Source organism: Thunnus albacares, chromosome 10 (genome assembly GCF_914725855.1).
Source record: "Thunnus albacares chromosome 10, fThuAlb1.1, whole genome shotgun sequence".
Classification (NCBI taxonomy): domain Eukaryota; kingdom Metazoa; phylum Chordata; class Actinopteri; order Scombriformes; family Scombridae; genus Thunnus; species Thunnus albacares.
Genome location: NC_058115.1, coordinates 31641008 through 31785186, shown reverse-complemented (window position 1 = coordinate 31785186; position 144179 = coordinate 31641008). Strand labels below are relative to the sequence as shown.

At 39.4% G+C, this 144179-nt stretch overlaps 4 protein-coding genes and 2 long non-coding RNA genes across 11 annotated transcripts; all 6 read right to left on the bottom strand.

Moving 5' to 3' along the window:
• Window positions 1–59903: 59903 nt before the first annotated feature.
• LOC122989867 lies at window positions 59904–67644 on the bottom strand. The gene is made up of 3 exons (XR_006405190.1): window positions 67571–67644; window positions 61225–61228; window positions 59904–59914 (listed from the first exon to the last, which is right to left on the bottom strand). It is a non-coding gene; the product is annotated as an uncharacterized LOC122989867 (long non-coding RNA).
• Window positions 67645–77606: 9962 nt separating this feature from the next.
• On the bottom strand, window positions 77607–98409 carry pcdh12 (protocadherin 12). 2 transcript variants are annotated; one of them, XM_044362884.1, is made up of 5 exons: window positions 94721–98409; window positions 90658–90746; window positions 87166–87317; window positions 78856–79020; window positions 77607–78046 (listed from the first exon to the last, which is right to left on the bottom strand). In XM_044362884.1, the coding sequence occupies exons 1-5, from the start codon at window positions 97586–97588 to the stop codon at window positions 77790–77792; spliced, it is 3531 nt and encodes a 1176-aa protein (XP_044218819.1). In that variant the 5' UTR covers window positions 97589–98409; the 3' UTR covers window positions 77607–77789. The 2 variants fall into 2 exon arrangements, with proteins under 2 accessions (XP_044218819.1, XP_044218818.1); XM_044362883.1 differs by having other exon boundaries at window positions 90658–90749; window positions 94721–98407.
• A 3152-nt stretch (window positions 98410–101561) lies between these two features.
• Window positions 101562–105138, bottom strand: LOC122990527. Its single transcript, XR_006405397.1, has 2 exons — window positions 104923–105138; window positions 101562–101653 (listed from the first exon to the last, which is right to left on the bottom strand). It is a non-coding gene; the product is annotated as an uncharacterized LOC122990527 (long non-coding RNA).
• An 8096-nt stretch (window positions 105139–113234) lies between these two features.
• On the bottom strand, window positions 113235–121280 carry gm2a (GM2 ganglioside activator). Of its 2 annotated transcripts, XM_044363564.1 has the most exons (5): window positions 121046–121280; window positions 120154–120306; window positions 117362–117544; window positions 115833–116024; window positions 113235–115056 (listed from the first exon to the last, which is right to left on the bottom strand). In XM_044363564.1, exons 1-4 carry the CDS (start codon window positions 121130–121132, stop codon window positions 115869–115871), a joined length of 579 nt encoding a protein of 192 aa, XP_044219499.1. In that variant the 5' UTR covers window positions 121133–121280; the 3' UTR covers window positions 113235–115056; window positions 115833–115868. The 2 variants fall into 2 exon arrangements, with proteins under 2 accessions (XP_044219499.1, XP_044219497.1); XM_044363562.1 differs by having other exon boundaries at window positions 113235–116024; window positions 121046–121279.
• Window positions 121281–123882: 2602 nt separating this feature from the next.
• Window positions 123883–128617, bottom strand: LOC122990286 (phospholipase A and acyltransferase 4-like). Of its 4 annotated transcripts, XM_044363566.1 has the most exons (6): window positions 128485–128617; window positions 128210–128289; window positions 127770–127825; window positions 126206–126323; window positions 124517–124746; window positions 123883–124084 (listed from the first exon to the last, which is right to left on the bottom strand). In XM_044363566.1, exons 3-6 carry the CDS (start codon window positions 127770–127772, stop codon window positions 123956–123958), a joined length of 480 nt encoding a protein of 159 aa, XP_044219501.1. In that variant the 5' UTR covers window positions 127773–127825; window positions 128210–128289; window positions 128485–128617; the 3' UTR covers window positions 123883–123955. The 4 variants fall into 4 exon arrangements, with proteins under 4 accessions (XP_044219501.1, XP_044219500.1, XP_044219502.1 ...); XM_044363565.1 differs by lacking the exon at window positions 128210–128289 and having other exon boundaries at window positions 128485–128616; XM_044363567.1 differs by lacking the exons at window positions 128210–128289; window positions 128485–128617 and adding an exon at window positions 128341–128470.
• An 8936-nt stretch (window positions 128618–137553) lies between these two features.
• On the bottom strand, window positions 137554–139841 carry LOC122990605 (phospholipase A and acyltransferase 4-like). The gene is made up of 4 exons (XM_044363995.1): window positions 139797–139841; window positions 138972–139092; window positions 138423–138694; window positions 137554–137964 (listed from the first exon to the last, which is right to left on the bottom strand). Exons 1-4 carry the CDS (start codon window positions 139815–139817, stop codon window positions 137857–137859), a joined length of 522 nt encoding a protein of 173 aa, XP_044219930.1. The 5' UTR covers window positions 139818–139841; the 3' UTR covers window positions 137554–137856.
• Window positions 139842–144179: the final 4338 nt, after the last annotated feature.

Below are 144179 nucleotides of genomic sequence, written 5' to 3'. Positions count from 1 at the left end.
AAACACTGTCCGAGGAAACACAAAGAGGGAATTTGATGCTAAAAAGACTGTAAATGTGTCAGATATCCACTTGATATGACTAACTCAGACTGCTGAAGCTGAATATAAGCTTCACATCAACTTTTAAATGACTGTGTGGACACACTGTGGATTTTGGCCTCCATCACTTCCATTGAAAGCACATTTGAAGGATCTTTTAATATTCAGTATGAACAGGAGGAATGATTACAGCGAGGAAAACCTCTTTCACTGCTCATTGTTTTAAGACAACAATTTGAAAAACTGTGAAGCTATCCTTTAATGATGGCTGCATTGCATTAGATGAGGCTCTGGTGTTTATTCTAAGAAATAAATGTGAATAAAGCCGGACTTTAAGATGCCACTTTAGCATGAAAACGCTGCAAGAAACTGCTGCAGCTGAAATGTTGATCCAGTTTTAGTATCATGGAAATAACAGTAATGAAACACAGACAAACAAACTCACTGCATGTAATGGAAGCGATGTGAGCGAGATATTCTTAGGAAATACTAAGATCTAAATCTCAACATTGTGCACATCAACCCAAACTACATTTATCTGTATGAATTTCACATTTAAGGCATCTGCACTAGATGTTTAAAAAGAAATCTTTATTGCAAATGAGCTGCATAAGAATAAATAAATAAAAGAGATGTTGCTTGTTAAAACAGAGTTAAACACTTTTTGCCATTTGTCCCATTTACTGGCTGGCTCTACTAAGAGTTTCATTCATTATTTGGTGATTTTCTTGTTGCTCATACAGGCGACTCATCTCGGTTCAGCTTCACAGCTTCGGTTTTTAACTGCCAGTTTGCTCTCTGGCTGCAGATGAAGTGAAGAGCGTCGGGGCTGAATGTTTGTTTACATCGTTAAAGACACATGAAAAAAAGATAAAACGAGGATAAACGGAAGAGAGGCCGAGAGATTGCTCACATCACTCTACTATCAAAAAACATCTTGTCTTCAACATCGCATCTTATCTCTCCTCTTTACCCTCTGCTCAATCCAAATGTCGACACAATGCAAGTCGTCCGAATGTAAGAAAACCCTTTCACGAAGAAAAGATGTTCAATGATGCTCGGCTTTGGCTTTAGCTGAACACTGGAGGCTTTTATTAACACAAGGATAAAAAATGTATCAACCCTGAAATTTTCCTCGGCATCTTAAGATGCTCTATAGCGTAGCACGATGGGAATGTAGGCATGTAGGAATTTTCATCCACAGAAATGTTCAAATCCTGAATCGTTCTCTGTGTCTCCCGGAGGAAATTCAACAGACGTGTAGAAGCCTGAAACCTGTAATTCTTTAATTAGTGGGATGACTGAGAAAAAATCAATCAAGTGAGGAATCTGGCAGCTGTTTAGGAAACGTTATTAAATAAAAAAATAACACATTACTCCTTTTTCAGCGTGGCAGAATGCTTCAGGTGTAGGCATGTCTGAAACTATTCTAAAGGAGACTTAAAACTTGGGGAAAAAATATTAATAGAAGAAGAAATAACTTTTGTTTTTGTGCTTTTGTGACACCTTTTTTTTTTTTTTAAATGGATACATTCAGGATGCTGCTGTTTCTACTTTGAACAAAGAGGTTTGAGACCATTTTATCTCTTCACACACACACAGTTGTGTTTCCTCCACCACGGACCCAAAAACCGCTTTTTAACTTTTCAAGAGTGAGTCGCAACAAAGGACAGCTGCTTTAAAATGCAAAAAAAAAAAAAAAAAAAAAAAAATAGCAGCATGGTGATAAGCGATAGAGCAGCTAATTGTGTCCTGGGAGATAAAGACGCCTGCAAAAGAGAAAAGAAGAAACTCCCTCTTGGTTATCAGCCTACTTCTGAGACTGCGGCTGGCTTGGAGTTTCTTCTCTAAAAAAAAAAAAAAAGCTTGTTAAAAGGAAATAAAAAAGGTGTGAAGAGGCACAAAGGGCGCTTATCCACCTTTCAGTGAGCCGACAAAAGGGAAAAAAAATCTCAGCTCCAGCTAATTACAACCGAGGTGATGAAAGAGACGGAGGGAGACAGAAAAGAAAGAAAATCCCTCCTTTTTCTCACCTGAGAGAAGGTGGAGAGGTCAACAGCCCCCCTCCCACCCCCCCCCCCCCCTCCACCGAAACTCAATTCTGAGTAGGGACAAGTGGGGAGGGGAGGGAGGGGGGTGATTTGATGGACGTGGAGGAGATTAGTGGACGCTCGTCTTCGTCGTCTTGCCACCTAAGAACGAAAAAACTAAAACTGTCTCCAAGTGAAATGAAAGCAAAGTGCCCTCGGAGCCTTTTCCGTCTCTCTTTTCCCTCTTAAAAATCGGACTGTCTGCTCGTTTATTCGAGCTGTTTGAGAGTGATTTAACCTTGTGAAGAGTTTGAGATGTTTGAGACAAATAAAGGCTGGGGGGAGGGGGAGGAGGGGGGGGGGGGGGGGGAGGACACGGGGAGCAGGTTCAGGCAGGTTTTTCCTCTCTGAGTCGTAGCAACTGGGATTGTTTCCAAGGATCTGATGTCTTTATGTCTTGGCATGATGCAGCGTTTTGTGATTAATATTTTTTTTTTTTTTTTTTTTTTTTAAGGATTTATGTGTGTGTTCCTCCAGCCTTTTATGTTCCGCTCAGACGCGTCTGAAAACCCCCCGAATCACAATTCACATTGATTTTTTTAAAAATGGACTCTGAGCAGCAGCCAAAAAAAAAAAAAAAAAAAAAAAAAGGGAAACTAAAAGGCATTTTTATCAAGCGACAGAAGAGAAACCCGCTGTGTCGTAATGAATCAATCAGACTTTAGTTACTGTATGATAGCAAAGGTTTTACCCCGCTGTAATCATTAGGGGAGAAGATCCCCCCCCCCCCCTCCTCCTAATGTGCTTATAATAATGTAAGTGATGGGGGACAAAATCCACTGTCCTCATCTCCAGCAAAAGTTTATTTAAAAATTCATCTGAAGATAATATGAGGCTTCAGCAGTCTGAGTTAATCAAATAAAGTGGATATCTCGGACAGTTATAGTCTTTTTATTATAAAATTCCCTTTTTTGTGTCTCGACAGTGTTTCTCTATTAAGCTGCGGTGGGAGGACTGTAACACAAAGAGGGACTTTGGCACTAAAATGACTTTACATTCTCTTGATGCTGGTTACTTCAATGATTCTCAATTTAACAAACAAACTTTTAGCCGTGAAGCCAAACGAGCTCCCTTACTTTGGGATAAACTACCAATGCACATACAGGAAGTAAACTCCATTAAGACTTTCAAATCCAGGCTGAAAACATCTTTTCTCTGTTTCAGTCAACTGTTTTCCTCTTCAACAAGTTGTTACCCAACCTGGTTTTTGCACTTCTCAGTGCACAGATGTAACGGGGTCAACTGTGCAGCATATGTATTAGAATTACACAAAATTTGTAAATCCTGACGTGCTACTCCTGCAGGGTCAACATATGGAACATTTCAGACTCAGTTCATTGTACACCTACGCCCCCCTCCCCCTTTAAATGATGTCTCCCACCTTTACCTCTCCCCTCTTGTTGTTGTACTTCATGGGAGAGGTAGGTGACGTTGTGCACTTCCTTTGAATTACAGGTGTAAGTTTGTTTATTAGACTTCTTGTGCAGTATGCTAACACCTTTCTGTGTTATTTCATTTGTGAAGGAGCCTGAGTTCGCATCACAACTGACGTGAAGGATTTCTATTGTTTACTTCTGTCGTCAGTTGTCGTTAGAATAAATGGTCGCCTCCAAAGACACCCTGGTCTGAGCCTCTTCCTTATAACACAATGCTAGAAACCACCCGGTTACACAGACACTCTTTGAGTCATGTGCACTTTAAATAAACTGAAGTTGAAGTTATCTTTGAAAGATGTTGGGTCCTTGGTATTTTACTGACCTTGAAATCGTCCCCGCCCGTCTGTGTGGTATTTTCTTCCTGTTTATGTGGGAGACGTCGAGTTAGCAGCTCATCATAGACTCTTTTACAACTTTCATCTTAGCAAAAGTAGCGTTTCATGTCTTTTTTCCTCTGTTGCAGTGTAACATTAATTACTAAACTTATGTGACCATTTACAAGGTCAGATAATTAGAAATTTGGCAAATATATATATATTTTTATTTCTAACATTATTATAGTAACAAACTGAAGAAAACATCTACTCCATCTGTCTCTGGCTGCAGATTTGTGGTGTCATGTTTGCAGATCTGAACGATCCAGAGAAAGAGAAATGAAATTAAGAGCTAAATTTGCAATAAACTGGAATAATCTTTTAACCATATCAGACTGACAGCAGCAGCAGGCTTGTGAACATTAACACCTCTGAATCAGAGCGAGCGGTTGAAAAACAGAAAGCAGCGGGGACAGCAGCAGCAGCAGAATCCATTTCCCAGCCCACACTCAAACATACATAACAAGCCTGAGTCTACCTGTTGTAGTAGGCGGAGACAGCAGCGGCGGTGGCGGCAGGTGCTCATCGCTGACAGCACGGCGAGTGGGAGCAAGAAGAGGCCTCCCGGGTCGCAGCTCAGCCGCTTTGTCATCGCCGACGCCGCGGAGGAGAGACTCTCCACGCTGTGAGCTGTTATGACTAAAAGACCGTCATGAGGGGAATTTTGGGGGAGTTGGAGAACATTTGGAGAGGCTCGGCCCTCGCCGGTCTTCCTCTTCAGCCGGTAGACAAACAGCGGTGACTGCGGGTCCGTCTGAATGACTGTAAATAAACAGGAACATTCAGCCTCTCCACGCTCCACTTCTTCTTCTCTTTTTCCAAGAGTCAGCGCCCCCGATGTCACCGTTAAATTATCTGTGACTGCGGTGACTTTTCTTATATTTAAAAAAAATGTTTACGTCCTCTGTGTGAGAGTCGTATGACATCTGCTGCCAGCTTGTCAGAATCATACAGCGCTATATAGTATATAATATTACCTCCCTGCTCTTCACCCACACGCCTGCAGCCACACATTCAAAAGGTCAGACTCAACAACGTGCACTTTAATGCTCTCAAAAACACATAGAGGCCACTTTCTTCTCTTTCTATTATTCCGTTAAAGGAGGCTGCTGCTGGTTATGTCACATGACTTGGCAACAACAGCAGCATTCAACACTCCCAATTACTGATATCACACACACACACACACACACATAATCTTATTGAAGTTCCATTTTGTCAAGTTCATTGATGTGCCAGATTAAGTGTGACGTCCGCTGAGAGTTAAATCCTGGGACAACCAATCAGCACATCAGGCCCCTAATTTAATTAATAACTCCTCAGTCTAATTAGCAGACGACGGGCTGGGAGGAAAAAACAGCTGCAGTCACCTGGGTTTCTCCACTCCTTCACTATCCCCCGAAAAGATGAAAACGACAAGATGAGTCTCCGGGGTGACGGTGAGGGATGTGTGTGTGTGTGTGTGTTTGCGGAGGTGCTGATCAACTGTAAATCCTCAGGGTGTAATGTGCGTTCGCTAGCAGCAGGAAAGCTGCGGCGGTGTTATCTGTTTGGCGGCGACAACATTCTCGGGTGAGGGGAAAAAAAAAAAAAGCCGTTAGGTTTACCGCCGGGATTTGATTGACAAGTTGTGGAGCAGCAGCAGCAGCAGCAGCAGCAGCGGAAGCGGCAGTGGGTGGCGGCGGCAGGGCCTGTCGACGCGCGCCGTCTGGTTGTGTGAGTAATTAAAAGTGATTGAGTTGGCCCTCTCACATCCAGAGGCGATAATATCATCGGGGTGCGGAGGAGAAAAACATCAGGGCAGGAGGAAACATTTCCACACCTGCGCCCAGTGTCAAGTTTTATACTCGACGGGGTTTTCTGTCGTTACGTGACAGAAGCATCTCACACTCGCTTCTCAAAAGAACATCTGCGACATCGACACATGTTAATGAACTAAACTCCACGTCTATGTCTCTAATAATTCTAAACTTACAACTTCAAAGTAAATGCAAAAGACTGATAAGAGACAAAAAAATGACAAAAAAGTGTTGCAGTGCTGCTCTCCTTTTACAACAGCCTACAGTGCAAGCATGTCACTCATATATGTAAGTAAAACTTAGAATGTGTGAAAACTTATTTGTGCACATTAGGGGAGTGATTGATTCTTGACATCTTAGACTCAGACTTTTCTTTCTCATCGGCAAACAGTATCAGTGTAAAAAAAACCCCAAAACATTCAGTTCGCAGCTCCGTTGCAACGTTGACGGTTGCAAATCATATCAGATGTCACTAATTAAAGCTAATTCTTTGGATGACTTGATGACAGACTAACTCGTCAACGTGTTAATCTTGTCTGTCGTCGGGGTTGTGAGGGATGAAGCTCCGCTCTGTAACACCGCCGAACACTCAGAGATGTTTCTGTTGTTCCAACAACTCCGACGGAGTGAGACGTCTTCCCTCTCCGGAGGATCTGGTGTCACGTCGATTTCAGGAGTCACATTCTCCACTTCAGACTTTCTCATTCATATCACATCAATCATTTAAGCTGATCAATTTAATGGTTTTGAACCAGGACATTGGGTATTTGGATTTAGTAGCTCGTGAAAAATGTGAGCCAAAGTCGGATGGCTACACCTGTTAGCTCAATGTGCCACATATCAAATAAACATGGCATATCTCCTGCTGCGGTGTAAATGTGCTTATTGGATTTGACTCAGCATATACCTGTTCATAAAAGATTTGGATCAGAAAAAACACTTGATTGTTACCTCCCTGTTTCAATAATATTCCTGTGACTATATTTTGACGTTTTTTTAGATTTTGTACATCTACAAATTGCATCTCACTTTGCTGATTTGAATCATTTTGTTGTATCCAGGTCATAGATTTGACTACATGTGCACATTAGTATGTATGTCGTATGTGCACAAATGCAGTCCAGGTAGAGCTGATAACCTTAACAATGTTTCATTTACATTTAAGTCTCCAAGGAAGCCACACATCTGAACCATCATGCACTTAACTTGAATTTGGTAAAAACTAAATGGGATTGTGAACCATTAGTAACGTAATTAATTGCAGCTGTGTTTTTCCTGCTTTGACACGTCAAATTGTCTGCTGTGAAAAAGGTCGACTGCAGGTTTTCAGTTCAGTAAAAACAAGGCCTACAAAAGGATTGTTTATGAGGTAAAAGCTAAGCAGCCACCTCTCTGTCAAGGAGTGATCACAGTATTTTAATAAGCTCTTAACCAGTGAAACACATGTCCTCAGACTTGCAAATTAGCGCTAAGTGAGAGCTGCTGACAGGACAGCAGGATAGACAGAAGTCAAAATATCTGTATCTGTATCTGTGAAGAACTTGAAACTAGGTTACATGAGAATTTTATTCTTTATCTCTACCCCTCTGAAGCTTACACTGAAATTGGGGCTTTTGAACCATTGTTGTAGATATAGTTCAAGTTAACAATGCGTAGAAAATAGAACATTTGTGAAAAAACCCCCCAGAAAATCACATGTCCCTTAGTCACTGTGGATGGGCACACTTCTGTCTCTATAAATATATCTGTACAGAGAGACAGCTAACTAGATACTAGAGGTGTGCCTGAATACAAACACATTATTCAGCAAAGCACAAATAGTGAGTTTTTTTTTGTTTTTTTTTTTTTTTTTTACAAATATTTGTTTCATACAAATATTTTAAAAATGATTTGTTTTCGGGAAGAAAAAAAAAACATGTTAAATACCAGCGTGCAGTGTCTCTCCTCTGCTCCGCTGTTACGTCTATCAGCAGGTCTCAACGAGTTGAGTCACATCCACCTGCTACATGACGCACATTTCCTAATTCGGACATCACTCCTGCAGTTGGGGGCGTTCGGCAGAGATAAAGCTGAACTAAAGACACAAATGAAGTGCTCCCAAGGGAACACTTATTGTAACACTTAAATTTTCTAAAATTAAAAGCGTAATAAAAACAAAAACAGGATTTTTAAACCTTTGTCCACTTTTATTCGAATACAAATACAAATAATTTTGCTGCCTCAACAAATACAGATACAAATACGAATACTGGGCCCTCTGTATATCCCTACTAGATACCCTTCAAATAATGTTGTTTTTGATTGGCTACAAAGGTCTACATCCTTGCTTATTAAATGGTTATGGAGCAAAACCCAAATTGTCTAAAACAGGAACTCTTTTGCTACTCTCAAGGGTCATGGTAATAATAGATAATAGATATTCATGATCAACAGTCTTTTATACATCAAGTGTTAAACAAACAGAAACGCTACTCTCAGATCAAGCTAGCAAAGCAAAAAAAATAAGACCAACTTATTATATATAAATATATCAAATTTAAATTCTCATCCCAAAACAAACCTACTTTGAATGTCATCTGTATCTTAACAGACAGAACATCTCATAAACTGAGGTTGGTGCTAAAAAAAACAAGTGTCTAAAATGGTAAAACTTCATCCTCTGGTGACCATGAATACCTCCAGCAGGTTTCATTGAATTCTGCTTGTTAAAGCTGCGGACAAACCTGAAGACGAGTTGAAACATACAAAGACTGGATTTGTTCCACCAACTGGCACCATTTTTTCTCGTCTTTGACAGTCAGGAAGGAACACAAACCTTACGACTGAGTAATCACACAGATAACACACTGAAACACTGCTCAGTAACCACTGGAGTTCTGGAGGAAGACGACCCTGCAAATCCCGCAAGAATGCCAATTATCGCATGTTCTTGTACCAAAACAAACATGGAAGCAACCAGCCGCTTGGACCGTTTATATGCAGTGCAGTTTGAGCTGAAAAGGCAAGACGGCAAAAGAATACAAAAAAAAAGCTCAGAGTTTATGTGAGATCTTGGATGAAGAGGCATGAGTAATGTGACTGTAATTGGAGGTGAGTGAAGTTTGTAAAACTTCAGGTTCTGGTCGGCTGTGCGGCTCTTTGATTTGATGTTGTAGAGATTTTTATTCGCCTTTACAGCTCAGTCAGCTTTTCCCTCCATTTCGGTTGTCTGGTGCTCTCTCACACCACAAACCTTTCTTCTTCTTTTGTTTATTTACGGGTACGAGGAAATCAGTCGCTGATGTCAAATGTCAAACATGTTTAAAAAACTCTTTACGAGAGCGACTGGATCTGAAGACCAGATTAAATCTTTACATAATTACACACTATATGATTTTATTAACACCAACTGACCCAGACTGATTCCCATTAAATCATATTTATAATTGGCTCAACACTTGTCATGTGTGTCCCCGCTTTCAGCAGATATTCTGCAGTCGAACGGGTTAAAAGACGTCCCTGTGCTCAGGTTCTGCCACCAGTCAGGCAAAAAAAAAGAGCACAGTACACTGAGTCTGACCTGGCAGGGTGCATAATTTGCTCATATTTCTCCCAGGAAGGTATCAGCAGATAGAGAATAAAATCCTCCATAACAATAAGAGAGAGAGAGAGAAAAAAAAAGGATTCACTTGTTAAAACCGCTGAGCTTCCACCGAGCCCTCGGACTGACTGTGCTGTGATGAAAACCCTCTGATGGGCGAGAGGCCTCCACCTGCTTTCCTGCTGAACAAACAGTTAAATCAGAGCGAGCGGGAGACGGCGAAGTGCCCACCGCTCGCCTCCTCCGTAAAGTTGCTTGATGTCGCCTGAAGTGTAAAACAGACCCCGGTGACTCGCTGTTATGGAGACAGCAATGAAACTAGCGATGGCTCTCCTGACAAGCTCCTGCTTCAAAAGAAAATCCCTCTCTCTCTCCCTCTCTCCTTGCTCTCTCAGTCTCCCTCTGTTTCTCCAGATGCATGTGAGCTAAGTGTACAGGTGAAGTGGGAATCGCTTGAAAGGAAATTGAAATATAACAAAGTTGGCGACTGTGGAGTGGTGAAGACAAATGTGCAGAGTGAAGTGGCTCCTGGACTGGAGGATTATTATTATTATTACTATTGTTGTTATTATGGCTCTTCTGAAGGCTGATGGATTCTGTTTGCTCTCGTTTGCAGACCTGCAGCTAGCAGGCAGGATGCTAACAAGATCAGGAAGCAAAAAAAGGATGCTCAATTCACCAGAGTAACCAGAAAGCACTGGAATCCAACCACAACAGCAACAACAGAGGTGTTGTTAGGATCTTGAAACACCGTCTGGCCCAGAAATCTTTAGATTTTCACCTGATAATTGCCCCATTTTCTGAGTAAAATGAATATAAGATGTGAGACACTGTGCTATACCGAAAGGTTCCAGTCAGGCGCGTAGACCGGCTCTCACAACATGAAATCAAAATAAACAAAATGAGTGCAATCTGAATTCTCATTCAACTTCATTATCATTTTTATTTTCAGCAACAGGAGTAAAACCCTGAGAGTTGATGAAGCAGTGATATGCTAGATTGAAGCCTATGATGCCGACGCTTTGTTCAATTTTGGAAATTGACCAGGCTGCTCTCAAAGCTTCTGCTTCTATTGTGTGACAAGAGCTCCTTCTGAACTGTGACAAACTGTGTTAACTCTGTGTCTTATCTGTCTATCTTATGCTCTCCTCTTCTTCACTCCTCCAGCAGCTCTTTTGGTGTCTCATCTGTCTGTCGCACTCCTCATCTCCTCTCCTCTCTCCTCCTGTTCTCTTCAACTCTTCCTGTCCTGCTCATAAAAAGGATACAATCAGCAAATGCCGACCAAATATCTAATTTTTAGATTAGATTATAAACACATAGACACACATAGACTTAACCAATTATTTGAACACACCAACCAATACAAAGGTGAAGTAATGTCATCACACTTTCTTTCTATGCTTAGTTCATGTTCCACATTAATGTCACAGTGAGTGCAGGTTAGCGAGACCAGTGGTTCTCAAACTGGTGTGCCTTGGAATTAGTCTTATTTATGATGATTTACATATTTATAATCATATGTAACAGGGTGCCTTGGAATACTAGTTTTCATAAATGGTGTGCCTTGTGACAAAGCATTTGAGAACGACTAAGCTAGACTAGCTAGCTAGCTAAAGAGCCGTCTTCTTTATAAGCCTGAGCTTGTAGCTGAGGCAACATCCTGCAACTCGTCTCCACTTCCTCTAGCCTCGCCTTGTCGCCTTCATCCTTTTTCTTTTTTGAAAAAGCTTCCTATAGCCTACAAGTCTCACCTTAGTGAATTAGCTAACTAGCTAGCACCAGATGACAACAATAACAAGCCCTGTAAAGTAGTGTGAAGTAGATCTGCTGTTGAACTGATAAATGAGTATCTACCACACCATTTGTTATTTTAAAATGGAAATAACATACTTTTTGTGATTTTGTCATTTATATACCATCCATGTAAAACATGACCGAAGTTCCAAAACATATGTACAACATATGTAAAAATGCCACCTTCTTGTCAAAAACCAGGGCTTCAGGCAGTCAGACTGTTCGCTCAAGCCCTCAAATAGCCATCTGGTCTGTAGTCTTTGTTGCTATGGTTGTTCCACAGGCTGTTTGCGTTGTCAACTCACATATTTTGGATGGAATTTGGGCTGGAACATGTATGGATGTTTATATTTTGATTAAAGAATGGGAGAAGCAAAGAAGCAAAATCTGACTACTGTTGTTTGTTGCTGACAGAACAGAACAGACTGTCTTTGGGTTCCTTTCAGATCGGGTCTCTTTTTTATTCATTTATGCATACAGTATCAGTTTCAGGTAGGGTTTCCAATGGTTTGATTGTGGGCCAAAATTCTGGTCTTACCTTTCTTGGCCTAATGGAAAGAACACCAAACTGTTTATCATACAGTAGCATCATGCAAAGGTCACCTTTTAGGTTGTAGCATGTGGTCTTGTTGTATTGGGTTGCATTAGTCTGTCACATTTGTTGTCCTACAGATGTAAATGTTCATACAGGTACACAGTGGGTCAAACTGTAAGATACGAAGATACAGAGGAGTGCCTTGACTTTATTGAAAGATGTAAAAAATATGGTGTACAGTGTTTCTGTGAGACTAAAACAGATGATATCGATACACTGGAGATGCTGGAAGAATGTAAAGGAATGTTTGTTAGTAACTGACATAAGTTACTAACTAAGCAACCACAGTTGACAATAGTGTAATTGATTACATGAAAGGGTCACCATTGGCTTAAGAAAGGTAAGAAGTTGTACTGTAAGTGATATACAGTTTGATTCTTTGTTCTCTAATAAGCACTGTGTTGTTGAAGAGCTTTTTGATGTAAATCCTGGAGGGATTATTATCGTGCAGATAGTCCAGTAATAGACCAGCTAAACCTCACAGCCACAAACTCTGCAAAACAGGTACAAATTGGTAAATGATTTTTTTTTTAAAAAATAGATGAGTTTATAGGAAACATACAGCTTGACAAGGTGGATAAATTGTGTGATAAAGCAGAGAAAAATCCTGACATACTGTAAAAAAAAACTGTGGTTTAATAAGAAATGCAGAAAAAAAAGACAAGAATACCTACACTTAAAGAAAATACACAGAAGCTGAATGTGTAATGACAAAAAGCAAAGAGTATAATAAAGAGTTATATAAATCATGGAGAGCATATAGGAAGAAATTTAGTGGAGAGTTGATGAGTATGAAGTCTATAATCCCAAAGCTCTACTGAAAGATGCTGCAGTAAAAGTAATAAACATTCTCCAATTTCACCTAAAGACTTTCACAAGCATTTTAAAAGATTGTCTAACTGTCTTAAATACTAGCTTCATTGAACAAGAAATTAAGGATTTTATTCTAAAACTAAAACCCTGAAAACCAGCAGAAATAGACCGAGTCTTGAACGAGTATATTAAAAGTACTGCATGCATTTTTATGCCCCTATATGTCTCTTTGTTTAACAAGAGTCTGGGCTCTGGCGTTATCCCTGAAGACTGGGTGCCTGGTTTAATTGTGCCAATTTATAAGAGGAAAAGGTGACATCGGGGTTTATAACAATTACAGAAGCATCACACTTGTCTGGGTAAACTGTTCACAAATGTATTAAATGCAAGGTTATGTAAGTTCTGTGAGGATAATTCTGTCCAGAGGGAAACTCAGGCATCATTTAGAAGGAGTTACTCCACCATTGATCTTGAACACATGCTTGATTTGTCTGTTTTATTCTTTCACTGATTACAGTAAAGGTGTTTTATACAGTTTGGAAGGATGCACTCTGGTACAAACTGTAAAAATGTAAAAGCAGGTGTTAATAGTAAATTCCTGGATATGTATGTACAAAAGCATCAAATCGTGTATTTGTTAACAGTATCATTAGTTTATCATATGGTTTTTTGTGAGCCCAGCAGGAGTGAGACAGGGGTGAAAATTTATCACCACTGTTGTTTGCATTATTTATCAGCGACGTAGAGGACTATCTACTACAGAACTGCTGTCAGCCTATTCATTTCAATGACAGCGTGATAGATGGTTATATCCAGCATATGGTGCTGATGTATGCAGATGATACAATTATCACGTCTATTATAAAAGACGGGTTACACAAAGCGAGGGACCATATGTGTGATTTCTGTGAGAGATTAAAATTAAAGGTTAATAGTGACAGTTTTTGGTAAAGTTTGTATGCAATAGAGAAAATGTAGAGATTGTTCACTGCTTTAAATATCTCAGAGTCATTATGAATTATAATGGTTCATTTAAGAGCCATTATATCATTGAGGAGCCTCCCTGCAATGTTTGTGCCATTTTCTGTAAATGTAGTTATTTACCCCAGTTGTATACATGTGAACTGTGGAGGTTTGAATAATAGATATATTAGAAAAACTACATCTCAGATTTCTTAAGTAAACCCTTAAAGTTAAAATGACAACCTGCAATAATATAATGTAATGGAGTGGACAAAATATTAGGAACGCTTTTCAATGTAATGCACTCCAGTACACCACCACCACCACCCGCCACCACTTCAATAATAGACATAAAGAAGAATTATCCCATTTCTGACAATGTCATCAAAAACTAAAAATGTATAAGCTTCGTAAAAGTCGAATTTATGGCAGAGCTGCGGTGATGTACTGATGGTAAAGTTTGTCTGAAGTTTGCCTCATCAGCTAAATGTTCAGGCAAAACAAAAACTTTGGACACTTTCCCGCAGAGAGGAAGATTTTTCATCAGTAATATGAAATGAACCACGTTATGTTCATTCTGTGTGTGTGTGTGTGTGTGTGTGTGTGTGTGTGCGTGCGCTCCTCTTCTGTAACTGCTGCTGTCAATAATCCTCCAGCATGACAAACAAATCGCCTCCTGGGGAGAAACGGCGATGGATGTTTCTGGCCCGGCCGCAGTCATCAGTTCTGCTCTGCCACCTGACACAGCGACTCTGGAACAAATGGCGAACCTCCAACCAACAAGATGAAGAAAAAAAGAGGGAAAAACACTCTGTGGTCCGCTGCGTCTGACATGTCAGCGCTTTTCCCGGCAACGGTGCCTGTCAGTCACATGCACAGGAAGTGGAAAATGAGAGAGAAAAAAAAAAAGCGCCTTCATGAGCTTCGTAGAGAGATGTTTCGGCGAGCGGTGAGGGCGCTGTGGTCCGCGGGCAGCCGGCAGACTGCTGAGACGGCAGGAAAAAAAAGGAGGCCAGCTGAGGAGGAAGGTTGGGAGGAACACGACTCTGCCGCCACCGCCACCGCCGCCTGAATCCGCTGACCGAGCAAGGCTTTGAAATTAACGTTGATAAAGTAGGCCCCCCTCCCCTGCTTGTACAAAGCCCCGTGTGCTAAATCACAGCAGGGCAGGCTCGCTCGTCATCAGACTGAATGGGTGCAGCGGCCTACATGTTAAAAATATAGAGAGAGCTCCGGCGGGGCCATGGCCCCCCCCAACACACCTGCAGACTGAGGGAGCAGAGAGACGAGGCCTCTGAAAACCAACAAAACCTCAGAGAAGTGCAGGAACAGAAAGAAAAGCAGGTACTTCCAAATTAGCTACAAAAACATCCTAAACTCTCATACCGGCTTTAACATCTTGAAGCCATATTTTCCTTTTAAATTCAATCAAAAATCAATGTTGTGTGAAGTGCCACGGAGCAGACATGAAGGTTGGCCTTTTAATTAGCTTTTAGGAGAAACAGCCTGTGTACAAAAGGCTTTCACAGAGATCATCATGACTCACGAGTGTTGGATTGTCTGCTCTCCAGCAGCTTTTCAGCCTTATGTGCTGGCTGCAGGCGCACAAACAGTCGAACCCACACACTGACAACAAGGAAGGGAATGTCCACGACGAGGTTAGCTGTGCCAAAAAAGCAGAGAAAACTTTTAATTAAACATTTTACTGTACAAAAAGTGTCTCAGCTAAGTAGCTGTAATAAAAAAAACAAACAAAAAAACAGATAATTTCTTGTCAAATCTTCAAACACATACGTGACAATACTCTGTAGTTTTGCTGAGCAGATATTGAGTCTCAACTCCGACTGGTGGTCCAGCAACTGGGAAAATCTTTGGAATAAAGTTTACTGAACACAAAGTTTGTCCAGAAGAAACTAAACCGAAGAGAGAGAGAGAGAAAGAAAGTGAGGTTTAAAATAGAGGAAGTGGCAGCAAATATGTATTTAATTTACATACAGAAATCATGTCGTTGTCTCTGTCCTCAGCCTGGAGCATTTTCAGGTTTTCTCTGCTGTCGTGGAGGTCAAAGGTCAGATCAGGCTGGACCAGGAGCCGGTGACATCAGGACACTGGGTTCACCTGCTTCCCATAGATACATACGTCATGACATGATCTCAGTTATTCATCATGTAAATGTGCTTTGTGGACTTTCTGCTGAGCAGGCAGAGCATGATGTAAGAGCACAGAAACAGCTAACGGGTATTAATGATGTCAAGTACGGCAGGATATATCACCGCAGAGGCAAAGTCATAATCTTTCACTTCCACGAGGGACGGATTCAAACTCAGAAGGAGAAACAAGCAGAATGAAACCAACAGATGGTGAAATAGGTCAACGGTTCTTCACCGGTGTCAGAGCTGTTTAAATGTTGCTTTTTACCTAAACAGCGCGGCCTCATCAGCAATCAAGCCTCCGAACGAGGATATTAAACGAGCACCGCGTGTTTACATGGTTTGCAGCCCCCGCAGCAGCAGCAGCAGCAGCAGCAGCTTCTCTCCCATGGGGGCTAATAAAAGAAGAGGTGGGGGCTGAAGGAGAGGTGGGGAGGGGGCACCCAGTGGGGATAAACACGCCTTCGGGTGTGGGTGCACGTCGAGAGACACGGCGTGACCTTTACAGCGCTCGTTGATGAACGTCACCAGCTGAGAGTTTGCCCTTTTCCCACCTGTATCTGAAACCCCGTTGAAAATAATAATTCCCTTCTTCCCCCCCCCCCCCCCCCCCCCCCTCGCTCTCTCTCTCAGCGCATCGACTCGGCCGCGTTCTGCTGAGCCATTAGTGTAATGAAAGAAAGAATAATTCAAACCAAGTTATGCTGACTATACATTAGGAGACATTTACACACACACACACACTCACATTTATCAACAATCTGTTATAAGTCGTGTGTTTTTCTGTGTGAGAGTTGAGCAGTGCGCATCTTGCTGAATTGCATTCTCGCAGAGGTTTTTTTTTTTTATCACAGACCTCTGCATCCTGTTCGAAACTCTCAAAATAATGATCCGCAGCACTTTTTTTTGTCACTAGTGGCAGGTTTCACAAACATCTGTTAGGTTGCTTTCACACTCGACCGAAGACAAATCATGACGCGCCGTCGCTTTTTAGTCTGTTTTGTGTTCACACCTTCTTAAAACAAATTAACTAAAAGCTGTAAATCATTTGACTCACAAATGAATCTCACAAAGAAGAAGGTGGTTATGAGCGTTATTAGTCAAAACTGCAGCGTTAATGTTTTTAGTAACACCTGTTCCTTTCTTTCAAAATGTCTTCAAAAAGCCTTTTAGCATCTTTGGAGCCACACCTCCATACTAGACTAAGCTAACACGTACATGTTAAAGACAAACTACCTGGATGATCTGTCATTTTGACCAAATTAAGTGCTCTGACTCAACTTCCTGTCTACAATAGAAGTGGGGTTTGTTGACAGCTGCTGTTTGTGATCACCTCCCACCTGCATCTGCACATTTTCAAGTCTGTATTTATATTCTGGGGCTCTACTGGATTATCTTTGCACGATTTATAGTTTTAAAAAACTCCTTATTTATCTTATACTGGCCCTTCATGCAGCTCCTCGGTTCAGCCTCTGTCTGAAACAGGAAGTTTTAGCTCCTGTCTCTTTAAGGCCCTGCCTCCCGATGAGCCCACTCTGCTCTGATTGGTCATTTCCAGAAGATGGCCGACTTCCTCCAGCTAAGGAGGCTAAATAAACAAACGATAGTAGTCTGATTTCACTTCTTTTACATTCTTTCTTGTTCTTTACTCAAAAGTGATTGGACAACATGAACAATCAATGAAACAACTTCAGCAACAAAGACTATGGAACAGATGGCCATTTGTGGGCATGTGCAAACAATGTGACATCATCGCAAGGAGGAAGTAGAGGCAGCTTTGCAAATGGAGCGTTCAGAACAGGTTGAATCTCTGACTTTTGAGTTTCAGGGAGCAAACATTCATCTCAGATTTGGAACTTTAACCATGTTTAACATCTGACATTATATAAAATAACATAAAATTACAAATAGCATTATATATCACGTTTAAGAGACAAAATCATACATGGGACAAGTGCAAAAAGGGGACCATCTTCTGAAAACTAAGGAACAGATTGATCCACTTTTAGCTCGGCTGCATCAGAGGAAGAACAGAGAACTACCACTTACAGTATTTCTTCCTCTGACTCGGAGCCTTTTTTTTCTGCAAGCAGGTTTATTACATAAAAAGATACAGCTATACTGTATCATCTGAGATAACTCTGCAGCTCCTCAAGGCTTTACTCCACATCGAAGACTCACACTGAAGACGCCTTTACATTTACTTCAAGTGTCTTTTTATTGGCTTTAGTGTCCTGCATCATCACCTCCTGCAGCTCTTTTTGTCAAACACACCACGATCTCCTTCAAGCTGCTCGGTAACAAAAATCCCCGCTGGCATCCTCCACATCTCAGCATCCAAAGGTTCAATCTGCTCAAACACACACACACACACACACACACAAACACACATAAACACCTCCTCCCAATTGAAACCCAGCTGCCACGCATCAGTGATGGGCAGGTCAGCCGCGGCAACCGCAATGAAGGACAACATCATTAAGCTCGATATCAGTGGCGGCAAAGCAAACAGCCTGTCCACTGTCATCAGGGTGATGCATTGGCACTCGCCGCCAAGAGGACGTTTTAATTGTGTCCAAACAGGCACACACATGCTGACATGCAAACACACACACACACACACACCCTCCCAGGACCCCTGTGTGTGTGTGTGTGTGTGTGATGCTGCTGTTGGGTGTTTTGCAGAATAAACCTTTGTTTTGTGTGAGGCTGATGTTTTCATGCTATTGAACGCTCAGTCACACACACAATACATGTTGTCTGAGATCAATTCTGTGGTAACCTTGTACCGATGAACTTTCCCATGATGCATTTGGTGGCCTTTGCTGAATGGAGCCAAGAGATTGTATACATAATGACAGATGAGAGTATATCAAAAATGTTCTGACTATCAAATTAAGGCTGCAGTGAATGGCTGTTTTTACTATCAATCAATGTTATTTTTTTAGTTCAGGGATACTCAAGTACAGGTCTTAAAGGTCCACTTCACTAACAAAGACCACACCATTTGAACGGTATAAAAAGTAATTTTATTTGGATTGTCGAGGGGGTTCAGGATTGGATGATAGTGTAGTGTATGGTGGGCTAATTGGGGGTCGAGGAGAGGGATGAAGGGGGGGGGTGGATTGCCGGGGGGATAATTGGGAGCCAAAGGTTGGTCCGGGTCGCGTACGGTGGGATGATGAGGTCGAGGAGAGGGATGAAGGGGTGATGACCAGGAACCAAATGGGATCACAATGAAGCTGGAGCGTCTAGGAACCCGGTGGGCGGGCATGTCTCATGATCTCTCAGCTTCGTCATCCCCCCTGTGGTTCCTAGAATAGAACAAGAAGATTTATTTATGGAGCACCTGGTGGAAACCCAAGCGAACACGGAGAGAACATGCAAACTCCACACAGAAAGGACCTGGGACGGCCAGTATTCGAACCCAGGACCTTCTTGCTGTGAGGCATAAGTGCTAAACCACTGTGAGCCACCATGACGCCCATCTAGAGGGGAGAGAGGACAAAAATGAGGTTTGGGAGGGAGGAATGGGAGAGAAAGGGGTTAGACACACCTATATAGGTGTGCACAGGTGATTGAATTTAGTGAGAGAGAGGAGCGTGGTTTTGTTCCTGAACCTTAGTTTCCACCGCATCAAAGGTCCAGTAAGGGTGCATCACATGATGATATTTCAGTGCAAAAAGTCCAGGACTCTGTACATGAACAGCATTTCTGTATTAATGGGAGACGTGACACCTTTTTTCTGTAACAAAGACCTTAAACATGAGCATAAAAAGGTGTGATGGTCAGGTAGAGTGTTCATTAGTGAGGTCTTCACTGTGTTTATTGTTGAAAATGTTTGATTTTACAATTATTCTGCTGGAGTCTGGATATCAGGACTTCAACTGGTTCAGTTTTGTGGTTCTTACCTTTGTGTTATTTGGGATAGTTTGGTCAGAACAGGCATGTTTAGTGTCATAGTGGTGTTTTGTGTTCATACTCTTCATTATTCATTGCAAATCAAGCACAATGATCTCATACTTCCCTCCACATATTTTTCAGTCCAGTCATCATTAAATGCATGTTTTTTACTGTCTTTTTCTTTTATTTTGTATCTGAATGAAATGTTTGACATCAGACAACAACCTAACTACCTGCAGGCGGCTGAAGATGACAGGTGAGGTGATGTGATGGTAATGTGTTACTCTAAAACCGTCTGGGCCACAATGTGGTTAAATGTTGTTATTCAGTCCGGCTACAGACTGAAGTCTGCCTATTGAGTAGGTATACGTTAGTCTGTGACGTGTCAAAAATAATAACAAATGCTCTTTAAAGGATCAGAAAATCCAAAACAACTTAATCATTCTGTCCAACAGTCCAGAAACCCAAAGAGATTCAGTTTACAGTGATAAGAAATGGAAAAAAACTGCAAAACATGATCATGTTGGTATTTTTTTACTGGATATATTGTGTTATTAAATGTACACATGTAACCATCCAGAAATATGTCACCATTAAATATTAACTGAAATTTAAAAAAAACTACTTACTTTTTCTGTAAAGAAATAAAAAATAAAAACATTTTGGATGTATCTGTGAAAACAGCGTCTAAACGTCGAGCCTCTGAAAAAGAAAAGTCATTTCCTGTCAACCAACCAGTGTTTTGCTCAATTGATTGTTTCACCATTAACACAAATTACAATTATTTGCATATGTAATGCATCAGAGTAGCAATGAATGTATGTAAATAAAATAAATGTTTTTAGTAACATAATATGCATGTCATTAATTATTTTAAATTGTCTCCTAGAAATTACATTTATATTCTACTAATTTGCAACAGCAATGACATTTTGTAAGCAACATAATGCCACCCGGATTTGTCAAAAATAATGCAGAAATATTGTTAATTAACGTATCTGGCAGGTTGCAAGATATTGATACTGAACATATCTGCACAATCTTTCCTCAAAGACCAAATGTATTAAGACATATATAAATACTCTGCTTGGAACAATGTGTGTCTAATATGGTTTTTTCCACAAAAAAAGTACAATATTCCTGTTAAATCCTTTAAATGGCATCTACTCCTTCACCCTCATTGACGAATGTAAAAACAGCTTTCTGTGAGCAGCTAAGTGAAGCTTAAACATCTGTCTGTAGGAACAAGAAGAAGAAGAACACATGTTGGAGTGGAATCTTTAAATAAAGTGATGGTGTTGCCTAAAACCACAAACAGGTCTGAGGATGAAAACCTCAGTCCCTGGTGTCAAAACCTGCACTATTTTATGTCTACCATCCACCCCGACCCCTATATGAGAACGACCTTTTCCTCAAGACATAACTGGCAAAGTTGCAGTATAGGGGGGTTGTTAGTTTTCCAAATAGATGTTGGACATGTGTAAATTTTGGCTCGATGGAGGAGGAGGTCAGAAAAATCAGTAAGGGTCATCCTCATAGCATCAACATAAAGTATAAAGCTGTCGAGATGTATGAACACACTCTTGAAGCTGCAGAGTTCATCTCAGTCATGTCAAAGTGTCTTTAAATAACTGCCAATTTGTAAACCCAGAAGAAAAAAACCACCTTTCTATCAAATGATCAAGTTCATTGGTAAATTGGACGGGTCAAGAATCCAAATTAGATCAAAGCCATGAGCTTTTCAGACTATCTAAAGCACTTTATTTGGAGACCAAGGTGAAAGTGAGCACATCTGAACTGTTGTTAATAATCCCACATGGCTTTGATTTAATAAGACTGACTAACCTGGAGGTTTGTTTCCAGCCTTTCTGATAGTCTGACTGCTTCTGTTTCTTGACCCGTCAGACTTTTTTTTAGTGATGTCACCGTGTTTCCAGATCTCAGTGACCAACTTTATGAATAGGATGTTATTACTGATAGAAATGATGGACAAAATATGAAAATGGGGACGCAAGTTGTGACAAATAGAATCATTCTTTTGAAAAACACAATATCAGCTGATATATCAGTATCAGTGTATACTGTCAACGAATGAAAAGATATGTTTTGAGACAGAGTAGTGAAGGGAATATATTTAAACTGTAAGACGTCCAAATTAAATGACCAAATATGCGGTTCGACCATGTGACTCCAGGACGACACATAGGAGCGTTTTCTGATGTGGCGCCCCCTGTCGGCAGTAATCGGCAGGTCAACGTCATTTGTCACACGTCACTGTTAAAAGATAATGTCTGTAATGATGTTTTATGATGCGACAACACAGTGGTTAAGGTCTGGTTTCCAAATAGATGTTGGACATGTGTAAATTTTGGCTCGATGGAGAAGGAGGTCAGAAAAATCAGTAAGGGTCATCCTCATAGCATCAACATAAAGTATAAAGCTGTCGAGATGTATGAACACACTCTTGAAGCTGCAGAGTTCATCTCAGTCATGTCAAAGTGTCTTTAAATAACTGCCAATTTGTAAACCCAGAAGAAAAAAACCACCTTTCTATCAAATGATCAAGTTCATTGGTAAATTGGACGGGTCAAGAATCCAAATTAGATCAAAGCCATGAGCTTTTCAGACTATCTAAAGCACTTTATTTGGAGACCAAGGTGAAAGTGAGCACATCTGAACTGTTGTTAATAATCCCACATGGCTTTGATTTAATAAGACTGACTAACCTGGAGGTTTGTTTCCAGCCTTTCTGATAGTCTGACTGCTTCTGTTTCTTGACCCGTCAGACTTTTTTTTAGTGATGTCACCGTGTTTCCAGATCTCAGTAACCAACTAGATGAACAGGATGTTATTACTGATAGAAATGATGGACAAAATATGAAAATGGGGACGCAAGTTGTGACAAATAGAATTATTCTTTTGAAAAACACAATATCAGCTGATATATCAGTATCAGTGTATACTGTCAACGAATGAAAAGATATGTTTTGAGACAGAGTAGTGAAGGGAATATATTTAAACTGTAAGACGTCCAAATTAAATGACCAAATATGCGGTTCGACCATGTGACTCCAGGACGACACATAGGAGCGTTTTCTGATGTGGCGCCCCCTGTCGGCAGTAATCGGCAGGTCAACGTCATTTGTCACACGTCACTGTTAAAAGATAATGTCTGTAATGATGTTTTATGATGCGACAACACAGTGGTTAAGGTCTGGTTTCCAAATAGATGTTGGACATGTGTAAATTTTGGCTCGATGGAGAAGGAGGTCAGAAAAATCAGTAAGGGTCATCCTCATAGCATCAACATAAAGTATAAAGCTGTCGAGATGTATGAACACACTCTTGAAGCTGCAGAGTTCATCTCAGTCATGTCAAAGTGTCTTTAAATAACTGCCAATTTGTAAACCCAGAGGAAAAAAGCCAACTCTCTACAAAATGATCAAGTTCATTGGTAAATTGGACAGGTCAAGAATCCAAATTAGATCAGTTGGGTCATTTGTCTGGGCTTTTCAAAACCGTTACACGTCATTGTTAAAAGATAATGATGTTTTATGATGCGACAGCGCTGTGGTAAAGGTCTGGTTAGGTTTAAGCACAAAAACCACTTGGTTAGGTTTAAGGAAAGATCACGGTGACCACTTGCTACTAGATGGCATCTGTCACTTTAAACTTATAGCTTGAGCCACTGGCAATTGTGTTTTTCTCCTCTTGGTTGCATTTATTTATTTTATGATTTGTTTCAAAGAACTATTTTCTAAACTCTCAAATATCATGGTTGGGCTCTAAATACAATAAAACATGGTGTCTCTACTGCTTTATGAAATGATTTTAGTGCAAAAATATATATATTTTCTGTTTTTTCTCATAGTATCTAAGACCGAGACAGAAATTTTAAGTATGTGGACACAGATGACTTCTGGCCAAAATACTAATCAGAATATACAAGAAATAAAAAAAAAAATACGTTAATGCAAATGCATTAGATTCGCTGCAGGCCAGTGAGTAAAAATATTCCAGCAGTTTGTTTGTTTTAACATATAATTCCTGTTATTTTCCCAGACATTGTTCTCATTTGCATATCAGACTGAAACAACATGAGACCTCCGTCCCTACAACAGACGCTGACAATGATCCATTATTATACAGAATAAAACAAAGGCAAGGTCGTAAAAATAAGCATAATATCTGCAGTGTTTGTGAAGATTGCATGGCTTTATGTAAAAATTGTACCATTATTTCCCCAGCCTTCTTCAAAAACAAAAGGATAAATATGTCCATTTTCCCAACTTTAGTCCCATTTCATGCTGTTCCCTTGCTTTTCATTTCACGCTCTGCTTCAGCCTATTTATAGATGAGACGGAGAAGGGAGGCCATTACTGACAGGAACTCTGTGTGTGTGTGTGTGTGTGTGTGTGCATCCATGTCATACATCCTAAAGCAGACTCACAGTCTGCATTGTGCATTTTTGTCGGCAGTTTCCCCTAAAAATCTTAATTCCAATGTGATTTTAGTGAAATGCGACTGAGATTTGAATGTTCCTTCTTTGCTATGAGCAGATATCAGTTTCATTTAGTTCTGGATCAGGTATTAAACCTCAATACTTTTGGTAACTGAAATATGTTTATACCACGAATATCAAAAACTGTCTAGTACTAAACTTTGGCTTTGAATATCTGGCCTTTCCAAATAAAACTCAAACTGTTTCTTATTTAATCACAATCATTTACTTTCACAGGTGATGAGGAGTCACTAAAGTAGGGAATAAACTGTATTTCTCTGAAGATAAATGCAGATTGGAGCTCTCTCGGGCTGATTGGATGATTGGCAGACTTGTTACTGTTCAAACAAGTATGAAATAAAACACAAAAAACAACTCAGAATAACACCCACATGCAGGTGCAGGCACCTTTTCCAGCCTTTTAATTGGCAACACAGTGTGCTAGTGACCCCCCCCCCCCCCCCACCACCCCACCCCCCCCAAACTACAGACTACAGACCCCTCCCGTTGCTACTCACTCACAGGCTGACTCTGCAGCTCCGGAGCCCCCGAGGCCAGTCCCAGCTCCACCCCTCCTCCAGATCTCCCACTGTCAGATACCATCCAAAAACCTGACTGGGGCATCAAAATCTGTGGTGTAAACGTAACCGTGGAGACAGCTGCAGCATCATTTTCTTGTATATTTACTCTGATATCTGCTGTCGACTTTGACTCGGGGAGTTTTTTTTTTTTTTTTTTTCCACTTAAATTAAATGTGGCTAATAGCGGTGGGTGGGGGGATTTTCTTCCTGGCGGTTTTTAAAAACCACCACACTTACTTCCTATTACACTTACAAATATTGAGCTCATGCATAATTTAACCTCCCGCTCACATCCAAAATGCTGCAATCGACTTCATTATTTATTTTAACGGCACTTCAATAATTTATGCCTGTGTGTATGAGAGCCATCAGAACAGACTGCTGCTCACTTAATTACCAAGGCTGCCAGCTCGCTGAAGTTCTATTAGCCAGGATTAGACCTCACACACACACACACACACACACACGCACACACACGCACACACACATTATTTATTGCTTTCTAATGAGGAAAGAGTTAGCCGAGCTAGCACGCAGACTCTCCTCTGTGATTATTTAAAGTGAGAGCAGATGCGAGGCTCGTCACGCAGCATCTAAGATATCAGGGCAGGATTGGATGGGATGACCAACGCACACGCTCAGATCGATATAGGATTAAGCTGTTATGTCCACTTAGAGCTGATATAATAGGAATAATGGATTCCAGTGGGAGAGCACTCTGATTTGCTCCGATTCAGGGGTGATTTATGGCCGCTGCTACTTTAAACGGGCCGCTTAAAAAATGAGACTTTTCATAATAAATACTTTCCAGAGTGCCGCAGATCAATTGTGCCCAGAGAATGATGAAGACAGATGGTTTTTCTGTATATGGCTGACTTGTTGCAGTAGACTTATGTACTTTACCATCTATGCTGCCTGGAAAAGAGACCCTATGCAGGGGGAAGATGGATTAAGTGGCTTTTCATTTTGAGTGTTACTTAGAGACAAAAAAAAAAAAAAAAAGCAAAGAGAGAAAAAGAAAAAGGCTCTTGCACTGGTTTGACTTTGGATGTCTGAGAGGTCTGACACAGCACAGTTAGTGCAGATGAGATGACTGTAGTATCAGATTTATAAAAGCTCAGGAGGAAAAAAAAAGAAGTGAAGAAAGGAAATTAAAAAATATCTACAGTGTATGTGTCTACCCAGTGCTTGAATTTGAATGAAAGACATTTCTTTAAACCTAAAGAACATGCACATGCAGCATCTGAGACCAAGAATCATGCATAAAGAATGATTAAAATACTAATATTAGTTAATCTGCCTGTACAGCCTGCACATTTATAGAAGTGATGTCATGCTTTAACCAGAAGCTCAGAGGTCTGTTGAGTGCTGTGCAGCTGAGTTTTTTTTTTTTTTGTTGCTTGCAATGTCACTTAACATTATCACTCAAATATAAAGTCATGTGTTATTTACCTTTATGCAACATTTTCGAAATGCTGTAAGTGGCAGCAGCAGCAAACAAATCCCAGTAATATTAACTATGATTCATGCCTCTGCTGCTGCATGTCAGGAGTCATTTGTGATATTTTATGATTTGGCTTCTTTAAATTACTTTTACCTGTATGTGTCACTATAAATAATGACAAATCTATTGGTGATACTGCTAAATATGGCTAATAGTTAATGGTTAGAAAGTCTCTGTGCTTCAGAAATCACTATTTTATAGACATTTTTAGAAACATGAGAAAAAAAGACATTTATGCTTCATGCATCTGAGTTGGATCAGATAATTATTGAAAAAAAAGTCAATTGTGAATGCAAGCAAGAGACATTTGACACAGATTTAAACCTGATTTCAATTTTTATTCTAGCTACACTTTGAAAAAGTATAAATCTGTCCGTTCAAAATACGTTGTCTTTATTCTCAGGACCCTATTTTACACCCAGCGCAAAGCGGCACAAAGCGCAACGCAAGTGTCTTTGCTAGTTTAAGGCCAATGCAGGTGTCATTTTCCTGTCCAGCAGCCACATTGTTTGAATAGCAAATGCACTTGCACCCATCAGAGCGACCACGGGCCTGTTGGTCTTAAAGTGAGGTGTGGTCAGGCACATTGTTGGCGCATTGTTATCTTGAGGCAGTGGAAAACGATTGACCAACAAAAACCTGGTCTGAAGTCAATGGCAATGGTGTTTCACTGTTATTTTAAGGGAACATTATAAGACAGTAATATGCGGCTACATAGGCGGGTGCACAACATGCTTACACTCTCCTTGTTACACACAATGAGGTGAAAACAATGATTAAACTACAGAAGGAAAGAACTCTGGACATCTTCTAGCTGCAGCCAGCAGCAGGATCAGCACCTTGGAGAGCTCATCAAGTCCTGACAGCTGTGTACGATGATTCTTTACATGACTAAAATTAATGATTTAATTTGTGAACAATATTTAACAAATATTCTCTAACAATTTTGAGATTACAGTGATCAGGTTTACATACTTTCAGCAATTAAAACCCTGTTACTTGAGGGAGAGAGGGTCCAGGAGCAGCAGGGGGCCAGTGTGCTCATAATGGATCGTGCGCTTTCAGATCCGTTTCCTCTGCAGACAAGCGTTCCTTCTTACTACTTGGCAAATACACTGTTATAATAGCAATCCGCCAAGGTTTTAAAGGGAATGGGAGATGACACTCTGATTGGTTTATTGCATGTTACGCCCAAAACACACTCATGATTAAATAAGAGACTAAGATCAACCCTTTTGAACCATGGGCCTGGCGCTGCGACCATTTTTTTCTACCATTAAACCAGCAGAAGTGGATTTGAACACACCCTAAATGCACTTAGATCATTAAAACGGGGCCCTCAGTGTAATGACTTCAGTATGTAATCTATGGAAACCACTCACAGCCTCTACAAATCTGTCTGACACTGAAATTAGCTGTTATTATTTCCAACACATATAAAGAGAATATATTTCAACACATATGGCCATATAGAAGAGATAACGAGCAGTGACCCCTGATCAGTTCAACTGATTGATCTGTACGGGTCAGAGAGTATCATGAATGAAGCAAAACCTTTGTCTCACTCGTAGCGTATCCATGCAAATCTTTCATGTGTTTATCTTAGCTTAAATAGCTGTTAGCTACATGTATATAACTCAACAGTTATTGTGGTAATAACTAAGCTGCTAAGTGCGCTACTGTTTTAGAGTTTTTAAGCCATTACCAAAGAGCTTCAGCTGCATCATCATCACTCTCTGGACTGGAGTGGTGCTTGATCTGATTTGCATGTAGCCTGGGATGCTAATAACAGATGCTATCAGTTTTGTGATGAAGATATTGAAGATGCATGTGTGTAACTTAAGTGTAAACAGAAAGTGGGTTAAATCTGATCTGCATCAAATCTGGATGAGAGACATTTGAAATGAATGTTCTTTTCCGGCCACTTTTCAACTGAACTGCAGCTGCACATGTTTCCCTCCTTTCTCACTATAGCACGAGCACTATTATTTAGAAAATAGCAGTACTGACTATAGTACTCAGCTGGACAGAAATGTAATGTGCTGGCAGTCTGTAGAGGTGAGTACTGGCCTGATGTAAGCAGTGTGTATATTTATGTTAAATACACATCTTACATTTGAAGGAAATGCATCACTTTAAAGAAGCCAGATGCTCTTAAACTGTGTTTTCACAGAGCATTTCAAAGCACATACTTCATGAAAATGAATGTACAAACAACATGATCCATGGAAATGTTAAATTGTACCACAATTCCTCACTTCTGTTTTTATTTGTGCAGCAGCAGCCAGTCTCTCTCCAGTATGAAGACCTGTACCCCCCCGCCCCCCACCCACCCCTCCTCACGCTGTCATCAGCGTCTCATGAATAATCCTATTAAATGAATAAATGAAAAAGCAAAAAAGAAAAAAAAAAATTACTACAGGCTGGTTATAATGGTTTGCCAAAATCTCGTTTTGAGACATTGAACCTCATTTATCTGAGCGGACGCCGCCGTGAGCGCACTGATGCGGTAGATTTAATTTATGGCGCGTTATTAGACATTATCAGGCCGGGGATCCTGCTGCTGAATAGGAAATAACAGCTGTCCCTTTTCTCTGTGCAGAGCCAAACTGGACTGTATCGTCTTCACAGATAAGATGGCTCTGACTTTTTCTTCTTTTTTTTTTTTCTTCTTTTCCCTCCCAACACACCATTGTCATTTAAGGACATTGTATTTTCCTAATTTATTTCCTTTGTCACTGCAGGCGCAGATGACATGTTCAGGTCTGAAGGATTTGGATGTTACAGCACGGTGGGGCTTTTCAAATTGAGAGAGGCATCGCTCTCCCGGAGCGGCATTTATCTCTGAATGTTGAATGAACCTTCACAAGTGCCATATATTTTTTTTTTTTTTTTTTTTTTTGTGCAACAGAAAATTCATGGCAACAAAAGATTCCTGACGCAAAAATGAGACGAGGCGAGCCACAGAGACAGAATTATATTGATAACTCGGAGAATAAAGCAATTTCTTTTTTATCATAGTTTCATATTGCACCCAGTGCAATGGCCCGTGAGGTAAATTTACTCTTGGAGCACTTCTCTGCAATATTAGTCCTCCTCTCTCACTCTCTGGCTGCCATATTTGCTCTCTAAAACCAGTCCTAATGTATCAATTGTTCTGATCTGGCTCTGCTGGAGTGTGAACAAACAAATTGGATTGTGCCCCCGTCCCTCAAATAGCTTTCCCCTTATCCACCCCCGCCTGGCCTACAGAGGCTGTTCACTACATATTTTCATGGAACATCTCAATCCAGGCAATTTCTCTAACACACACACACACATACACACACACACACACATACACACACACACACACACACACATGCACGCGTGCAGTGAGACCTTTAAAACCATTTCCCAAGGTCAGAACAAATGGCCAGACTGTAGTGGCGTATAATGATAAAAGCAATCAGAGCGGCTGCAGCTAAAGTGCCTTTCCAAAAAGACAAAATGGCCTCTCCATCCCCGCTGTGTGTCACTCCTTCAGTCTGCAGGGGAGGCGGTGTGGCAGGAGCATCGCCACGGACCGAGCCGAGCTATTTCATAACGCGCTCCGTCTTTTATCCGGACACAATAAACTACCGTCTTAGAGGATAAAAAGCAGGCAGACGGCAGACTAGTCTGAAACCAGAAGTGTATTTATTCTCTGCTCTCAGACAGAAACCGCAGTACATGAGCTGTTCAGGTTCATGTATGGTTTGATTCATTGTCATATGCACACACACAATGAGTGGAGGATCCTCCCCTTGAGCTAAAAAAGAAGCTTTATTTAACGATTTTCCTCCTCAACTGAAGCTGACGGACGAACACAGCGGCTCTGTAAGGAATGATTCATGTTTGACCTGCATCTGCACCGCTGCTGCTTTCTCTGCATCTCATTTCTAGTTTTCTAACCTTTCTGAGTGGGCAGAAATGGTTTTGTGTACCAGTTGTAGATTGGATTTTTCTTTTTTCTTTTGGTCAAATCCATGTCCTGCCCCGGTGTGTGCGGCTAGTACCGAGGTGTCACAACCCTTTTCAACCTGTATTTTTTTCTTGGTTTTCACCTCTTTTATACAGGCTTTGTCACTACATGTCAGTTTTTAGTTTCAGGATGTGCTAGGTCACTTAGAAATGTCATCATTTGGCATGTCAGCGCTACTACACAGTCCATGTTTGAGGACCATTTTTATGAGAAAAAAGATGCAATTTGAAAATGTGTTTTTGCCTGTATGTGCTCAGGTTTGATATATCTTTATATGAATGGATAGAGGAGAGCGTCGTTGTTCCAGAGAGCAAAGAACCGTGTTGATGAGCCTCATTCTGAGCCTCCACAAATTAGAAAAGCAATAACAGTAACAAAACAGTATAATCATGCACTAACCTGAACTACACTGAGTGAAGTGATGGTGTACTGGAATTACTAACATACCTGCAGTAAGAAAGAACAAGTGTTTCGATTTTCTATATTTTCTTTATTCTCAACAAATATCATGTGCAGAGCCAAACCAACAGTAAACTGATTCTACTTGTGCATTGTGTGTGTATCCAGAGTCTGATATATCTTATTCCTCTGTGCCGTGGACCTCCGTTGTTGTTCAAAAACTATGTTTTCAGTGTCCGGAGAGTAGTTCTGTGTAAGGCAGACACCACTGAGCATGTGCGGGAATGTGGCTCCATTAATAGTGCTTTGGTAGCTTGTTGTGCTACATATCGCAACCTTTTGACTTTATACTAAAGTTCTTTACGATGTACAATGATGTCCGCCTTACACAGAGCTAGGGATGCACGATATGATTGGCACGTCATCAGTACTGCCGATAAAAGCTCTAAAATTAAATATTGGTATCAGTGAATTCTGACGATTATGAGAGGTCGATATGTCTCCTTCCCCTCCGCCGCCTGACTGTTTCTCACTGACGGTCCCGGTGTTTCCTCCGCAGGCTCCACTACACTCAGCTGCCCGTCAGGCCCGCTGCTTCTTCCCACTTTAACCTGAATAACAAACCGGGGCTCGGTGCTCCGGTCGGATCCACGTGGAGAGCCGGGGCTAACGTTAGATGTGAGGCTAGTGGAGCCAGCTAGCCTCCCAGCTAACATCCAGCTAACAACCGGCGGTTGGCAGCCAGCGTATTAGGTGCATTACCGCCACCCTCTGCTCCGGAGTGTGGACCAGAGATTAAATCCTCCACATTAATCCTGTCTGTCTAATAAACTCAAAGAAAACTCTACTGCTCCTCCCACCTGGCAGGTTCATTAAAATTTTAATGCTGAGATCCTGAACTCCAGTCTTCCTAAGTTCTTCTGCATATCGGATATCGGCAAAAAAATCCAATATCGTGCATCCCTACGCAGAACTACTCTCTGGAGACTGAAAACATGATCGCTGTTATTTTTTAAACACAGTCGTTTCTAAACAAACTAACATGACCAAACTCTTCGTTTAACAGAGACATCAAGGTTCATCCTCTGGGGATGCTAATGTTGCATAAAATGTAAAGTTTGTCCTGCGGGTGGTGCTTTAGGGTCATGGGGTCATTAAAATTTCAAGGTCCCAAAAGCAAGGCTACCAGAAACACACAGAATATCTGTAGCAGATTTAAGTGTTTCAAATTTCATCTCAAACTTGTGAGTGACCCCAAAAGCACGGAGCCGTTTTGGTTACAGTCGTGTGCGTTCTCCACATGAGGCGGCCTTCAGGCTCCACTGGCGGCCACTGAACCAGATGAAGTCGGGACAAGTTGTTGACAAGTGAACACATCTGAGTTCATCATCTCCGTTTGCTCAGGCGGAGGCTGCACAGGACCATTACCTGCCACAACCCATCCATCACACCGTGACCTGGCCAAACGGTAAGCACCATATAATGACTTCCATTGATCCGTGCACTGATTCCTGCCCCCCCCCCCCCCTCCCCTGCACACTCACACACCTCTCCTCCATTTTGCTCTCCACTGCCTCTATCCATCGCTCTGAAGAAGAAGAAGAAGAAGAAGAAAAAGAAGAAGAAGAAGAAGCCATCAGAGAGTCTCGCCCGCTGCCAGCCGGGCAGCCGCCCTGTCACAGCCTTAATCTAATTGTGGACACGTAAAGATTCACATTAAGACGCTCAATGAGGCTTGGCGTAACAATTCTCTTCACAAGCTTCCTGTATCATAAGTTACAGGAAAAGCCCGCTCCTCTGATTAAAGCAATTTATCATCTGGCCCATTATTAAAAGGCATCCTGTGACACGGAGAGTTATCTCGCATCGCTGCGTCGCGGCCGACACACAAAGCTCAGAGGCTGCTGGGAGCTTGGAGGAGCAGAGGGAGTACTTTTACTGCAGTTTTACTGCAGTTCTGTGCTTCAGTCCAGTTAAAGGTTCTTATACTTTACTCGAGTATTTCCATTTGTGGGGATTTTGCACATTTTCTGCACTACAGAGGGACATTTTAACATTTAAATTCATACCGGAAGACTCATATTTTACATGTAATGTAATAGATATGAGTGTTGTTGGGTAAAAATTTCCATTGAAAAACTTAAGGAAGTTTCATTGGAGGAGGTGAAGGTAACATTTGCATAAACAGCCACTGAAAGTGGCTATAATCGATATTTCTTCATATTGACCATGTATAAAATGTCAGTGTGTAATGTGTTGGTCGTGGCTCGTAGTGATGAACCTACAGAGAATTATCAGCGACTCTGCAGCTCCTCTCGGCTTTACGGAGCTTTATAGTGAGTTTCAGCTCATTGTTTATCTGTGCGGCTGCAACTTTAGTGCTCTGGTTCACTCTCAGCACTCTCATAGCATCATTTTGGACCACAGCAGGCAGCTGTTTTCAGAGAAAAATCTCTAAAAAGCCACTGTACACTACCTGCTCAGCACCAAACAGGAAAACAGACACAGTTAGCTGCAGACTAGCTGGTGAACATAATGGAGCATTTAGCAGCTAAAGAGCCAGATATTTCCCTCAGGAGTCGATAGAGAGCAAAAACAGAGATAAAAGAGAGAGAATATTGGACTTACATTCACAGAAACACGACTCCACATGAATGATAATGTTGCTCCTTAACTGCAGGATGTGGAAATAAGCAACTGTTTGCTAACAAGTTCAACGGTGATGATATGTCAGTGTTGTGTTCACTGTTTCTGCTAAAAAACAAGTGGTCAAAAAAACTGTTACTTGTAGGTTTGAGGAAAAGATAAAAGAAAACATTTTCAGACAGCAAACCAATGACATCGTCCTGCTGTCAGATCAGAAAACCCTTCTATGTGTTGTTCCAGACATCGTATTTAGTATCTGGAGGACTTGTTGCAGTGTCTGACAGCACCTTTAGTTCATCCTGATAAAGAGAAGCACGGTAGATAAGAGACTACAGATCATCATGCTCTACATGGCCAAAAGTATGAGGACAGTGAGTCTGCAATAAGGAGACCACTGCCTTCAATTCATGAGTTGTGGCTGTTGTGAAAGAATTCATCATGTTTGTCAGATTAGAAGGAAGCAAAATGCATCAAACTAGTTGCTTGTTTAAGAAGCCATCATTCAAAATATTTTTATATAAACTGATGCACTAATGTTCTGAAAACAACTCGACTGTAGCAGGAAAAATCCCGACCTCACTGTTGAACCTCGGTTGAAATCGACACTCCTATCTTACATCAGTGTTTCTCCAAAGTGAAACGCCTTTATTCCACCTCGTGTCATCTTTTGCTGTGTGTCTCAGCAAATAAGAGCAATTGCTGTAAACTAAAGCATGCTGAGACACGGAGAGCAGCACGAGCGGCCGTCGCCAGCCGCTCACTTTCTTGGCAGATCGAAGCTCGCCATGCGGACGGCCCGCTCTCCAAGTTAGAACCGGAGATTGGACGAGAAATGAGAAGCGATTTGCCAGCCGACAGACAGACAGACGGACACAGTCAGGATCTGGACGAGCTGTCAAGTAGTTGGTGCTTCTTCATACGAAGAGATAGTTAATTTGACCCAGCAGAGAAATTGATTTTAACTCTGTTAAATTAAGTCTTCTGAGGGACTCGGGGGCAGCAGTCTCATGGGTTCATTTTATCCCGATGTGGAGATGATGAGGAGCTGCGCTGCCAACGGCAACTTTGTCAAGAGTCTACTGACATGCTGTACTCGCTCACTTTCTCACTCTCTAATTGCACACACACACACACACAAGTTATACATACACACAGTAAACCCGTGTGTGAAAGGCAGAAACTGTCCACCTTTTGAAAAATCATTGCAGAGCCCCGACCGGCGAGACATCAGTCAGCTGAGAGCAGATACGGAGGAAGTGAAATTATCATTATAACACTACAGTGGAAAAATACTCTTTTACTTTCACAAGTCCTGCAGACACTGTTCAACTTCAGGTAAAGTAAACAATTAGTATCAGTAAAATGTAAAAATACTCATTATTGTGTAGAAGATTAGTTCAGTCTTGGTGAAAACCATTTATCTCAGATGTTTATGGTTTCAGATCAGTTAAAGCCAAAAGGAAAGAAGGAATGAAGAAGGGAGCAATGTGAGGAAGAAATGGAAGTAAACAAGAAAATAAGCAAAGAAGATAGAATGAGATCAGTTGAAAAAGAAAAGTAACAAGGAGACAAAACAAAGGGGAAGAAGAAATGGGAAGTACAGATAAGTAAGAAGAGAAAGGAGGATACTAGAAAGAAAGAGAGTCATGGTTTCAGATCAGCTTAGGAAGGAAAGGAAGGAAGGAAGGAAGGAAGGAAATAAAGGAAGAAGAAATGAGGAAGGAAATGATGGAAAAAAGAAAAAAAGGGGAGTAAAAGGAAAGAATGAAGGAATATAAAATCAAGAACAAGGGAAGAATGGAAAGAAAGGAAAATGGGGAATGAATGGAGGGAACGAAGGAAGAAAACCAGAAAGGAAGACAGTCGTGGTTTCAGATCAGTTGAAGGAACGAAACAAGGAAAAGTAAAAAGTGAACGAAGAAGGGAACGACACTTCATATGTACAAACAAGAGACAAAGATTTGTCTTTTATCCACAGAAAAAAATGTTGCGACGATGGTGACAGTTGCTAATTGCTACCCTGGTGTTGTTACTGTGTGGCATCGGAGTCTTTATAGAAAAAAAAAAGAGGGGAGAAATTAGGAAGGAAAAAGACGAATTAATTGATATTTATATGCAAGAAGAAGAAAGAATGAAAGGACGAGAAAAAATAAAAACCAGGAGGGTTAATATTGGACAGAAGAAGGAAAAGAAAAGAAGATTGTACAGTTATATCAGTGATATTTAATACTTTTACATGATGTTGAAGGTGAAGCTACAAAGTAAACAATAACTCCAGACGTCAGATAAACGTAGCAGAATTTAAAAACTCTTTTTGGGTGGAGGTGGCGGTGGAGGCGGAGGTGGCGGCGGCGTTCCCTGCAGAGAAGAGGCCCCTGCTCCAAATCAGCTGATCAGGATCGACAGCACAATCCACACATATGCTGGACTAATGGGGCAAATCAGCGTCGAACGAGGAGGCGGCGAAAACAACCACATGTGACGCAACCGATGTGAAGATCATGAGGTCGGGACGTGGAAAGAAATTGGTTTAACGCTGCGCTAAATTGTGTTTTTTTTAAGCCGGAAAGGAGAAAGTGTTTTTATTTTGAATCTGTGAAACTGTCTGTGTTTTGACCTCCAGCATCCGCAGACAGAGACAGCCGGGTCGAGTCACGTCCACTTTGTCTCAACAGAGAGACGTGAACATACACGAGGCTGCTCAAATTAGTATTTTCACATGTTACACGTGGGGCGGATGCAACAATAGCAACACCTGTCCACTGTCGTTTATCTTATGTTTTATTTGACCTTTTGCTTTTAGCCGGATGGTCTCTTGGGATCAGAATCTTTTTTTTTAAGGAGAGTCCTGAACAAAATGGCAGCACAATTATGTTCTCCAGAAACAAAACACACACAAGAAGAAAGAGAGAGAGGAGGGGATAGACGGAAATAAAATATCAGGATTAATTTAACTAATATTTGTAATTTTAAAGTTGTTTTTTTAATAATAATGAAGTCTGACTGACACTAATCCTTGGTCAGGTTCTGGTGAGACTTATAGACCTGTTCACGCCTCGTATCTGTATGTAAAACGCACGCTGATGCAGGTGTAAATGGACTTCAAGGTGAGTGAGTGGCTTTTAGTCGCTGAGAGTGAAGGGAGCAGATGGTAATACCAGAGGTCTATTTGTACCCTTTTACCGGAAAAAAAAGGAATTCTGCAGTCGCTGTCGGTGAGAAAGATGGATATGAAATATTATGTTGGTTTGCCGGCTGATGTTATTTTCTCGCTTATAGAAAATCCACATTTCTAGTAACTGTAACTGTAGGTTTTAAAACCGCTGATGCAGATTGAAATAAATCACTTTTATCACGCTTCAGAGGGAATAGTCTCAAAGTACAGAGGAGTTTGACAGGAATTCAATTGTTATTTTTAAAGACATTTTTGTTTTTTTCAGAGTTTTTTGGAGTAAACTTGATCTTATATGAATGTTTTGTAAAGTAGCTGATTATATAATGTAAGGACGAAAGGTCAAAAGTTCAATATAATAAGGAGAAGGCGTCTGTAGTTGGTCAGCAGTGCGTAGTCTTAGAAAATAAAAAGAAACACAAGTTTATATCGTGGTGAGATTGTCTACCTGATGATTCTTAACTGTAAGGATTAAAAACAAACTGAGGATATACACATGCAGAGACGACAGAACATATAATAACCTGCTGGTAGTTTACATATTAGATCCTTTTCTCTGCTGCTTGTGCAGTGTGGTTTTAGACGTGGGTCTGTCTGTCACAGTTAGTTGTAGGTTTTTTGTTTTCATTTTTCTTGTGTGTGCTCCATAGACTGTATGTAAAGATGGACATAGCGTTGGTTTGCACTGAACCCAGTTTGAAGCCCAGAATTGCAGCTTATAGTCGGCGCCATGTTTTCCATTTGGAGCCGGGACCTTCCAAATAAGAAGTGCGATGTGTTGCCTTTCATGGTCTGGAAACACCACGCCATCTTGGACTGAAGCTAATGCTAGCTTACTGGGAACACCAAGCAGTGCACACTTGGGCTAACGTTAGCTACTTTAGCTAAAATGTGCTAACCAATGACTATATATAAATATGGAAGATGCCGTTATGCAAAAGTGAAGCCAAAATATCTCCTCTCCAGGAGCGGCCATCTTGCTTGTGTGTCGTTTGGAGCCAGAGTCCGCGCAGTAGAGTCGGGCGGCGGGATGACAGCCCGTGGGACACGCCCCCTCAGCCGTCTCGCTGCCTGAAGGGAGTTTGAGAGTGGTTATCAAAGCTGTCAATCATGATGTCACACCCCCTTTTTATATTGTCTAAATAACTACTTAAAAATAAACTTATCAGAAAAATGAGCACTTGAACATACATCAGCGTGATAAGAACAACCTAAAATAACAGACACCATATATGGGAATAATGTATTTGATGTGTACTTTGATTTTTTAGTTTGGCTCATGTCCCATCCACTAACATAGAAGGGGCGAGACTTATGACCTATACTGCAGCCAGCCACCAGGAGGCGATCCAGATGTTTTGGCCTCACTTTTGGGGACCTGCCATGACGTCCATATTAATAAACAGTCAATGGTGCTAACAGAGCAATATTACTGAAATATTGCAACATAGTCCGACTCTGAGTCTCAGAGCCGAGGAGAGCAGCAGGGGAACCAACTGCCAATCACAGCTGTCAATCAATGCCCACATGGCAGATATCAAAGCTGCTTCAGATCTTATTAACAGATTTCCAAAATGACACTCATGAGAGGGCTTAAATGTAGTGACTGAGACCATAATGACTCGTTGAAAAAAAATATTTCTAGAGAGAAGAACATTGCACTTAAAGGTACTGAAACCTCAGAATGTGGTATTTGCTGCTTGGTGTAAATAATACTTTCAAAGGAATGGCCTGCATGCTGTGTGTAACCGGGTTGCCACGTGCACCACGAGTGCACTTGGAGACAGTCGGAGCCCACGGAGTCATGATAATTCATCCACGGAGGTATCCTATCATGAGCTGAAGGGTTGGACAAGAGACAGTTTTGCCCCGAAGGTGGCGCTAGATCAAAAATCAAGAGATAATCAAGATCAATACTGAATGCATTCCCATGTTCCCATTCTTTAAAAGAAACACATTTTCTTATGGAAACACATCCTGTGTGTCCTTAAATAACATATCTAGAAACCTATTATGTGTGCATCAGTTAGTAGTCTTCCTTTTCTTACCTTTGTTGGTGCCATTAACTGTTAATCTGTTGAATAGCATGAAACTGTGAGCAAGAATATGTATCGCATGGCTTGCATTCTTGCACGACATACAAACAAAACAAGAACCTGCTCATAAAAACATTGTTTAGATTATTTTTTTTACGAAGACTTAAAGATTTTTGCTTTGTGAAGAAGTCAAAGTCCATTTTAAGAATAAAACTTAGCCGGTGAAACCCTTGCTGGTGGCAGCAGGAAGACATTGGCCTCTTCTGCTGCAGCTTCCTGCGGTTTGCCTGGTGTGTCGTCTTTTTCAGAGAAGAAGAAGGCGTAGACGGCGGCGTTAATATTTACCCCGCTGAGGAAAGGGCACAACACTCTGCAGAAGCTACAGATGACTTTAAAATGTCATTTTCTAGTTCACTGCCCTGTAACTCTGCTGCTGCTTTAAAGAAAAACAAATACCAGCATTTAAATCGCAGCCGCCTCAAACACTCAGGAACACTCACAACTGCAAAATGTCACAGAAACACAGAGGACGCTTCTGATGTTTACAGGGTAATCCAGTCACAGTTTATGAAGAATGATTTTATGAAAAATCCAGCTGTACTCGTCGTTGATTTCCTCCTAGTTTGATGATTATTTAATGAAAAACACATTTTCAACCTTTTATTAATCAAATAAAAATACAGCTGTGTATTTAGGCTTAAAGGGTCTAAACTGAGTCACAAATAGCAACTATTTATGTTACCAGTTTCACATCTGGTTCCACACAATCAGACCACAAACTGCAGCATCCAAAATGAACAAAAATGGTTCCCTTCGTTTTAGTATTAGTAATTTATTTCACTTCAGTCAGATAACACATAGCAACCCCAGTTTTTATGATAAAACTGTTGATTTTAGTTTTATACCATCATCTGTGCACAAAATAAACATGCCGACTTCTAACAATACCTGGACAAATAAAAAAAAAAAGGCCAGACTGAACCTGTTCTTCCTTCCCAAATGAAAACGCTCTGACATCTCAATAAGCAAAACTAGCTTCAAATATTTGCAGGCTTTCACCAGGAAGTTGTGTCTTGTCCTCAAACAAGACATTTCAATATATTCAAGTGATTAATGTGGATTTTGGAGGACTGATCCTTCATTCTCTGAGCATGTCAAAGAATATAATGTTAAAATAACACTGAGTGCAAAGGAATACACAAGTTTAGTGTTGCAGGTGCAAAAACTCATCAAATGGCTACATGTGTTCTCCCAGACTAGAAAAAAGAAGATGCAGAAGTCATTTTTTGTAGAGAATGTCATAAATAAACTCTTGTTTTACTTCAGAACACAAATTAATTTGAACAACGTACACTTAATTGTGTCCACCTAAAGCTAAAACTAATGTAATTTATCACAACAGTCACAATAATAAATCATCCCTTCATGAGGTTAATTATGTTTTAGTTCTGAGAGATGTTGATTCAACTTTTATTGCCCTTTTGATGCTGTATGGTTTGTGCTCGCATTATACTGAAGTGCTTCTAATGTTAAGTCCAGCCAGTTTATATCAGTGAGGATAGACAACACAGTTCAACATCACAAACTACAGCCTCACAAAATGACCATTAAACTGGATCAACACCTCTCTAAAACAGTGTAAACAAACACTGAACATCAAGAGGCTCATACAGGCAGGATTTATTAAGGCACTGTTGCATTAGATTGCATTAGCTTTAACGAGGTGGAGCTAATTAACTGACAGCTGAGAGTATTTGTTGTGTTGTGTTGATGCTGCTTTAATTTGACTGTTTACTACAACTGTAAATAGTTAAAACGGTGAATCTGTGGAGCAGTGAGTGAGACCAGGAGCACAGTTTCACAATGCACATGTTAATGCTCACATCAAACTAGGGTGACCAGATGAGAATGAGCGCGGGAGTTGGGGGGTGGGTGTGGTCACGTGGCAACAGTGGGCGTGGCCTCCAGTATATTACCTTCAGTGTCAACGAACAGTAAAATACATGAAAGTCAAAATTCAACGCTAAAATGTATTACTTTTGTTCATGAAGTCAACTGTCTGTCATAACGAAAAAGAAACACAATGACTGTGGTGTATGTTACAGTGTGGAAATCATTACACGTTATGTAAAATTAATTTTATTATTCATTTCATCAGGATGGTTTAACTTCCCTCAGTAGATGTTTTAGCACTACTGTACACAGCTAAAAAAATACTGCAACAGCCATAGTTCATGAAGGCTACAGACATAACAGTGTCCTATTGTTTCACAATGATCAGTATTAATGTTTTATTAGGCTATAATTAATCAAAACTCAGGTTTCGTCTAATTTTCAGGACAAACGACAGCTTTTTACTACAATTTGGGACTGTCCTGAATTTTTTGGGATGTCTGGTCATCCTACACCTAACCAAGTTGTTGATAATCAAACCATCTTCCTATCAGTAACTGAACTATAATTAAAAGACACTTACCTACACTATATTGCATTGAATAGCAATATTGAACAAGAAAATGTTTGTAAAAACACAGGAGTAACGTTAGCTGGTTAGCTAGCAGCACTGTTGATTACTAAACATAAATTAAAGAAAGCTCACAAACATGTAGCTGCTGTTTTTACTGACACTATTTAGCTCTTTGTAAAGAATCTTCTTCTGTCCATCCTGTTTTGTAAGATGTATTTCAGTGCTGCCACTTTGATTTGACAAAAACAATAATTAAGCTGCTGATAATAGCAAAGGAAGCTATTGCTAATGCTAATGTTCATGACTTGTGGTTTATAGTTAAAACTGATGCTAAAGTCACTTTAAAGGGAAATTCTGAAACTCTAACTAATTTACACAATCATTCAAGTCGTGTTGTTTAATGGCGTGAGCTGAGATTGGTTATTGATACCTCACACTGCAGTTAATACAACACGTGCCCCCTCAAGTTTAATAGGTGACACCTCTGAGTAAGACAACCTCATAATGGAAGTCAAAAGATCAGAGACAGGAAAGGAAAAGTTAAAAAGTCCAAAAAGGCCAAAAACATTAAACAGAGACTGACTTCAGAGTGTTTACTTACCTCTTTCCCTTCTTGCAGCAGCACAGTCACACCACCAGCACTACTAATTGTGCTCACAGTCTCCATGGTGAGAGCTCCAGTCACACACGGTGGCGGCAGCAAGAGTTTGTCGCTGTCTCACGTACAAAACAACACCTATTATATCCTCAATGCACACGTGCAGTCTGTCTGGTGTGTCTTTGGGAGGTCCAGGACTCCCAGGCTGGTCGAGCCGTGACTGAGGCTCTGCCTGGCATCCATGACGACCGAGTCCGACCTGTCACTCACCTCTTCATGCCAGCATCTCTGAGGCTGAAAACCTCATCCTGCTGTGACTGATGGGAAGTTCAGAGGGTGTGTAATATCTCTGAGCAAACATTTCCCTGGTCAAGCAGAACGTGTCGCACTGATCCGAAGAAAAGGGATTTCTGTTTGGTTGGAAATCCTTCATCTTATTTTCCAGTAAATCGATGACAACCTGCAGCGTGTGACGGACTGAATCCAACCAGAGACATCTGGAAGAAACACACACCGACAGTCATTACACTCAGAAATTAATGTCATTTTCTAGTCAGTTTCCTTCAGGGGGAAGATATGTTGTGTTTGATTGCAGCCACACACACAAAGTTTCACCTTTCACAAGATTTTAACCCTTCTCATACTACTTTGCAATGCTGGTTGTTGCATAAAGGAGATGTACAGTTTTTTTTTACTTTACACTGACATAAGAAACCCTTCATTTTAGAGTATAGAAGGATATCAGGAAATAGCTGTGAGTCCGTTTACCTCACTCTCTTCTCATTCTTTCAGACGTCCACCTGCTAGTTTAAGTATAATCGATAGTTTTTGTAATGACAATATATGAAATATCAGTGTGTAATGTGTTAGTCATTGGTTGTAGTGATGAACCTAAACAGAATTATCAGCGACTCTGCATCTCCTCTCGGCTTTACAGAGCTTTATAGCAACTTTCACACATTGTTTATCTGTCCAGCTACAACTTTACTGTTCTGGTTCACTCTCAGCGCTCTCATAGCATCGTTTTCGGCTGCAGCAGGCAGCTGTTTTCAGAGAGAAGGCTCTAAAAATCCAACTGTACACTGTCTGCTCAGCACCAAATGGCAAACACAGACACAGTTAGCTGTAGACTAGCTGGTGAACATAGTGGAGCATTTAGCACCTAAAGAGCCAGATATTTCCCTCAGGAGTCGGTAGAGATTTAAAAACAAGCGCTAAAAGAGAGTGAATATTGGACTTACATTCACCAGGTGGACAGAAACATGACTCCAAATGAATGATAATGTTGCTCCGTAACTGCTGGATGTGGAAATAAGCAACTGTTTGCTGACAAGTTTAAAATATCAACTTAAAAGCTGATGTTACTGTTGTGGTCACAGCTTGTTTCTGCTAAGAACAACTGGACAAAAAATCAGTTTAATGCAGGTTTAAAATGTTGGTTTTCAGGTGTCCTTGATGCTGTTTATTGAGTAAATTCTGCTACATCTAAATTTTTACTGACACATATAAACTCCTCAAAAAATCAGTTAATGCAGGTTCAAGATTTTGTGTTTTGCTACACTCATCTGCACACTGCACTCATGAATGATGTTCCTGATTGTATTTTAGCTAAAAATAGTTAATAATAACAATAAAAGTAATTTCTAAACTTTACTCATGTATGACTCCTTTTTTAGTCACTCAAGTTGTAACAAATTGGGGTAAATTTGGAGTCATTAGGGACGTGTCTGTTTGGTTTCGAGGAAATTTAACGTTTATCTCAGCTATTATCATTAAGAAAGAAGCACTTACATTAATTTTGTCTCCTCCATCAGCATTTTGATATATGTTTGGGGTCAGGTGTGTCTCATTTCTACAGTCCCTCCAAAACTCAGAGCAGCATTTAATTAAACTACTTTTACAACCCCACCATGTAGACATGGAACAAATAGCCCATTAATCTTTTCATATTAAGATGAAGGGACTCATTTAAGGGATACAATGGCTTAATGTGATCTTTAGTCGCCCAACACTGAGGTTTTCCGTGTTGCATATCATCCTCAGACTTTTTTATGTTAATGATAAAGCATTTTAACAACTTAATTTAAAGGCTAATTGAAGCAGCATTTCTCTTAATCTGGCAATTTAAAGACAATTTGAAGCATTAATGGAGCCTGAGGTTTTATTAAAGGGTTTGTGGATTATGGAAAGATCAACGCATTTTGAAGCATTTCCAGGTCTATATTTATATTCTGGGGCTCTACTGGAATATCTTTGCATGCTTAATAGCTCAAAAAACTACTTATTATCTTATACTGGCCCTTTATGCAGCCCCTCAGTTCAGCCTCTGTCTGAAACAGGCCGTTTTAGCTCCTGTCTCCCTAAGGTTTCTGTCCCGATAAGCTCACTCTGTTCTGATTGGCCAGTCAACACCCGGTGGCCTTAGCAACCAAAGCTATGGAACGGATGGTCGTTTATGTATATGTCAAGCAGCAGTTCCTTGAATGGCCGCTTGAGGCTCCAAAAGCGAGTCATTCCCCATAGACCCCCATGTTAAAATGCCCAACTTTACAGCAGAAATAAACATGTTTACAGCCTGGTACATAAAACGGTTTTGGTCTCTATAACTAACTTCCTCTTTCATGACAACTGTACGGGGGGTGAATTTTTGTATAACTCACCTGTTTAAATTTTATTAAGCCTTAAAGTTATGCATAACGAAGGACATGGCTGCTTTGAATGACAGGTCCGCCAGCCGCTAGGTGGCTTGTTTCAGCAATTCGGCCCTGCCTCTTTGCCCATTTTTGATTGGCTGGGAGTTAGGCAGAGTCACGCACTGCCAAGATGGCGATGGCCAGAGCAGCTCACTTTGAGCTTCAAAACCGCTCTTCAGAAACCAATGAGTGACATCACGGTAATTACGTCCATATTTTTATACAGTCTATGGTATATGTATATGTCAGCTTGCAGCAAGGTAGAAAAAGACAAAGTGTTTAGAGCAGGTTGAAGCCCTGACTTTTGACTTGCAGGGAGCATTTCTATATACGTTCACCTCAAGTTTTGGAACTTTGACCATGTTTAGGATAGATATCCACATCATAACAGTATAATGTAAATAACAGAAAATCACAAAAAGCATAATATGTCTCTTTTAATGATAGGACTAGCATTATACTATCCATCCTTTATCAACAAGAAATCTCATAAAAAGACAAAGACTTTACTACCCTGTCTGTAGCAGCTCCAAGCCCACAGGCTCCTAATTAAGACATAAATCTTGCGCAATCTCACAACTGCATAGTTTCATTTTTAAAAACAGCTCAGTAATTTCCTTAAACAGCTGGGAACTGTAGTTTTTAGCAAATGTTACTCAAACAGGATGTACTAGTGCATTCGTTGGGGACTATTTTCAGCGGCGGATTAATCCACATTTGGTGCTTTAGTGAATATTTCTGGCAGCACGATGTGAGTGTGTGTGTGTGTGGGACTGAGGTAAAATAAACTACAGCAGGTATGTTCATGGTAATAAAGGAATATTTCACCAGCGGTGTGGCTCATTGATGGGTTTTTAATAGTTTTTGAAGCACAGTGGAGGTGGCACAGAGGGATAAGATATATCAGGCTTTGGATACACACACAATACTTGCTAGTTTTGGACTTTTCATTTGATTTGTTGATAATGTGGAAAACGTAGACTATCACCATAGTTTCACCCATTCTCTACTTTAAAAAGGTGTCAGGACTCTTTATACAAACCATTTCAGCTAACGAATAAAGACCAGAAGAGCACTTATGTTGACAGTGTATATATTTCTATTGATTCTGGTGCCTCCGTAATGTATTTCTTTATACCTAGCCATGAATAGTTTGTGTATTTTGTGCCTGTAAACGTGCGGATACGAGAATCCATTTCCTCTGTGGTATTTAATCATTTTCCCTCCTCTCCAAAGGCCAACATAGAGTATGTACACCTGAATCACTTCTCTGCCTTTGACTTTTGAATGTTTTCCTTGATTCTCGTCATTTCAGAGTTGAAGAGGACCAGAACAAAAATACAGAAATCTAATGAAAAGACTCCTGTGAATACAGATAACGTTTCTTAAAGCTCAGAGAGGGAGCAGATGTTTCTGTGTATTAGTGTGACTCAGTGGAGATGCGGTGTGTGTTTGGCGTCTAAAGGTCTGAATCAGGGACGTTCTTAGTTCTCCTTCCTACTCGATTTGAAAGAATCTGTTGTGTTGATGGCAGGCCTCCTGGTTTTTCTAAAGAGAATAAGGAGAGGTGGAAGTGATGGTGGGATGGTCTGAGGTTGGTGAACTCCTGACCTTTATCTGGCTGAAACTGATCAATGGAATGCGAGTGAGAAAGTCAAATGGTCACAAGATATAGATCAAAGCTTATCAGCTAGCAGAGTCATCTGATGGAAAATTATATCTTCATACACAGGTGTGTTATCATTTTATGAGCCATTAGTTGGCATCAATGTCTGGCAGAAACGAGACTCAACTTTTGCCACAACACAACCTGACGTCATCCAGCAAGGTGTTGGGTTGGCCAATCACATAAATACAAGCGCACATTTTGGTTGGATTACTTTGTAACGAGAACGCTGTATTTGACTGTTTACCTTGAGATCATTATAACAAAAGATAAAACAGTTGCCGTCATGATAACTTTCCAGAATCCTGTCTGCTAGTATTATAAACTTCTCTGTAGTGTTATGGCGTCTGATAAGCCTTTTTAACGTATTATCTGTAGCTCCAACTGGACTTCCTGGATCATATTTCATTGTCTCATACCACCACCACAGCCTCTGCACTGTTTTAACACAGAGCTGTTTTCAGTCTGAATGCTGATCACAAAATAATTGTTGAACCTGCAGTAACAGTTTTTTATCCACCAGGGGGCAGCAGAAACAAACTGTGAACATCTTTTAATTGATATGTTGAACTTGTTAGGAAACAGCTGCATAATTACAAATCCAGCAGTTATGGAGCAACAGTTGGTGACAGTGATGTTATACTGTACAGACAGATCTAAATAAATCCAAAGTACTACATCGTCTAGAGTGAAAAGTCTACAAGCAGACTGGCTATTTAAAAAATGGCAATATGCATTATACACATTATATATAAAACATGATCCTAATCTTCAGTTTATGAGATGTTTAATCTAAACAGCCTTTAAAACAGAGGCTTAACAATAAGTTATTATTATTAAGATGCATTATAGATTGAGTTAAGTACTGGTCTGTGTGTAGAGTTTTAAATGTATCTGTTGTAAATGAGTAACAGTGAGAAATAGAGAAAGATATGTTGACACCATTTGTATACTCTATGTCATTAAGCGAGCGTTCAAATTGGTCTATTGCTTGGATGTAAACATTGCCCTACTTTGAAAAACAAAAAAACAATTACAGTTAGTCACTGTGGTCATGTTATTTTACCGAATGGGGTTGGAACCTCCATCTTTATGTTGGTCCATCAGCACTTGACTCTTCAACTCCTCCAGTCTACCTGCTCACACTCATTTTGAAAAGCTGACCCAACTTGTCATGTCATTTCCCGCAGATATGCAGCATATTAATATCCTTTGCCTGAGGATGACTACAAAGCTTACCTCTCAATCACGGGGGGCGCTAATGACGATGACCAGGTGTGATCAGGTGATTGATAGGTGGCATTTAACTGTGATGGAGCCCAATATACTCTGTCCTCACACCAAAGGCCCGCAGGGAGGAGAGCGAGCCACAACCTTTCAATAATCGAAAGCCTCTCGCCCGGTGAAAGGCTGATCCTTTTGTTCTAATTAACCTGTGAAATGAGTTCAGCAGCTCCCTCTATACCCGTGGCGTAAATGCTCTAATAGTCTGTGAATGGTCGAGTGAGGGAAAGAATGCCAAGAGGTTGAAGGTCCACCAAGCGATTTTCAACAGATGCTCTCTGTCTCTGATACCATTAGCATCAGAAGAGAGGGAGATCAGCCGAAGTTTCATTCAAGGAGTATAAACTCCGAAATGAGACTTCTTAAATAACAAAATGACTGACGGCACAAAAGCAAGTCGCTGTTGGATATTACAGACTCTGTAAAGACTCCATCATTTAGAAACAACCTGTGATTGAACGAGTGCTCTTATCGCTTTCATTATGTTGCTTTTCCATGAACTTCACTTTTTTAAGGAAATTATGAAAACAGTGTTTCTGCTTCTGCTAAGTTGATATTTAAGTGTTTCAGCCACTTCTGTAATTAACATGATGCAGTGAAAATTATTGTGGAGGAAAGAAGCAGCAGGTGGGTTTAGATTATACTTAAATGTGACGGGCACTGTCTGTAAATGGGTACTTAGCAGCCTCCTAAAATGTAGGTTAAAGGCACTCTAGACATACAGTTGGGGAGTTATTGGTATTAATTTACATTTTATGGCCAAAATTATCTGGAGACCCTTGTCTGCATATGTTTGTATAGCCACTAAGTATCTTCCAACACATTTAAATTAGCTTGTAAAACCCAAAGACAACAACAACTCTTAAAGAGGGCTCTGTTGCGTTTTGTTTTGAACAAACAACAATAATGCCCACATTAAACCTGCATTAACTGATTTTTTGGCCACCTGGGGTAGTGAACAAAACACTGACATATCATCACCTTTTACATTGATATGTTGAACTTATTAGCAAACAGCTGCTTATTTCCACATCCAGCAATTACAGAGCAACATTATCATTCATTTAGAGTCGTGTTTCTGTCCACCTGGTGAATGTAAATCCAATATTCACTCTCTCTTATCTCTGTTTTTACTCTCTACCAAATATCTGGCTCTTTAGCTGCTAAATGCTCCACTATGTTCACCAGCTAGTCTACAGCTAACTGTTTCTGTTTGATGTTTGGTGCTGAGCAGGTAGTGTACAGTGGCTTTTTACAGCCCTTTCTCTGAAAACAGCTGCCTGCTGCAGCCGAAAACGACACTATGAGACGCTGAGAGTGAACCAGAACAGTAAAGTTGCAGCCGGACAGATAAACAATGAGCTGAAACTCACTATGAAGCTCTGTAAAGCCGAGAGGAGCTGCAGAGTCTCTGATAATTCTCTGTAGGTTCATCACTACGAGCCACAACCAACACATTACACACCGACAGCTCATACAGTGTTATTATAAAAACTATTGATTATAGCCACTTTAAGTGTTACTCACCATAATGAATTGTGTGTATCCTTGAAGTCTAACAAAAGTGTATTTGCATTTCCTTCCTCACACAACATTTACAAAGCCATTTCTTTTTAGTATTTTAAATCCTGCGTTATTTACATCCATATTTACTTGCTTGCAGTCTTCTTCTTTCCTGCTTTTGCTGGTGCATTGATGCATGTCTTGGCACATTACAACCCCCTCTAGATCACTGGAATAGTGTGAAACTGTTGGCATGTCTGTCATGTACATGCATTAGACAAACAAAATGCTACTAGAGGTCAGGCACTCCACAGAGTACCTTTAACTACTATGGAAAAGAGGCACTCCACTTCTGAAACATTTCCAGTGGACACTGAAGCCGCCAGAAAGCAGACAAATGCAGCCAGAACACCACACAGCTATGGTCAGTGGAGTTTCAATTAACGAAAATGTAAATGCTACAGCATGCAATATGTGCTTACAACTTTGTAACAACAGTTAAAGGAATGCTCATGTGCACAAAACCAGCTCCATAAACAAATGCTCTTTCCAGTCTGGTGTGGAAGAACTTATACAACTTTATATGTCAGGTGTTTTCTGTTTTTTTGTGTCCATAAATGATAAATGCAGCTTTAATGGGATAATAAAACTGTCACAAGTGAAAATAGTCCGATTTTAACTGTGTGTTGTTAACTACTGTTAGCATGTTGCAGAGTCTTAAAGTTGTGTCAGTTAAGATTTTTTCATTAATTTCTGTGAAGGGGTGAGATGAGTTCATCAACACTTCATGCAGATAACTGGAGTCCATCTGCTTCCACCTTTTATTGTACAAGAAAACACACACATGCACACAGACAGAAGCAGCAGAACAGCAGCTCACTAAACCATGAAACCTCACTCATCCTTGATAGTTTTGATATTCTGGAGTTTTTCTGCACCATCAAACCCCAGTGAGCTTGTATCTATTTCTGCAGACGGGAAGCAGTGAAAGACTCGCAGAAAAAGAGAGGAGACAAGGAGCGAGGTGGAAAAACAAAACAAATTCTCCAACATGATGCCTGAGGCGGAGAGGCTCTGCAGGCAGACCGGCTCTCCTTCATCTTCCTGCCGAACTGAGGAGAGGATTTTCAAACGCCGTCAGAAGCAGAGGGCAACCCTGCTAACAGGGAAGAGGGCCGGTGGCGACGCTGTTAGTCAAGGTGCAATCCGTACAGCAGCTCATCTCTCCGCGTTTACAGCTTTATATTTATACCCTGTTACTGCAGGAAGGCCTATGGGCCACCTGACAACACCACAATAGGTGTGTGTGTATGTGTGTGTGGGAAAGGAGACAATTGGCTGTAGGTGTTAAAAACAGCATCCAACCAACCTGCCTAACTGAGTAGTTATTTTAACCCCAACAATGACCAAGTTGTTTTTCTGCCCAACTAAACCTCAACCATTGTTATGTCAGATCAGGAAAGGAGTTAATTGTGTTGTTCTGCCAATCAGAAAACACTTACATTTAGTTCTGAACAGCAATTATATTACATTTGTAATTAACATGAAGTTAACACCTAATGAAACAAAACAAAGAAACATGCTCATTAACACACACACAACGTGAGATTGCATATTAAACAATGCGACACTAGAATGTACGCAAAGATCCTAGAAAATGAAAATGATCTTGTTAACATGACAGCAGTTTGTTAACATTACAACAATGTGGGATGGTAGGAAGCTGATTTTAGACTTCCAGATGGATCTTTTGATCTGTTTCTTCTCTGGTAGATGCTGCAAACACACACACACACACACACACACACACACACACACACACACAAACAAACACATGCAGATATAATCGGTAGCTTTCCAATCACTAATACCCAGGGCCGTCTCGTTAACATGCAGCTCTGTTGAAGGTTTGTTTTGAATCCAGATACAGCCGACAATCCAACATTTACTGGCATAAATCTGCTGCTGTTGGCGCCTCAACCAGCCAAACAGAAATATAGATCCCCCCCCCCCCCCCACACACACACACACACACATACACTCACTCACTCTCTAACATTTACACTTGCATGCACATTACCTTTGGCTGTTATTATCACATCGTACCCACTCAGTGATTCGGTGTTTTGGTTGAGTGGCCAGGGGCTTGAAGTATTGAGTCCTATTACAGCAGTCCGAGCAGAGCGGGACAGCATCAATGTAAACTCGGTAAACACCGGGGGGCCTCTGGTTGTTTCTGCTGCTCTCAGGCAGCAAAATGAGCACAGACTTCCAAATGTCATTTGGGGTTGCTGGGCAGATTAAATAGATTTGTATACGTTTGGGGGGAAAAAAAGAACAAATCTGATAGAAGAGCAGCTCCTGGCTGTTTGGCTTCAGCTAATAAAATTGGTTGTATCTCTGTCTGGATTGTTGAATGGATAAAAATAAACAAGCAGCAACACGTTTCTAAACCCTCACCTGCACATAAACTTTCATCTAAATCGTCCTCCAAACCCTAACTTTTGAAGAATAATTCAAAGCTTCATCTCAAACCATCTTCCAAACCTTCCTCTATATCCAAACTTCCTTCCAGAACTTCACTCCTTTCAAACATTAACCTTTATCCAAACCTCCTGCTCCTCACCTGGAGGAAGAAGACCACCAGTTTAAGATCTTGTTCATTAATTCATTGCAATTTCTTTTTGTTTGTTTTTTTTTTAACAGGTTTATTTTTTAAATCACAGCTTTGCTTTTCTTTAAAATCATTTTGTTATGGAGTAAAAGGTAAAATCAGCAGTAAATGCTGAAAGTATGGAAACCTGATCACTGTAATCTCAAAAATGTTTAAGAATATTTATTGAATATTGTTCAAAAACTCAATCATTAATTTTAATCATGTAAAAAATCATCATACACAGTTGTCAGGACTTGATGAGCTCTCCAAGGTGCTGAACCTGCGGCTGGCTGCAGCTAGGAGCTGTCCAGAGCTCATTGTTTTCACTTCATTTATTTCCCCATGTGTTCCTCATGTGCTCATGTATCTGTGTCTGGTCCATTGTTGAAATTCGTTTTCTGGGTCTTGACAGACACCTTCAACCTGACAGGTCTGTTTAAATACATATGTGTTTGCCATGATTTGGTCAAATAATTAGAGAATTTCATCCATCATTACTGCGATGAGCTAATTCTGATAAATATTAGGACCACTATGACATGTATTTTTTAAAATATGTTGATGGACACTCATATTATAATCCTTTTATTTGTAATCTTTTACATGTTTGTGCGCTGCTGCGTGTCTGTGTGTGTGTGACAAGCAGAGTGTATGTTGTGCACCCGCCTATGTAGGTGCATATTACTGTCTTGATAATGTGCTCTTAAAATAACAGTGAAACATTGCACCGTTGACTTCAGACTAGGTGTTTGTTGGTCAATAGCACAATCGCTTTCCACTGCCTCAAGATAACAATGTGCCTGACCACACCTCATTTTAAGACCAACAGGTCCATGGGCGCTCTGATGTTGCTATTTAAACAACATGTGCACTGGATGGGAAACTGACAACTGTGTCGGTCTTAAACTAGCAAAGACACTTGGGTTGTGCTTTGCGCCGGGTGTAAGATAGGGCCGTTAATATTTATCCAATCTTCTTCCGAACCTCAACCTTTTAAATTGTATCCAATGCTTCACCTTAATCCAAATTGTCTTAAAAAACTTTAAATCTTTGTCAAAAGCTTTGATCTAAACCAGAATTCAGGTTTTATTCCTTTTCCTCCAGACCTTCACCTTCATCTCGACCTTCAACTTCATCCAAATATCTTCTTTCAAACGTTACCCTTTGTTGAAATCTTCACCTTAATTCAATCACCCATCCAAATATTTTCGCAGACAAACATATTTCAACACAATTTCATCCAAATGTTCAGCTTCTTCCAGGCTTTCACTTGTAAATCTTCATAACATTCATATTCTTCCAAATCAATCTTGAAACTTTCACCTTCATATATCAGTTCATCAAAATGTAATTGCGTCCCTTTTTGTTTCCAAACCTTCAACTTCATCCCGACCTTTTTATTTCTTCAAACATTCACTTTCAACCAAACCTTCTTGTTGATCCAAGGTTTCTTCCAAATCTTCAAGCTTTCTCTATGTTTTATTATCTTGTGAACCCCTTGAAACTGTGTTGAATAAACTTAAATTGACTTCAGTTTTGTTCTTTGTTTTTTTTTTTTTGTCATTTAAACCTTCACCTTGAACTGTTTATACTAATTAAATGTTCTCATTGTCTCTGAGCTGTATATACACCTTTGCTTCCCTCTAAGTTTAAATCATGTTTTGTCAAATCTTTCAAGCCTCCACTTCCTTCCAAACTTTCAAACTCATCCAAATTTCAGTTTCCACCGCTGAACTGTGCAGCCAGTCTCTAGCTGCGACTGTCATTTATCACAGTGTGAAAGACAGCAGTAATAGACCTACAGCTGTAGGCTACATCACACCGCACCTCATCTATTCCTGCTCAGTTTACACCCTCTCCCAAAGGTTTAACACATTGACAAATGTTCAAAATGTCCTCCGCTGATTGACAATAGCTCCGGCGTCGACCGAAAGTCTCAGGAGATCAGCCTAGTTTGAATGTGGACTTTTTAGCAACATGAAGCAAACTTTGTAAATGGAGTCCTGGAGAAGAAAAAAACAACAAAACACTTAATTTTACGAGGGAAGAGACGAGCTGAGGGAAAGAGGATAGAGAATATAAGATAGACAGATGGAGAAAAATAATTTAAATGAACAAGTAAGAAAAAGTGCAGCAGAGGAAAATAATGAGAGGAGGATAATCCCAGGTATAGTCAGCGAGGAAGGTGAAATAGGGAAGAAAATAAAGAAAGGTAGAGTGAAGGAGGAAGGTAAAGCGAGCCAGTTAAGTACTTGCTGTTTGCATCAGGGAGCTGCAAGCCTGAATGACAAAGTCCCCATTAAACCAAGATGGAGTCTCCTGCCTGCAGCAAAGCGCAGCCAGCGCTGAACTCGCTCAGGTGGATCCATTACAGAGGCGTAATTAGAGAGTGAACACATTGATTTCCACAGCCGGGTCACTGCTGCAGTTTACAGGAGAGATGCTGAAAATCTCTACGGGAAGCTAACTGATTTCTGATGGGCTCTAACACACAGGATGAATTATTACAAATGGATTTCTGCTCATGTGTTTCTCCATATTCTGCGTTAGCTTTGTTTTCTGTTTACAGGTTGTCATAATACTGATATTTGAGATGTTTACTGTCACAAGACAAACAGCAAACGAGCACCGTCAGTGTAAAGGCTCGATCACATCAGGAAGTTGCGCCAAAATCTGTTCATTTCAATCAAATCGTGTCAATCAGCGGATTTGCTCACACACTTGCAAATCTTTTGCGCCGAGTTCAACTTCGGTGAGATTTGATGCTCAAATTTTGGACAGAAGCGCTATGATAAAGGCTGCCATTTACAAATTTGCACCACTGACCGACTGTGCTGACCTTTGAGGGAGCCAAAGCTACAGAAGCTACAGACTTTATTAGCTGTTACACCATCCACATTTATTTAACCGTGTTCTGCTAATATAAACTGCTCAATTAAGGTACTATGAGAGAAAAAAATGCTCATTTGTGAAGGAGAGATGTTCAATGTTCAATTTATGGAAATGTTCATCTTATGAGCTATATGTCTTTTCATAATAATGTGCTAATCAGAGCCTTGATGTGATGATTTAATCTACAGGGTCTCACTCAGGCCTCCAAGGTCTCATACAAGAGATGTTTTATGTTCACGACGCCAGGCTCGGAGATAAGGTGGTAACCTTGGATGGGTAACAACCCGCTGCCTGCATTATTTTCCAATTAGTTCATTCTGACACCAAGTGTCCTTGTTTCTCTCCTCCTTGGTGGCGTGACCTTAGCAACTCTATAAGAAGTGATTGTTTTCCTGTTTGTGCTAAGGTTTTGGTGCGACTGTATCCATGTGTACACTGTGCCAAAGGCCTCTCTGATATCATATATTTGTTTTCAATAAACTTCATATATTCAAGTAAGCATCAGCTGTGTTAGTTCTTGTAACTAACACGAGCATCTTTCCAGCTAGCTTGAGTAGTCGCTATGTCACCAAGTAGCACCACCTATAAAAATCAATGCTTAAAGCACAAAAACTAAAGCTAAAGCTAAGCTAGAAAGCCAGATTTAAAAGATAAGTCTTTAAATTCCCTTTGAAAAGAGAGAGCTGTCATTCTAATATCCAGAGGCAGTTCCTCAGTTTAGGGGCACAGAAACAGAAGTTAGCCTCACCGGTACTTTAATGGGACACATAAGGAACATTTAAAAGAGAAGCAGTGGAGGACCTTCATGATCTGGCTGGAATATAAAATGAAAATCTCTGATGTAAGGAGGAGCGAGGTTATTTAAAGCTTTATAATCAAGTAAAATAAGTTCAAAACTGAAAGATACAGGTAGCCAGCAGTGGGGTGATGGGATCTATTTTCTTTGTTTTAGTCCAGACTCTGGTCGCAGCGTTCTGAACTAGCTGTAGTTTTCTGATAGACTTTTTAGGTAATCCAGTAAAACAGGAGTTAGAATAATCTAAATAGTAATAAAAGTGTAAATGAGCATTTCAGCATCTCTCTGAGTTAAAAAAGTTCTGACTTTGGCAATGTTTCTGAGATGAAAAAAGTATGTTTTAATGACTTTGTTAAAATGAGAATTAAAATTTAAATCAGAGTCTAAAATCCTAAGTTTGTGCTGTGTGTTTTAATCTGTTTGCTAAGAACACCAGGCATTGATTGCAGTTTTTCTCTTGCTGCTTTGGGTCTTATTAAAATAATTTTCTTTCACACATCCATATGTTAATGTCAGTGAGGCAGGAAGCAGAGAAAGAAATATTTCCCCAAAAACAAGCTATAACTGGACTTAAATGTATTATGTGAAAACATCTAATCACACACCAAATAAAACTAGATGGATAAGCGGAGTAAACAAGACATTAAATAAAAAACAACTGACAATTAACAACTAAAATCAGTGTAAACATATGTTTGGCAAAAGTGACAAACTATCATAAGAGTTCCAGCACAAATAACAAGAGTTCATGATAACAGAGAGAGATTAAATGAAACATTAGATGTTTTTTTTGCGGATGGAAAGTATGAAAACAGCCAGAATACAAACAGAAAAACATGTTGAGACAAAGAAATATATGAAAAATATAAACAATAATCTCATCCTCCCTTTTCGAGTTTCCTTTCCTGGTGTTTTTTATCTTCTGTTTGTCTCATATATGTGAGAATCTCTCCATCTATCTGTCTCTGTCAGCCACTTTCATTTTCCTGCATCTTCTCTCACCATCTCTCATTATTTCTCTCTCTCTCTCTCTCTCTCTCTCTCTCAGCCTCTCAGCCTTAATTGAAGCAGTAGCAGCGGGGCGAGTGAGGCGATACCTGATTAGGAGGTTAAACCAATGGTGCGGCCCGATGGCAAATCCATCTGCTAATAAAAACAGGGAGGCCGATTACAGCCGCACGATGTGCTGCGCTTCACTCTCACTCTTATTTGATTTTCAATTCAAATGTGTTTTATTGGCATAAAAATCTAAAGCCTCTTATCAAAGCACAAAACATCTGATGCATCTTTCAGTCAGTTTCCATTTCACTGATCCTGTTGCCCATTTTACAGTGCATTTTTATGAACAGGATTTTATAGTATTAAGACTGATTCACATTATACTGAATGCATATTAGAAGCCCCCCCGGACCCCACTCCTAATTTTACAGTTAATAGAGATTTTGCAGGTTTATTGATTCCTTTGTGCCAGCGACAGCAGCGGAGACTCCTCAGTGCATCTGTGCTTGTATAAAAAAGGTCAGCAGAGGTCATCCTGAGCTTAGCAATGTCAAGAGCGGTGATAACAGAACAGTGCTGCTGACTATTGTTATGTTTGTCACAGGTAAAGCTTACTGTATTTTGAGACTGGTAAGGCGACAAAATGCAGTTTAAACTTTATATAACTGAACATTTGTTTGGTTTGCAGATACTGTTATGAATCTGAGTTTGCCCATATGCAATAATAATGTTCCTTCGCTCTTAGTCCACTCTTCTTCAGCTAGAGGACTGTACAGAATATCACAAGAGTTGAAGATAAGCTTTTATTAAACTTTACATAGCATTTTTGCACATGTCAGGTTAGCATATGAGTGTATTAAGAGAGCTGATACAGTGTTGACACTCGCAGTACTGGAACAACTGTTACTATTTTATCTTGAGTACATCCTAGAAGTATTTTATCAATTGTTTGGTCTTAGGATTCAGTTGTCTATATTGTTGTATTTCTTCATATCTGACAACGATCTCCTGTCCCCATCTTCTTTAATGGTTGATGGACTGTGAAAACCAGGATCGATGATGGAAATAGATCTGGGATTTTATCGTTTTATCCCTGACAAATATCTGATTTGTTATATTTTAACATATATTAAAGTGTTGGCAATAAATCTAAACCTAAAACAGAAAATCCCCTGCGGCCCAGACAGCATTTTCCCCATAGATCACCATTATAAAAGAGACATCTGTAAAACTGTTGACAGGACACTTCGAACTGCAAACAAGGTCAATTATTACTCTTTGAATTATGAGTTTTTAATCCATGAAGGTTTTATATTTGTAAAACTTACCCTGTTCACATACATTTGCACAGTTACCATCTTTTTTAGACAATAGCATTTTTAGCATTTTGTAACAGCAGTTTCTGTTTGTCTCTCTCCTTTTTTAACATAACATTACCCCGTGGCACAAACCAGCTCTATAAAGTTTCCCAGTTTGGTGTAGGAGAACTTGACTGGCCTGCACAGAGCCCCAACCATCCAACTTCAGCCAGACCTTATTACCCAACATCATTGTTGGACCTCAGTGATGCCGATCCCTGTAGCCATCTCTGCATCTGGTGGAAAGCCTGAAACCAGTAAAAGTAAATATAGCAGCAATATAGCGAGTTATAGCAGCAGAGTGATGTGTGGCTGTCCACATACATTTGGCCCCGTAGTGAAATTCTCTTTGGACCAAAGTGCTGGCATAGTTGTTAAATCCATCTCTGGACATCGCCACTAGCAAAGCAAAAAAAAATCTGGGCATCTCATCAGCTTGAATCAGGATTGAGACTCCCAGTTTGTCCAAATTAAATACTGGTGTCAGTTTGGTCACTGGTGGGAAATCTCTTCCACACAGGAAGTGACTGATCCAAATACCAGACCAATCATCCAAATCCAAATATTTCTCCTAAAACAGCCGTTCAGACTGTTTCCTCCAACTGTTTGGTGCCGTATGGGACCAACAAACAAGTTACACTTCTGAAGAATTCGGTCATCTAAATAGAGTCTGTAATATGTTGGTATAGGTTTTGTGCTGCAGTTGTCTTTTCTCTTGTAATATAATATGTTTATTCATGTGGGAGAAAAAAACAAGTACAAACTATTTTAACTTTGGGAGTTTCTTTTGTTTCATCAGTTGCTACAGATCTTCTCTGTTAGTCCCTCTAGCTGAGGTTATACTGTTGTGTTAATGGGGTTTCTGCCAAGATGTTTACACACACACACACACACACACACATACTTTTTACTGCCGCCAGTTGAGATTGGGGTTCTTCCCCAGGAGATGCCAGGCCGCTCATAAAACTATATAAAATGTGGGATTAAACCTTATTTTAAACCTGTGCACAATGGACATCTGAGACTAGAACTTTTGAATTGTTTCAATAAAGAAACTTTTAGAGGAAAAGATTTCATAACATCATCCCAAAGGCAGCAGACTAAATCCCTACCTGCTCCAGGCCCTGACCTCTGACCTCTGGTTAGTAGTAGGAGTAGGGAGTTCAGTCATGGATCAGGTGCTGGAGGCTGACATAGTCCGGAACAGCGGGAATCAGAGGGTTAAGGGCAGCTCCTTGTTTGGCCAGAGAACGTGACTTTAGCTGCAGAAACATCTTATTATTTTCCTGCTGCTGTTGGAGGATCCGTAAACCAGCAGGAAGGTGCGCTGACCGCTGAGAGTCTGCAGAGTCCTCCTTCAGTCTGAGCTTCTTCCTCTCTCCGGTTTCATGTGTTCATCACCGCTGGAGATATCCGAGACGTGAAACACATCACCTCCGGAGTCACAGGACAGCGTGTAAAAACGGGATCAACAGAAGGGGGCTGTATTTTATTTATAAACCTACGATCTGTGTCTGGAAAATCACAGGCCTTTGTATTTACACCTGGTATTAATATTCTCATTATCTCAGCTCTGCCTCCAGGTGTGTTTCATGTCAACTGTGACCAAAAGTATCTTTTTTTCGGCTTCAAGTCTATTTCCTTTAGAGTAAAACTCGCAAGTACCTCGACCGTGACTCGGCTGTGATCATTGTCACCCAAACCCCTCAGGATTAGTTCTGGGCTGTGAGGTGATTTTGGTGTCCACAGTCAGAACTGCAGGTCACTTGGTGCCCACTGGCCCCCTCAGGAGACTTTTTCCAATACACAATAGGAAACAGCTCTAAAACTACCCCGAAATGACTCTGTACTATCAGAATTTGATCCACTCAGTCCAATAAAACCTGAGAAGACATTAAAGTGTGCAGGGAGAGAACTCAACTGACTCAGCTGGAGAAGGACTCTAGTACACATTATATATAGGCCCAAAACCTGATTTTTATTCATTTATTTATGTGTTTTTTGAGCTGCTGAGGAACTTACGCTTCCTAACACATCTATGGTCTAAACACTGAGTTTGCAGCACTACTGCATCCTACAGGTACGCTTCCATCCACCCGATTTGTGCGCAAATTTTCAGCTCAGTTTACATAAAAAACAGTATAATTTGACTATATCCAAGCTTATGTATATGTATGTGCACCACAGATAGATGTAACAGTCTGTGTATGTGTTGCCCTTTAGCCACTGGCATGTTGTCAAACCTTATGAAAGTGTTTATTGTCGAATATTTACACGATAATTGTCAACTTATGTTAAAAAGCCTGTTTCCAGATTTTCAATATTTTCAACAATTCAAAAAGGATCTGTGATGTTCTCATCGATATCTGTTTCACCAAGTCAATCAGCAAACAAAAAGCGTGCATGACATAGACGCAGCTGTGCAGGTTGTTGTGAGTCAACTTACAAAAATATTAACCCTTAAAGTGACGAATCTTTTCAACCAATATGACAAATGATAAGTTATCTGCTCCTAGTTAACACGACTGGAGTTTCCCCTCGACAGATACATCAGTAACTACCGACCGGTTCAGACAAAAAACAACCAAAAAGAAAAGCGTTCATGTGAACAAAATGTCAGACTGACAAATAAAACGAAACAAAATGCCAATTCAGTCTCATTATTGGGCTAAAAAAAGAAAGATGCTTAGAACAGTGAAGTTAAAAACCAACATTTGGGAGAAAACAGTGTTGTTCCAAATAAGCACAGAGGGATGAAGAGAGACAAAGAAAGGAAAAAGGACTGAGCAGAGGATCAGAGAGAGAGAGAGAGAGAGAGAGAGAAGTGAACCTGGAAGATAAACCTCCATCAGCAGCAGCAGCTTAGACTCTAATAAATGTTTGGTGTGGAGTAAATTGCCTTCTGGCCGCTGGTGTTTGACCACAGTCTGCTCTGTCACTGAGCTTTACAGCCTCTGAACTCACATCTGAAAAAACCCCATCTGGGCCTTTCACACTCACTCACACACACACTCTCTCTACTGCCGAGGCCTGGAGAGCAAATAAACATTTATCTGCTCTGTGGACGCAGGAATATAGAAAAACATGTTAATTCTACAAGCTCAGACATCATGCTCTAGCCAGGATTTCTTCATCCTGATGTTCTTCCTTGTCCTTTTATTTGTTCGGGGTTTCACTTGACTTTTTATTTGTATTTATTTCATACTCTACTGTGACTCCAGCCGCTCTTACACAGATATAAAAAGCTGTTTTGAAGCCGGTTTATCTCGGGCTTTGTGTCACCGACTACAACAGAGTCCCGGAGCCGATAGAAAGCCGGCTTTATGCATCGAGTAAAAGGAGTTCTTCAAAAAGAAATAAGTCTGATTGGTTCAACCTATGAGGCTGAATGCGTGTTTATCAGTGAAATCACCTGGCGGAGGATTTGGCAGCGGTAAAAAAAACCTGCAGATTTTGAGGCCCGGTCCACGTCTAAAGGAATGATTTGATTTACAGCACAAAAAACACCGGAGGGAAGGTACAAACAGCAGCTCTCACAACAATCACACACAGTTCTGCTGCCCAAAATACTCATTAGAGCATAAAATGTGTATTAATCCACCGCTGAATATAGTCTCCGACAAATCCGCTCTTTCCTCCGGTTTGAGGGACGTTTGCAAAAAAAAAAAATTTACAGTGGCCTGCTGTTTCAGGAAATTACTTTGCTTTGTTGAAAATAAAACCATATACTGTAGCCGAGAGCCATTTTTAAAGATTTACCTCCTTGGCAGGATGAAGACGTAAAACCAATGAAGCCTGAGGCCGAGTGCCACAGACAGAGTAGGGAAGTCGGAAAGTATTGAGAGAAAGACTAATGCATGTTTTTGTTTGTTTGTTTGTTTGTTTGTTTTGTTTTTTCTGGTTGAAAATAAGAAAAAACGTAGAAAAACACCAGCCTTATTCTTCAAGGCTTTTACATGTGAATCCAAGTACAGCAACAAGAAATTAACCTTCAAACAGGAAATACATGTAAAAGGATGGATTGAAGAGTAAATTCGCACTAAGTCAAAGGTTTTTTATGCTGGACACATAATCACATAGACTTATTTTGGCATATGATGTTAGCACAGGTGCTTTTCTGCTCAAAATTAGCTTATTTCTGTCTGCTTGCATTTGTAAATTCAGTTCAGCTGAGTTCTCTGCTCCTCCCTGATCGTGACGTAACAGGCTCCAAGGTGTATTTCATAAATCAGCTGCTGCACCGAGTATAAATATCACAACGCTGCTAACTGTAGCCTCAGTTTGCACCTCTCACACAGACCTGCTGGTAGCGTTAGCAGGTCTGATAAGAGATGAGGTGGTGGTGGAGAAGAGGCGACGTCGTACATGAATGAGAGATTTATTCCTTTTCTGTGACAGTAAACACAACACGCTGATAACTAACCGTGCTATATTCAGAGCTTTACAAGATATTCAAGGCTGACGGCGGTAACGTTCACCACAGCAGGGCTACACACACACACACACACACACACACTGGAGCCTCTCATAGCAGAGCAAGTAGCAAACAGAAACTTTTACAAAGGGTCATAAATGAGATTCTAGTGACGGTCAAAGCTTTACATCGCTGTTCATGGTCATTGGTGTCCACTTACCTCCCGCTCCACACGCTACGTAGCCACGAGGCCACGCCCCCTAAAGTCAGTACCCTTTTTTGGGAATTTATGTGCAAATTTATACACCAAACAATGCTGACATATGACAGCTGATTATGAAAGTTAATAGTAGCAAAACAGAAAAAGTTATGAATGCAATAAATTAGCATGAATGCTAGCAAGGCCTCGTTATAAACATATACTGTGTCACCAAACCCAGTCCTCAAAGATGCCAAATATGTCAGACTGAATGTTGTGGAAATGTGTTTAAAATGATGCACAAAACATCAAGATTATTTCCTTTTAATGGGAATGTGCAGCCATAAGAAACATGGAGACTTTAAATGTATCTCAGTGTTAACATATAGGCAAAAATCAGGGTTCAAATGATTAAAACTCAAAGCTCAGGCACCATCTTGGCTTCTATTTTGAAATAAAGAAGAGAAATCAGAGCATGGATGTGTGAGGGATGTGTGAAGTGTCAGTGTCTCTTCCTCCAGCTGGAGTAAAATGTTAAGAGCTCATCATTCTGCAGCTGTTCTGGTGGTTTTTTTGGACAAACACCGGAACTAACAGCAGATCTTTGGAGCGTAGCAGCCGTTAGCATCGACGCCGTTCCAGGCAGCGAGCCGTTTACATCTGTTGCTGCAGTCGGGCATTCTCCTCATCTCTCTCTCTCTCTCTCTCTCTATCTCTCTTCCTCACTGTGTGTGTTTGGCTGTTTGTTTGTTTGTTTGTCTGCTCTCACTCTCAGCCACCTGTCACACGCAGTGATTTCACCTGGCGGTGAACGTCGCGCGCTGGCCCGAGAAAACACACGTCAACAGCCTCGTCCTTCTCCTCGCTGGGGAAGGTCAGCTACTTTTTTTTTTTTTTGTTTCATTAATACCAAACTAATAAGTTTCCCAATAGAGTGATGGAAGTTCCCAAACTGTGAAATATTTGATAGTTTGAAGGAGAACTCAAACAGTTTTCCTTTGAAACACAGGATTCCCTTGTTGAAGGTGTTGAACCTTGATACTTTGATACTGACTGAAACGCGGAGAAACTGTCAAGTAGTGAAAGCTTCATTGAATGTTTGCTCAGCCTTGCTCAGAACTCTTCTTTACTTATTCATCATTCATCAGAACGCTCCTGATTTTATTCTGTATTTCATTCAGAGTTATTGGATGCCAGTTTTTGTTAAGGCGGTTGAGAAATAGAAACAGCAGCATCAGTAGTTTTCAGCAGCTGCCAAAAAAAATGACGTACAGTTTGTTTACAGTCAAGTCAACAAAAATCTCTTTTTTTTATTGACTATTCATTCAGATTTGACGCTGCTGTTAGAAGCCTTGTGATTGGATATGTGTTGCTTAAAAGGAAGCTTCAATCAAAGATTCAGATCCTACAATTTCTCATTTCAAAGGCTTCTTCAAAGATCATGACACGAGGACATAATCAGTGTATCTATTGAAATAAATGAAGTTGATTAGTTAACTCGGGTTCAGGAGCAGGGCCACGTCATCATTTATCAACCCACCCTCTCTTCATCTTCATCCTACCTCATCCCCTCATCCTCTCTTCCCCTTCTGATCCAACCAGAACTCCCAGACTGAGTCTCTTCATACTTTCCTCATTTCCATTAAACCTTCAATCACATATAGTTGTAACATGGTCCTTGCTACTGAACATGATATTGTTTAGTTTATTTATTTGTATCCCAAGACATAATGGAGTTGAGATTGTGCTGCTGAGATTAAAAACAAAAGCAAAAAGGGGGTTTATAAAAGATATCTCACCAAAACAGGAAAAAAAAGATCAAAACTAACTAAATTAAACTTCAACTGTGATTGAAGTTTATCAAAGGAGAAGAAATATAGCACAACCAAAGAAGAAGAAATGACTGGAATAACCAATAATTATTAGTTGCTAATAACAAGCATAGCACACAATTGCTAAAGAATATAATAGAAGAAAAGAAAGAACTCCACGACATACAGATTCCAATTATTTTGGCTCTAAATATGAATATTAAGTTTGTGACGGAGTGTTTCAATATGCTGGTACTAATTCCACAGGTGAGCTTCCCTTTTACCAGATAGGGAATTTGTTCTAAATCTTGGAAGATGCAAATGATTTACATGTTATTTGTGTGGATCACTGAATTTATCTAAAAAAATAATTTACATTTCATATTCAAGTAAAGCTGGTGAACTGTCATCTTCCTGTTGTCAAAGAAAGAACCCCCCCCCCCCCCCCTTTCGCTGACGCTTGTACAAATGCCAACCAACCCAGTCACCAAACAGCTGCAGTCCCATACCGATCCCGTTGCCTCGGTAACAGCTGTAAACAGTCCTGTCCTGCATGCCTGTCCCCAGCGGGGAGCTGACAGTAACATCCGAGAGGATCTTGTTATTGAAATGTCATTTATTTGAGCAGAGCTTGGTGCAGAGCTGTAGCTGCTTCTCTGTGGTTAATGACGACAGTCCTGCAGCTGTTTGTGTTTGTTGGTCAGTTTGTCGCCACGTTGGCTTTTAAAATGTTTCTCTGTCATGAGTTTCTATATCTAATACCAACAGTATTGATACAGAGGATACTTAAATACTCCTAAAGCAGATTTGTTGACTCACCCTCTTCTCTCTGTCCAACATGCTGTTTGATTCATCATTTACTTGTCTGGTTTTTTTTTTTTATTGATCATGTTACCTGTAAAGGAGGGTTCTTCCCTGTAAAAAGCCTTCGGTCAGGTTTTTGTGTGTAGAAGCTGCAGATATAAAACTCCTCATCTGACTGATCTTTATTTGTGTCTCAGGTTTTAAAGCTGCAGCTCTTCATCCGCAGGCTGCTGCTGCCCTCCAGTGTTTCCTGCTGCCGCAGCATGGGCTCAACCACCACCGAACAGCATCTCTGCTGCTCTGACGGACACAGTCATCGTATCATTAAAAATGATCATTTTATTAAGCATTTATTCTCCTCTGTTTTTATGTGACACGACATACCTGCCGAAGAGAAAAAGACAAGAACAAGAATTTATAAAGTAAACAGAGAAAGGTGCAGTGGGTGTCAAAGAAGCAACAAAATGAGTTATAAAATAAGCAAAATAGCCAACTTTGAATAAACAAAAAACAAAAATGCTAAATACACTGGAGATTCCTGTCAATAAGCAGTTTATAAAAAGTTCCACATAGAAATTGCTTAATGCTATTAATAATAATGTTCATAAAGAATTTGTGTTACAGATCAAAAATTGATTAATCTGATGCCAGGCTGCAGCCAATGATTATTTTCTGAATTAATCGTTTTGTCCATAAAATGTCAGAAAAATAGTGAAAAATGACTGTTAAATGATTGTATGTTCAATGTATGTTGTATGAATGTTAAAATTCAGGGTGATGTCTTGAAATGTCTTTTGTCTGATCAACTGTCCGAAATCCAAAGAGTTTCACTTTACTATCATATGTGACAAAAGAAAGCTTCAAATCTTCACGTCTGAGAGGCTGCAACCAGCAAATGTTGATGGCATTTTTGCTTTGATGATCAGAATAGTTGATGATTAATCATCTGTCGATTGACTAATCGATTAATCACTGCAGCTCTAGTCTGATGCTGATTGAAAACAAAGGTCTGTCTTCTTGGTTGAAATGTAATGTAGAGTTTCTGTTCATGTAAATTATGGTTTATTATTTTTGGTTTTCCAGCATCACAGCTGGACTGGACGGATGAACCGTTTTCATTAATTAAACTTACAAATGCTTAAACAAAAACACAAACTTTGTGATAGTTACAAAACAGAAAACTGCTGCAATGAGAGTTGACATGGTGCGTCTACTTGGAGCTGTAAGCTGCCTTTTCATAAATCATTTGGACAGACAGCTTTTACTGTTCAGGGATCAACATGTTGACTTCCTTACAGAACTCATGACTGGGAAGATTGTAAACTCAAACTGAAACAGACATTTTCATGATACTTTTATTGTACCATTGTTTGTAAATGGTTTGTGTTTTATGATATTTTGTATGTATTTTATTGTTGTTTTATGTATTTTAAAGGTGCATCTAGGGACGGGGATTGCAAACCACAGTAGCTGAGATTATAAATACTGTGATATGTGGTATAAGTTCATGCAATACACTTAAATAAATAAACTTTCCTTGTATACTGTCATATGATTTACTAAGAAGTCAGACTGTAGATCATCTGTATTTACTGTGATCTGAAGTATTCATTGTAATATAAACAAAGTCTTTCATTTAAATATTTCAGTGTTACAGTGTTACATGTTTATTTCTCATTGCTATTTAACATCTGATGTTGCATTTGGTGTTTTGATGAAAATGAGTCATTGTTTGTTGGCAGCATTATTTGACAAGGATTTTTATTTTAAGATACAAAAAAAAAAATACTAAATCAGTGACAAATCTATGCAGTGATCTGATAAACTGCATGACGCAGTTCCTCATTTCAAGTTATTTTCATTTTGCATGCCATATGTGATTTTACGGCTTAAACTAAGAAAATTCTGTCCTCAGTGTTGCACATTGAAACACGTGAAAAGGAGCCAAAACATGTAAACAAAGCACTACTAACATCATAAAACATTAAAGGACCAGTGTGTGAGATTTAGTGACATCTAGAGGTGAGGTTGCAGATTGCAACAAACTGAGGAACCTCCCCTCCAAGCATGTAGGAGAACTTACAATGGCCGTGAAACTGGTGAAAAACATGAAAGGTCCTCTCTAGAGCCAGTGTTTGGTTTGTCCATTCTGGGCTACTGTAGAAACATGGCGGTGCAACATGGCGGCCTCTTTGGGAGAAGACCTGCTCCCTCTGTAGACATAAAGGGCTCATTCCAAGGTAACGAAAACACTACGATTCTTATTTTCAAGTAATTATACACTAATCAAAACATACTTATCAATATTATATTCCTTTTCTGCCAAGTCTGTTCCACTAAATTCTGCACACTGCACATTTAAAATCAAGTTTTCTCTACATTGGTAGATCAATAAACTACGGAATAGTTTGTTGATTAGTTGTTCTAATATAAAACGCTTCAACTTGAGAGAACAATTTTGATAAAACCAACCAGAGAAAATTCAAAGTACCGTTTGCAGTTATTTGGCTGCATTTGATTGTGATTAGTTCAAATACTCAGTTAATGTGTTAAAATAAATCCTGTGGAAGATACAATTCATCATCATCACTGTGATATTTTATTAAAATATGAACTTTTAAGCTTTAAGTTTGTAAAACACTTAATCATTCTTCCATTTTGACTGAATTTGTAAGGAAAACTACAAGCAGGTATAGTACAGCTACTGATAGAAGTGAGTGCATCATAACGTAGGGAAAATCAATTTTTCCTAAATGAGGCCTTTTCTTTAGGCACTTTCAACTGATCTGAGAGTCTCAGTAACCTTGAAAGTTGGCCATTATAGAGAAAACAGTGCCGACATGAAGTTCAATATATTTCCATTCTGCTCTGTCCATCAGCATCCGTCTAATTCATCTAAAGTCTGCGTGCTAAGGGAAACTTTTTCAACCTGGACCCAATTTTCTCATCTTTTTGTGTCTAAGGTTCTAATGGTGACCTTGGTCCAGTATTGAGTACTAAACTTCTGTTTACCACTGACAGACTCAGATTGTTACTATAAATGTCTGACATTATGGAAAGAACCATACACAGATATAAAACATTTTTCTTTACCTTTCGCTTGATCTGGTCTGTCTGTTATTGCATCTAACAAAGTCTCAGAGAAGTCTCATTCTGAAATCTCGCAATCTCGAGTTGTGTTGTGGATATTTTGAGCGATGGTCAGCACCTCAATGGAGAAACGCGGACACGAGCCTTTGATGTCTTAAAGCTGAAAATGTTTATTGAAGCACTTGATCGAGGAGAATTGACATAGCGAACATCAAAGTCATCTGCAACTTGGATGATCTCTCTTTCTGTTCTACCTCTGAAGGTCTGAGTCTTTAATCCAAGCACATCAGCCTACAATATAAAAAACTGGTTCACTAGTTTCTAAACAAGGAACTGCATTTTACCCGTGACAGTTCAGGTCACTGTAAGCACATTTTGGTTTGAATGTCTGACTGTGTCAGTAGAGTCGACGCACCCGCCTATCTGTGTTGTCTAGGAAGGCCCTCTCCGACCTTGGTGACCATGGCGATGCTGATTTACCCTTTATCAGAGAGGTTCCCCAAAACATCACAGACAGCTGGAGTCTCAAGGAGAGGAGAGGATGCCTCCTTCCTGCTTAAGAATTACAGCGTGACCTCAAGGCCCAAGCTTGACCCAATGCAACCCAATTTATAACCCCTAAAGATGGAAAATCCATAACAAGTTGAACATCAAAATCAGACAGAAGTTGGACAGAAAGCGTAGCTTAGTGTGATCTAAAAGTCATGACATGGTTTTATATGTGTTACCCCTGACACATTAATGATGTAAAGTAAGGGTAATGTGTTTTCAAAATGAATATGTAACAAGGCACACCTGTATAACCAGCAGTAATTGATCCTGACTGTGGGTTGGGGGTAGAGTGACGGTGAGGCCTTGGACTGTTTTTCTGCTCCCCTGCCAGCAGTGGCACCGACTGTTTCCTGTCTTTTTAAAGGGTTCAGTAATTAGAGTTTCGCCACAAGCCCCACATATTTCCCTTTGATCTTAGCATATTTTATATGAAATAATTTTTCTGTGATGTGGTCTTTTGCCCCTCGCTGAGACTGGTTGGTGAATTAAAAGCCTGCAGGCCGACTGCACGGCACTGCGGTGTGTGTTACAAATGTGTGTCATAATGGCTGTAATCAGACCTGAACAGATAACATAGAAAATAGTTTCACCTTTTTAGCAGTTAATTAAAGGCTGGTAAATCTAATTTCCTGATGTCTGAAGTCAGCATTGAAAAAAAAAAAACAATTTCCTCTTTTATACAATATGTACACAAAAAGTTTGAAAAGTATTATGATACTAAGTCTGAGATGAGTCAGTATTGATTGAAAGACATGATCAGTGATCAAATAAAATGCAAGAAATCTTAAAGAAAGCACCTGACTTCATAAATATTGTATATTGTATGAAGGTTATTGTGTCGTTGTTGTTCTAGCTGGATGTAGGTTTAGTCCAAATTATGAAAATCAAGATTAAACCTCAATAAAACAGATAAATATATCCCATTTAAAGCCAATGTGAACCAACAGCATTTCTCAATAATGTTTATCCATCAAAGTCTAAATGTGTTTAAATATATGTGCACAATATATATGTATATATATCTATATGTACAGACGGGTGACAAATTAAAGGAAAAGCTAGTACAGGCCTGAATGCTTGACCCCTACAGTGAGGCAGTGAGGGGATCCAATGGCTCTGTCATGCTTTGTTATGCTATCATGCGTTGTTATGTTATTGTTATGTTAGCTATGTATATATATGTATATGAACTGCCAAGTGAATACCTCAGGCAGCAGAAACCCGATGATGCAGAGGAGGAGGAGATACCATCATGGAGGGACAAGCCCCTACACGGCATGTACCACCGACAGATAGAAGAAGTGGCTGATATCAAGAAATCCTACCAGTGGCTGGAAAAGGCTGGACTGAAGGACAGCACAGAAGCACCGATCATAGCAGTACAAGAACAGGGACTCAGTACAAGAGCAATAGAAGCGGGGATCTACCACACCAGATGCTCCTGAGACAGTTCAGCACATAATAGCAGGGTGTAAGATGCAGGCAGGAACAGCGCACATGGAACGCCATAACCAAGTGGCTTGCATAGTGTACAGGAACATCTGCACTGAGTATGAGCTGGAGGTCCCAAGGTCACAATGGAAGACACCTCCTAAGGTGGTTGAGAATGACCAAGCCGAGATCCTGTGGGACTTCCCGATCCAGACTGACAAGCTAGTGATGGCTAACCAACCGGACATCGTGTTGATCGACAAACAACAGAAGAAGGCAGCGGTGATAGACGTAGCAATCCCAAGCGACAGCAACATCAAGAAAAGGAACACGAGAAGATCGAAAAATACCAAGGACTGAAAGAGGAGCTAGAAAGGATGTGGGGAGTAAAGGCAACAGTGGTGCCAGTGGTAATCGGAGCACTGGAGGCTGTGACCCACAAACTGGGAGAGTGGCTCCAGCAGATTCCAGGTGCAACATCTGAGGTCTCTGTCCAGAAGAGTGCAGTCCTAAGAACAGCTAAAATACTGCACAGAACCCTCAAACTCCCAGAACTCTGGTAGAGGACCCGCGCTTGAGGAAGACACACCACCACCCCCCCATACACATACCTATATATATATATGTATATGTATATATATATATATATATATATATATATATATATATATATATCAAACCCCACATTCTGTACATTTTAAAGTCCTCCAGTTGACATTGACAGTGACTATGAGCATATAAAGCATCAGTGGAAGGAAAATAAATAAACCAATAAAAGACTGAACTGTATTTTTGTCCCTTCAGCTCTGCTAAGCTGCTTCTTAAAGCTGATCAGGAAGCTTATCAGCTCATCCAGCTACTAAAATGACAATCTGCAGACTGAAAACTGGAATCAGATGGTCACGGAGCTGCAGGAAAGGCCGCTCAGACATTCTGATACCAGACTGATGGATCAATAACAGTCATAATTCATACTGAAAGTGACTCATCACTGGAATGCAGGTGTTAACACAAGGTAAATCCACTAGTATGGCACATTTCATACACAGAGGTAATTCAAGGTGCTTTACATAAGGCATAAAAGGACATTCAAAGGCATAAAAATACAATAAATAAAATAAATTGAGTAGAAAAAAGCGTGCATGACTGACTTATAGTACAAATTATTTGTTTTACTGTCACACTCTGTCCTTTTTCCAGCTGTCATAATCCATAAAAATAAAAATACTAATAAACTCATCTGGTTTCCTTCAGTAGTTACTTTGTTCTTAGCACTTCGTAGTCTTTTTGCAGCCCTGGGTTTCACTTCTCAGGCGGACCCAACTAGAGCTGCAACGACTAGTCGATTAATTGAGCAACAGAAAATTAATCAACAACTATTTTGATGATGAAATAGTCGTTCTCGAAGCCAAAATACCAAAAATTTGCTGTTTGCAGCTTGCAAATATGAAGATTTTTAATGTTTTTTGTCACACATGATATAAACTGTTTGGATTTTGGATTGTTGATCAGACAAAACTAGACATTTGAAGACGTCACCATGAGCTCTGTGAAACTAAAACAGGCATTTTCACTATTTCCTGACATTTTAAAGACAAAACAATGAATTGAGAAAGGAATCAGCAGAGCCGTCCAATTACATTCCTAGTTTGATTTGATGTGTAATTTTTTTTAATTAAAAAGATGCAGACATTGAACACTGATCAAAGCTGAGGCAGCAAAACACAGTAATGATGAGACGAGAGTTGTTTTTTTGGTGCCTAAAACTATATTTCAGTCTTACAGTCTTTGTGTTCTTTATTCATTTTATTTTATTTCCGTGTTGCTTGTGGTTAAAGATGTGAAAACAGCTTTATCTCAGTCTCAGTTCTCTATCAGAGAAACTAAAGCGCTGTAAGGATGAAGAACCCCGCAATTTAATTGTGTTTCATTGCGTCCCTGCTCTTCTTACACCCTCGAATCCTTTTAAAATACGACTAATAACATCAACTGTATCCCGTCAGAGGAAGATATCAGTGTAAAAATCACAAACAGAAGACCATTTCTTTCTTTTTTTTCCCCCTGTTTTGTTTTTAATACAAACAACAGTTTATTTCTTCTGCCTTAAATGATATTCCAGCTCTTTCATCATCTGAGATGACTGGAGCAAAATTAAACACCTGTTGCTGTAAACGCTGTTTCTGTGCGTCTGCTTTTTATTTATTGTTTCTTTGCACATTTTCCATCGAGGCTCGGCTGTGTGTTTTATTCCGCAGCAGGTGAATCTACTTTTCCTTCCTACACATCAGCTCCTCCTGGGATTTCCCCTCTCCGGCCTAAACATCCTCACATTTCTGCCTGAAATGAGTTTATACTCCTGTTGCATTATTGGGGTTTACAAATAAAATACTAGTGTTCTTTTAATCGAGTTTTTATTGGATTTCTGGTTCCCTTCAAGTTCAGTAACTCACAGGTGGCACATTTAATAGCAAACTGTGAATTAGCAGCTTCCTGATCTATTTCCTGCCACAGGGCTGCTGCTGCTCCCACTCCTACCTGTTTACTTTCTTTCTATTAAGGAAGAAAAGTGTTTGTTTTGTTCTTTTTTTTTTTTTGTCTCTCAGTAAATCTACGACTGCACCTCTTTTAAATTAATATCCTCCACAGGCTGCGATCGTTTGAAAATGCTCGGAGCTCATCGGACGTCTCCTGAGCTGGACTGAGGTTGATTTGAAGTGAACTGCTGCAGTGTCGACACTATGTTTGCTGGAAAAAACAACAGAAACTGGTCAATTAATGTATCTCAACGTCCGGAGAATAAAGTAAAAACCGAACAATAGAAAATGGTGGATGAGGAATGCAAAATACAAAATATTTATCAAGAAGAGAAGTTTGGGGGAAAGGGAGGAAGATTGGATCCTATTCAAACTCCAGTTTTTATAACCACTATCTTAAAGAGAAACAACTCATACCTAAATTTAAATGTGCATTAATTGATTTTTTGGCCACTTGTCTTAATTAGAAAAACAAAAATGAACACAACACTGACATATCATCAGCTTTTAAGTTGATATGTTGAACTTGGTAGATGCTTATTTCCACATCCAGCAGTTACGGAGCAGCATCATTATTCATTTGGCGTCGTGTTTCTGTCCACCTGGTGAATGTAAGTCCAATATTCACTCTCTTTTATCTCTGTTTTTTACTCTCTACCAAATATCTGGCTCTTTAGCTGCTAAATGCTCCACTATGTTCACCAGCTAGTCTACAGCTAACTGTTTCTGTTTGATGTTTGGTGCTGAGCAGGTAGTGTACAGTGGCTTTTTACAGCCCTTTCTCTGAAAACAGCTGCCTGCTGCAGCCGAAATCGACGCTATGAGACGCTGAGAGTGAACCAGAACAGTAAAGTTGCAGCCGGACAGATAAACAATGAGCTGAAACTCCCTATGAAGCTCTGTAAAGCCGAGAGGAGCTGCAGAGTCACTGATAATTCTCTGTAGGTTCATCACTACGAGCCACAACCAACACATTACACACTGACAGCTCATACAGTGTTATTATAAAAACTATTGATTATAGCCACTTTAAGTGTTACTCACCCTAATGAATTGTGTGTATCCTTGAAGTCTAACAAAAGTGTATTTGCATTTCCTTCCTCACACAACATTTACAAAGCCATTTCTTTTTAGTATTTTAAATCCTGCGTTATTTACATCCATATTTACTTGCTTGCAGTCTTCTTCTTTCCTGCTTTTGCTGGTGCATTGATGCATGTCTTGGCACATTACAACCCCCTCTAGATCACTGGAATAGTGTGAAACTGTTGGCATGTCTGTCATGTTCATGCATTAGACAAACAAAATGCTACTAGAGGTCAGGCACTCCACAGAGTACCTGAGCAGGTAGTGTACAGTGGCTTTTTAGAGCTTTTTGTCTGAAAACAGCTGCCTGCTGCGAGTGAAAACAACACTATGAGACGCTGAGAGTGAACCAAGACGGTAAAGTTGCAGCCGGACAGATAAACAATGAGCTGAAACTCACTATGAAGCTGCGTAAAGCTGAGAGGAGCTGCAGAGTCACTGATAATTCTCTGTAGGATCATCTCTACGAGCCACAACCAACACATTAACAATGATATTTCATACATTACTATTATAAAAAAAAACATAGATTATACCTGCTTAAACTAATTAAAAATAAATAAACTTAATATTTAACAATATTTCAGGCTTAAAAGTAATCAAAGTCTGTGACAATCCAAAAAAAAAAAAAAAAAAAAAAAAAACAGAGAGGGGGGAGAAGGGCGAAAGAAGGAAAACAAATAAACAATATAGGAGGAATACCCCCCCCCCCCCCCCTCAGCTGGTCTGGTTCCTGGGCTGTGGCTGTGTTGCTGGGGGGGCTGGCTGTCGTGCGAGAAGGTGATGGTGTCCTCCCTTCCTTGGGCTCTGTGTGTTTGGCTCCACCCCCCATAGCCATATTAATTTAAATTAAATAATATAAACTCAAATTGATATAAATTGATATAAATCAATATAAATATCTGATTATTGAACTCATTTCACTGTTATTGTGGCTCCCTCTGCCGCTGCCGCCGCCACAGTAGTACCATCAAACAAGGCTATTATTGTTACTATATATTGTTGTATTGTTGTTATTATAATTATCATTATTATAGTAATTATTAGCTCTCTCTCTCTCTCTCTCTCTCTCCCTTTCTCACTTTCATTCACTCCCCCCTTCCCTTTTCCCTATCACCCCTAATCAATCCATATCGCTCTTTACGTTTATTATCTCTTTCATTGTAATATGATGTTGTCATTGTTGTTGTTTGTCATTATTTTTGTTTGTTTGTTTGTTTAATTGCTTGATTTGTCTTTTATTTATTTGTTGTTGTTTTATTCTTTCAACTATGTCTTGTTAACTGTATCACCAATAAAAAAAAAAAAAACTATCTGTGAGCATCCTTGAAGCAGACTCTGTCAGCACTACTGAAAAAGCAACATTTAGCAGGTGGAGGTAGTTCAGTGATGGATCAACAAAACATCAGACTTTAACAAATACATATCCATCTCTCGTGTTAAAGGGTTTGTGAGCCACTGCTCTCGGTTGTTGCTCTGATCGATGGCCTTTGACCCCTTCTGAGTCGACGCTCTGACTGGTTTTGGTCTGGTGTTTACAGACAGCTGATGTTGTCTATGAACAAAAGTCAAAATTTAAGTCATGTGATGACGCCTGAGGCTCTCTTTGCTGAACGAAGGTCATGAAATGTGGTTGAAGGCTCAGAAAACCTGCAAGCTTTCGTTCTCAAACATCACATAAAACTGACTTGTACTAATTTATAGTATGTAGAATTATAAACTATGAAGTAATTATGATGTTATAAATTCAAAAGAATCACTAATATTTAAAAAAAAAATCATATTCTCATCAAAACTCAATGGTATCTGTATATTTGCTTCATAAAATACTTTTATATATATATGAGGTTTGAAAAGTTGACTCATCATCTTCATCATCATGGCAAAAGAAAACTCTCGTTCTCAAATTAAACAATAACATGAAGCATCAGCACATGTTGAGACGGCAGCATCTTCTCTCTGTTGCTGTTACCTGAAGCTGCCACTAGATGGAGCTGATAATTATATTTTTGGAAGATCTAAGTGACGTCCTGAGTGTAAGTGTGTCTCTCAGACACCAGAGGGCGCTCTGCACAAAGGAAACATATCTGCAGTCACCACACTCACATTTATTTATGTCACTTGTGACAACGGTGCATTTTCTTATATTTATTATTTGGGAGGTTCACCCGAAACCTCAAACATCCATCATTCTAAGATTAACCGAAAAGAAAAGCTCTGTGGTGAACAAATATTTGATCCCAGTGAAAGAAGGCGAGTCCCCATAATGTGAACAGATGTCTGTGTGTTTGGTCACACACACACACACACACAGACACACACACACACACACACACACACACACACACACACACAGACACACAGACACACACACACACACACACACACACACACAGACACACAGACACACACACACACACACACACACACAGACACACACACACATACACACACACACACACAGACACACAAACACACACACACTCACACACACACATCAGGAAACCCTTTAAGCTCAATCTTAAAATTTGACATTTTTCTAATGAACTTGTTCTCAGGCTCCATTTTTACACATTAAATGACATGAAAACATGACGCACACTGACCTTGAAACATTTTTTTTAATGAAAAAGTTACAAAAGTTATTTTCACAGCAAAAAGAAAAGTTTTACAAAAGACTATTTACAAAGTGCTGATCATCTGATTTGTAAAATAACAGTAAAAAAAAAAAAACCTACAATTTTGGATGCAAATAAAACCAATAACTTAAAAGATAACTGGAAGGTTTTTTTGCTGTTTGTAATTCAACAGTTAATATTCAAACAATAATCAGTAATCTATTGTCTGAAAGTTTGACTTTCATGAGGGGACTCTCAGACTGAGCTGCTTTAATGTCAACAAACACTTTTTTTCTCCGTCTGCATTCAGCTGGTTGTTGTTTAGTCTTGAGGAAAAACAAAAAAAAGACAAAGCGACATTTCCTCTCAGTCTCCGGGCTCGCTTTCTGCCGGCCGAAAAACCCAAATCACAGCTGAGTTTATTACGTCCTGACCGACACGAGTTCACCCGTCAGTGACTCTTTACCTGCTTTATGTGAGGAAACATGGAGATAAAGTTCAGTACTTTCAGGTGAGACATGATGGATAACAAGGCACATGTTCAGCTCTCAGAATCACCATTAAAGTCTTCTTGTTATTGACGTTCCTGCTCAGCTCCTTCCTTCACTTCCTGTTTTCCTTCTTGTCATTGTCTGTTTTTTCCTCCCTCGCACTTGTTTTTCAGAATCAACATGCTGAAACGAAATCTGTCCAAATATTTATTCTTACTTTCTCTTTCAGTCGACAGACTCTTCTGTCTTTTTACTGTTTCCACTTTCCTCAGGTCCTTCCATTCGCTCTTTATTAAACCTGAATTGAAGTGCCTGATGCTTCATGATTTATTGATGGTAAAATGCATATTTTCCACACATCTGTGTTCATAAATTAGTCTCAATTTGTTGATGTCATCACTCTATCTGCCCAAATCACTGGTCTAAAACTTTTCTCACCAATTACTGACTAAAATTGACAAAGTTCAAATTTCCCACTGCTAGTAAAGCATTAAAAATAACTAAATCATCAGTATGTTGTTTGTTCTGTCCAATATTTTTGTATTTTGGGATGCAGTGTAACCTGGTTCTATGCACATTTTCAATTTCAGCGATGAACCAACCAATCAGGTCTTTTCTGGTGCAATTAGGAACAAGCTCATCATCTTCCTCTGCCAGAGCTGGAAAAATAGTGAAAGGACAAAAAAAACCAAAACAAGTGTGAATGAGATTGGTGCATCTGGACAGGTTGTTAGTAAATCAGCTTTCTGAATCTGAATCTCTTGTTATTGAAGAAGAAGAGTTGAAAGTGACGCATCCTGTTATTTTATAGGTGAATTCCGACAATTTTACACATCAAAGTGTGTTTACAGGCGTTGCTGCACTAGAATACCACTATGTGTAAAATAGTAGTATAAAACCTTTTGTGTCTCCAGAGGGTAGCTGATAAATCTGAAATCTGATAAATCACCTCGAGTGATGTCATTTGAGTCAGCGTCGGTCGGGTCTGAAGACTACGAGTTTGAACATGAAGCTAATCTGGAGGTGTGGAGTTAGAAAGAAGTGACGTTAGCAGACGTCTGTAGCTCCTCATCTCTGCTTGAGGCTAGCAGCTCCAGGCTACGTTAGCCGCTATTACAGAAGAGTGAATCGAGTTGCATTGTGGGTAACGTAGGCACCAGGTTTTGACAAGGAAGAAGAATGTGTGGAATAAAAAAGACAATATCTGATCGATTTTTATCCTTTTTTTTGTTGTTTTTTTAAAACTGTCCACTGTGAGTCTGATATGTTATAGAACTCTACGATAACAATTGAATAGTGGCTTTATTTACAGTTTTAAATCATATTGAAGTATTTTATCACATAATGCCTCTAAAATCCCAACATGCCACTCACAAACACTTGTGAAACTGTTTCTGTAACTTTCGTATCCGAGCTGCATCTCAGTGTTACTTCCAGTGTTCAGTGAACAGATATTTATTGAACACTTATTGATAAAGTCCTGAGGGTGCAGCAAGGCCAGGCCTCTTCTCAGTGTTCCCAGAGTTCCTTGCTGTGTTGCCTGGAGCAGGTGCGGCGCCGTCAAGTCCCAGCGAGCGCCGGTACGCGGCGGAGAGTCGATACAGGACGTCGGGCCGGGGGCCGGGATGGGCGTCGGCCTTCTGTGTCATCAGCATCTCAAACAATGTGCTGACCTCCGACAGCAGGGTCCCCCCCAGTGGACCGTCCTTCTCCGGTGTTTTACCTGAGAAGAGGAAGAGGAAGGGAGGTGTCAATCTGCTTCTTTTTCTGAGCTGCTATAATTAGAAAGCTATTTGATTAGTTGACCAACAGAAAATGAAACAGCAACTGTTTTAATAATAAAAATCATTGTTTTTAAACAGAAATAACAAATATTTCGTGGTTGCAGCTTCTCATATATGAATATCAGCTGAGTATCAGCTCTTTTTTTTTAGTCTTTCATGATAAACATTTGAGTTTTAGACAAAAAGCGGCTTCGCAACCAAGTGACTAAGTCAACTTTGGCTCTGGAAAGTTGCAATGGACTCACTATTATTATTATTATATTTTATAGTCCAAACAAGTCATCAAATACTCAAGAATATAAACTGAATATTAATCGATAATGAGCAAAGTAATTAGTTGAAACCACACATCATTGTACGAAATATGATATCTCTTATTTTGGTAACAAATCTACAAGTTTTTTTAAGTTTTTTTCTTTGAAAAATGACCAAATTTTGTTGTGTTTTGTCTTTTTGTTTTTGGGGGTTATTCATTTGGCCAGCATTTAAAAACTGCATCAATTGAATCCATATAGTCCCAAGTTTTTGTCACATTATTGTAGTGACAAAACATGACATTAACCTTGAAAAGGATGGGTGGGAGATAGGTACAAATTTTTCACAAAATTATGCATCTTTACATTAATATTTACAATTATTCAGACCAACTTTATTGACAAAGTAACTGAGTAGCTTTAACTGTTCTAATTATACTTTAAGAGATCAACAGTAATTTTCCTTCTTTAGCAAACAGCTGTTTTTGTTTTACCGAAGGTGGAGAAGGAGGAGGAATCCAAGCCCTCCCGGGGCAGGACTTCATCGTCAGGGGACGGAGGCCCGTTGGGGACAAAAACGTTGTCATGGTAATCGCCAGAGAGCGGGAGGGAGAGTCTGGCCATCCAGGACGGATCGTTGACCTCCGAGAAGACGTCATCTGCACACAGAGAGAGAAGGAGAGATCTACATAAGATGCTTGAACTGTATTGTTCATAGTTGCCTTCACATAAGCACAGCCTGTCAGAATGGTTCAAGTACTGAAATGATTGATTGACCAAAAATGAATATACACAATTTTGATAATCAATTAATCGTTTCAGTCTACTTTCTGCGGCTCCAGCTGTTTCAATGTGAGGATTTCCTGCTTTTGTGCGGTTTATATCCTTGTAAATTGGATATCTTTGGGTTTTGGACTTTTGGTTGGACAAAACAAGGAAGTTGAAGATGTGACATTGGAAAATTGATGGGAATTAAACAATCAAATAATTTATGTGGGAAAAATCCTAATAAATTGATAATAAGAATAATAATTTGAGGATATCATAGATTAATTCATCCTACACTTTGGTCCAGAATATCATTCTGTTTCTCAGGATCTACTGACCGGATTTCCATGAAATTTATTTATAATATTCATGCTCCCCAGAGGATGGACCCTTTTGACTTTAATGACCCTGTGACCTTTCCTCTTAACGCCACCCTCAGGACAAACTTTGTATTTTTAAACTCCACTACTGGTGCTGCTCTAAGGTCAGTTAGAGCATCACTTGTATGATCGCTCTCTTGACAGTTCACAGCCAGCAGATGGATTTAATAGTAGACTTCAATGCTAAAATCACTACCATTAAATCCTGTGCTCAGTTTCACACCACAAATGAAACACATGAGTTCACTTGGAAGGACTGAGGGCATGTTCAGACTTGTTTCGTCTGGTTGAATTGGACTTTGGTTCGTTTTCATCCTTGGTGCAATTTGTTTGGGCAGAACACAGTAATCGTACTCGGCTGTGAACCAAAACAACCTTATAAAGACCTTTTAGAGGAAGTGGGAACACGATCCGACCTCAATCCGACCAAATTACAAGGTGTCCTCCCATAGCCAGGAAACCATCAGTTGCTAGCAGCTAGAATGAATTGAGATCCGACCTTGACTATCAATGAAGTATGTTGCATTCTTGCTATTTGACCAGAAGACCTTCTTCAGGATTTTCTTCCTGTATTTATGTTCCTGCTCCCGCCCTAGACACAACTGACCACTTCGTTTACCAACTCATCCACTGATTTGGACCAAAGCAACCAAAATTTGCAAAACTTATAGGTTTGAAAACGCCCCGACTCTCCTTTTCAGATGGTCTTGGTCCGGTTGTGTAAACCACAACCAGAGTTTGACTGATAACTTTCTCACCAGCTTAAACAAACCAAACCAAATTGCTAAACATACTTGTTTAGTTTGAACCAAAACTAAAGAAGTTTGGTGTGAAAGCATCTAAGAATAGCACAATCATCAATGTGTGTTATTAGTTTTGCAGCCTTTGGGTAACACTAGTTGGACTTAAGATTTAGACCTCACAACAGGATCAAGTTTTTTAAAAATTCCAAATCTTGTCTCACAAGTCCCAGTTTTGTTGAGTGTTTGTGATTTTAACATCTGTTCTTCCTTCAAGGGTTTGTTTGTCTGTTTGAAATGTGTCCGATACAACCGGATGTGTGCAACAAGACTCCAGGTTACTTTATTTATTTGCACCTGAAGGTAGATTTGGTTTACAGTAGGACAACTGACAAACAAGATAAAGGGCTCAAGGCTCCAATAATCAGGACTGAAAAAGAGAAAAATAACGGTAAAAAAACACTAAAATACATTAGAATAAAGAAGGTAAAATACAAGGTGAAAAAATAAATAAATAAACGTTGCTTCTGTAGCATCTGTGCTACGTCTTACTCATCAGAGTGAAGGCTACTGGAACAAAGCTATTTTTATACGGCTTTGTTCTACACCTTGGGAATATAAACCTCCGTCCAGAAGGAAGAAGCTGGAATTCACTGTGCAAAGGGCGGTAGTCGTCATCTGAAATCGAGCTGGTTATCTGCTGTAACCGTCCGGTGTACAGGGACGCTGGGTTAAGCTGTGACTCACGGATCAGCCCACTAGACCGTTTAACAAATTTGATTCAGAGAGTTTCTGTTCTTTAAAGATAGGCTACCAAACCGCAAAGAAAAAAGATAAAAATCGATTGAGTAAAAAGCACGACTCCTGCTAAGAGACTCATTTAAAAACTCTCTGATCGGATATTTACAGACTGTCCTGATACACCTTTCCACTGTTACAGAAGCAGATTACAGATCAAGTATCTGACTGTTGGACGAAGACGAGGCAGGAACAGGAGGAGGAAACTGCACAGTGGTTTTATCTGGCTGCTGTCAACAGGCATTTCCTGCCATCCATGGCGTCCTGCGCGCTCCGAACATACGGCGACACATCACGTCCACATTGCCATAAAAAAAAAAAAAAAAAAAAAAAAAACCCCTCCAACCTCCAGTCTGACATTCCAGTCACTTTCAGAGGCATAAACGCCGGGTGTGTCTGAGCAAAACACACAAAAGCCAAGTGTATGAGTCACATACAAACAGAGCCGAGATGATTATACGTCTCATTTCATTTATTCATTTACTGTAAAACACGCTGTCTACTGCTCAAAATGTGAAAAAAAATTCAATTTCCTACATACCTAACACCCTATTTTCTCTGACCTTATCCTCATTATCTCCTGTTTATATCCTGTTTTTTTTCCTCGCTGTGTCTCGTTATGTTTGTGCAACCACTTGATTTCCTCTCAAGCGTGATCTGATCTAATTTAATCTACAAACCGTGAAAGATCTTTTCTTCACGTTGTTGGGATCAGTTCGTCTGATGTGGAGGGTGAGATAAGCCGAAGCAGTGAAAAAAATAAATGAGTAAGAAGTCCGGCAGACAATCAAGACAAGTTGTAAACAAACCGACAGTTTATCCAGATTATCTAAAGCACTTTATTTGGCGATAAAAGTGAAAGTGAGTGCAGCATAATCACTCATTACACACGAGAGGAACTGTAGGTCAGACAGAAGTTAGTAGAATTTACAACACACTGTCACTGTGATACAATATGATCATATCCAATAGAAATGACGTCCAAAACACCAAAAATATGAACAAAATCGTAATAAATTAGAATTATTCTTCAAGAGAGAAACTGTGAATCATGAGGAAGTATTAAACTTTATTTCTATTTCCTTTCAAAACCAAAATTATAAAGTGCATCACATGTGCGCAGAAAATACAACATCATAGACTATAAACAGGCATTTCAGGGAGCGGTCACACATGGAGAAATAAAACTACATTTAAAATAGAAAGTACAATATCGAGTACAGTGACCAGTCCAGTCATACTGTTTATATACTCATTGATTTTCAAAACAAGACTCTGATTATCTGAGTTTTTAGTGATTTAAATGGTCGTCAAGTTCTACTTGTGTACATGGAGACTTGTATTAAGATGCATGTTTTGGGCCAAAGACCATTTCAGATACATTTCCAAAATTTGGGATCTTAAGTTTGGCACTTTTCTGGAAAAAAGTACCTGTCAGCGCAGACAGTTTCCACCTGTAATGCACTTTAAAAGTTTGTGTTCAAATGTCATTTTTATTTGAGACTTTACTATATATCAACCCCATAAACACCTTAGTGCATCCTCTGATATACAGAAAACCCACCCCGAATCATGTCTGCATACTACTTTATTTTTACCTTTCTTGTTTTTATGCTTAGACGTGTTATTTTGAAAACCTGAAGCTGGATCTCCTGTCTGCTTTCTCTTGTTTTATACTTAAGTAAAAGTAGAAAAATAGAATTCTGGATTTAAATTGTATTTAAATAAAAGCAAAGAAGCATTCAAAGGAAAATGTACTCAAAGGTTAACGCTTCATATTGGAGTGTTAATCACTGACAACAGGGTGATTTGAGTCAAACGTTGCTCCTCTTAAGGCTGAGTAAATCCTTTAAAGCTCTTTAGATGATGTTTAAAAGTTTACATTTTCCCTGGATACGGACGGATAAATGTAGTGGAGTAAGAAGTAGAATATTTCTGTCTCTCAGCTCTGATCAGCCTGCTGAAACTCTGCGGTCTGCTTCATCTAACCATAACCAGATGCAGAGCATTACCTTCCTAACACACACACACATTCATGCTCGCTTACACCCGGTGTGGTATAAACCGCCCCCATAGTTAAACCCCCTTCCCTCTTTTCCTTCCTTTGTTTTGGCAGCATTTGACCACAGAGCCACCAAACACTAAATCCTCTTTAAATTACTGAACGCATCGAGTTTCAGCTCTGAGAGCTGAGAGACATTAATCTCTGTCTCTGTGTTTAACCTGTGAATTAAACCTCACTTTATCCATTTTATCTAAAGGTCCAGGTTCAGCTCTGAGCCTCTAAATAAACTGGAGCACGACAGAGAAACACAGGACTGTTTGATAGGATTTTATCAAATATAATTCCAGTACTGAATACCGTCTTTCTTTACTGTCAAATCAATAATCAAATGTATTTGTAGGTGTAGCTTTTAACATATGCAAGTAAAATTCACAGATAACTGCAACTCAGACATTCACTTTAGATCTGCAGCCACAATTTGTTAATGCTGCAGCCTCATGAAAAGATAAGTATTGTGTGTGTGTGTGTGTGTGTGTGTGTGTGTGTGTGTGTGTGTGTGTGTATCAAAGCCTGGTATATATATTATTCCTCTCCACCGTTGCACTGGGGTGACATGTTCCTTCATTATCATGCAACACACACTTTACAATTTAGTTTATTTTGACTCAATCCCACAAACGCTGGAAATATTCCCTAAAGCACCAAATGTGGATTCATCCGCCGCTGAGAATAGTCCGCTGAGAATTTCCTCCTGTTTGAGTAATGTTCTCTAAAAACTACATTGCCCAGCCGTTCCAGGAAATTACTAAGCCTTTTGTAAAAATGAAACTATATATTTGTGTTTTTTTTTAAAGATAAAGAAACATTTTGTTGATCTTTTCTACTTCAGTTACACAGAAAATGTGATGAATCACTTCCTTACAGACATGTCCAACTGTAATAAAAAACATAAAATTAAAATGTGACAAAACAGTATCATGAATTTATACTTTACAAGCCTGGAAACAGGATCAAATTCCCAGCAACAAAAGGAGAAAACACACACGCTGTCATACATAGAGCCGCTCTGCCCTCAACACCTATAATATCATCTTCAGACTTGAACAAAAGGGTGTGTGTGTGTGTGTGTGTGTGTGATTCATCATGACAGTCTTGAAGAAGAAGCAAAGAAGAGAAGTTTCAGGTCGGAAAAATAAGAGAGAGAGAGGAATGTGTTGCCCCGACGGCTTCATCAAAGATTCAACACTTACTCATACAGATCTGTCACTTTACTACTCCGGTGTAAGTTACACGATAATAGAGCCTGCGGGGTAGAGGTGAGTCAAGCATCACGCGCACCTACACAATACGTACTCCCACTCACTCCTTTTTTTGTGAAGCTCGCTCTACCATCATCAGGCAATAAATCCCTCCACTTCCCCAGAGGCTCTGACCACCACAATACCAGGAAGAAGCTGTTTAACACACACACCTACGGTACTTCACAGACCCAGACACAAACGAGTGCTGGCCTACATACAGCCGTGGAATTCCCAGATTAACAAAGAGTCTTATGTGTGTTTAAAGTTTGGCAATCCTCCTATTTAAACTTTGATAAAGATGGTAGTCATGGTTCAAAGATAAAAAAAGACACAAATCCAGACGTCATGGACCCACCCACTGACTTTACTTCACAGTCTGGTTTTACATGGCGAAGAGTCAACTGACTAGAGCCAAAACTGTTTTAACAAACATGATCTGAAAAAGTTTTCTGTCTCGACAGCATTGAAAACATGTTAAATCAGAATCAGTGACATCTTTTTAGAAAGGCCCTTATTTAATCGATAGGCCTACCACACTGTTTTACTTCCAGCATGTCTTATTTATTTTATTACCACTGTTGATTATTGTATAATTTTTGTATCACTATCATTAATATTATTATTATTATTATGATGAATATCATTATTATTAATCTTATACTAGGGGTATTTTATTCTGGTTTATTTTATTTTATTTTAAATGTCTGAGTACTGCTTAATCTTAGTACTTAGCCTAAATGTTTTAACAATGTAAAGCACTTTGTAACTTTATTGTTTATTATTATTATTATTATTATTATTATTATTATTATTATTATTAAAGTTCATATGATTAATAATAAAAAAGACATAACACCACTCATGCTAATAACATAAACAACTGATAACACTAACACACTAATAACCCTGTTATAGATGATATACTAATAATGCTAACATGCTAATAAAATGTACATGCTAATAACACTATCGTGAATCGTCTGCTGTCTCTGGAGTTTGGAAAGGCTAACATGCTAATAACATAATAACACTGAGATGCTAATAAAATAGAAGTGCTAATGCTAACATGAAGATAACTGTTTTGCTTATTTTACTAACAAACTAACACTAACATAATAACATTGACAAGCTAAAACTTTTTTGCTAACCTGTAATAACATGTTAATAACACTGTCATGCAGTGTTTTTGGAGTATTGAGACCAAAACAGACCAAACATGCTATAAAAAACAATAACATAACTAACATGGAAATCTAACAAAAATAATAACACTAATATGACAACACTATTATCCGAACATGCTAACACTATCATGCTAACATACGAGTAAAACTCATGGTAATTACAGTCAAATACAATAACACTGTAATGCTAATAACACTATCAAGTTACATATGCTAAAAACATACTAATACTCTTTAGACTGATAATATGTAATTAGTGAATTAGTGTTACCTTTGTGATCAAAACTACTGTGAATGTTTTGAACTGATTCTAATGAGTTTATGCTACAAACTTGTAACTATAAATGTTAGTGCTGTCAGTCTGGTTTAATTTTCTTTCTTTTCCATTACTGTAATAAATGACTATTGGCAAATTATTTGCTCTATATTGAATACTATAAGATAAAATATACTTGCACTTGTTTCCAAAGTAAAAAATGTGGAATTATTAGTATGAATTTTCTGCCATAAAAACATGTTTACAGTTAAATCTTCAGAACATTATGAGTTGTAAGAATAAACCCCTGATGAGTGGAGTGTGTGGGTGGATGGATGTGGATGCATAACATGCCACTGTGTTATTTCCTGCTTTCTTCCTGTTTTCTTACATTTGTCAGTGTGTGTCCATTGTAAGTGACCAGTCTGTATGTTCTACAGGGGTCAAAGTTCAGCTGCTTTTGTCTTGTCGAATCAAAGAATTTCTCCAGGAGGTCGCCGCGAAACTCAGTCACACCCAGGGTGCAATTAACCAGGGGAGGTTGTGGGGATTTCCCCCCAGTCTATATATCCCTGCGTCTGCGGAGTTATTTTTATCTCTGGTGGTAACAGAAATGTATTTCCTTTATTGTGATTTAAACTGCTTCACCTATAGACCATATAGGATATTTAAGATAAAAGGGCTGCAAGGTGAGAACAGTCTATAGTGCAAATAACAATAAAATCAGAAATGTCTAAGTCTGATAAGTAGACCTATACTGTAGCTTATTTATTTTTATGATGACAACACTTTGTGCTATTTGCATGTTTGGATTATTTTCTATTCAGTATTGAAGTTTGCTGCACATAAAGCTGAATTAATCAGTGATTTGCAAGAATGACATTAATAACTGACACATCTGGCCGAGTGGCGCTGTCCACAGTACTGAAAGGCATGTTGGAGGATTTAATTCTGGCGTATCAAATTAGCATTTAACCTTTTGTTTTGCTGTATATAATCACATTTCCTATGTGTCTGCATGAGGAAAGGACAAGACGTGAACTTGACATCGCTGCATTAGAAACAAACTCAAATTTTCAACTTTTTCAACAACCTTATAACTCAATATGATCTAAGTTGTCTGTCGCTTTGCAACATTTAACATTAAGATTGTCCATTATTGACACATTTCAGCAACAACGAGCTCAAACTCCATTAATTGTCTTTTAACTTCCTGTTTACACCGGAAGTGGGAAAGTGTTGCATATAGATTGTTGCTTGTGATCTCAAAGCAGCAGCCCAGGAGTCTGTTAGCCCCCGTTAGCATTTAGCATTTATGAATCTTGTGTGTGTGTGTGTGTGTGTGTGTGTGTGTGTGTGTGTGTGTGTGTACCAGGGTTGTTGAGCAGGTTGTTGAGTCCCTCTTCCAGCTGCAGGTCAATGGGTGAGTCTCTTCCTGGTTCCCAGTCCACGTCTCCAGCCTCACTCTCGCCATGTCCGCTGTCTTTAGTGCTCTGCCAATCAGAACAGTCCTGACCTCCATATCTGTCCAAAACACACACACACACACACACACACAACTGTCAGATGGCATCAGAAATGACACATTTCTCCAACAAACACAGAAAGGATCAATACTCCTTAAACTTTCATGAATCCTCAGTCTAAATCAAACACATCAACATACATCTGAATGAAGCCTGTGTGTTTGTTTTCTCACAAACCTGACGTCTCTATAATTAGGCTTTTTGATCAAATAGTCACTTTTTTTCAGCCTAAAATCATAAATTTATCTCAGAGGGATTTACAATCTGTACAAAATACAATATAACAGAAAAAGAAATGGAGAAGAAAACAGAGTGTTAGAAAGATAAAAGACGAAGAAATTCACTACTTTGGTTGAGACAACTTTGCAAAAAATGTATGATTCAAGAAAACGTTTTGATATGAGACTTGAAAAAGAAAAAAATTGCTGTATTGTTTCCTGGATTATGCAGGAAAACCCTGAAACACACTATTAAAGTGGAATAAGAATTTACAGATAATAGAAATGGACACTTAAAGCTTTCTTTTATCTGCACACAGAGTCAAGTCTGATCGTCTCTAAACCTGTGCTGATAGGAGCCAGACAGAACTCCAGTGTTAATCTAAAGATACGAGGCCAAAGGTTTGATGTAGATAAAATGCCTGAGGTTTCCTGTGACAAATCCATTGATAACCACAAACACACACACACACACTCATAGTATCAGAGTGTGACTGCCGGCAGGCTCAGACAAGAAGTGCCAGTGAGATAAAGGTGATCTCAGAGAGGAGTAAACATACAGCCTTCTGTATTCCTGTGCTGACGATTACAATCTTATCTGACTGTGAGGTGAGATGATTTTTTTTTTTAGTTCAAATTACTTCATGAAGTGTTCATGGATCATTTTCCTGATATGGAAAAAAAAAAAAAACTTCAAAAAGTGGTTTGGACTGAAATAAAAGTCTGAAGTCTTACCAGCAGCACATTGTTAGTCGATGACTTCCAAAATCCCCACAAATGAAAAAAATGATTCATGCAACTGTTTGCTGATCTTTCGCTGCTAAAGTATATAGTCTCACAAGTCCTCACAAGTACAGTCAAGTGTTTGTATAATGTGTGTGTATATTTGTGTTGAAACAGTGCCCTGTATGTGTCCAGGTGATGTCAGATCTAATCTCATCGCCAAGGTGACGCGGAGGTAGGTGCTTCCTGTCAGAGACTCTGAATCACTCAGATAGAGCTGCTATAACCTGCCTATACACTCACACACACACACACACACACACACACTCACACACACACTTTTGGGGGTTATGAGACACTCTTCCTGTGACATTGACTGTTTGACTTTGTGTCCTGTTTGTCTGTTGCTGTTATTTCAGTCACGAAAGGTCAGTCGGTCAGAAACGCTGAGGAAGACGTTAATCGGCTCCAGCTTCTGCCTTTCACCACCTCATCGACTAAAAGCAAAAGTTCTCTTTGAAAGGTTGATACTCTCGTTCTGTCTCTGCTTTTACCCTGATAGGAAACATGTAGGAACATTTTCCCCAAAAGTGGAAAAAGGAAAAGTCTATTTCTGTGACTACAGTGCAAGAAACAAAATACATTTCTGCTCCGTGCCCTCCAGAGCAAGTCCCCAGCATGACCAGTACACAGAAAAATGTGCCAAAAGTTGTGGTGAGGATTCCTGTGGGAGCCCAGTCTTCATGTTAAATGATGTTTTGACCAATCACAAGGCCCTCCAGTGGGTTATCAGACTGCCTATAAATCTACACCTGACCTAACTTACTTTTAAACTACCTTTAAATTCCTTCTCTCACCCAGGCAAAGAGCAGATACCCAGCTGCTTGACTAGGCCTTATATCCACACTGTCCACTGCTGAGGGTAAAATAAACAACTGCAGGCCTCGCTGGCTCGATAGGCAGTGTTATCTTAATGCCATGTCATCTGACAACGCTGTGGTTTAGTGGAAAGGCTTAGGGAAGCATTGTCATTTGGGTTAAAAATACTACTTTGTTTAAGGTTAAAGCTGAAGGCAGCACGTGTGATAAATCTGCCCCCAAGCATTGTAAAGTTGTGCAGTAGATCAGCACCATATATGCACGACTGCACGACTGGGTTTACCTCGATGAAGTCACAGGAAAATGACGCCAGCCTGCTGCAAGTTCACCCGATTCAAGAGTTGTCTGATCTCACAAACACAACCCGAACTGTCTCGGTTCAAGAGAAACACCTGTGAGTTCTTATAAGAGGTGGCATTCCTCCTTAATGTCTGTCTGTCTTGGTATCAGAGGCAGCCTGCTTTGATCAGAGAGTGCAGCAGTGATCACACAGTCTGAGACCTGCAGCCAGCTGGCTCCCAAACAAACCTCTGATGATGAAGAAAGTGATGGAGGAGATTCTTTCGTCAGGATTTCAGTCTATTTTGAACTCAAGTGGAGTTTTTTACAAGGTCAACAGGAAGAGACTGCGGTTGTGTTGAGGGACTTGTGTAAGTGTACTGCCCCATCAAAAATATTCAACAAAATGCATATTGAGGATATGACTGACATGCTTTAAATTGTACACCAACAGCCGCAGGTGCGGGGTTGAGCGTTATCTGTAAAAACTGAATGTTTTGAAATGTTTGCTGTGGCGTCAGATCTTTCAACAGCATGAAATGTGTTAGTGGTGAAACAGAAAAAACCACAAGACAGCCTCTCTGTCTGTCTCCGTCTTAAATCACATGGTCTTACGAACCACAACATATAAAATGACAGTAAAATTGAAATGAACTTTTAACAGTAAATGATACAAAATCCTTCTTTTTCCATGTTGCTACTACTTTTATATGTAAACATGTAATGTCACATGGTCTCAAAAACTCAAAAACAAATGAAAAGCGTATATTTTTCTATCATACAGTATCATGAATTTCTATTTGTGAAACAACGTGATTTAATTTTTTTTTAAAAAAGGCTCAGATTTTGGGTTAAATCACTGTTGGTTTAAGTTGTGTTTTGTCAAGTTTGTTCACTACCTTTTGTACCCATATTTCTCATACAAAAATACAAATTTTCCACCAGATCAGACTGACTTTTCCCACAATGCAACTTTAAATTACAGTAAACATATGTTTTGTAAATGTTAATACGTCAGATTTAGAGGTCAACCTTCATTATTCTTTCAAAATGAAAGCTGGTTAGAACAGACGGTGGCTTGAAACAAATACAATCTGAGAAGGCAAATTAGAAAGCAGAAGGAGCTTATTGGTTTGGCTTTGTTGTGGTTGTGTGCTGTGGCTGTAGTAGAAAAGGAAGAGGAGGAGGAGGAGGAGGAAGAGGAGGAGGAGGAGGAGGAGGAGGAGGAGTTAGACTGACCTGCCAGTGCGATGAGAGTATTTGTTCCCGCGGAAGTTTGGCCGCGGCTGCAGCTGACCCTGACGCAGGAGGGAGAGGAGCTGGGAGATCTGCTGCAGGGAGGAAGATGAGAGAAGATGGTTAGAATTATGACTTTACACGTCATCTAAAGACTTTTAGAAGATTAATTAAACCAAATGAACATCCTCAAAAGTGGAGAAAGGGCAAAAGGGCTTCAGAATTATTCTACTCATTCACTCGTTCTCACACCAGTAGCAGCGAGCTACCATGCTAGGTACCATTGAGAGCATACTGGTGGGGTTCAAACTGCCAACTGTGCCATTGACGGATCACCAGCTGAGGCTCAGCAGGCAGAGTGCAGTAGTAGTAATAGTGGTAGTTTTTAATGACAGGTTGACAAGTCATGGGTCCTTTTTGGGTTAAGAGCAACTTTTCATACCTCTGAAGGATCTCTTAGGTTTGGATGTCAAGAACTGGCTCAGTTTGAGATGTAATTTTAAGTTGATAAAACACTAAGAGGTCGACAATTTGCTGACATTCCTCTTTTTAATTGGCAAAGAGCAAAGTACAAAAACATTCAGGTAGCAGGCATTTCATTTTTAGCTGGTGCTGACAGTTGGTTCTGCTGGTTAAAGAGATTATGTCAGGTGTCATTAATTATCGTTAATTCCCTAATCAACTAAACCAAAGACCAAATTTAAACTTTTGACTGTTGAAATTGAAACCTTTCTGACAATGTCAACAAAAACTGAAAATGTAGAAGCTTTGTAAATATAGAATTTATGGCAGAGCTGTTGTATTAGATTTGCCAGCTGTTCCTAATAAGGTGGCCAGTGTGTGTATGTATAATAGGATTTGATACTGGAGTCAGATTGAATAAATATTGAACTCTTACAATCTCTGGACCTCTACAGGACAAATTCTCTCCTGGATATTTGTTTAGTTTTGTTGTTTTTTTTTGTTGCTGTATTTATCTGGACCAGTGAGTGTGTCTCTCTGTTTGTTTAGCTGTTTGAACAAAGAGTAAAACTGATTTCAGCAATGCTCAGGTAGAAAGTGAATAAACATTTTCCTTTTGTTTTTTCAGTTTTACAGTGTGAGAACTGACCGGCTGCGTCTGTCTCACTGCTCAGAGTTTTCTGCTGACAGCTCTGTTGTTATAGCGGATACACACTGCACACCAGGGAGGAAAAACACACACACATTAGGGAAGGTTAGTATGTGTGTATGTGCATGCAAGCTAATATATGACTTTGTTTTAGCATGACATTTGTGTGTTTTTGCACGTGCATGCTGCTGCAAAGACAGGAAATGGCCTCTACGTAAAAGCCTATTCTTCTCTGGCCGATTTCCTTCCAGGATGGACTCTGAAATATGGACGAGTGGAGGAGGTAGGTGTGTGTGTGTGTGTGTGTGTGTGTGTGTGTTGAGGTGGAGGTGAACAGTAAATCCCCCCCCTCCCCTCCTCCTCCAAGGCGTCCAGCAGGCCTCTTCCTCTTGCGACCTCGAGGGAGGAGAGAAACGTCTGAAGCCAGAGGAGTGCCAACTGGGCCGATAGGGAGGGTAGAGGAGAGGGGGATGCTGGGTAAAAAGAAAAAACGCCTCTTCCTCACTCTAATGGGATTCACGTGAGGATGTCGGACCTGGCTCTGCGCTCTTTGTTCTCTGTCTGCTGGGCGTTGGCAGCAACTTTCGCCCTCAGTGACGCGGTTCTGTGTTTCCTCCAGCACAACACTCCTACAGTTCAAGAGTATCTTAAGAGTTTCTGACGCCACGAAGAGCCAAATTCATACGACTATATTATTATTCAGTTGTATATGAATGTTATTTAGGTCATTTATTAAATATATGTGGAAGTTTTGAAGATCTAAATAAGTTTAATCCTCATCCAACGGTGGCTTTATCTGTCCATACTCATGTTTTGGTTGAGCATTGGTCAAACCCACAGAACTTTTATTTTTACTTTTACTTTAATTTTGATTAAATGTAAATTTCTAATATTCTGAGTCACATTTCATCCGGTTTGCTCCACCTTTTTATTTGGTCATTGAAGGGGGACTTTTCTCTGTTTCATTTTTCTTTGTGTTACTGGTCCAATATGAGTTAATGACTTCATATGCCAAAAGTATATCAGGGTCTGATTCTGTCTACATTCCCTCCAACACATAGATGAGCTGAATGAATCACATTAAACTTTTCCTAATTTGATTTTACTAAACTACGGCCTCTGTGTCCTCTGAGTGTATTTCTGTCATGAGAGATTGGAAGAATTCAGTCAAATAAAGCTTAATTTTAAAGGATATTGCTGGTGTTATTCTATATTTCTGTTACGGTCAACAAATCCCATGAAGAGACTAACAACGTGTTAGCATTCAGGTCTAAGCCTTCTAGATTCTACTGAGGATATAAATCTTTAAAAACAAGTCAAGTTTAATTTTTTAAAAGGTTCGGTAATTTCCTAAAACAGCCGGTCACTGTGGTTTTTAGTTAACGTTACTCAAACAGGAAGAACTATTGCATTTGTTGGGGACTTTTCTCAGTGGCAGATTAATCCACATTTATTGCTCGAGTGAGTAACCGGCAGCAGGACACTGTGTGGGACTGAGTCAAAATAAAGTACAGTGTGTTTGTTGGTGATGGCAATGAAGGAACATGTCACCCAGTGCAGCGGTGTGGCTCACTGATGTGTTTTTAATGGTTTTTAGACAACAATGGAGCTCCATGGCACAGAGGAATAAGATATATCAGGATATGTATTGATAGGTTTTGGAAAACTCTTTAATTTTGTTGTGTGTTACTGTCACTGCGGTCTGACTGTAATGGTTAAATGTGTGTATCTGTTCGGGGTCAGTATCCTGCTCTGCACTTTGAGTTGCTGTTTTTAGTCTGAGCTGTTTTTCTTTCCTCCTGCTGCAGCTCAACTCAGTAAAAGTGATTTTGGGTCATTTATAAGTGACAGAGCAGCGTGTCAGAGTGGTGTTATCTTACACCACAAACACATCACTGCTTACTTTGGCCGGCTTCACCCCCCCCTCACCCTCCTCGGACCCCCCCCCATCCTACAGAGAATAAGAGGAGCGCAACGCACCCCACCCCCCTCCTCTCCTGGTTTCAATATGAATCTGATATGTGATATTCAGTAAAAAGGACTGTCAAAGGACAGTTTCTTGAGACGGATTACTGTCAGTGACACATGAGCACCTGAATAAACTCTCTGCTTTTTGGCTTCACAGTCATCCGTCAGCTAGTTATACCCCCCCTCCCTCCTCCCCAACCACCCACACACACACACACACACACCCACACACACACACACACACACACCTCCACCCGGCCCAAGCCTCCAGGCTGTCTGAGTAAGTCATCATACAGGAGGCTAAAAAAGCAGAGAGGCTGCTGGGAAAGTGTAAGGGAAGCTGATGTGTGTGTGTGTGTATGTGTGCATGCATGAGTGCGTGTGTGTGTGTGTGTGTGTGTGTGTGTGTGTGTGTGTGTGTGTGTGTGTTGAGAGGATTCTTAATCTCTACTCTCTAATGGACTTCACTTCAGATTAATCTCAAAGCCTGCAGGGGGGAGACTTAATTACTCCAACACTAACTGTAAGCACATGTTGAAATAAATGTGATCACACGTTTTAGATGGAACTAAATTACATTTAAATTAGCGCCAGCAGCAGCAGTGCATTAGCCCTGATGTTTAAGCTATAGCAGAGAATGTAAATATTAAGACATGCAAATTTAGTATAATTATTAATGCAATGTAAATGGAAACATTTATGAAATCCACTTGCCATAAATCTGATATTCTCTGTCTTGAAAAGAACTTCAGAACTTATGAGTTTAAATCTTGTAACATAAAACTGAGTTTAAACTCAGCATTGATTAAAACTAATACATTAAAATTTGTTAGAAAATACATCAAGCTGGTTTGCACACTTCCCAGCATGCATTGCATTTGGGTCAACTCATACTCTTGTGTCTTATCTTGTGAATGCTGTAAGATGTGTTGAGGTAAAAAATTAAATACTGTGATTGCTGGAAAGAGGTAAGATACCAGGACTCACCTGCACCTCTGGGGAGGCTGAGGAAAGCTCGATGGAGTCTGCAAACGCAGCCATGGACATTCGAACCAGGTTTCGAAGCATCTGCCGGTGTTCTGCGTCGTGCCCCCCTCGTCCCTCCGAGGTCCTCGGCCTCCTGAGAGTCGCCTGGGATGCTGAACACAGCGGCTCTACCTCTTCGACTTTAGGTTGAGTCTGGCGCTTCAAGGTGCTCGAATGTGAGACTGAGGAAGATGATGAAGGGTTTCTGGCTTTCCGAAGAGTCCGGTATGACGTGGCTGGCGTCAGAGGCAAAGTGCCGTCAATTTCGATATTTCCAGGTTTGCGGAGCGTTCTGCAGTGTTGGGTGAGAGGTTGAGTGGGATCTCCTTCCGAGTGGGTTTGCGAATGGAAGCTTGCGTTCATTACTGATGGCGTTAAGGTGTACTGACTCTCAGTTTGATGATCCTCTGACATCTCTGGAGGCGGAGCCAGTGGCTGGGCTTCGCTGTCATCCTCAGGAGGCTCCTCCTTTCGCCCCCTGATGACGGGAATAAGCTGAATGTCAGACTTCCTGATGTTCTTCTGCGGGCGCCGCGGGTGGCGGGTGTAGGTCGACTCGGCCTGTCTACAGTTATAAGCCCGGTTGTCCCGTTTTTCAGGGCGACAGAACGTCGTCACCAAAGCAATGGCTAGCAGTAGCAGTAGGCATGTAGCGCCAAGGCAAATCGCCATCATCATGGTGAAGCTGAGCTGCCCGCGGTTACCAGGTGATGAGTTCTTCAGATGGTCCTTGAGGTTGATGAAGGTCACCTCCAGCGTCGCCTTGGTGGCCAGGCTGGGAGTGCCCATGTCAGACACTGTAATCTCCACTTTAAAGGTTTTCCCAATGAGCGCTGTAGCGTTTGTGGTGTTAACAAACAGCTGGCCTGTAACCTGATCCAACCAGAAGAGTCCATAAGGGTTTCCATCAGTAATCAGGTACTGGAGTTTTCCATTCAGCCCCGAGTCTGGGTCTTCAGCCTTTATGGTGGATGCGAGGAATCCATCAAATCCCTCTTTGACTGAGTGACTGATCGGCAAAGTTGCGGATCCTTCTTCTATTTCATTTCCCAGCTCGGTCACAATCTCCCCTTTGTCTGCATTGACAGGTACACTTAAAGTAGCCAAACCCTTTCTGGGTTTTGGCTCCTTGATGACTGGGTAGTTGTCGTTCACATCCTGGATTTCAATTTGCACAGTGGCGGTGGTTGTAAGAGGTGGATGACCCTGGTCAATGGCCTCCACGATAAAAGAGTAGGCTTTGGATTCCTCATAGTCCAAAGGGCGCTGGACACTTATGATGCCACTGGTTGGGTGAATATGGAAAGATTGCATGGGGGTTTTTGGGTTGCTGGAGTTATGTATGGAGTAAGACACTCTGCCGCTGAACTCCAGGTCGGCATCATGAGCTTCTACTTTGAGGGCGTGGTAGCCTGCCACGTTGTTCTCTTTGATTGAAGCCTTATAGAGGGAGGTGGAGAACACCGGGGCATTGTCATTCTCATCCAGAACATTAACAGGTAGCCGTTTAACACAGGACAGTGGGGGATCTCCATAATCCTGTGCAAGGAGCGTGATGTTATACTGCATAACCTTCTCTCTGTCCAGGCTGCCATTAGTTACAATCATATAATTGTCGCCATGGATCCGTTTCAGGCGGAAAGGGCCGGATCCTGGCTGCATGTGAGCTCTCACTTTTCCATTGTCCCCCGAATCTGCATCAGAGACCATCACCAGGGCAAGGAAAGTATCCTCTGGTGCTCCTTCCAGCACAGTCGCTACAGGTGAGTTGGACTGAGTCCAGGTCATGTGTATCCTAGGTGCGTTATCATTAACATCCGTTAGCTTGACGTGCAGTTTGCAATGTGAAGGAATTGCATTGGGTCCGTGATCACGAGCCTGTATGATCACTTCATAAGAGTGCTGGAGCTCATAGTCCAGAGGTGCTCTGAGACTCACAGCTCCACTTTGTGGATCTACATAGAAGAGCCTCTGGACCTCTGGATGTGTATGCTTACTGAGTGAATACTCCACTTCCCCATTGGCACCCTGGTCTGGGTCAGTGGCTTTGAGGTTGATGATGGTTGTCCCACGGGCCGTATCCTCAGACAGCTCCACAGTGGGAGTGCTGTCCTCAAAGGTGGGGCTGTTATCATTTGAGTCCTGAATATTAACACGGACTAATGTGCTCCCAGACCTGGGGGGGTTCCCTTTATCCCATGCCACCAGGGTGAGGTCGAAGGAGGCCTGAACCTCCCTGTCCAGTTCTTTGATAACCACCAGCTCCGCCTGCTTTGTCCCACCTGGAGCAACTGTCACATCCAGAGCAAAGTGCTGGTTGACGGACAGTGAGTAGGTCTGAAGGCTGTTTGGCCCTGCATCAGGATCCACTGCGCGATCCAAAGGGATTCGCATTCTGAGGCTAGCTGTCTCTGAGATCTCTACTTCCTGCAGGGCAGTGGGGAAGCTGGGACTATGGTCGTTCAGGTCCATTACCTCCACACGAACCCGCAGGCAGTTCACTGCGCCACTTTTCCTGTAGAGGACACTGAAGGCCAACTCACACAGGTCCGACCCCCGGCACAGTTCCTCCCTGTCCAACCGGCCTTGGGTGGTGACAACCCCTTCTCGAGTGCTGACGGAGAAGGGAAGGGCTTTTCCGTGCTCTACAACCTGGAAATTCTCCAGGGGACCGCCTTCGTCCCTCTGGCGAAGGTCGTCCACCAGACGGCCGACCCGGGTTCCCGCCGGCTGCTCCTCCCAAACCCGGTACTGGATAGTTATTGATGACGGCTCAGAGGAACGAGCCTCAGAGACAAGATTCAGAACCAGAAGCAGAGCCAGCAGCATAATGATGAGAGGTAATAATCTCCAATCTACTGGCTAAACAGACATTTTTACAAATCACTGATCTGAATTATAAAGAAAAAACACTAAAAACATAACTTAAAAGTCACTTTAAGACTGTCTTCTTTTTTGAAATAGAAGTGAAAAATATCTGTCTGTCACAAACATATGACTAATCCAAATCCAATTTTTCTTCAAGATAATTTATTTTCCTTTTCACAAAACAAAAAACCACATCCAAACCAGAGAAGAAGACTGTTGGTTTTGTAAAGTAAATGCCTAGAAAAAAAAAAAAACCTGGTCAAGATACAATTATAAAAACCTATAATTAAGATATCACACTGTCTTTCTTCAAACACTACCAGCCTCTCTCCGCCTGCTGTTGTTACTCACTCATACAGCTGCTGGCGTCCAGCCTCTCAGTTCATCCTCCTCAACTCAGGAAAGTTTTTCTCCAACTGAGGAAGTTTGGATGTGGGTTTCCACATGTTAGCGGAGCCCTGGCCAATCTGAGTAGAGGAGGAGTGTCATATGCAAATTGATATAGACTCAACACAAAGAAAAAAAAAAAAAAAAACTCCTGCCCTGAGGAAATTCAGCACAACTCTGGAGTGCTTTTAAAGAAACATGACACCACCTCCCTGTCACTTAAAACTTTTCTCCCCCTTTCAGTCTGCATAAACTCATCACGGCCTGAAGTCTGGGCCCTTAAATCATTTGGAAAACGTGTGTTAAGTTGAATCCCAGAGGGACTAAAAGGCCACAGCAGGACATATATCTGAACTCCATCGCAGTGACGTACGGTCTGGACTCCTGACAGCAAAATCACAAACAAAGATAGAAAGACTGGCTGTCATCTTAAATGTGGCGACAGTTTCAGAGCTGTCAGTCGTCATTAACGCTCTGCTTCGCGTTAAACTCTCTCTAATCTTTCTGTTAAAGCATAAAGAGTAAATTATTATATTGTGTATAACTTAAATCCCAGGTTTGATATGCCCACAGTCAAAGACATCCTACACAATGACTGGCTTTCTCTTATTTTTCTCTTTAAATTAACTGTTTCTTTGTTGTTGTCCTTAGGAATGAACACCATGAGTTGTTTTTCAGAAGGTAAAAAATAATCCTTGAAGATTCAACCAGCTATGAAGTGAATGTTCAAAATTCAGCCTGTCCTTAATGTGACAAAACCCACATTCCAGCTTTTTCCCCAAATATAATTATGAAGAGTTAGAGCATTCATCTCCAACCGCAGGCTACCGAGGTCAAAACATTTCCAGAAACTCAAGGCAGACGCTCATTTCAGTCATTCTTCTTTAATGTGTGTTGAATAGTGAAAACAGTTACGAGGACTTTGCATCAAGTAATTAAATTGTAATGAGGTCCAGAGGAAGAACGGTAGAGAAATGATCAAACTTAATGAGACCTGACGATGTTTAAAATGGCTAATACATTGTACATTTTTGTGTATACTTGTGATACAGTGTGTGAAATGGTAAGATATTGTACTGAGCTTAACACACAATGCAGGCTGTGATTCATTAAATCTAAAACTGACAAATGACACAGACTTTTAAATTTACGGATAGTTGGAGCTGATTTCAGCAGTTACTATCCAGTGCTGACAAAGACTGCACTGTGTTTAATTAGATTAAAAAACTGGCAGACGCCAAGTCAAAACTAAAAAAGTTCAGCAGCTGCAGATCGACTGGCGGAAGGTAAATGTTTTCCCAGCATTCACGGTGGTTATTTTTCATTTTTGTCCCCAGAATATCCCGCAGGCTGAGAGTAGAATCAGGCCAAGGAAGGTTCAAGCGTATCACTTTTCTCTCAGCTCAGAGGGAGGGAGGCTGTTTGAGGTATAAAAACATCAGCGCTGTCATCAACCAATGAAAGACTTCCACAGGACAGAGAGACGGACGACTGGAGGGATAACGGAGAGGAGCAAGTTGCTACTGATGGTTCGATTCCCAAATATCTGAGACAGAAAACACAGGATTCACTATCACTCATGAGATCCATTTAAAGGTTGTGTCACAATGATGATCACAGACTTTTAATGTTCTGTGGTAAATTGTAATTGATTAAAATTAGCTGCACAAAACAGATGTGAAAGAATAAGATAGAAAATGCATCCGGAAGAATACAATCAAATGGATGGAATAATGAAAAAGCCAATTTATGAAAGTGAGATGGTGAGTTTTAAACTGTTACTGTACATATATACTCATCACTTCTTATCCAATACAGTGGAAATAAGAGACGACCTTGTCCTGCATCTCAGTTTTTGAAGGGAAATATTTACTTAAATGTGCAATATGTAAGAATTATTTAAGAACTTTAGTTTAAAACATTCAGAAGTTATAAACAGAATGCGAAGGAATAATAAAATGTGACCTTCCTCGACTTTCTCAGTTGCCTATTAAAGCCTGCGGATCGATAACTATGTAGAGGAGTCATGACTGGGAAAATCCAAAGAATGCAAACGTCTATATGATTGCTTTGCCTCTTTCCTTCCCCCCCTACAGCGCCGATAGGGAGCAACACTAGCTAATGTTAGAAATGAGGAGTCCACGAACGTCTAATCCTGAGCCGGCTTTCTTCCTGAGCAATATCTGATTCTTACATTATTGCACCTTTAAGTTTCATTGCCATGTATTGTTATTAAGTTGCTCATTTTTTGCTTCACAAGAAGGAAAAAAAAAATGAAAATGGAGGTTTTGAGACAGAAAGTCTCCAGCGTAGTAAGAATATCGACGCCTCCAAGAATGTAAATAGTTATACGGCTTTTTGAGTTGAATTGTTGTCTAAACTTAGTATTTTATCTAGTTGGCACTCTATTTACACTCACTAAGAATATTGAGTTGGCTGATTTTTTCCTCCAAGTCAAATAGTCACTTCAGCTCTGTGTTTAGTCAGCTGTATGTATATTCATTTATCTGAATTTACAGTTGTTGAATTAAGCCCAACTTAATATTACATGATGCTCATATCAACAAAAAGTCAATGAAACACTTGAACATTTATTATTTGGACTTTATTCTTCCAACATTTGTAAAAGAAATCAAGAAATCAATCAATTAATCAATCAAACTTTATTTGCATTGATTCCATACAGGTTAGTATAATTCAAAGTGCTTCACAGATGATTGGCAAGCCGATAATAAGACAGAACAAATGCAGACAGTAAACAATTAGAGACTGACACACGCGAGAAATAAGAAAATATGAAAATGTAATAAAAAAATAATAATATTAAAATCAAGTGAAATAAAAAACTAGATAACATAGATCAAACAAAGACAAATAAAAATAAAGAGGGGAATTAAAAAAATAAAATAAAATAAAATCTTACAACATGAATACAATAAAACAAGTGAGTAAAACAAAATAAAACATCTACTTCCATAAAACAAAGCAAAAACAACTTTCATCAAATGCTGAACAACATCTAAAAATGTGTTTAATCCTCTAAAAGGACGCTACAGTGAAGCTTTAAACTTATATAATATAAACATCTTATGTTACTAGAAACACAACAATAATTCTACCTGAATGTAAAAAGAGTTTGGAAAACTATAAATCTCAAGCAGAGGTGACAGTGATGTCATCAGTCGTCTGTTCACCCAAACCTGAGCTGGAGTTAATCCAGGCGGAGCAGAGGTCAACCAATCAGATTAGATTATCAGCAAAACAAACACCACAGACCTCCTGTCTACAGCCAATCAACTGGCATTGTGTGTGTGTGTGTGTGTGTGCGTGTGCATGTGTGTGTGTGTGTGTGTATGTGTGTGTGGGAGAGAGAGAGACTGCATTCCCAGTTGAATAAGAGAATGCTTTTGCAGACATTCTTCTATGCAACCACACACACACACACACATCTGTTTCTAATTAATTTACCACCTGTATGAAAGTGTGTGTGTGTGTGTGTGTGTGTGTGGTCAAGACGTGACATGTCACCAGTCCTCCTCTCTTTCTCTCTCATTTACTGTTAATAGGCGATCATATCATTTCGATTTTTTTCTTTCTCGAGCTGCGAGGAGGAATGTCTGGATGAGATCTCACAGTTTTCTACAGGAAAGAAAAAAAAAAAAAACAGCTACTGCATGAAGAACATCTGTAACAGCTGCAGTGATTCAGGACAGATTTGTGGTTGTGTTGAATAAAAATTTACTGTGTAACCTTTTTCCTCAGACATGGCTGATAAGCAGCAGTGCTTGGCTTATCTCACACACACACACACACACACACACACACACATTTGAGTGGTCTGATAACTTTCATGTGGAGGTTGACATTAGACACCTGCAAGTCTGATCACCACGTTTCTGCTGTGTGTGTGTGTGTTTGTGTTTGCTTGTGTGATTCAGTAAAGCAAACGCAACACTGCCTGAAACGTATCTGAAATTACAGCTCAGAAGGACAAACAGACACTAATACAGCCCTTATTCAGAAAGGGTCAACATGCATCTAACAACCTTCCTCCTGACTAGAGTTGGATCCTTGAGAAGTGGTGTTTCTGTCAGAAAGATTGCACATAATTTAACTGACTCCATGAAAAGAGAGACAGAAAGAACGAGAGGAAGACAGATAGAGAGAAACGGGAAGCATGAAAGTGCAGGCGAGTGAGAAAAAGGGAAGCGGCGTGTGAACGGACGCAGCGAGAGGTGAAACAAAAGCGACTTTCATCTGGTGATTATTGGATGTCATTCAGTGTAATTCCCCGGTGCATCAGTGAAGTGTTTGAACTCCACTGCAGTGACTTTATTAAAGGTCCAACCTGGTTTCAAACGTACACAGCGATGCTGATCAGTCTCCTCCTTCATCCTGAGCTTCACATCGCTTACTAAGAAGCTGTTTTTTTTTTTTTTTTTCACCGGTGACACAAATTTGAGGGCAAGGAAATGAAGCTCTTCAAAAACGCTGACAACCCAACTCTTGTTTCTGACTCTCTTTGTGATTACAACAAGCCTCGTGTAGATTGCCAGAACACACACTGAAGAACACAATGAAAAAAGATCAGATAAAGCGTTCGCCACCTGGGTCGAGACCTTTGAATCCGCCAAGTTGAGTGTAACGAGTTGACATGTAGGTCAAATATAACGTCACCCTGATGGCAACAGAGGAAAACTCACTTGCAAGAACACGTCCAGAAGAAGTCAAGATCATTATTACCATTACTGCCCCTTGTCTTCAGGTAGAGCACATCCTGCCGTAGCCGTGTCTTGGCTTGCTTTTCATGGTCGTGTGCTGTTGCAGGACCAGGTCGTTGATCTCTAATCTGATTGGCTCTACACATTTTGTGTTGACTGGAGAGGAAGCTTCATTTGTTTTGTCATTTTTGAGGGGCATATGAAGGATTTATTTCCCGCTTCACTGCGGGAAAAGCACAGGTGTAAATAACAACATGAATCATATCTGCTTTCCATTCATGTGTGCAGGATTCAAGGCCTCACTGGCGTCACTTACCGGGACGCCTAAATGTAACAGAGCCATTGTTGATGTTATATTAGTTCCACTTGTGCTTTTCCCACCATGATGAGTCAAAATGGTCTATTGTGAGGCAGCATCCATCACTGAGATTAGCACTTGACTGCTACTTTGCAGAAAAAGCAGAACGAAATACAACAGTAGCTTCGTCCAGCTGTGACAAGCTGCAGACAATCAGCATTTACTGCACTTTGTATGAACCAACGAACCTCCAACACATCATCATCAAGATGAACAACACCTTCTACCACCATCCTGTCTTCTGGAGAACTAATAGTTGCATATTTCAGCAGTTTCAGAGCTTCACCTGTGTGTGTGTGTGTATGTTTATATGTGTGTGTGACCCCATTAGCAGCCATTAGAGGTCCAGTCAACAGTAAATTCACCTTTTGTTTGGCCCAAAGCCTCACTGAAAGCAGCAGTGTGTGTGTGTGTGTGAGTAGTTAAAAGCAGGATGTAGCTGATCTGCTGACCCACATGTTGCCAGATAAGGATCAGAGTGCAAGAAGACAAATAACACACTCTACTGTGAGTCTGTGCGTGTGCGTGTGTGTGTGTGTGTGTGTGTGTGTGTGTCATTCCATTCATTTTTCACATTAGTTTTGTAGGCCTGGATGAATGTTTTTATCAAACTTGATTAGCAGAAAATGAAGCATAGCGACTGAGGAGCAGAATTGAATTACCGATTGAATAGAAACTTCTGCAGCTCTCTGGTCGCAGGATAAGTTGATGATAGGCAACATTTTTCTTCTTAGCAGTAAATCCCATGAAAAGACCTAAACCAAAGTCTGATATATCTTCTTCCTCTGTGCCGTAGAGGTCTGTTGTTGTATTATGTGTTGTATTACTATTAAAAACACATCAGTGAGCCACGCCGCTGCACTGGGTGACATGTTTCTTCATTATGAAGAGTTTGGTCATGTTGGTTTGTTTAGAAACGGCTCCATAGACTAATAACAGCGATCACGTTTTCAGTCTCCAGAGAGTAGTTCTGTGTAAGGCAGACGTCACTGAGCATGCTAGCTAGCTCTGCTAGGTTGTTGTGATTGTTGTACAGATCACGACCTCTTGACCTTATAATGAAGTTCATTGTAATGTACGATATGGTACAAAGTCAAAGTGTTGTTATATGTAGCGCAACAAGCTAGCAAAGCTCTGCAAACGAAACCACGTTCCTGTGCATGACTATAATAAGCATCAAATGTGTTTTTCCCTTTGCTGCACACTTTTACTCATCTCTAACATTCAAGGACGGATGTTTTTCTCAGCTGATTATCATCATACATTAAAAACATTATAGTAAAGTTAGCTAGTGAGGCTACCAAAAAATAAATTAGCAATGCTTTTATCTCCCTGCATGCCTCTTGTTTTGCACATCATGAAGGTCCCTCAAGTGTTTTTCCTGTTCTGAATGTCTAATATTACCTCTGCTGCTTTTATCTTGAGATTGAAGTCATTAGTTTATGTAACACTTTGTACATGTGAGAGGAAAGTCTCACTAACAACAGTGGAAACAGAAATATAAAAGCTATAAAAAACCTTTGTGGTATAAAAACCCATCCACCCCGACATGACCTTCAGTACTTTCCATTAGAGTCACGTCTCATTGGTGGATCCCACATGACAACAGGTGATGACACAGGTCTGTTGACACCCAATCAGTGACCGAGCTGAACCCGTTCACCTCCCGTTCTATTGTCCCGGAGTGTTGATTTGTTTGTTAACCTCACTGCTGTTTCCCTCCTCTTCATCACCTCCTCTTTGTCTAGCTTATTCACCTCTCTCTCTCTCTCTCTCTCTCTCTCTCTCTCTCTCTCTCTCTCTCTCTGTGTCCACCCTCCTTTCTTTACCTTAATCATTTCTGCAGAGTTTTCTCTCCTCCTCGCCTCCTCGCCTCCATCCTGCCTCCTTCTCCCTCGCCTCCTCTGCTGCATCTGCGAATGAGTTTCCTGCTGCAGGAAACAGCCTGATGGTGGAGGCCAGAAACAGGATGTCCTGGACGGGAGAGGAGAGAGGAGAGGAGAGGAGAGGAGAGGAGAGGAAGAAAGGAAAGGAGAGGAGAAATAAGTAGAGGAAGAAAGGAAAGGAGAGGAGAGGAGAGGAGAAGAGAAGAGAGGAGAGGAGAGGAGAGGAGAAATAAGTAGAGGAAGAAAGGAAAGGAGAGGAAAGGAGAAGAGAGGAGAGGCGGGGAGAGGAGAGGAGAGCAGAAATAAGTAGAGGAAGAAAGGAGAGAAGAGGACAAGGGAGGAGAAGAAGAAGGGGAGGAGAAAAGAGGAAACAAGGAGAGGAGAGGTGACGAAAGAAGAAAAGGAGGAGAAAAAAAACAGAAGGAGGAAAGGACAGAATGGAGGTGAACAAGGAGAAGAAGAAGAGATTGAGGAGACAGACAAGAGAGAAGAAGAAGAAGAAGAGAATTATATAATGTTTTTATTTTTATAGCCGGAAATCACAAATCACATATTAGTCTCACCAGTCTTTAGACTCAAATAAGGGAGCAGCTGTAAGGTTACCACGGAAACATACACAATATGGTCGTGTGTGTATTGACATGCTATGTATGGAAGTAGTTCACATATTTATGTTTATCTATATGTACTGGTTTGTTTATTGTTTGTTTATAATGTAAAAGCATCAATATTTCCACAATATCTCGTTAACTTCTGCTCTCAGGTCATTGAAATGTGGTGTTTTAACAGCGCTGCATATGTACTGGATATACTTTATATCTTATTTATTTTTTAAAGGGACAATGCACGTGAGTGGTGTTGCCAGTGTTCACCAAGAAGAAGCCAGTTGTCAGCTGTTGTCTCTTGGCCAGATGTTGGTTTAGTCATTAAAACAACAACAAAACAGACGTGTTGAATCCAAACAGAAGAAAGCTGCAAAAAATAAAAAAAATAAAATAAAGCAGCTGAACAGAGGACAGTAAATAAAACCACTCACGGCTTCAGTTACTGACATCAACCTTGTTTCTCTGACTAACTTTACCATCGGCGCCCACGTCACCTTCTTAAATTAGCAGCGAAGTTTTTTTGGACGTTTATTGTTGTTGTCGCCTTGTTTTGCCGACCACAAATGTGATGAAGATTTCCAGCAGGATTTGATACGTTAGGGTCCAACATTTCAGACAGATTTAGGTCAGATCTGTGCTTCACAGATGAATCTGTTTACTACTACTACTACTGCGGACTGTCATCTTGTTGGCGTCTTCCTTCCTCGACTGTTGACATCCTCATCCGTACCTGCTCTCTCATATATTGTGTTTGTTTGTTTCCACTCATTCATGTAATCCTGGCAGCGATGATGCGTTTTACACTTCCTGTTTCTTTAGAATAAACAGAACTGGATGCAGAAGCTCCACAGCAATGAGCAATAAAGAAGATCGATCCTACTTCTGCTGCTTTAATATCATCCGATCGAAACTGCTTTAAAAGGAGTATGTGCAAGAAAATGTGACAACATATTCCGCGTGTCTCTTTTCATTGTTATATTATCGGGCTGTTGAATAAAAGCGACGCGCTGAAGTGCAGACGGAGGAAACAGCAGCCTCAAAACATTTCTCTCTGTATGTTTAATGTGCGTGTGTCTGCGGGGTTAATTGTTTCTTCCTGTGATTGTGGATCTTCCTCCACCTCACCCAGACCTACTGACCCCCTCAGCACACACACACACCCACAAACACACACACACACACACGCACATCCACAAACACACACACACACACACACACACCCACAAACACACACACACGCACACCTACAAAAACACACACACACACACACACACACACATACACACATGCACGATAACTTTTAAATCAAATATAACACACAAAGTATTATAGATAATAGAGCAAAGTGGAGTGTAAATCTATCCTGGTGCTTTCAAACCTATAGTCGTTGTTGCTTTGATCCAATTGGTTCAGTTTCTTTTCACATAGAAAAAATCAAGTGAGCCAAAATGCATCAGTCAAAGTCACGTGAGAATGTTCTCTCCTCTCATTGGTCAGATGTGTCTGGGGTGGAAGCGGGAACGTCGGGTCCTGATAGAAGATCCTGTCTGGCAACAGATCAAGAAGGCAACACATGTCATTGCTAGTTCAGGTCAGCTAGCTGCTAGCAACTGTTGGTTTCCTTCTTCCCAGCATGCAAAGCACACCTGGCTACGGGGGCTGTTTAGCTCAGACTTGCAGAGTTTGTGTAACTGCGTCTCAGGGTGTTTTCAAACCTGCATTGTTCAGTTCGGTTGAGTCAGAGTCTTCGTTTTCCTCCTTGATCTGATTCATTCGGGTAGATGTGGATACAGTATCCAGGTGTGGATCAAAACAGCTGTACCAAGACCCCTTAAAGGAAAGGGTCAAGCTTAGAGACGTCCATCATCAGGATCAGAGTAAACACTATGTTTAGGTTTTTTTTTTAAAGGTTAGGTGAGAAACATGGTCATTTTTAAAAATGATCATGAAATGACCAAAACAAATATCAACAATGTTGAAAAAAAGGTTGGAAAAAAAGCATCAAACAGCTGTTTCCCGAGTTAAAGTCTGATGTTTTGTTGACCTCTGACCTTTCACAAGATAAGTGAGTAAAGACTTGTTTGCTGGTTCAACACAAAGACCCAAAACCCAAAAACTGTTAGAAATCTGTTATAAGTTTAGGTCAGTTGATCATTTCTCTATGTAAGCCAGAAAAACAACTGTAAGTATAAAAACAGCCTTCAAATTTGAATTTGACATGGTTTAGAGTACTGGGACTTTCATGATCCTAATTAAGGAATAATTTCTTACTGACACATTTTTTTATTGATAGAAGAAGTGAGTCCTCCAATCTTCAAAGACACAGTGGTGAAGACTCAGACAGTTTTTTTTATTTATAAAGAATTACCGTTGATGACCTTTTGACTTATTTTCAGTAATTTGCTGTGTAATTTTCTTTTTTCAGATTCACGTGGGATTTAAAACATAAAATTACCCTTAAAACTCAAAATCATGTGGTGAAATAATTCAGAACAAAATGCAAATGATGAGAGAAAATGATAGTAATGATCTTTTTTTCTCCTCATTAAAACTGGTTCAGCTTTCAGGTTGGTTTCTTCTGTGAATCCACAGAGAGTTTCTCTGCTATAATTTAATTATTCTGTATCTTCATAAAAGTGCTCACAGAGCTGTGAGAGAGACGCCCAGTTCAAACCAGTTTAACATCAGTGACACTGACAGCAGCAGCACTTCCTGCTCATTTCTACACATTTCTTCAACTTTAATTCAATTCTCAAGTTTGGGGCAAAAGAACAACAAAAATATTCACTTTATTTATGTTTTCAGCATGAACAACACAGTGAGGATGCTTTAGTGATGCTTTAGTGGTGTGATATATTTCCATTAACATTTACAGAGGAAATTGAATTTACCAGACTTCATTTTTTTCATCTCATGATCATAATTGCGTCTTTATTATTAGATTTAAAGAGGAATTCCTGAGATCAGGGATCTTATTGCTAATATTACTGAAATTCTATGATTACTTTTAATAGATTCTTCTCACAATAACATTAAACAGGTTTAAAAATAAAAGCTCATCATGTCAGACAGCCTCGAAGTTGAAGACCGTGTTCAGAGGAGAGAAGTGACGGGTTGAATTCTGCGTGCTGAGTCATTGTTTGTAGGTGAATGTGAGGTTCAGTGAAGTGTTTTCATTCTGTACTAACATTATAAGCGTTACTGTAGTCTATTGTCAAGTTTTCATCCAACTGTGCTGCAATATTTAACCAAAGTTCCAGAAAATCTGCAAAAGATAATGCACTTTTATGCATGTCTCCATTCACTACTGTTGTGCAAATATTAGGAGCTGGTTCATCAAGATAAACTGGACTAATTGTCCAGTCGGTGCCGTTGAAGGCCGCAAAAAAATAAATCTGTTGATTATTTTTTCAATTAATCGATTAGCTGTTTGGTCCATGATGTCAGAAAATGGTGAAAAATGTCAATCAGTGTTTCCTAAAGCCTGAGGTGACGTCTTCAAATGTCTTGTTTTGTCCACAATGGAAAGATATTCAGTTTACAGTCATAGAGGAGGACAGAAACCAGAAAATATTCACATTTACGAGGCTTGAATCAGAGAATTTGGATATTTTTTTTCCTAAAAAATGACTCAAAATGATTATCAATAGACAATTACTATAGTAGACGGCAACTATTTGATTAATCAGCTAATTGTTGCAGCTTTAACGGTTGCAGAAGAAGAGAACACAACTAGATGATGTTGTTTAAAGAGCAGCAGTCAAATCAAATGATGGAAAACCAGACAGTCTTCTTCTCTTTATGTACATCATCATTTATTCACCACGTCTGTTTCCGTTGCAGTTTGCTTTTGCGATACGTTAAACATACACATACATATGTATATGTCTGTGTTTTTGCACATGTGTGTGTGTGTGTGTGTGTGTGTGTGTGTGTGTGTGGTGTCCACATGCTGCGGTTGTGAAACTTTCTTGCTGGTTAAATTGCTGCTGCTGCTGCCAATGTGTTGCACTTCCTGACTGAGATTAGTCCAGAACCAAGTGGTCTGCAGCTGTCTGACTTTCACACACACACACACACACACACACACACACACACACACACACACACACACAGACACACACACACAGACACACACACACTTTAAGGTGCTTTGATGGAAATTTTAACCACACACATGTTGGCAGTAATTGGGAGGGAAATTCTCATTGGCTTTGGCTTATTAAACATCCAGTTTGTGTGTTTCTGTTACTGTTCGACATGCTGCTTTTCACAGTGAGCTGCGATAAACAACAAGTCTCTTATTTACTGAACAGGTGTTGAAACAGATAAATGTAAAATAAAGACTCTGTTGCTTCAGTAGTTGGGAGCTTTTTCTCGTCTTTGTTTTGTCTCTTTGACGTTTCTCTAAACTGATATCAAACAGTTTAACACCGTCTCACGCAGTAATGAACTTGCATGATCACTGTTATCAGACAGCGAATAGGGTCCTTAATGCTGCTATAATTGATATTTTTCATAATAATAATGCATAAAATATCAGTGTGTTGGTTCGTAGTGATGAACTTACAGAGAATTATCAGTGACTCTGCAGCTCCTCTCGGCTTTACGGAGCTTTATAACGAGTTTCAGCTCGTTGTTTATCTGTCCGGCTGTTTTGGTTCACTCTCAGCGCTCTCATACCGTCGTTTTCTGCCACCACAGGCAGCTGTTTTCAGAGAAAAAGCTCTGATAACCCACTGTAGATGATCATATAAAGAAATCCGTCACAAGCTGATGTCGACTCGAGCTGAAAGTAGAAAAAAACGTTGGAGACTGAGCGTTCAGAGCAGCCTGAAGCTGCTTTTTGCGTCTACATGTTTACCTCATTATTTGACACTTTGGCCACGTTTAATATGAACATCAGACATTGTAATATCATTTATGTGTGACTGAAAATAAGGAAAAAGCACAATAGGGCCCTTTTCAATCTGTTTGTTGTTATTTTAACAGTCAGTAATGTCACAAGTACCTGCAGGTAAGAGTACATGTAACACAGAAGCTGAAACGTTCCCTCATGACGAACGATGTCAGACGAAACATCAGATTTTTGTCAACATCACTACTTACTTATTTCTACTTACTGTGCTCCACTCAGACTAAAACTGTAATGAGAAGTGAAACAGCACCAAAATGTTCAGAATGCCGAAAGAAAAAAAGAAAAAATGAAAAACACTCTGAGGAAACTTCATCACCTGATAAAAAAATCTTTAAATTCAAGTGCAGCTGCCTCTGTTTCCGACCGTGACAAAAACAGTCGCTCAGTTTCTCGTTAGAACAAGAAAAAAAAAAAAAAACTAGACGTTTCTCATTATAATGATAAAGTGCTTTTACTGTGACAAACAGACCAAAGCAAAATTTAATTTTAGAATTAAAATTACTATTAAACTTCAATTAAATCCACCTTCTGGAAATGTACTTTATGTAACCATGGTAACGCACCTGCCCTACCTGTCTGATCTCCTTATTCATAACATGACGTCCAGTTATAGTTTGGACTAATATTAATATAATCAGCAGCTAAAGAGCAACAACGTGCTGCATAAGTTGCACAATGTAACAAGTCGTTTTTCTCGTTATCAGAACAAATTAATTTATAACAAAAAGGTTTTCTCGTTAACGAGAATTCACTGTTTGAAACTAATCCCAGACGTTCTGGCTGAGTGTGCGGTTCTGATCAGCTGTTTGGGAGAATCCTGGTTCTGTGTTGCACCTGTAAACACCAGAACCTGAAAACCTGGATCTGCCAGCTGGAGTTCTGGATAGAAACCAGGACACTTTATCATGGAAACACCTGATCCAGGTTTCTGAACATCGTCTGTTGCTGGAGAAACGAGAGAGGCTGAGATGTTGAGGAGTCAAAACACGACTGAACACAGACGATCAGAAACCTGAACACACCGGAAAATTAATATGTTTATCATGTTCCAGGTAAATATCCAGAATATGATTAAAACTAGAATAAAACTCAAAACCTGGATCCTGATGTGCATGTAAACACACTCATAATCAAATATGTTTGTGTACAATAAGCAACTATATAAAATGTTTGTATGTTTAACTGTATTTACCATCGATAGAAGTGCTCTTTATGAATGACCATGTATGCCTGATATAGATATCACATGGCACATACAGTAGTACATACGTTACGTTATGTTATGTATGTTTTATTATGCATGTAATCTCAGATAAAACCCACATGCTGTGCAGCTGCTGCTTCAGATTCTGGTGGCTGTAAATCAGACGTCTTCATTCACCACAAACAGATTCTCTAACGTGGGACAGAAGAGATGACAGAGCAGCAGAAAACTGTTGATTTGACATTTCTAGTTCGTTTCGTTTGTGCTGACGTCCATCTATCTGAGCTGATCCCTCCGTCACTCTTTTATCTCTGACAAAACCACAAAACAAGCAGTTAACTTTTTACAGGAGAGCAGCGGCTTCAAAGTCAGGAATCCACATAAGGCTGAATAAACATTTAAGTTTTTATTTAAGTGTTCTGTGTGATAAAGATTTTTTACGCCATATTTCGGACAAGATTGTGATTCTGCAATTCATGTTTTCACATTTTGGGAGTTTTCAGCTTTATTGCCAAGTTTATAACATGTTAGAGAAGTAATCAAATGTATAAATGACATCGCTTTAATAAAGTAATTATAATAGTTACAGTACTTATTGCATTTTTAATAGGGTAACTAGTAATCTGTAACCTATTACATTTCAGCAGTAACCCTCCCAGCACACTTCACACACTTCTTTTGCAGGCAGAATTGGATTTGTTCGCTCCTTCACGTGTAATTCCTCACTTTCCTGCTTTTGTTTTCTGGCTTCTTTGCTGCTTCCTGTTAAAATTCACTGCTGCAAGGACCCAAAATCTGATTACACGCTCAGTAAAAACGTCTACGTTCTAATAAAGGAAGCAGGACTAGAATATATTATTATTCCCTCATCAGTAGGAAACTCTTTGAATCACAAAGGAAGAGAAAGTTTGCATTATAAGGCTTTAAGTATAAGGACACATACTTCTTTTCTTGGTTTGAGCCTCATAATGCAGCGAAATCTTAATGCTGCAACTTACATTAATGCTCTGGTGGCTGAATGGGAGCAAAGTTTCCAACATCTGAAGAGTGGCAGCAGATTAATCAATTCAAATTAATTACACATGGTATCAAAATCACAACGTCAGCCATCACATAAGGGTAGAAAGTTCAGGCGTCCACATACTTTTGGCCATATTGTGTATCAATTTTTCAGAGGAAATGCTGCCACCTTGTGGTGAAATTATAAACTGACATTTATTAACAACAGGGATATTTTCTCATAGCTTTTTCTAAACACTCATGTGAAACTGACATTTAATTGCAAAAATAACATTGTTTACTTTAAAAGTGAAATAAAAGTACAGAATATGTGGTCAATTTTATCATTTTTATCAGGAAAAATTCTACATACATCAATGTAAACCCAAACTGTCTACTAACTGTGTTAAAATTACACAACAAAGCCTAATTACCTATCTATCTATCTATCTCATCTCTCAGTTAATGTTGTAATAATCTTCTTTCTAATTATTAAAAAAGTCTGAACTTTGTTGACAGAGAAAACACACAATTTATAGGATGAAGTTTATTAAAAACTGTACATTGTGTGAAATGAATCTCGTGCGTGACGACTGAAATGTTCAACATTTGCGATCGTCGTTATTATCAATGTAGAAAATTGATTATTATTAATTGATATCAGTCTTTACTCCCGCAGATCATGTTTCAATAATTCATTTTAATCTGTTTTAAGTCCTGCTACAAATCCAGTCAGGTACTTATTTAAAATAAACAAAGTTCAAAAAATAAATCAATAAAACAATTTAAGAAGAACCTCATCAAGAAGACAAACATCTCTCATATAAACTGATTAATATTAATTAACTATTAATGAGCTGCATGAGCCTCCAAAACCCTTTTCACCATTTACAAAAAGAGACAATCAGTGATTGAAGGAAAGAACCCAAAGCACTTAAAAAAAAACCCTCATAGCATCACAAACCAATGAGAAAGCACTTCAGAATATATGAAGGCCATTATTATAATTATTATTATTAAAAAAAAAACAACATAAACAACACACAGATCAAAATATTCCCAAAAAAGTTTACAGTGAGCAAACAAACTGCAAGATTGAAACTACGTTCTGAAGGTTTGCATTTTATTTTGATAGGCTGAAAAAAAATTAAAATCTCTGCAAACATTATTTTTATGTTTGAGTTTTCCTTCTTCACAGCTGCAGCTCTTTTTACAACGTTTCTCCAGGTTTGTTTTCCAGGTTTGAAACTTTGTAAACGGTGAGATGAAAACTGTTGGGGAAAAAAAAGTTTTGAAATGTTGAGTTTCTTGAGTTTCAAAAGGGCGAATCTTCATTTTACGGATGTACATCTGCACTCATACTGCAGAATGTTCTTTCACAGCTCAGTTTACAACACATACTCTTCCCAGATCTGCCCACACAGCTGCCAGCCTGCGAGTCACATGATTTCTGGCAGCTTTCTCATCTCGCAGCTCTGGTCTGAAACTCTAAAACTCTGAAAACAGACAGTCTGAAAACTCCTGGAGGCAGAGGCGTTAAGCTGCAATCCGTTGTACTGGGAACTAGAAATAAAACGACCTCCGAAAGAAAAGTGCAACGGAACGGTCGACATTCAAGTCAGAAACTCAGAGTCTGTTTCTATGTTGTAAACTCAGCTGTGGAACAACAGTCTGCAAAACGAGTGCAAACGTACATCCGCAAAAGTTTCAAAATGAAGATTCGTCCTTTCGAAACTCAAGTTTCAACGTTTCAAAACTTTTTTTCCCCAACATGCTGTATGTGCACCAGTTTTCAAACCGTTTACAAGGTTTCAAACCTGGAAAACAAACTAACAAACCAAGAAAACAATGAAAATGTTGGAGAAGGAGCTGCAGCTGTGAAGAAGGGAAACTCAAATATAACAATAATGTTTGCAGAGACTTAAATTTCGTTGTCAGCCAATGAAAACATGATGCAAACCTTCAAAACTTAGTTTCAGTCTTGCAAATAGATTTCAAGCTTTCAAACAGAGTTTCAACCTTTCAAAGCTTTTTTTTTCACTTTCCAAAAGACATGATATTCATGTCATAGATTTAAGGAAGTGCGACTGAAAAGAAAATTCCTCCAGTAATCTTTATCACTGGATGAAAGAACAGAACTGAAGTGATGTCGTATCTACATATTTCCAGAAGTTCTGACAAGAGTTTCAGTAATTGAATACATCAGAAAAAATGGACCAGAATGCAGTGCAGCTGCAAGGCACCATGGGGTTTGTGTGACAGGATGAATTATACTTCTTCTCTCGTCTCTTCTTCATCCGTTATTCAATCATTTGAAGAGCAGAACAGTTGGCAAAAAGGACTAAAACTCCCTTTGTTGACATGAGAAGAAAAAACTGTGAGATACTATTAAAAACTAAATGGTAGAGCAGACACACACACACACACACACACACACACACACACACACACACTGCAGTGACGTGTCTGCTAGCGAAGGGATCGATTCCCTTTGAAGTTTTGCCTCTTGGAGAATTTTATACATTATTTCTCATAAGTCAGAATCATATCTGCATAAAATAATCTCATAAAACTCATGTTGATCAAGTTTTACACTAAACTTAAACTGTACATAAAATTTGCCATATTGGAAAATAAAAAGTGAATTGATTATAAGTATGATTTCAAAAATTAAGAAACTTGAAACTTGGATGAAAATGGATGAAATGTAATGTTTAAGCTATTTTATTTCTTCTATTCTTTATTTCTTTATTATCTTCTTTCTTCTTACTATTTACATCAGACGTTTCATGTAATGAGATGTTCGGTAGGACATCATGTTTGCTTTGATTGTTATTCTTTAGATTTGTTTCCTAAATATCTTTTCTTTCCCTCAGTGAGATGAATAAACTCTGCAGCAGAGATGCAAACTGGATAACAGCTACTATTATTATCAACCTACAACTTCATGTATAAAATAAGAAATATTTCCGTTTCTCATCATGTTTTGTTTCTCTCGTCTTCATCTGACATGAGAACTTTTCATAAACCCCGTCGAGGTTTATCACTTTCACTGCTTTGTGCAACTTGTGCTTCTTTTTTTCCCAGTTTTTGATCACTTTTATGTGCAAATAAACAAAAAAAAAACCTCTCAAGCTCTTCAGACTGGTTTTGGTTTGTTGGTTTAGTTGGAGTGGAGGGAAAGAGCGATTTTGAGGCAGCCCAGCTCACCGGCCTCGCTGCCCAGGACGCCCTGGACCCGGTAGTTCCCGTTGGTGAGCCAGTAGGGCAGATCCATGTTGGGCAGGTGGAAGTCTGACTGGGGCAGAGAGTACGAGCCCTGAGGAGACAGTATGACACGTCAAATCAAATAACTGTGTAATTAAAAAGCACATCAAAAACACAATATTACAACTTTAAATACAACTTCATTTAGAGCTGCAACTACTATTAATTATTTAAGTCATCTTTCTGGATGCCAAATGCCAAATATTCCCAAGTTTCAACTTCTCATTTGTGAGGATTTGCTGCTTTTATCTGTTTTATGTGATAGTAAACTGAATATCTTTGGATTTTGGACTGTTGATCAGACAAAACCAGCGATCTGAAGACGTCTTTTGGGCTTCAGGAAACTGTGATGGTTATTTTTCATCATCCCTCACTACCCCTTTATGAAGCTCTCTGATTTTGTTATAGCGTGTATATATTAGGGCTGTGGTCAACCAAAGAAAATCTTGGTCGACTGAAATCGTACATAATCTTCAACTTCAATGTCAACAACAAGCAGCAACACATTTCCCCGTTCTCTATTTCTCTGTTTAGCATCTTCAGGTTATGCTAACCCATTGTTGCTAACTTTGGAGCTAACCCCTTTCACTTTTCCAGCACTTGGGGAAACAACAGACGTGACTTTTTTAGCATTTATTAACTGACACACTGTAGTCTGTGCTGTACATTTACTGCCAGACAACTTACCGCTAACCTCTTCCTCTGCCCCGCTCGCATCCACCGTCACTTTCCTGCTCATCGCTCTTTCCCGCTCGCTACGCAAAAATACTACGCAATGACGTATTCCTTAACGGAGTTACGCTACCAATAGTTTCCCAGGCAACGACAGAGAGGTTGACTCACGTACCGGAACAGCGCTGCACAGAGACTCCCAAACGCTATCGATTTCTGAATGAATGGATATTTGGCGTTATTTTTGACATTAAAAAATATTTTTTTGGCCTGGCGGGAGTTCTTGTTGTTATAATTATAGGAGAAACACTGATTCAGGAAACGCTCGGTAAACGTTGAGTACAGTTAGACCCAGCAGTCTCCGTTAGGTTGGGCGAGTTCAAAGTTGTGAAAACCCCCGTTGTTGTTTCACATATCATTTGTTAGTATGTCCCCCCCGCCGCAGGAAATAATGGATTACTCCTGGAAAGCTGTTGATGTAGCACTTTTCTCTTTATGAAAGTAACATGGAGATTACTCAACCAATTAGAATTTAGTCGGACGAGAGCATATCGACCAACTAATGGACCAGTCAACCAGCAGACTACAGCCCTAATATATATATATATATATATATATATATATATATATATATATACGGAATATTTTCCACTGGGGAAATCATTGAAGAAGCAAAAAAGACGTTTATTTGTGTGTAAGACGTCGCAGTTGACTCACAGGTTTGAAGGGGCAGTGGCAGGGCAGGCCGTAGCTGTGCAGCGGCTCAGGACAGTCCTGACCAGGTGGGATCAGCTGGTTTAAAATCTCACAAGCATCCCTGTAGTGACAACTGCCCAACTCCTCCACACAGGGAACCTTCACCCAGAAACCTGCCACCTCCTTCTCCAGAGTCACATTGACCTGGAGAGAGAGAGAGAGAGAGAGAGAGAGAGAGAGAGTGAAGGAGGAAGAGGAGACAAAAAAGGAAATATGACAAACCTGAGGAGTGATGTTTTCTATCAAATATAAAAGACGCAAATATGGAAGGACTCGAAACACAAAGATGCAGTACACATGAGGGTCAATAAAGGAGTTTTAATAAACTAGGTCAAACAACAGGAAACAACAGCAGTATAAAAACACACACACACACACACATGCGCTTTATCAGCACAAAGTGTGATAAGAGAGGAAGGAGTTGTGAGGAAGTCACATTACTCTCTGGTTACCGACAGCAGCAGTGAGACGACTGTTAATGTTTTACACATCAGATCATGATGACAAATGTCAACGACAAGAAAACAACTTTTCAGTCTAAACTGACTGATGGAGGAGTTCATGTAGGATGAAATGACAGCAGCTGAAGTTTTCTACTGTTTGGCAAACATGTTAAAGTGATTATGATTATGATTGATCAGTAGTTTGTCTCTTCACACTGAACTCAGACTATTGTCAGCTTGGCTTCATGTCAGTTTCAATGAATGGAGTATTTATTAGAGCTGAAACTATTAAAAAAGTCTGTAAAAATTAACCAGCAACTACAAGTCATTCAATACCAAACAGTCATTGTTTCCAGTGAAGATGTTTCTCTTTGTCCTACGTGACAGTAAACAGACATTTTTTGGGTTTCAGACAGTTGGTTTGATGAAACGTGATTTCTGAGCTCTGGTAACATGTGATGAGACTCAATGACGCAATGATTAATTGAAGGATTTCTTTGCAATTAAATACCTGTTTATTTTCTCTTTCAGCCGCCGCAGGACAAGATGCTTTACTCCTTAAATAACTTAAATAGAATATGTGGTGTTTTAATCATTGTCCAGTATTTAAAAAGATTAATAAATCCAAAATGTTTAACCTGGTTTTCCTGGTTTATTTCATCCTGTCGACTGTTTCAGGTTATAAATTTGATTGATTTGTAGCCTCCGATGATAAAATCTGTAAAAACACATTTTTAACACAATAACACACATTACACAGTTAACAGTCTGAGTAGCATTCAGTCTTTTTTATGGTTTCACTGCATGTTTTATCTTTTTTTGTGTGCAAGAGTCTCAAATTCTTTTACTGTTTACATTTGTTCTGTCTCATTTTTAACCTGTGAGTCATCTGTAAAGCCTGAACCAGAGGTGACATACAAATAAAGTTTAAAGTGTGAAGTGCGTATCAGACAGTTGTAAGTCCATCTGGTATGTGTTATCTACAGTTCAGCTCGTACTCTGTTACTATAGTAACAGCAAATATCAATGTCTCTTGCAGGCTTGATAGTCTTAAGTAAATATCAGCATCTGGGGTTCAAATCCAACCTGTGACTTTTAGTGAATGTCAACAGTTTCTCTCCTTCCTGTTTACTGCGTCATGCTGGATTTCATGGATAATTTAGTAACTGGTTGCTAGCAGGTCTAACGAAGAAGTAAAACTACAGTAACCATAACACATTTTGATCTGGATCAATCTGCATGATGACCAAAACCAAGACAACTGCTACTATCTTTACTTTATGCAAATCAGAAACAACTCTCTGCTTCATCCTGTACTGTACTCATATTCATTCATTATATAACTGAAGAAGTAAATCACTGAGATGCTTTTATGATACAAACAGAGGAGAATAAGTGGGTCAGTTTTTACTGTTACACATGTGATCGGAGACAGATTACTGTACACGTGAAAATCTGCTGAGTCATTTTGTTTCTTTTACACATGACTGCAGCTTTACAGCATCATAAACCCACTTCTGCTGGGTTCAAACTAAACAAGACCTGCAGGCAACGCTGAGGGAGAAGAAAACAATTCACACGTTCTTTGGGATCTGAAACTGCAAACTTCCCGTCACAAGCTTTAACCTCGATTTAGGGGCATTTCCAGAATATTTTAATTCCAGACAGAAGGGAAAAGAAACTAATCACTCAAATTAAATAAGATAATTTAAAAAAAAGTTTTTGACCTATCAGAAGACAGTTTTGCAGAAGTGGTTGCCAGAAAAACCAGACAAGACTTAGAAGACTTCTAAAATTGAATTTAGGACATAAAGTACTGATTTAACAGTCGTCAGGTTGGATAACAGCATCAGATACTTTTTCAGGACATGTGCAGGCGCTTTAATGTCTTTCTCATTTCCTCTAATTTTTACTTATTCTTATCATATTTTTTTTCGGCCTCCCAGTTTCCTTTTGATTATGAATCCAGTCAGTTTGAATCCTGAGCTGCTTGCAGCGTCTGATCTGCTCACATGCAGCTCACAGGATCAGCAGCAGATCCAGACACGCCTGATTCTGCTCCACACACAGCAGAGGGGCAACAACAACCTGCTCGCTGCAGACAGCCGCGACATTACACAACACAGTTAAACCGGTCTTGAGCAACACAGCAAAAAAAAACACACCTAATGATTACTTCACCAGCTGAGGAGACTTCTGCCTTCAAATCTGACTTTACGTATAGACTGAAGTGTCTGTTTTAACAAAGATAAGCCCTGAAAAGTTCTTATGTTGGTACTGTGTGTGTATAGAAAGCATCGGTGTACTTACAGACAGAGGAGCGGTCAGCTCAACAGACGTGGATCCGGAGGCCGAGGCCGTCAGGTCACCCGGGATGGCGATGGGATCCGGAGACACTTTCAGACTCTTCAGCACGGCTGGATCGTCAGGCTTCCCACAGTTCTTCCAGTCAAAACCCAAAATCTGTCCACAACACACAGGGTGAACCAGTCAGTCAGTGTTTTGACATCATTTGGCCAAGTCTTACATTGTAATTTATATTTTTGAGTGTTTTTCTGTCCTTCCAGGGAAACATAAATCAAGATATTTAGCAACTGATTCTCTGTTTTTTCACCACCTACACTTATGAAGGAGTGTTAGGCATCGTAGCAGAATCCTTCACACTGTTTAAACCCACTTCCAGCTTCGTGAAACCTATATTTTTCTAATGAAAACTGAAAAAAGGGCAATTTCACTGATATTCTTCCATCCAGGCCACATTAGTCCAGGTCTAGATCAAAAACCACTACACATAGACGTGTCAGATCTGGACTAGATGACCAAAGTCCAAAATTTGTGAAACTTTTATTCTATTTGTGAAAAACACAAAAAAAGATTTTACTGATATTTCTCCATCCAGACTACATTTGACTCTTTCAGTTTTCAGGCGTTTTCACTTGTTTCATTATTTATGTTTCCTTTAACTCCGAGTAGGAAGCTAATTTAATCACTCTTGTGTTTGGTACTTGTAGTAAATAAAGCTTCACTTCAGGACTTTGACCCAGATGGACTGTCTCACTTTAAATGTACTGTTGGTTATTTGTTAAAGATAACAGCTGTTATCATTGTATATTTCAGTCAGCTCAGATTAAAGATTAAAGGCGGATGTAGATGTGTTAAAGACATTTAAAGCAGCATAAACAGTGTAATGTGTCAGTCTCACCTTTACGTTGGTGACTCTCTTGCAGCTGACCTGAGTAATAACTGCATTCAGACTCAGTATCACCGCGAACATCAAACATTTATCCATCCTGCTTCCTCTGAGCGCAGAAAACGACACAAGCCGGAAGATGAAGAACCCGCTGCGGCGGCAGACAGACGTTAAACTGACCGTTAACAAAACACAACTGCAGAGAGACTCTGCGCTGCTGTGCTTCCGTGTTTACTGTGAGTCACGTGACCGCCCCGCTGAGTCACGTGAACTGTTCATCGCTTGACTTCAGTAGGGGAGAACGGGGTACCATGAGCCACTTTTTTTACATTTGATGATTTTACTGCGAAATAAAAGTGTATTTGTTTCAAATAATAGTTACTATATATAGTTCAGGTTGTTGTGTACCCATGGAAATTAAAACACTTGATCTAATTATTATGGTTTTAGAACAATGAGCCATCAAAAAAGTTAGTCCTATGACACAACTTACCCCAAAGTAGGGGTAAAATGAGCATGGGGATGGGGTAAATAGTGCTACCAAAAATACTGATATAAAAATATCACAAAATCAAACAATTTTGAGATAATTTTGAACTTCATTGATGCCATCAATTTAACAAAGGCAAAAAATCATACTTTTAATTAAAATTATATGTTTGTGTCTTGTTGTTCAACATGTTACCTAAACATTTTCAGTAAAGATTAAACTGTGATCTTTGTGTGTTAGCCACAGAAAGAATGTGTGTGTAAATGTGCTTTTGTGTATACAGACCAGTGACAAAGGAAAATCTGGTCCAGGTCTGAATGCTGGACCCCCACTGTGAGGGGGTCTGGGGGCTCTGTTATGCTTTGGGGGGAATTTTGCTGGCATGGTTTGGGTCCACTTGTCCCCTTAGAGGGTAGAGTCACTGCAAATCAATACAAAGTAGTTCTGAGTGATCAGCTTTATCCTATGATGAAACATTTCTATCCTGATGGGAGTGGTCTCTTCCAGGATGACAATGTCCCAATTCACAGGACACAAGGGGTCACTGACTGGTTTGATGAGTATGAAAATGATGTGAATCATGTGCTGTGGCCTTCACAGTCACCAGATCTCAACCCAATTTTACACTTATGGGAGATTTTGGACTGACGTGTTAGACAGCGCTCTCCACCACCATCATCAAAACACCAGATATCTTTTTGAAGAATGATGTTCATCACTCCAGTAGAGTTCAAAGACTTGTAGAATCAATGCCAAGGCACATTGATGCTGTTCTGGTGGCCCAACACCTTACTGAGACACTTAATGTTGGTTTTTCCTTTAATTTGTCACCCGTCTGTATGTACAGCATGTTTGTGTGCTCTTACAGGTTTTAACAGACAACATCACATCACTCAGATTCTGGCTTCTCTCAGTTGGCTTCCTGTTCATTTTAGAATTGATTTTAAGATTTTACTGATCACTTTTAAAGCACGTCTGGGTCTGAAGTTCCAAGCTACATAACAGATATGCTGACCCCGTAGATCCTCCGGTGCCTGCCTGAGGAGATAAGGCTCGCAGAATCAGTCACTTCTTTTAAATCACTTCTTAAAGCCCATTTTTACAGACTTGCTTTTATGTAATGTTGTCTTTAGATCATCTTTCTTTTAAACTTTTTATCATCTCTTTATTGTCTTTCTTTGCCATTTGGCTGCCATCTTTTTAAGGTCAGATCTGTTATTGTTTTCTGTTTCATGTCTTTGCTTTGCATTGTACTGCTTTTGCTTTGTCTGTCAAAGCACTTTGTAAACTCTGTTTTTAAAAGGTGCTTTATAAATAAAGTTATTATTATTATCTTTAAATGACTCAATAAGTACTTTTTTGCCAGTATGTGGAAATGTGGATCTTGAAACACTCTGTAATATTTAGAAGTGTTTTCCCAGAGGAAAGGAAAATTCAAGATATGATCTCTTCTTTGTCCAGCATATTTCTCTTAGATATAACTGAGCTCAGTTTCACATCAATATGAGATTTTGACCATTTTCTCCTGCTTCTTAAATTCAGCTACTGAGAAATAGTCTCCCTCCTGTCTCCCTCTTGTAAGATCTTAAAATGCCCTTTTTTTCCTCTCACTGCACTGATCTTTATTTATCTGAAATAATCAGCTGTTGAGATAACAGTAAGATGCAAAAGAAAACATGATTGGCTTATAAATGAGCTTGCACAATATCAGAAATTTGTCTAGTGATTATTTTTTAAATATTCTTTTTCAGTGCACATCAGGTTTGGATGGATTGTTTACATGTTTTATTCGTATTATTCATATAATGGCAAAATCAGCAGTTTAATTCCGGCTGTGGACCTTTGTTGCATGTCATCCCCTCCATCACTCTCTCCCTTGAATTCCTGTCATCTCTCCACTGTCCCTATATTAATGAATGACTAAAATGCACACATCAGGCATACATAAGATGTATTTGATACCAAATGTAGACAATATTTGTGTTAGGACAAACAAGTCAGAATTCAGCAATCTCTAAATAAGATGATAATTTATTTCTGATGAGACAAAGAAAAGACTACTGTGAGCAGCAATTTTTTCCTCTGGGTGGCCACTGGGAGGTGCTGCGACCATTTGAATTTTGTAAAAATGAAACATCTTGCTGTAAATCTTTTTGCAGCCCCCGCACTGGCTGACAGCAATCACACGCAGTTATATATATATATATATATATATATATATATATATATATATATATATATATATATATATATATATATATATATATTCTATAGTTATATAATGTTTATATATTAAGTACAATGTTAGTAAGTCCAAATAACACAATTTAAATGCATTAAATCAGAGTAGATATGGAAGTATACTTGTATATGTTTATTTTCACAAGGGTAGGGTGGGAACATTTGGGAACATTTTTGACACAGGAATAAGTTCAGGAGGAGTGAGACTTTGAAAGTGATGTTGATATTCCAAAGAGAGGAGTTCCTATATATCTACTAGCTTTCATTACACCATCTGCGACGGCTACAGCCCCGGGCATCATCAACTTTGACTTCAACACCTGTGCCAGTAGATAACACACAGACAAACAAAACATGAATTTAGTTGTAAGAAAGTTAGAATACTGATATATTAAAATAATCCATAACTCTGGAACTCACTTTTATTGTAAATCTGATTTAAAATCCCCACTCACATATGAACACATGAAATACTGTATTGACTGGTAGATAGTTATTTTAATGTAAATCATAATATTATCCCCTCTTAAGTCACATCACAATCAATAACAATACATTCAGTTATTAAATAAATATAATTATCCTTTTAAAATCTCATTTGATTATGATACAGTATATGCATATATTAATGGGGAAAAATAAACAGTGTATTTTAATTCACTTAATTTCCTGGTTCCTTTATTTATTTCGATATTTTTAATCCATATAAACCATCCAGAGGCAAATTCCATATTGTGGATCCACCTACATACCTGAAGAGACTCGGCTTTGCCGTAACGGCACCAGGTGGCAAAGTGCTCACAGTTCCAGTCAGAGATACTGTACTCCACATCCTTACCCACCCACGAAAGGGCTACTTCCACAATTTCCTTTATTGGCCTTGGTTTGTATGTGTTGTCGAAAAGGTTTTTTACTTCCCACTTGTCGTTGTTGACCACATCCTGGAGTTTTTCTTTCTTTACTCGGGCATTCACGAAACCTTCTGAAAGCCAGATGAAACCAATCAGTTAACTAAACTTCAAGAATGTCTGAAGGACATAAAGAACTTGATCACGTGCAATTTTCCGCTACTAAACTCTGACAAAACTGAAGTTATTGTGCTTTACCCTAAACAACTTAGAAACATATTTTCTAATGATATAGCTACTCTAGATGGCATCAACCTGGTCTCAGGTTACCTTTGATCAGGATATGTCCTTTAACTCCCACATAAAGCACATTTCAAGGACTGCCTTTTTTCACCCACGTCATATTTTCAAAAGCCAGGCACATCTTGTCTCAAAAAGATGCAGGAAAACTAGTCCACACATTTGTTATTTCTCGGCTGGATTATTCCAATTCCTTATTATCAGGCTGCCCTAACAAGTCTCTAAAGACTCTCCAGCTGGTCCACAATTCAGCTGTACATATACTGACAAAAACTAGATCATATTTCTCCCATTTTAGCTTCTCTGTATTAGCCTCCTGTAAAATCCAGAATAGAATTTAAAATGGTTCTCCTCACCTACAAAGCCCTTAATGGTCAGTCAACATCATATCTTGAAGAGCTCATATTACCCTGTTACTCCTCTAGAACACTGCGCTCCCAGATGCAGGTTTACTGGTGGTTCCTAGAGTCTCCAAAAGTAGAATGAGAAGCAGAGCCTTCAACTATCAGGCTCCTCTCCTGTGGAATCATCTTCCAGATTCAGTCCAGGAGGCAGACACCCTCTCTACAGTTAAGACTATGCTTTGATAAAGCTTATATTTAGCGCTGGCCAGGCTCGCCTTGTACCAGCCCCTAGTTATGCTGCTATAGGCCTAGACTGCCGGGGGACTTCCCATGATGCAGTGAGCTCCTCTCTCCTCCTCCTCCTCTCCATCTGTACGCATTCATGGCTTCTTCCCCAGAGTTTTTGCTATAGGCCTAGACTGCTGGGGGACTTCCCATGATACTGTCTGCTCTTCTGCCTCCTCTCCCTCTATACATTCAAGTCCCATTAATGCATGTTACTAACTTGGCTTCTTCCCTGGAGTTCTGTGTTTTCTCATCTCACAAGTATTTCCTCTCTGCCTCGAGAGCTGTGGACTCTGGATCTGTGGCTGAGGACTGCCTGCTTGACACTGCTGCTACTATTATTATTATTGGTCATATTTCTATCATTATTATTATTACTATTATTGTTCTCTCTCTCTCTCTCTGTCTGTCTCTCTCTAGCTGCCCACCCAAGGTCTGGTTCTGTTTGAGGTTTCTTCCCGATAAAGGGGAATTTTTCCTTGCCACTGTCACAAAGTGCTTGCACAGGGGGGAAATGTTTTGTCTATGTAAATTTAAGAGTACTGACTAAACCTGCTCTATGTGAAAAGTGGCCTGAGATAACTTTTGTTATGATTTGGCACTATATAAATAAAATTGACATGACTTGACAGTACTGGCACTGAAATATAAAGAAATGACTCACCGGGACCTAACAAGTGAACAACGTACCCATCACCAATGTACACAGCCCAGTGCTGATAGATACCACGGATGATTTCTATCAAGTCACCAGGACCTGGCTCCTTGGCTAGCAAGGCACCCTTGGATTTAAAGATCAAGAAATTAGTACATCTGGATACAAATCAGATCAGATTTGACATTGCTGGACTCTAGCAGAGAGAGAGTTACCGTACCTGTGTTCAAACATACAAACATGAAGAGGAAAACATTTAATCTGTAGCTTTCAAGCTTGTTTGCACTGAGCGTCTAAATTATATATTGAACTCCATTTGGGCAATTTGTCAGTTTTTTTGTCCTGCATTCTTAAAGGTTCCTTGTGGAGCTTTTTTGTGGAGTTTTTGACCTCTAGTAGGGCTATGGAAGAATTTTTTATGAGCGGGTGAGTCCCCATTTTTGGAGTTGTGCACACGGGTGACACGATACAAGTCCTACAAATCATTTCACAATATTCCTCAGATCTACAGGTGGCTGTAATCTGCAGCACAACGCAGAAATGTACAAATGAGATCCATAAAAACGTCTTTCCAGAAGCTGTCGCCCTACCAAATAGCTGAACTTTACATTTCACATCCCTCTTTTCATCCCTGCTCTTGTCTCTTTCACATATTTCATCAAACTGGATTTAACATTGTACATTGCATTTGACATCCACTGTTACATAATTTAATTAGTTATTGTACATACACTTCTTTTCTTTGTCCATAGCACAGTTTAATATTTCCTTTGTACAGTCAATATTTCACTTCTAGTTTTATATCCTATTTCAAAACTATTATTATTCCATTCTGTAAATAGATTAAAATTGAATTTAATTGTAATATTACTTTGTTTATTTTAATTTTATTATTATTACCTTACTTTTGTTCTATTTGTATTCTTCTATGTTGAAGACTCATTCTTTGAATGCTGCATACTTGGCTAATAAAACAGATTCTGATTCTGAAAAATGTAGTGAAGAAGAATAATACTATTGTTGCTCCTGTCTGCCAGGCGCCGACACTAAACAATAAGATTCACACAATTCCTACACAAACAGCAGTTACCATAAAACATGTAAAGAACAAATCAGGAACTAACTGTTAATATAGTAGCTGCAGAATGACTCTATGTAGCAGATGATCATATAAGAACAGATAGTTTGATACTGAAATATCTAACGGTCAGCTCCTGGATTGTTGTGAATCTCCAAAATGACCATTTAATGAGAATCATTTTCAATGAACTGATTCAGGTGTTAAAAGTTGCAGCGTTGTTTTTCTATTTGCTTGTGTTTTCTCAAGTTGAAGTGTTATAATCACTCTTGGCCACTGTAAAGTTTTCTTCACAATTTTCTCATGAACTACTGTACAGGCACATGTATCTCATGATTATCTATCACTGACTCATCTGTCATGCAGACACTGATTCAGACAGAGAGGTAAAAATTCTAACCATTTTCTATTAAACAAAATAAGTGTTCAGACTTGGGAGAGGTACGTGTACTCTGACTATTTACTGTGATTCAAGTAATCATAAGATTTACTCACCATTGTGTGTGTTCTTAGAGTTTTGGCTTGGTTTCACTTTCACTTTCACTCAGCACCTGAAGGAACAAAACATGGCATATACAAATGATAATAAGTAGTAGTGTGTGTTGGCAAGATCGGCAAGTAGATAAATAAGCTAATATTAATTTATTTCTTTTCAGTGTATTAAATTAATATGAATTTAAACAGATATTACCCACGATATGTCACATGTATTTCTTATGGTTTACTGTGGTTATTTTATATTGCATGATTTTTGCGTGATGTTTACTGAGTACCTGCGCCCATGGACGTATAAACATATTAATAATAATACATTCATGCCTGCACCTGGTTGATCTAAATTAACAAAAATAAAAAAAGGGGTAGGACTAGAAAAGTTCTCTACTTCATCCTACGCCTTTGTCGAACATTGAAAGAATATTATTTGTGTGGCTTACTGAAAGTTTGATGGTTTTTTTGTTGTTGTTTTTTTTTTGTTTTGTTTTGTTTGTTTCGTTGCCAGTATCTTTCATTTTGTCTGGAGATTGAGACAGAGAGGAGAGACGAGAGAAAGAGACGAAAAAGTAACCACAAGCTCCCCAGCGCGAATATAAGAAGTCTCCAAAAGTCCTACAGCGCGACACATACAACGATTGTTTGAGTTAAAGAGAACAAAGTACTCTTGAGCACAAGCGGTGAAGACTAGTTACTGCCGTTTTTTTCCTCTTCTTACCAGTAAGCAGCGGAAGTCGGCGGCCCACAGAATATAGCGGCTCCCGAAAGGACGAGTGAGCAGACCGAACGAGCCTCGCGACCAAGGAGACCCTGCGTCTCCCTGCGTCACTGCGCGGTAACGTCAGGCCAGATTCCCCCGCGACACGTTGAGCAAGGGGAAAGTTTCTCCCCTCTCCCTAAAAGGAAAAGAATGTACACTGTGCAGCAAAGGACACTATTAGGGTCAAAGTTTATTACTTTTAAGATTTCCTACATTTTAATATTTCATAGTTTAGCGGTGTACCTTTACTTATTAGTTTAGTAGTACACTTATTAGTGTTATAATTTTAATGTTTTGTAGTGCAACAGCTTTAAAGCCAATTGTATTTATTGCAGTTTGTAATAATTTGTAGACACAGCAGTTTCTGTGTGTTCCTTGGTTGTCCCAGTGTTGTTCTCCACCAGATTCTGTAAAGAACCCCTAAGTCCTCCCTTCTTCAACCCAATCCAGCTACCTGCGCGTTCATGTGAAAGAGGAGGGGTTGTTAATTATGAGTGACATCATCAGAACCATGAATGAAGTACTTCATATGATATGAGATGAAACGGTGAAACCAAATACCTGCAGAAAACTTCGGTTTAAGGAACAGAAAAAAGTCATATTCAACGAAGTGAAATGGAAACGAGCCTGTAATCATACAACAGAATAAGATGTAGAAACACTAGAAATAATTTCTACATATTAAAAGTTGGCTAAGGCTCAAAATACATGTAGCAAATAATATATATGGCTTAAATATAGAGGGAGTATTTTTGCTATGTAGTTGGATGGTAAAGAAGCCCCCCACGGATTCTGCTCCAGATCTGCTCCCCTTGCCCCAGCTTGCCTCAGTTCCTGGTTCCCAGCTACCAGTCCAAGCTTCCCCAGAGCCTGAATTCCCTTTTCCTCGCCTTAAAATAAATACCTTGTTCCTACCATATCCCTGTCGCCTCACCTGTGTCTGCATTTGGGTTCACCTGATCCGCCCCACCTAATATGAAGTACAGGTCAATGTTATTATGTCATTGATCGCAATATGAATAGATCAATAAAGCAAAATTAGGCCTACAGCATGGAAAAACAGGATGAAAAAAATGCAGATAAACTAATAACATATGAAGAATGTGATCAGGAGGGTGACTTCCAGGTGACAGACAGGACCTGAACCACATGACCTCTCACCATGGAGATCTGGAAAGTCTTTATCTGGTCCCAAACGAATTCTGGAGCGGTTCATTTATATTAGGAATGTGATCCGACCACCATTTAATCCAAGTAAAATCATCAGTAGCTAGCAGCTAACTGGAGAGTGAGTTGAAATCCGAAATGGATTGTGTAATGAAATCTGCTGCATTCTTGAAATTTGGGCAGATAGACCTTCTTCAGGACCTTCTACCTATACACTCAGTGTAGCAGCTGGTAGTACATTTAAATTCTCAAACAAATAACTTTTTATCATATGCTTTTGTGATAACAGGGCTGACACAATGAGCTCGTCTCAACTCAAAGGAAAATCATTAAAGGAAGAGGATGCTTGTTGTTTCACCATCAACTTCATAAAAGGCTGATTTCACTTCCTGGAAATGATGCAACTTTTGGAACAGTTCATTATCACTGCAGGGATCTTTTCATTCAAAGTAACAGGGTTGACGACAACTGGTGGACCCGACTGAATAGTTTTTGTTTTCTTATAACATTTTAAAGAATAAAGAATTATTATTATTTTAAATTAATAATTATTAAAGCAGAAAAATCATATTGAAGGAAAGGCAATTTTTACATTTTTGCAAGATGCTTCACAAAAGTTTGAAACTCTTTAAAAACAAAAGAAAAAATGATTATTTTTTGTTGATTTGAATGAAGAATAAAATATAAAACATTATATATATATTATATTATATTGTCCCTTTGTAATTGATTAATTAAAAGTTTAAAAAAAAAAGAAATAAGCAGAAAATGCTGTTGTGAAACATCTATAATAAGTTTTCTTTTTTATTTTTTTTTTCTTTTCTTTGTTTCTTTCGTTTAGTTATATTTAGTGTTGCTTTTGCCTCTTTTGGTTCAGTATATTTTGACTGATTGTAATATTGGTTGATTTGTGTTGTGAGACGAACCCACTGCGCCTGAAGGACCTCGTCAGGTGTATTAATGCTGTCTCTGTGCCCCCTTTATTTAGCTTTAGGTACCAGGGCTGTACTGTGTGGGGGCTCCAGCCGTATGGGTTGTTGTGCACCTGCATGCAGATAAGTATTACACGGCACCTTGGGGTGTTAGTTTGCTGTGTGTGTGTTTGCAGTGGTGGCAGTGTTGTGCAAACACATGGTGATATAGTCGTGGGAAGAAGAGGTTATCCTGTACCAGTCAGCCTGGCTTGTTAATCATATGTTTTTGTTTTTATTTTGAGTGAGGAGTACTTTGAATACATATTTTTTTATTATACGCACAGACACAGCATCATCGTGAGGGTGTGTGAGGTATTTTAAACTCTTAAAATAACTACTTGACAGATTTTAACTTAATTATATTAATAAATTGGTCTCTGGTTGTATCACAACATTACTGTTGTTTTTTTAGGTTGATCTTTTTAAATTAATTTTGATACAATTGTACTCGAAGCCACGTCTCTGTTTAATTTCTTTACACTTATCTGTGTGTTGACCTGTATAGAGTAGGTGATCTTGGGGGGAGCCCAGGTTAAGGTGGGATTAGCCTTACCCTCCAGTTGGGCAGGTCACACTAAGATAACAGCTTATACCACACAAACGTTTTAACCTGAATACTTTTATTGTCACTGCAATGGAAATCTACACCAGTACTCATAAGAAAAAGTCACAAGGACAGATATATTTTCTCTTAATTGTGTGTCTAGATGAAACCCTAAATTCTTCCTTTATAGCTCCTTACTGCCCTACAAAGGCTAACCGAGTAACAACAATTTTGGTCAAAACTGAGTTATGACTGAAATTGAACTTTTGGATATCTGTTTTATTTCTGACAAAATCTTCCCGGTTCAATCTTGCTCTGTTCTGGAGAAAATAGGGTGTAAAAACTGCAGAAACTACAAAATCCAACTAAAATCCAAGACAATCACAGTAGTAGGTCTCTCTCTCTCTCTCTCTCTCTCTCTCTCTCTCTCTCTCTCTCTCTCTCTCTCTCTCTGACTCATCCTTCCTTTATTCACTGCAGGTAATAAACTAAATAAATGTTCATATTTTAGAGGTTTGCTTACTGGGAGCAGATAGTACAACCATAGGCAGACGTTAAATAATATGCCTACTTAATAATCGTACATGGCACAGCATGAAGCCAAGTATAATTTATATAACCTCATCTCGATATAGCTATACAACAAGTATTACAACAATTTCAAAATTGGCTAAATTGCCTCAGGAGGTTTAGCAACAAGGACTAGGTAGTGTGGTGTAATTTTATAAGACTTATGATGTGCTGAAAGAAAGGTAAAATACAATGCAAATGATTACTGTTAAAATGACAAACATTAAGTAGAAGTGTGTTGAAAGTATACATCACAGAAACTTGTGATTGATTTATGGGCACAAAGTATGTTAAAAATAATCTCACTCAGTTCACTGGATAAAATTGTATGTGTGTTTGTATTATACTCAGTGTTTTTTTGTTTTTTTTTAAAAAGAGTGGCCTTGGGAAAGGAACGAGAAACGGGGATGTGGGGTGGCAAGAATGGCTGTGGAGAAATGATAGCCAGGAGAAGGATTGGAAATAGTGGTGTAAAGTGACCAGGTGCAGTTATAAAAAATAGAATGACTAGATAGAACTGGATATGCCAGGCATGTCCAGTTCAGCCCAAAAAACCTATTTTTGGGGACTTTGGGTCTGCAACAGGTGATGTAGAGAGATTATAATGGTGTAATTGGCTAGTATGAAGAGGTTGGACAATAGGCGTGCCCTATATAAGACAAAAGATATAAAACTGAGGGCTGCATATGTGGTGAGCCTTGTGTGCACTATATATTATTCTCCTTTTTTGCTGGCATTAAAGTACATTGTGCTGCTCTGAACTCTGACTCCTGATGATTCTTCTTTTTTATCATCAAAGAGAAGTTTAGTCCTTGTGCTGATCTGAAACTTTTTTCAACTGAGATCCAAAGATTGGACACATTAGTAGGACAAGTGATATTAGTGTATCTGAAATGATGTATATTGATTATTTTTCATTCTGGTTGTGCTGCTGGTTTTCGTTCTGGATGAAAATGTAGCAATGGAAGCGTTTATCTATCTGAGACAGCTGATACAACATCAAAATCTGATTAACTATGATACCAGCCATGTTTTTGGTTTGAGATTTTATGGGGGGCATTGGATATGATTGATTAACAACTATTGTCGTGTCAGATTTTCATGTCCGAGTTTCTAGGCTCAGGACGTGGTCTTTTATATCATTTGGGTCTACATTAGTCACACTTTTTGTCCAACCTCTTTATACCAGCCAATTACACCATTATAATTTCTTTACATCATCTGTTGCAGACCCAAAATCTCTAAAATAGGTTTTGGGCTGAACTGGATATGCCTATGCCTATCCAGTCATGCTCTTTTCCTTTTTTATAACTGTTTAGGGTCACTTTACACCATTACTGCCAAATCTTCTCCTGGCTTTATTTTTCTTACAAGTTACTCTTGCCATTTTACACCCTTATTTCTTGATCCTTTCTTGAGTTTATTTTTTTTAAAAAGCGAAGTTTAATACAAAAGGTGACGTTAAATATAAACACACTTATATTTTGTCCAGTGCTCTGGGTGTGTTTTCTGTGATGTATACATACAATATAATAATAATTCAACACCCTTCTACTTAATGCTTATCATCTTAACAGTAATCATTCGCATTGCATTGTATCTTTCTCTCAGCACATCATAAGTCTTATAAAATTACACCACATTATTTGTATCAAAAATGTGATTTAAAAAAAAAGAAAAGAAAAAAGTGTAATTCCATCCTCCATTAGGCCACATAGGGTAGCCAACAGAAATCCCTCTGAGTTTTTTGACAGTTACATTTCATTGATGCAGCTTTCTTGTGAGTATGTAGGGCCTTATCTCTGTCGCATTCCAGGCATAATAGAAAACCAGTTCACAAAACCCAATCAAACATTAAGTTCTTCTAATTTGACAGGACTGTAGATGTAGGAGTCTATAGGAACACTCCAACATTTTGAGAAATACACCCATTTGCCGTCTTCCCCAGAGTCAGATAAGAAGAATGTTATCATATCTGTGTGTACGAGGACTGGAAGGAGTCGGGAGCAGCTATCGTAGCTCCGTCAAAAGTGAAGAAATACAACTTCCAACAACTCCAGAACTGATGCACAGAGATTAAATTTATATCAATCCTCTCGTCTGACTCTGGGAAACGTGGCAAATAAGTGTTTTTCCCAAAATGTTGGAGTGTCCCTTTAAATAAATTGCAGTGTCCAAATTACACTCCAAATAAAAGACACAAAACTGAAGCCAACGAATTACAGACAATATCCAAAACAAAAGTCAATCAAAAGTATAACTCAATATAGTTGATTTCTCTGTAAAATCTACTTACTATTTTAAGTGCTGCTGCTGTGTCCGGGAACGAGGAGGAAAAGGAGGAGAGCGACTGGTGTTCCTGAGATAAAGAAGACCAGGATATGGGAAGTGGGAGGAGGCATAATGGTCCATATATGGATAACAAACCAGTTCATATAGGGATTGTTTATTTCCTGTCCTTTCAAGGGAATTTGTTGCCACGGTCTGTACGGAGCCTCACATAAATACATAAATACAGTACACATCCACAACATAACTACATGAAAGACATCCATACAGGATATATCACCATACATAGCACATATACAGTCATCAAGGTATTTTGTTTAGCAATGTTATGCTATGCTCTGCATGTAATAGCTTTGCTGTTGAGGTCTGATAGGCTGGGGGTGGGGAGGCCGATAGTTTTGGAGAATCACACATATGCCTCTCATATTGGAGGCAGTTAACATGGTGAAGAAACAGGGGGAACAGTAGAGGAGAATGAGTTGAATTATGGTTTCATAGAGCAGGAGTAGAAGGTGCTTCGAGTTTGTGTATGTCAGTGATGTGATGTTCAAAGCTCAGTTTATTGTCCAAAGTGAGTCTGAGATATTTGAAGCTCTCCACCATCTCAACAGTCTCATTAATGATGCAGGTGGGGTTGTGGGTGGAGCTGTGTATGCTGGAAGTGTTAAAGAACAGGTCTTTGGCTTTGTGTCATGTGTTTAATGCTGGCCTATCGACACATTTCCAATGTCGGTATCAAATCAGGGGAGTTTTAAAGCAGAGGCTCAGTTACCGTACCTGTGTTCAGACATCCAAACATGAAGAAGAAATTTACTCTTTACCTAATTTACATATTCAGCTCAATTAAGGCAACTGTTCAGTTGTTTGTCCTGCATTCTCACAGCCCATTAATAAATTTAATGGTAATATTGCTTTGTTCATTTAATTATTATTATTACTACATTACTTTTATTCTATTTTTATTCTTCTATGTTGCATTTGTGGGAGTAAACACCAAGGCTCATTCTTTGTATGCTGACCAAGTAAAGATGGGTGTAAACAACGCAGGATTAAAAATACTTAAAAAACTCTGTTTTGCAAATATTTTATGAAGAGATCACAAGGACATAACTTTTGTTTGTTTAAAAGAAAACTCCACAGAGCGCCTTTAATGTTTGTGCATTATTGCACTATTGTTGCTCCTGTCCACCAGGCGCCGACACTAAACAATAAGATTCACACAATTCTTACACAAACAGCAGTTACCATAAAACAAGTAAAGAACAAATCAGGAACTAACTGTTAATATAGTAGCTGCAGAATGACTCTATGTAGCAGATGATCATATAAGAACAGATTGTTTGATACTGAAATATCTAACCGTCAGTTTCTGGATTGTTGTGAATCTCCAAAATGACCATTTAATGAGAATCATTTTCAATGAACTGATTCAGGTGTTAAATGTTGCAGCGTTGTTTTTCTATTTGCTTTTGTTTTCTCAAGTCAAAGTGTGATGATCTCTCTTAACCTCTGTAAAGTTTTCTTTACAATTTTTCTCATGAACTACTGTACAGGCACATGTATCTCATGATTATCTATCACTGATTCAAGTAATCATGGGATTTACTCACCATTGTGTGTTTTTAGAGTTTTGGCCAGGTTTCACTTGCCAAGAGACTCAGCACCTGAGGGAACAAAACATTAACAAATATCACTCAAGAAAAGTTTGCAGAGATCAGACATCCTCATATACAGAGAGAATAAGAAATAAAAGTGTCCTACCATAAACTGCCCCACCTCTCTTATAGAAGAATGTAAACAGGTCTGGCTCCTGACTTCCTGTTATGAACAAGACACTTACAAAACCCCCTCAACTCCGACAATACCACTCTGGGAATTTGACCTGAAGAATTCCCAACAAATACACAAGTTCCTTTGTATCTTAATACAAAAGAGACCATAATTATTTCACTGGTTAGTAAAAGCTGTAATAAAAGTTGCAATTAGATTGCTTTGTTACAGAAATATATTCTATAATTTTAAAATATTACTACACTGACAACATCACCAGTACAAGGGGAGGATGCCAGTGAAACCCACAGGAAGTGTGTGTGTGGACAAAATATTATGTCCACCCATCAGTGGTGGAAGAAGTACTCAGATCTTTTCCTTCAGTAAAAGTACCAACACAGAAATATTAAAAAATACTCCATTACAAGTAAAAGTCTTGCATGAAAAATTCTCCTCCAGTAAAAGTACATAAGTATTATGAGCTTGATGTAATTAAAGTATTGCAGTAAAAGTACATAAGTATTATGAGCTTGATGTATTTAAAGTATTGCAGTAAAAGTACATAAGTATTATGAGCTTGATGTAATTAAAGTATTGCAGTAAAAGTACATAAGTATTATGAGCTTGATGTAGTTAAAGTATTGCAGTAAAAGTACATAAGTATTATGAGCTTGATGTAGTTAAAGTATTGCAGTAAAAGTACATAAGTATTATGAGCTTGATGTAGTTAAAGTATTGCAGTAAAAGTACATAAGTATTATGAGCTTGATGTAGTTAAAGTATTGCAGTAAAAGTAGTGGTTTGGTCCCTCTGACTGATATATTATTATATATGACATCATTAGATTATTAATAGTGAAGCATCAGTGTTAGAGCAGCATGTTACTGTTGTAGCTGCTGGAGGTGGAGCTAGTTTACACTACTTTATATACAGTTAGCTAGTTTAGTCCGTGATCGATCAGAGGAAAGGACGTCTCATATCTCTAAAAACATATTTCCTCATTTCCTCTCTCCTCGCATGTTTCCTTGTGTCTCTCCTGCATCCTCAGTGGGAGGCTTTAGACGCAAAGAAAAGAAGCAAGTGAGAGAAATGTGGATGCAATTTAATGGACTTCAGTTGCACCTAATGTAAGAAAAATCTCCAAACTCAGATTCCCTCTGGGGATGTGCTTAACATATTTAAACATGGAACAAGTATCACCATCATGTAGCCAGTTACTGGTAAGCACTGGTTTAACTGTTGAATACATGGTTGAATTGCATTTAAGTGGTCCGTTCACACAACAGTCCTGCAAATTTTGATTGCATTTCACCTGTAAGTGGTGCTACAGTACAAATAAAACTTTAAATGACTCGGTGAGCAATTCTCTATTAGCACAGATTTTTTTTGTCATTAATTGCGACTGTGGATCTTGAAATACTCTGTAATATTTAGAAGTGTTTGGCCACTGGGAGGTGCTGCGACCATATGATTGTTTTTTTAAATGAAACATTTGCAGCCCCAGCAGTAGCTGGCAGCAACCACAGGCAGTTATATATATTCTACAGTTATATATTGTTTATACATTAAGTGCAATGTTAATAAGTCCAAATAACCCAAATTAAATGCATTAAATCAGAGTACATATGATAGTATGCTTGAATATGTTTATTTTAAAGTGTAGGATGGGAGCAGCTGGACCCAAATGCAGGACACAGAAGCCAACAGGAACTTGAGAATATATCTTTATTCGAGACTCAGGAACAGGATACAGAAGTGCAGGCAAAACCAAACCAAACAAATGATCCAACAAGACAGAACTGAAACACAGGACTAAAATACTAACTGAACTAACAAGGAGATGTGGTGCAGGTGGGGAGATGGGCAGAGAAGCTCAGGTAAGGGGAGTGAGATGAAATAACGGGAAAGAAGCTGATTGGCTGGGGAAAACACTGGGGACAGGGCAGGGCTAACAAGGCTGATGGGGAAAAGCGGGCCGGGAGGAGCCCAGGAAACAGTGCTGATGGAGGAATAAGTTTAAGGAGAGTATTGCACTGAGGGACTTGATGACATGTCTCCTGAAGCAGTGGAATCTAGAATAGTAGCAGCTCCCACTCTAACTACAGCCTCTGCAGCCTTCAGCACCTGTGAAGATAACACACAGACACACAAAACATGAGTTTAGTTGCAAGAAATGTAAAACACTGATATTGAAATCCCCCCTCACATATGAATACATGAAATACTGTATTGACTGGCAGATAATAACTTTAAAATCATAATAAATCATAACACTTCTTTCCCCTGCTGGCAATTGTTCTTATATGAAGAATACCTTTTTATGATTTTAAAGACAATTGTGAGGCATAGAAATATTTTGCAGTATTCATCACTTGTAATGTGACTGTAACTTCTGCGGTTTTCCGGTAGTAAAACATCCTGCTACTTCCACCTTAACCACTGACAGAAAATATTATTTCCATGACCAAGTGTTCCATGTGTATTTTACTTCATTTAATTTCTTGGTTTCTTTATAATTTGACATTTTAAATCCATATAACTCATCCAGAGGCAAATTCCAAATTGTGGATCCACCTACATACCTGAAGAGACAGGGCTTTGCCATAACGGCGCTCGGTGGCGAAGTGCTCACAGTTCAATTCGGTGACACTGTACTCCATATCCTTACCCACCATCGAAAGGGCTTCTTTCACAATTTCCTGCTTTGGCCTGGGGTCCCACTTGTTGTCGTGTATGTTACTTATTTTCCAATCATCTTTGTTGACCACATCTTTGAGTTTTTCTTTCTTGACTTGGCCACTCACAGAACCTCCCAACACAGTTGATGAAACTCCTAAACTGTGTATTTCTGAGTCTGTGGGCATGACAAAAGGCACACAAGTTATACAAGGTAAATGCGCTGAAGATTGTAACATGTTTTATGATGAGTTTTGTATGTAAACTGTTCAGTTTATTATTTAAGTTCATGAAAGTTGAAGAAAATGTTGGTTAGTTTAACCAAGTAAATAATCAAAGCCTGCCCTCAGGTCTGCAGAACAATGCATCTTGGCTGCTATATGATGGTCTTTACTGGGACTGATCAGTGTTTGGAAGTAGCAGCACTGGCATTGCAGTGTAAAGAAATGACTCACTGGAAACCAAGTGAACAATGTAGCCACCACCAATGTACACAGCCCAGTGCTGATAGCGACCACGGAAGATTTCTATCAAGTCACCAGGTTCTGGTTCTTCCTCCTTGGCTGCTGAGGCACCCTTGGATTTCAAAATCAAATCAAGAGTTCAATCAGACTTATTGTACCTGAGTTCAGACATCCAAACATGAAGAAGACATTTAATCTGTAGTTTTCAAGCATGTTTGCAAGTGTCTAATTTACATATTCAGCTCCATTTGGGCAATTGATCAGTTGTTTTGTCCTGCATTCTTAAAGGTTCTCTGTGGAGTTTTTGACCTCTAGTAGTGCTATGGATGAGGTATATTAGTGGGTCTCCGTTTTTATGGCGACAGGTGATGCAATACACAGTTAATATAGTAGTTGCAGAATGACTCTATGTAGCAGATGATCATATAAGAACAGATTGTTTGATACTGAAATATCTAACGGTCAGCTCCTGGATTGTTGTGAATCTCCAAAATGACCATTTAATGAGAATCATTTTCAGTGAACTGATTCAGGTGTTAAATGTTGTTTTTCTATTTGCTTGTGTTTTCTCAAGTCGCAGTGTGATGATCTCTCTTGGCATCTGTAAACTTTTCTTCACTATTTTCTCAACTGTACAGGCACATGTATCTCATGATTGTTTCTCACTAACTGTCATCTATCATGCAGATACGGATTCAGATGGAGAGGTAAACATTCTAACCATTTTCTCTTAAACAAAATAAGTGTTCAGATTTGGGAGTGCTATGTGTACTCTGACTATTTTCTATGACTCAAGTAGTCATGGGATTTTCTCACCATTGTGTGTGTTTTTAGCATTTTGGTTTCACTTTCCAAGAGAATCAGCACCTGAAGGAACAAAACATTAACAGATATTACCCACGAAAAGTTTGCTGAGATTTGACATCATCGTATACAGAGAGAATAAGAAGTAATAGTGTGTGTTGGCAAGATTGGCAAGTAGCTAATAAGCCAATGTTCATTTTTTTCTTTTCAGTGTAGCCAAAGTAAATTAATATGAATTTAAACTGGCCTGTTTTTGTCATCAAATGCTCATTGGATTTTTTTTCCTGTTAAAGATTTTCGCCTGTCTAAGATTCACTGAAAGGTAAGAAGCAATTGCTTGATAACATCAACACATATCTTCCAAATATCATTCCTCAAAGTAAGCAAGCACACAACAGAACTGTTTTTATCTTACCTTAAAATGTATCTGCAAGTTTTAACACAAAGACGCACCTGCTGACCTGTGTTGTATTGAAGTCGTTTTGATGATTTGGCAGCTCAATGAAGCTGTAACTGATTGTGTGTAACTATGCATCCTGGGAGTTTAAATTTATTTGAAGTGGGTGGATCTTCAACTCAGATCTGATTGGCTGGCATATTTTATTACAGGTGTGTTGTTTAAATACAGGGCAATGTTCTTGTAGCACGTCCCATGAAATGCAAAGCAAAACTTAACAGTCATGTCACGATCATGAAACAGAAAGTAAAACAGAGAGACTGCAATATGTTTAACCATTAATATGAATAGATCAATAAAGCAATTTATAGTACGGAAAAAAGGATGATAAAATTAAAGTTCAAGGTCAACTTTATTTTTCTCTGAAGGGGAATTGGTTTTGCAGCAGGAACTGCAACTTAAAACATGAAACATGAAATCATCATCCTACAAGTAGGCCTTCATACTCATGATGGGCAAGCTACCTCCTTCTCCCTGCGTTGAGGAGGGTGATGGCTGCCGGGATGAATGAGTGTTTGTATCTGTCTGTCTTGACTGAGGGGAATTTGAGGGTGGTGCCAGAGGGTAGAGAGTGAAACTCCTGATGAAGAGGATGGGTGCCGTCTTCACCACCTGACTGTTATACAGAACAGACAGGCTACTCTGCTGGACACCTTGTATTCACTCTTTTTTCCAGTGTATTCTTGGATTTGATATTTAGACTGTCACACCAACAGATGAGGTAAAATGATGAAATTGACTCTATGTAGGATTTATAAAAGGGAGTCATCAGGGACCTGTCAACATGAAACTTAGCTTTTAGTTTCAAGTATTTTTGTTGAAAGCAAAGCTTATCTTTCACTTTCTCACAAGAACAAAAATTTAGACCCACTCAAGTGCACAAACAATGTTGCCTCAAAGGAAAACTTGGGTATTTGTCAACCTGGACCCTATTCTCCCATCATTTTGTGTCTAAGTGACTAATGGGGGCAACAAATAATCCGTTGTTGCAATAGCGTCCCATCAGTGTTCATCCACTAAAAGTGTTTGTTTTTGCCTCTGACAGACTCTTATTATAAGTGTCTGACAACATTATGGAAAGGACCACACAAGAAATAAAACTGAAATCTCAGTGTTGTTATCAAAATCAGTTAAATATTAAATATTCACACACACACTCACAGACACATGAAGCAGACCGCAGGGCAGAGAGGTGGACACAGCGAAGTGAAGAGAACATTTTACTCGATTTGACAACTACACTCATTACTGTAAATGCAATAAAAGCTTTGTGAGTAAAAAGCCAAGAAGTACTTTATCAAACCACCTGATCAACAAGCATAAACATGTAGAAAAGTGATATTCTCAACTGCTTTGCCCGCAGTGTCCCATCCACTGCCGGCATGTTTTACATGACCACAGTGCGCTGGTTAGGGTAATAAAACAAAAGCTGTAACTGTTTATCTTAGTTTGCCACGTATCTTATCTTATACTCGCTGAGACGACTGCTCTCCTCTCCAAACCAGCACCCCATCAAGCAACTTCCAGGTGCTGACAAACCAAAAGGACCTGAGACACATGACCTCCTCTCACAATAGAGACCAGGAAAGATTTAAAAAAAAAAGGCAGTTAGAAAAGAAATACAAGCTGAGAGTGCCATGGTGAAACTGCATCATACTCACAGTAAAATACAGTACATCCACACACACATACTGGGCAGTGTGCAGTGTACCTTCATCAGTGGTCTAATGTACTTGTACTTTGGAAGGCAAGCATGAACATGATTTACTGTAAATTGGTTGTAGAAGCAGAAAACAGTTATTCCACACTCACCCATATACAAGATCTCCATTAATCCATGTTTAAACAAATGTTCATATGTTGATTTGATTTTAGTCATTCATAAAATGAAACATGAAACATGTTGCGCCTTCGCAATTGTTTAGTTTAAAGTTTTTAAAAAAATGAAATATAAGCCTAAAGTGCCATGATGAAACATGCATAATACTTCATCTGAGCCTACTTTATTCTTCATCCTTTATTTGGATCCCTATCAGCCTCTACAAAGTGATCACTATTATTCCTGGGATTCACACAACGACAGCAACAATAAAACAAACAGCAATTTAAAATCACATTGATCAATAAAACACGAAAAAGCTAAACAAACCAAATATTATAGAGATCAGAAAATTAGTGGAACAGGATTGTCAAAATAGAAACAAAAAGAAAATGTACCCTGCTGTGGAGAGTTGCTTGTAATTACTGTCAAATAATGTTTATATAAAGTAATGATTATTAAAATTATGTTTTTGTAAACCATTCTCACATGATCTTATTTTTTTGTACAATATAAATGTACCAGGGATCTACTATAAATAGATTGGATAATCACATAAAATAAAAGCTTAAAGCTCTCAAGATACTATTAATGGGTGTTGAAGGAGGGTAATGTGAATGTAATTTTACATCATTTTTCTGTGTTTTACATCCAGAAATCTGTACTTTGATGAGGAGTTCTTGTGGATTGATTGGATAATCCTATGAATTTACCAAAGATTACTGTATGAAAACAAGAGAATCATTTAAATTACGTAATTTTAAGGTAGTTCTGCAATCTTTTTCATTTTTTGTGCTGATTTATACATTTGTTTAACATTCCAGCGATGTTTTATGATGAGATTTTATTTTTATTTTACAATGGTTGGACTGTAAAAATGTAGACAAAGTCCAAAGTAAATATCAGTATTTTTAAAATAAATCTCTGTAGAATAACTAAAGGTTTTTTACTGTTATACTGTTATTTGACGGTAAGTGTTTGGGAACTTTTGCTGCCAGAGTTTTTACCATTTTTTTATGTTTGTTTTTTTTTTTTTTTACAGTGCACTTTCTCTTGGTCAACCTCCTTAATATAGAAAGATTGTGATGAATCTGTGGTGATGCTAACCTGTGATAATTTTGCTGGTTCAAAATTTTCAGCAAGCTCCTCTACTGACTGAATGAATAAATTATTAAATTCATTTGCAATTCCTGTACTGTCAGTGCTAATCACTCCATTTACTTCCAGCCCCATTACTGATTTTTGTTATCTGGGCTTAACTTTAGTAAGACTGTTTAGGTGTTTCCAGAGAGAGGTGCTATTTACTTCAGATTCCACAATCAGTTGTGTAAAGTATGTAGTTTTTGCCTTTCGAAGTTCCCTAACCACCATATTTCTCAGACACTTAAAAATGAGAAAATCCGTATTCAATTTGGTGGACAGTGCAAGATCTCTTTTTTTCATTAACTGGCAAATATCATTATTCAGCCAGGGTAAAGAGACTCTTCTTTGCTTGCATTTAAAGATTTGCGTATATTTCTCAATCAGCTCAGTGAGTATTTTTATCACAATGATGTAAGTGAGTGAGTGAAAGCTTTAGTTTAGAAAGTTTATCAGGTAACATTCATCACTGTTCCTGCTGTAAAATCAAACAAAACATTTTCCCCTTTGAGAGAGAAAGTGAGATGGACTCTGGATTTCACAAAGGCACATAAATCCTTCCAAAGGCTTTTACAATGATGACGCTGACAGTTTCATTAGAGTCCTGAAGTGGCAACAGTCTTGACAGATATTTGTAAGATAGTGACTAGAGAGATAAAACCTGTGAATGAACTAAAAGAAATCTATTTTTAGTGTTTCCCTTCCTGGCAGGTGGTTCCCAACCTGGCCGAGGCTCAGGACTCCCATAGTGGTCATGAGACGAATCCAAAGGGTCAGAAATAAGAAAGAAAGAAAGAAAGAAAGAAAGAAAGAAAGAAAGAAAGAAAGAAAGAAAGAAAGAAAGAAAGAAAGAAAGAAATAGGCAATAAGAATAAATATGTGTTGCTTTATTTCTTGTGAATATTTTACTTCAGGCCTCTTAAAATCATTCAGTCAGTCTGAGAAGAAGAAAATATCATTTAACTGGTCACAACTTTTA

Bases quoted from the DNA above. Each gene is read 5' to 3' on its own strand.
- pcdh12 (XM_044362883.1), bottom strand. From the start codon at position 97,588: ATGCTGCTGGCTCTGCTTCTGGTTCTGAATCTTGTCTCTGAGGCTCGT. The intron at 90,750-94,720 runs GTGAGTCCTGGT...TCCTCCCTGCAG, and splicing joins CAGCCTCCCCAGAGGTGCAG to CAGATCTCCCAGCTCCTCTC. The intron at 78,047-78,855 runs GTAAAACAAAAA...TCCTCTTCTCAG, and splicing joins CTCCTCCTTCTCCACCTTCG to GTAAAACACCGGAGAAGGAC.
- gm2a (XM_044363564.1), bottom strand. From the start codon at position 121,132: ATGGATAAATGTTTGATGTTCGCGGTGATACTGAGTCTGAATGCAGTT. The intron at 120,307-121,045 runs GTGAGACTGACA...TGTTGTGGACAG, and splicing joins AGAGAGTCACCAACGTAAAG to ATTTTGGGTTTTGACTGGAA. The intron at 116,025-117,361 runs GTGAGTCAACTG...CTGTCTCCTCAG, and splicing joins GCCACTGCCCCTTCAAACCT to GGCTCGTACTCTCTGCCCCA.
- LOC122990286 (XM_044363566.1), bottom strand. The intron at 124,747-126,205 runs GTGAGTCATTTC...TCTGGCTTTCAG, and splicing joins TGTTCACTTGTTAGGTCCCG to AAGGTTTCGTGAATGCCCGA. The intron at 124,085-124,516 runs GTATGTAGGTGG...CTACTGGCACAG, and splicing joins GCAAAGCCGAGTCTCTTCAG to GTGTTGAAGTCAAAGTTGAT.
- LOC122990605 (XM_044363995.1), bottom strand. From the start codon at position 139,817: ATGCTAAAAACACACACAATG. The intron at 139,093-139,796 runs GTGAGAAAATCC...TTGAAATCCAAG, and splicing joins TGCTAAAAACACACACAATG to GGTGCCTCAGCAGCCAAGGA. The intron at 138,695-138,971 runs GTGAGTCATTTC...TCATGCCCACAG, and splicing joins CATTGTTCACTTGGTTTCCA to ACTCAGAAATACACAGTTTA.